Source organism: Nothoprocta perdicaria, unplaced genomic scaffold (assembly GCF_003342845.1).
Source record: "Nothoprocta perdicaria isolate Ctin4 unplaced genomic scaffold, notPer1 scaffold_78, whole genome shotgun sequence".
Classification (NCBI taxonomy): domain Eukaryota; kingdom Metazoa; phylum Chordata; class Aves; order Tinamiformes; family Tinamidae; genus Nothoprocta; species Nothoprocta perdicaria.
Window position 1 is genome coordinate 2716200 of NW_020456065.1, and position 144179 is coordinate 2860378.

A 144179-nucleotide genomic window follows, 5' to 3' on the forward strand; every position below is an offset into this window, starting at 1 on the left:
AAAGGTGCCTACTTTCCAAACCTTATTTGACATGTTTTCCCCTGAGATCCAGACAAACCATTTATCTTATGCTCTCCAYCTATATAGGCAAGATAATAATGGTCACTTTTACATTTTATTGTTATCATCCTATCATTCTTATGTTAGTTTGATATTAAATCCATATTTGTATGTCCAGCAATATCAATGTCATAATTACCATAAAGACTGATTGAACTTGCTGAGGAAGCCATACATGCATGTTATCTATTACTAAGTTTCTCCTGCTTGCATCTCCATCTCCAATAAAAGCTGAACATGCTCTCCACTCTCAGGAGGTGAGTCCGTGAAAACAGATGAGGCTGAATTGCTCTGAGGGAAGGCAAATGTCCATCAGTTGCAGTGAGSGACAGCAAATGTCCATCAGCAGCAGTGAGGCTGTTGCCACTCTGAATAGCTTGTATGGGCCCACCAAGGCTGAAATCTAAGGAAAAGCAGAATTTAATTGCATCCACAGTCACAGTTGAGCACAAGGACAATGGAGTTTGTGAAAGTCTGATGGAGTCAGGCACTCCCAGAGCCCAAGAATGTGTCTAATTGCTTTCCCAAATCCACGCCTAAGGACTGACTCTGATACCACTTACTTTCTCACAAGAGCAGTTCTGCAGTACAAACAAACATACACATCTACACTTTCCATGCATACCCACACACACAGGCTGATTTTGTATACTGGGTATCTGTGCAGTTACAGGAGAGGCTGGTAGCAACTCCTATTGCTAAAACATCCCAGAACTTCTCACAGATACTCTGTTATTGATTGCCTATAACTTCACTAAGCCTCTGTTTAGCTCCAGCTGAAATACTCTATGCCAACTTTACACCACACATTGAATGCTTTTTGGAAAACTTCTGCTAAAACAGTTTAGACAGTTCAGTGATTTGAATCAAGGAAAATGTGCTGTTATGTCTATGCTTACAAAAGAAAATCTGAGTAATCACTAGCTGAGATGATCTAATAACCTCATATGTTGCAGTAGGAACTTAAGTTTGACTGGAGGCCATAGGCCTCTATTTCAAGAGTGATTTTTGCCATCCCCGTGAAAAATTGCTCACTTTGGCCTAGCAACCAGTTTTTAAAGAATGCTATTTTGCAGTGAAAAATCAGGAAAATCTGGAAAGCTAAAGCCTGCTAAAAGGAGTAAGGACAATCCTGTCCCTGCCTCACAACCTTCAGATTGGGCAGTGCTATGGGTGGGACCCATATTGGACCTACCAAAAAACRTGAAGACGCGGCACTTAGGGACATGGTTTAGCACACATGGTAGTGATGGGTTTACGGTTGGACCTGATGGTCTTGAAGKTCTTTTCCAACCATAATGATTCTGTGATCTTACGATTAAGCATGAAATTTTACCAAAACTTTTGTGTTCCATCTTCAGGCAGGGGCACTATAGAAGCACTCACTCTGGTCTACAAGCAGAGGTGAAGGGGGCCAACTTTCATCCTTATACTCCTCCTGAGTAGAAAACGATTTGCTCTCTTTATAGGCAAGGATTGGGCTGGGCTCACAGGCCCCACTGTCCTGTCACAGCTTCCAAGGATAGAGGGGACACTAGGAGGAATATCTGTTGCTTCCACCCAGAGCATCAGTAGCTCATCCACCTCTTGGCCAAGGTTCAGCCAGCACCACAGGATCAGAGGAGGCAGAGTGAGGGAGGGGGGCCCAAAGAAGCCAGAAGGCATTGACTACTGCCACCTCGCTCTGTTCAGACTTGGGTTGTTTGGACCACCTGAGGTAATATGGAAATGTTTGCAAACATTTGAAAATTGCAGGCCATACATTAAAAAAGAAAGTTTTAAAAATGTACATTTTATTAATTTTATTTGTATCAACTTGAGTGTTCTTCCTCCCACTGTATATTTTGATTAATTGCAATGTCTCCTCAATAATTTAATTTTTCCTGCATATAAACAGAAGTCTAAGTGTTTTCCTGAGTCATGGCTTCACAAAGACAAGGAAACACTCCTTTTATGTTAAATACAGGCAAACTGAATTCAGCTATAGCCTAAACAGGAGGGCTACAGAGACAGCTCTGTAGCAGCAAAGTAGCTGAGGGCTTTTGACCGCTGGGTTTATGTGGTCATTCAGGAGATTTTGCCTCCATATCTCCCAGTGTGGGTCCCCATGAAAACTATTAAGGGCACATGTGAYGTCCCCAGTTGGCAGTATAGAAAGATTAATATCAAACAGCTATTTATTACTCTATTTGGACATTGGCCATGTCAATACAACTTCCTTTGGAAGCAGGGCTCTTTCCTCACCATATGCTTGTAGTGATAGCTGAAAAGCCCACGCCATACTGCTCCTGCTCCCTGTTTAAACAACACCAAGGACACCTACAGGATTTAAGTTCGGGGCTCGAGTGCACTTTTGAAGTGAATCTCTTCCTCCTYTACCGCTTCTTGCACTCTGGTTCATGCTATAGGGCAGTCTCACAGCACACAAACCAAAATCCTTTGGGGAAAACTCGACCAGAGCATGAATCCAAGAAATATTTGTGATGCTTCATGGAATCAGACTGGAGMTAGCATGAAATAAATCCCCAAGTGCACACAGTATAAAGGTCTGGTTTTCAACAACTGTTTCATTCTGCAGATCTACTTCCATTGCATCACACTATCTGGTGAGGTAGCCAAAATTTTTAATCAACAGAAAAACAGACATTAATAGGAGTAAGCCAAGGTTAATCTGGCAGGACTTTCCATGCAAATGTACATTTCGCCAAAATTTTTAAGACTTCTATTTTTCACTGTTCTTTTCATCAGGGCATACAAGAAGATCCCCTAAATAACTATCTGATTTGTGTATTTGTTTTAAGAGGAATTTTTTTTCCGGTCAACTGAAATTGGCTTTTATCAACAGGTTTTAAAAAATCATTCAAATTCAAAACTTTCAAGATGTACGCATCCATCCTTACYGAAACATCTAGCCAGTCCAAAATACTTCCTGCTAATCTCCTATAATCCTAGTACAGCAATTTCATGCTCTAACACATCTGCTTCCAAAACACATTTTGCAGTTTTTCTCATTGTGTTTCTACACCTGAACAAAACTGAAATGTACGTTAGATTTCACATTGTTGGGTTCTTATCGGGAAAGACAAATGATTGCAATGATTGGGAACACGGTGATACCCTAAAAGCATCTAGAGAACCAAAAGACATTAGCTCATCTCTTCTTTTGRTAAAAAAACAGAGAGGATGTCACTTGCTGAGATTTTGCCCAGCAGCTTACAGYTATCTGTTACAGGCAATATTTTCATTCAATTTATTTTGTATCGCTTTTTAGCTAAGTTCTTTTAGAACTATGAAGACGTGACTACATGAACCCAGCATAATTTTATTTAACATCTTAATTATACTGATGCTATGAGGTTTAAACGAAGTTTTTCCTGCTTTCAGGTGTTCCCTGGCCTAGGTCATAGTAAATAGTATCCCTGGTAAACAACTGGCCACAGATAATCTTTGTCTTGCTGAAACAAAAAATGAAGATTCTTATTTTTACTTCTGTTTATGCTATAGTTCTGGGAAAGTATGACTTATGTGCTCAGACACAAAATTCATAATGTTACTTGTTTGATTATTTCCTAGTCAATAAATCCTTAATCTCCTGGACAGCTGAGTATCACTGTGCTTAAAACTCAAGGAAGTAAAACCAGTGAAGCTGTTAAATAAAGTGATAAAACACCTCCACTCTATAAAGAAAATTTTGCTCAGAGGCAACACTAAAATCCTGGTGTATGTCCTAAAGGCAAAACCCAACCTAGACTGAATTACAAGCCCAGCTGCGGTGCCTGCCTGATTCCTGGCTTGCTTTCTCTTGTGCTTGCCGACTGCGCTTGCAAAGTTCCCGGTCAACAGTTGTGTGTCACGTTTTTCGCATCCCAGCATTTTCCCTCGTGAGTTCCAGCCGCTGCGCAACCAGGCAGAGGCCGTGCAGGAGGCGGGATAATTCTGGCCTGACGCTGATATTTTGTGTGTGCACAGGCTGCAGGAAGTTAATAAGCGAGTTTACCATGCATACTGCTTGCCCGCTAACTCCTTTCCTCCTGAGGTGAAAAGTTCAAAGTTGAGTCAAAGTCTGCAGTGCCTCCGCTCTTCCCTTTTAATTATCCGAGGTCAGGAAGTTAATAATACCAGAAATCCCCACTGGAGACCTCTTGCTCAGTGTATGAACTTTAAACTTGCTCCGTTTTTTTGCAAAGGGTAAAAAGTTCAGCGAAAACACGGCGGATTTTCCCTCTGGTCTCCACCAATTCAACCGCAAGGGTTAAAAGTTTAACTGTAAAAGAGAAACCTTTGTTCCCCGAGCTGCACTTCCAGAGTTCACTTATTAAAAGGTAAAGCTTTCAAACTGCAGCCAAAGTCCAAAGTGAGTCTTTCCCATAATGATGAAAATATCGCCACAAAAGAAAGTCCTTTGATCTGTTATCAGTTTCCTCAGTAGTGACTGTCAAAACTTATTTTTCTCCTTATTTTGAACTTTGGACGAGTAATGGGCCACATGGGTCCCTAAGGCCACGTATATCTGTTAAACAGCAACATACGGCATTTGTGAATTTGTCCTATATTTTTCAGCCAGGCATTATCTTTTCCCTACTGAAACATTTATGGCAGATGTTTCTCCACCAGGACTTTTTGCACAGTTTTTTAACACACGCTCAAGTTCAGCAGTTCTGTCAGTGGTGAAAGTGTCAAGGATAGGTGTTTTCATTATCTTCCTTCTCTAACAAATGAAATTCCTCTGATGACCTTTTCACAACTCTTTTGCTGGAAGATATGCAAAATAGTGTCAATCTAAAATATATCAGGTTTTATATAATGTAGTTTAGATCAGTGCCACATTCCCTGAGGGATATTCAATAGGKGTTGAGACTGACATTAATTGGGGTGGGTCAAAAAATTTCTGAAAAGAGGAAAAGCCAGTGGAAATATTACTTTTTCTCTTTAATTTTGCTTTTAGTGTTTGTCCTGTGTTTAATGGCTGGGTCAGGCATTTACAAAATTGAAAGAGGAAATGACCCTGGATTGAAATGTAAATGATTGCTGTGAATGAATTTGGGAAAATTGATTTTTGGAAAACAATAAATTTTACCACGGTTTACTATTTGGAAATTTCTTGTAACATGACTTTTGCATTGTCATGGAATGTGTGGTCTTTTAAGTAAATATCAGCTTACTAAAAGATCAAAGGCTCTCACAGCATTTTAGCCCTATTTTATTTACAGCAAAGATGAGGCTCAGCATTTCAGTCTTCTTGTATCCAGAAGCAAAAACCTACCTCACACAACATTCCTGAAAGCATTGCTCTGACAGGTGATTTGGACTCTGTCCTTTAATACGAACCCCAACAAAATCAGCGTGAGGTTCTCCCCTCACTTCAGTGTGCTTTGGATCTGGCTGTTTGGATCTGGCTGTAAGGAGCGTATCCTAAGCTATCCTTTTGCTTTGCTTTCCTTCTCCTGCTGTTTCATTTAAGCTATTATTCATCAGGCATTTATATAAGCATGTGCCTTCATGATCCTGTTCATTTTTTACACACCCAAATGAAGACTAGTGCAAACATATTTTAAATATTTTGAGAAACATTTTTTTTCTCCATGGTCAGCAAATGACTACCACACACGGGCCTTCCTAACTTAAGTAGGACTGGGTTACTCTTTCACAAATTCACAAACTTCAGAGGTCCTGAGCTTCAGTAAGTTCCTGGTTAGTCCAGCTCAGCACTATTTACATGAGTCTCTCTGAAGGGGGTGCCAGGCATTAAGAACAGGCATATACGTGGAAGCCATTTTGCAAAAAAATACCATGCAGCTAGCCATACGTGACCTTCTCAGCAAGCTCCGTTCAAACCCCAAAATTACAAATTAACAACAGGTTCTGAGGGCTACAGACCATCCAGATAGAGCAACGATGACCAAATCAGATGATGAAACCATTTAAGAACCTTGCAATTGGTAGCATAGCGTCATTTTTTCTTGGAAGAGGTCCCTTTTGGACATAATTGTCGTTTTATGCAACTAATTATAATTATGCTTAATACTGAAAGAAAGGCAGACTGTTCAATACAGCTGACACTGACAATATTTGTGCAAAGCATAACCGCTTCACAAATATAACCTTAGTTCAAGTGATTCCAGAACCCAATTGAATATCTGGCAATCAGACCTCCATAAATTATCATTTTAAAAGAAGCATTTTTTTTTCAGCTTCAGTGCGACAAGAGGCATTCTAGTTCATTTTTGCTTCTTTATCAATCTCCACATATGCCCTTTTGCCTTCAACTGTGACTGGTCCACGTCTCAGCTCTGTCACTCTACAAATTCAAACAGGCTTTTGCTGTGTCTTAACTTTTAGGCTAGAAAAATAAGTTTTCTTTTTTCTTTTTTTTCCTAGCAAAATGAACTTCATAGACTAGATAGCTAACAGATACTGTACTCTTTTTATTGTTTTACTTTTTTTTTTTTTTTTTTTGGTAGTGCAACTGTAGCCACAAATTTCAAACCTAGTACTTTAGATAGTTTGTTTACTTATCTCTGCTATTATCTCCAGTACCATCTCATCCCCTTCACGTACACATATCCCCTAAAAAACAAAACAAAGAAAAACTCAAAAAGCACTTCTGAGTGCAAAATTCAGCCTCTGACCTACAAAATAAAAGAAGTGCTTTTGAGAATGAGAGCTCTGACTCCCAGCCACCAACAGGTGCTGGCAAGACAGTGCAGTGTTTCTACTACCCCATTGTCTCAATTTACAGTTCTGTGTATTAACATATTACAAAGCAGTTTCTATTAAAACAAGCAGTCGTGAGCTGTGGTAGGTTGCATGCGATCACACATTCAGATGTGCTGCCTCTACAGCAGGCATGATGACCTCCCACTGAGGGACTGGGAACTGTGGTAACCCTTGAAACTTCACCAAAATGAGTCACCAGCATTTGTAAGAAGAGTTCTGAAAGACACCAAACCTGGAGGGTATTTTTGGATGTTTTCATCATCCTTATGTTTTGTCAAGACTCCATAGTTKGTTTCATCCTCAAGTGATCCTATTAATTTTCTGCTAAATCATTATGCACCACTTGTGCCCTTTTATTGTAAACGTAACTGACAAAGCTCCATCCCTTGCCCTGCAGGAACATACTGCCATCCTAGATACTAGGATAATTTGAATGTCCTTCCTACATAGAAAGCTGCTGTGGAGGAGCCACTCCTCGTGACATATTCTGTATGAGAGAGAAAGAGAAGGAAAGAACATGGATTCAAATACCATATGCTCTGAAAAGCCACCCACRGACAGCACATAATCTGATTCTATAGCCCCTAAGTTTAGACCTAATGAGTGGTTTTGAAAAAATATCTTTCCTGCTAATGTTGTCCCGGCTAATCTAACATGGAAATGACCACAAAAACTAGCTGGGCCCCTGTTTCCCACAGTATATTTCAAACAAAACTTGTAAAATTTCAGTCACAATCCAGAGAACAGCACATTGCTATCTACAGACAGCTCTAACATGCTCTTTAGGTCCTTATTAGTCTTTTATTTTGCACTTTCATGGCTATTATTTTATTAGATTGGACACACTTAACAAAGGATAATGTACTTTGTAAATGGATGATCAGATGATCAGATTATCCATATGACAGCTGCAGATAAAGGTAATGTGAAAAGGGAATGAACCTCCTGATTATTTCTGCAGGTGATTCAGCTGCAGTCTCTGTGACTCCAAATAACAGGTGTTATGGAATGAGTGGGATGAAGATAATTTAGTTTTCACTAATTTAATATATAGAGAGAGAATCTCTTCTTCTCTTGTGAGTCCAAACTCTCTTCTGGGCTCAGAATCTGACATGTTGACTCCACTAGGTCCATGGTTAAAACTTTCCCCAAATGTCCTATGCAACTAAGTGAAATGAAGGGTCATAAAAGTGAAGTTTTCAAATAAACTCTTAAGACCAAGATCCTTGAAGTCCTGAGCCCTTTGTATTTGCAAGAAGGAAAACAAAGGGAAATCCTGCAGGGAGTGAAAAAAGTCTGCAGCAAGCTTTGCGAACAAAAGCACATGGCGTGTCCCTTTCCCCCCATGCAAGGGAACACACACATAGAGGACAACTTGGTCCAGTTTGGCAAATATTGGCCGTAAAAGCGGTTTCCTCTAAAGACATAACAGACTTGAAAGAATAGACTTCAATTAAAAATGAAGAACAATACTGAAATGGCTACATTCTCTCTCTTCTGTTCCAGCTGTGAAATGAGTGGTCCTAAAACAATGGAGGTCTTTCAAAAAACATAAATTGACTTAAACACACAGCTTTTGCAACCAACTTGTGTGAGCCCACTTATTTCTTTTACAAAGAACATTCAAGGTCATTACAGCAAAGAACTGAAGGCAAATTTCTCAAAGAAGTTTATAATTGCTCATGAAGACAATTCACTTCCATAAATTTTTGGGTCATAGTGTGAACTAACTCAATAACTAGTGCAAACATTGAATAGATTTGGGCRGCACCCAGTAGGGAAAAAATGCTTTGAACTCTCAAAAATAAGAGCAAACCATGTAGAAATAATTAATCATATACAAGCCATTACAATTAAAAGTGTATTCTTAAATAGCTTCTTGATTGAGAACAAATGCCTCATTAATCTGGAACATGCCAATTTAGGAACACAAGAAATGTCAAGTAGAGAATGATGACTGACATGACATGGGACTCCACATGCTCCATGTGTTCRATCTCAAAGGCTTCCAGAGAACTGTCACTGCAAAGGTCAGTAGACTTGGTGAGCTGGAAAAAATCCGCTGCCACTTGATGTTTTATAGTCAAATTATTTCACTGTAGATTCTTAAACATAACAGGAGTTCTAGAATTGTCATATTATCAGAATTATCATGCCATTTGCTATTGGTTTCAGATGTGCCTTCTTCCCTAAGACTTCTCTGGGAAGGTTTCTATSCTATTGTGCTTTTACAAAAAGCTGTTGTTGCAGTTTTTTTTCACTCCATGAAATGCTTTCCAGGCAAACATGATCTTGCTCTACCCATGATACAAGTGAATTAAAGGAGTGTGGTCACACTAGAGCAACACCTAACCTGATGCAATATATCTCACCTCTCAGCAGAGTTTACAATCCTGGGCTTGGTATGGCTTTCTTCAAGGACAAGTAGGTTCTTCAACATGAATCAAGCTCACCAGCTCTTGGAAAACTTCCTACCATGTAGGCTGAAGCATATGCTTTAAAGTGCACTTAAATAAATAGAATCACTTGCCATAAGGTATGAATTGCCATAGTCTAACATAATAATCTTTCACTGACAGAAATTTGTACTTTAGAGAGAGATTTTTTTTCAACAACATTATTGCACTGGAATGTTTGCTACATTTGAAATTTTTAAGATGCATGAAAGTGTTTCTGAAAAAGATATTTTGTTGGTAGATTTCATTCAGGGACTCAGAATTAGCTAAGATGTCAAAACTAGTCTTTTCAGGTATAAACTAAACTCGCTCCAGCAGGGAACAAAACTGTATCAGCCTCTTTCAGTGTCAATGAATTAGGTCTTACACAATTTGACTGTTTGCTTTTGCACTGCAGTTTGAAACAATGTGTTTAAAAGGAGGTTTCCCAGCTTTGAAAGATCAGATGAGAGAGTTTTTTTTTTTTTAATCACAACTTTGTTTTCCTGTCTTGTATACTAAGTTTTAAGTCTCTAGTTGTAGCCTGCCTACTCATTGCATATACACTGCTATTTTCCTTCTTTGAGAAGACCTCGCTTTTGATAGCAGTGCATRTTCACATGGTTCCAGTTTTCCATAAAAGACCTTGTAACAGTCATCATCAGATGAACCATTTCCAAACTACTCAATAGCTTCCCAAGTCAAAGGAATTTTTGTGCAAAAACAAACACAAAAACAAACATCCACAAAGGTATATATGGAAATTTTTCATTTTGCAAAGTTATTTCCTGTTTCAGAAATACTACACTGCATCAAGTTTCTCCCTCTCATGGAATCACAGCAAGAGACTATGGGAGTTATCCGGAGAGGTGTTCAAAGGAGGTAATGATGATGTGTCTCATATTTTTATTCTTCTCTGTCTCCCAGATGTTATTTCCTGTCATACGTGGTGAAGCTCAGGAGATTTGTTGGACTGGGGCTAAACTTGTCAATGTCTTTTTATTAATTTCTTCCAATCCAATTTGTGTGTAGACTGTACAGTTACTTATAGAATCAGGTTTTAATTGCTTGAAGAGGAGAAAAGCATTTTCTAGAAAATACTTTTTTTTAAATCCAACTGTTCAATCAGAGTAAGGCAATACAGTGAAATTTACCTTTTATACATAATGAATGTGAATTCAAAAGCAAACGCTAAAATCAAACACTTGCAAGACCTTGATTTAAATGAAAAATACTGAAGTAATACTTTGTCAAATAATTCTGAGAAGCAAATGCATTAAGGGAGATTGCAGCCTTCACAGAGCTATTGCATGCACAGAGAACAGCTACATTCATCAAATAAAGTACTAATTACATATAAATCATTCTAACCTCTTTGTATATTGGAGCAGAAAGATTTGTTTTTATTACACTTTCATTTTCAATAGCATAGTTACAAATAAAAATGTTTAAAAACATATTCTGAAAATAATAATAAAATTGAATTATGTTGTTTATTTTTCTGTAACTTGGCTAACTGTCCTTTATACTTTTCCAGTCTGGCAGCTGCCTTTGGGATGAGGTTCAAATCCCAGCACACACCATCACAGTTATTGCAGTGTTGAGACTGGTGGCGAGGGAAATGGGGGAAACAATGTCAAGCATCCTGTATTCCGAGAATGCCCAATGCCTTTGCAGAAGATATATACTTTGAGATCGAGTTCAAGTTTTCAGACACAGGGCAGGAGAAGTGAGTAAAATTCTGTGACCTTTTCCATATATTTTAATCTCTAACAATTTCCTCAGTCTAACAGTCCAACCTCTCACCTCTTCATGCTTTCTTTCTTTCCATACAGCCTCCAAACACTATCTTTCCTTTTGTAGCACCATAAAATACTCAGGGAATGTGTCTGTCTCACMTTCACTACCAATAACTGATCAAATCACCAAATTCTAGTGGAGTTTTTAAGTAATTTAAATATCAGAAATATAGTTGAGGGTGAAGGCATTTTAAAAATTTAGTTTATTTTCATGCATACTAACTTTGCCCAGGTTATGGCATTTAATAAAAGATTTCAGATAATCTAGCATCTCAAATAAATTTAATTTTCAAATAAACAGTAGAAAATCAGAGACAAATCTGAGAAGGCTTCTGAGGTAGAGTGAACAGTTTATAGGTAGATCAGATGCAAAGAAAGTAGTGGAAAAAACTTTATCCTGAGCTCTCCATGCATCCATAATCTGCACTGTTGTTCAATGAGCTTTTTTTTTTTTCTTCCTATTATTTAAGTTTTAAGGAAATCATATTTGGCAGACTTTACTGAAGAATATTTTCTTCTGTATTTATAATGGTGCTCCAAGTGTTCTGTGGTTGGATACAAATTTGGTCATACTAAATATAGTTTGTAGCATATACATCTGTCAGAGTCCCTAGAGGAATACGAATATATATGGCTGYCTCACCAAAAAGGATCAGATTGTGGTGCTGTTAAGAGAATTCTTTTTTTTTTTTTTTCCCTGAGTTTCAGACAGATCCTTATCATTTTGCTAACATGAACTTAAGGGTGACATAGATTTTCTTCACATTTTACATATTTTTTGTGCTGAACCATCTTCTTTTGGTTGGCACTGCCTAGTAATTGTTCTAATCTTTATTAATACCTTTGGTGTTCATCGTGGTAACATTAATCATGAGGGCCTCATTTGGTATTAATCTAGATGTCATATATACTTTCACAGGAATTCCACTGTAATCCAGCATTAATTAGTTTACTGTTCTTGCCAATGCTGAATGAAAATCTAGGCATTACAGTGCAAAAAAGAAAATCATTTTGAGAATTGTTAAAAGTCTTTTGTACACTCTACATACTTGGTAAGAAGTTTAATGAATATTGTTATTGCTTTCTTTAAATTATTGGCCTGAAATATAKTATATCTCAGCTGCCTCATAAATCAACATTAAAATCTTTACTGCCACTTGCTTCAAGGTAACATTCGTACAGTAGTTGTCAATTATYTAATGTTAAACACCTCTGAACAGCAGTTCAAACTAATCCAGGCAACTTCATACTAAAGCAACGTTTTGGGAATAGATTGTACTTCTGCCTCTCTGTTTCAGCTTAGAGGAATATATGCAGCCTCTTTCTGTAGTGATTGTAGTGGTCTCAGTCTCTTAAATACTCAATTTAATTTTAAAACTGAAACTTTGGGCAGCATTCCAGACATCTTTCAGCAAGACTTTAAGTACTGAATGGCTGAAAATGGTATTTGTTATTTCTTACCTTTTCTTCAGTTCATAGTTTGCCCATGCAATTTTTAAACCTGACTCCCAATTAAAACAAGAGATCTGTGCATTTCTCTGACCTAWTTCTTGCTGTCGGTTTCTCACTCCTTGCATCAGGCAGCTGTTCATTTGATGTTCCAAATCTACTAATAGCCCTTCTCAGCAAACACAGGGAAAATAATGCATTTTTAAAAACTTAAGGTATGAGGGCTATGGTATCCCTCACTACTTTTCACATATTTTTCTATGAGGAGTCAGGGAAAAGAGATTCTCTATTTCAGGCTTCTTTTCTATTAAGGAATTCAACTGCAAAGCCCTTTCCTGTGTCTCAGATTTTGCCATGTAAAATGAAGAAGAAATTATGTTAAACTCAAGAAGTCTCCATACATCTGTCAGAGCGTATGATCAAGATTCGGCTTCTAAGAGAGCCCATGAAATTCAAATGCAAGTTCATGTGGCACCTTGTGAGAAGAGTRTCCCACTTATTACCAATATTTCTACGAGGATGATCAGGGGCCTGGAACATCTGCCCTATGAGCAAAGCTGAGAGAGCTGGGCCTGTTCAGCCTGGAGAAGAGAAGGCTGAGGGGGAACCTGATCAGCGTGTATAAATACCTCAAGGGAGGCAGTGAGGAGGAGGGGGCCGGCCTCTTTTCAGTGGTGGGCAGCGACAGGACTAGAGGAAACGGCCACAAGCTGAGGCACCATAAGTTCCACAGGAACTTAAGGAAACATTTCTTSACAGTGAGGGTGACAGAGACCTGGAACAGGCTGCCCAGGGTGGCTGTGGAGTCTSCTTCTTTGGAGATCTTTAAAACCCGCTTGGACGCAGCCTTGTGCCCCGTGCTCTAGGTGACCCTGCTGGAGCAGAGGGTTCGACTAGATGATCTCTGGAGGCCCCTTTCAACCTTAAGCATTCTATGATTCTATGATTCTAAGAAGTCACCCTAGCTTAAATAAGCCATAGTGTTTCACATATACTCCCACTCAAGAAAATAAAATTCAGCACTGCATGAAGACCACAGTCCAGCTTCCACCTTCTAACCTACACTTCTAACTGGTGTCCTGTCTTGTGCTATGTTCAAGTATAGAGACACCAGCAAATAGAACAGACCACTCTTACTGACCTTCTGCTGTTGGATGCCTTCACATATTACCAGAACCAGCCTACCCCACTGTACTGACTCAAACATCACAGATGAACTTGGGAAAAAACTTTACACCTCAGAAAACACATCCAACTCAACCTCTGCCTAGCAATCTCTCCTGCTCTGTGAATAAATGCCACTGAATTTTCAGTTATTTATAGTTATGTAACAGAGCAGGAATAATAGTCTCTCGGTTAGACAGTTTCTTGGTAGCAACAAACTGAAATCATATGAGGAAAGAATTCTACACTCTTGACCTCCCCTGCATTACCACTTAAAATAAATTATTTCTACTACATCCAAATTCACTTCATGCATTTTTTAAATAGAGAAACTGGTAAACCTCGATTAAAAAAATACAACCCTGCAACAGAAAAATACATTCATACTCCTCAGACCTAAAAATATGCATTATATTGGATCAATAAAAGTGTTTCTACACCACACTCAAAAAGAATAACCAGACTATGAGGCAGACTGATAGCTAGCTTAGGTATGCACTAGGAATTATTATCAACACAATTAGCCTAGACTAGAGACCAAATTTTAGATGGCAAAACATAAAGGAAATTAATTCCACCCTAAACCTACTCCACATAATTCCAGATTGTATCGACTTCATGTGTCTGCCAAGAAAAAAGAGCACTGCAAGAAAAAGCTGTTCTCTCTGTACCAGCTCAGCCTCGGTTGAAGGTCCCTCCACCCAGGCAGACAGTTATATCAGAAAAATCATGCTGCCTTGTAAGGGAGGAAAAAAAAAAAAAGAAAAATCATAGTTTTATGAGGAAAAGGCTAATGAATACTACAATGGCACAGCAATAAGATTCTTTGAAAGTACTGCATGAAATCATACATTAAAAAGAACAGCATTATCATAGTAATAATGTATAATTATCTCTTCACACTTATCTCGCCTCAAAATGGTTTACTGAGGAAGGTAAGAACTAATATCCTCATTTTACAGACGGAGTACCGCAGAGCAAAATACCACTCTCAATCTCAAAGTCATGTGGTAGAGCATATAACGAATGCAGGCAGCCTGTGCACCATTTGCTCCACTGCATCACTCTGTTCCAGTAAGAAAGGAAACACCAGAGATGCTGGGCAGAAAACAAATGGTGTTTTATAGACCTCCAACTGCATGCTGCACAGAGGAGCCTTACTGCAGGACTCTGGAAAAKAAAAATTTAGAGGGTGAGGAACAATTTTATGCAAACTCTAAGATGGCTGCAATACTAAAAACTGCTAAAACAAAACTTACATCTCTAACTTATGTACACTGCTACTTAGATTATGTCACAGGGCTCCGCAAGGGTTCTTCTTCTTCGTGTATCTCATTAGATCAAGTCACGTCAGCTTGCTGTTTTATTTCCCAAAATGTCATCTTTACTTTTACATTTGCCATGTTTTAATGAACAGACACATACATACAGAGATGCCTACAGCTCTACAGAGGTAGATTAGGCTAAGAATGAGCTACATCCAAAGGGTGTAGGGCTGCAAAACTCAACATGTTTTGCAGAGGACTTCTTTGCAATTCTGGGGGACTAAACACTGTGCAAAGGCACGGGGTTATTGTTGTGACATCTCAGCAGAGGGACACGGCAAAGTACCATCCCTGGGAGATAAAGGCAAATCAGATGATGTGTGTCTCACCAGCAACCTGAAGGCTCCTTAGAAGGCAAACTGTGGAGTTAAGTCACTGCAGATAACTGTTAACAAGGTTACAGGCCCAGGAAGGGATTTGGGCAACATCACAACCAGTAAGGAAATGTAGGAAAGGCTTGAATGATTTACAACCAGCAGGAAAACTCTAAGACTGAAATACATTTTAAGCATGTAATCTCCCATCATGTGGCATTATGCAGGAAGCTGCTTGAGCTTGGAGGTGACAGGGCTTATTCTCTTAGTCAGAGCTGGTGCGTTAGCAGGAGATTATTGCTGTGCATGTAACAGAAAAGGAACAGGATTGTGGCACATGTGACGTAGGAGAGAAAGAAGGTTACGCAGCATGAACCAGAGAAGGGAAAAGATCTACATGCACACAATGAAAGAAGCTCRTGATGATCCCCGTGACTACTAACGAAGGGGCTGGCAGTATCTGTGACACTAAAGATCACAGCAACCAACTCTCAGAGAAAATAATCACTGAACATTTACTGTAAGGGGGGAAAAATGCATAATTTGTAGAATATACTTTAGATTAGTACTTTGAAGGGAGATAATAAACTAGGCATTGCTGTAATACAGTAATGATTCCTTCAGATATGCAAAAATTCCTATGTTCAGATGATATATGGCTCAAGTCCTCAAAAGCAAGCTGCCTCCATTGCTTCATTAGAGCTGAATGTGTGCCATCATTTTGCAGAATCAATACCCTGCAAAGTTCCCAGGCCATCAAAATAAAACTTTGGCACTGTTACAAAAGAGAAAGTGCTCTCTTTATAGCTGCATGTTTGCTGTGCTTTTGGTAGATTTAAGCTTCTCACCCTTCACCCATTTCCCAGCACCAAGACAGGACCATACTACCTATCATACACTTAAGGCAACTAATGGGAAGAGGGAAGGTCTTGAGTAAGGTTTGCTGCAGTAACACCATCCAATTTATACTTTTCCAAATGAGCTAAAAGGCAGTAATGCGGCAGATCCCTCTCATTGAGACTATCACATCACTGTATGCATGGTATGCATACCACAGTGAGCAGATAGGTAATTTATATCACTAATTTACATTTACCAGACATATGAAAGGCTAAATAATTTTTCTACAAAATCAATAGACAAATTAGTAAGTGTTTTGGGCATGTAGCCTCTTGTCATAGTTATTCCAGGTGCCCTTTTATCATGTTGTCGGGATGGGAGAGAATCAACTAAAAATGGTTATTTCTCTTCTTCATTGGAAAGGGCAGCAACAGCAGCGACATGCCTGTTGCTTTTCTGGGATTTTCCCACATATTTTCTCTCTTTTATTTTCATTGTTTGGCTTCTGCACAAATTTTTCCTGGTGATTTTGCTGCACTCTTTCCTTTATTTTCTTCTGGACTCAGTAAGTATTAGGATTCCCGGTTCACGTTTTGTAAGGATGAGTAGTGGTTTTAATATAATAGGTGGCTTCCAAAACATGATTATCACTTCTTGCCTGCACTATACTTAACAATCAAGACCATAAGTCATGTATAAATCTGTTACAAAAACTATTTGACCTTTTGCCCCATATAGTTGCATGCTCTGCTACTTCAGGGCTGCAGAGGAGAACTGCAGAGATACAGCACGCATTGACCCCCCTTTGCTCTTAAGACTRCTCTTAGTAGCTTTGCCTTCTCCTTTTTTCTRTTGTTGTTGTTGTTATTGTTGTTCTAGAGTTAAAATGCTACTCTAATAATTGTTAGGGTGCTGACCAGTTGGTTTTCTTGAATRACATCTAACCAKCCAAATTTGATGTTGTTTTGGAAGTTTGGAAGAAAAGRGCAGGTGATAGGTTAGCAGGGCATATATATAGTTAAATAGGAGAAAATATGGGAAAGATAGAGAGAGAAAAAAAAAAGAGAACTTCAGCTTGTGTAATTATCAGACCCCCAGTTTAACTAGGCCACACAGATCCTTTGCAAGACAAGCTGCTTCTTATCTATAAAAGATGAAGCTGATGAAGCTGAGAGGGCTTCAGTTCCGTGGCCCAGTTCCTTGCTAAGCCCATCTCCAGAGAGGCAGCATTCCTGGTGACTGGAACAGCATTGTTCCATCAGGGTTTCTTTAAACATGGATATTTCATTTCATATTACCTCCATTATCAAGTTGCTTTGTTCAGCAGCTTTGGAATATTATATAACTCTCTTGTTCTCTTTGAATACAAAATATTCCTATTAATCCTATTGCAACTGTGAATCTAGGTTATATCACTTCTTCAATAGCCTTTTTATAAAGATGATAGAAAATGCAGCAAAGGTCTTTTCTTAATTTAAATTTTAGAACTTGTTCCGAATATATAACTACTCCGTTGGCCTTTAGGCAGTATATCAACTCAGACATATTTGAGCAAAATGTTGGATGCACTGTAACTGATAAGATGCTGATACAGTCTTCTGTGCATTTCCAAAAGTATAAGCTGAAATCATTACAGAATTTAGCCATGCCYCCAAAATAAAAAGTTGAACATCTTTGTGATGAGAGGCTTGAGGTGCTTATGTTGCTGTGTTTTACAGGTTCTAACTTCCTATAGTTTGCTCTAAAGTTAATTGAGTAGGAAAAATATACATTCAGCTTAATTATCTCTAAGATATGAAACACATTCTATCTAAATTTTTGTGAAATATTGTGAAAATATTTGTAACTACCTTTGTTACATTGACATCAAAAAGTATTGTAATCCAACCAATTTAAATCACTGATGATATAATAAATTCTGTTCTTATTAAGGCTGTGCATAAAAAAAAGTCTTTTGTGGTTTAACAATACAAGGGCTGTAAACATGAAGTGGTTTTGGTTTTGTTTCTGTAGCAGAGTTTAACCAATGTGTTTATTGTTTGTCCAACACAATGGACAATGACTGTTAATGAGCTGTAGCTATATTTACTTTCACCATCTGCACAATGTATGCAAATTGTATGCAAAACATGCCACCCTGGGATTAACAGGTATGGTTACAGGCTKCATATGCAAATTTTAGGTGACCAGAGCACTATAATGATTTCTCTTTGTTTATCCTTTCCTCTCTTCTGGCTAACTACTTGGTTGGGTGCTTCATCTCTGAAGCTGAGTTTCCACTTGAAAGATTTGACACATCCTTTAATCCAAAACCTTTTCCTTATACTCAGTGCCACTAACCTTACCAATTTCACTGAAGATTTTCAGGGTGCCCTTAAAAGATTCAAGTGTTATCTTCAAGGTGTTGCTTTGGATATTGGCAAGCTGCTGAAAGGATGAGTTTGTGGGTCCTGCTGGCCAAGAAGAGATATYGTCATGGCAGTTTTGATATATGAAAAGTTGCTGTAAATATACATAATATAGCAACTCTATGTTTATTACAGAGTTATGCTAATGGATATCCAGAATTTGATATTAACAGTTGTTGTCTGAACACTGGATGTATTTACTGTACACCATCCCAGACCAGCATCTATGGAAGAGTACAGAAAGTAAGCTTCGGCCTTGGCAGATCATTGAATACTCTATTCCAAATATGATTTTGCTGACAATCAAAACAAACTTGAATGCGAAGAGGTGTTTTATCCTCATTTCCTGCTGACTTGAACAGAGAGCTACTAAAGCAAACATGTCAATCATTTGGAACATTGCTTCTTCCATCGTGGCTGAAAAAGTTTGAATGCCTGCTTTGGATCAACTGGTACAATGAATCCCATCTGCTGTATCCTAATATGTGGACTTGGACTTTGGATGACTGCAAGGCAACTGAAGATAGCCTGGGGTTGTTCAGCAAACAGGCAAGCAGTCCTGCAATCACTAGTGAACAGAGGCTCCTGGATGATGCCTCCAGTGACCTTGGCTCTTGGTCTGCTGAGATTAAGCAGGTGACTTCAATTCTCTCGCAAATGTGCTTTGTCATGATCTGAGAATATTACCAAGGATAGAAAAATAAATAGGCTAAATGTGAGTACAGAACATTGCTTGACTATGCTGGTAGCAAGAAACTTCCCTAAAACTGACAACTATGGGTGACAATTGACAATAACTGACAATTATTATCATCATGGAAGGAGCAGATGAGGCTAGAGAATCCATCAAAACAGCCTGGCTGGCTGAGGACTTCCAGATTGCTGAGTACTTAAACATGAAAATTAAATAGTTTAGACTAATTGACAACACTGTTTTAATTTTGATCCCAAGAACTACTATGATACTGATTGCTGAAAACTGAGAGGGCATATTGAGGGAAGTATGGCTGTAAGCTTTTCTCTCTTGTATTCATCCTTAAACATCTGCTGATAGCCACTCCAAACTGTAGCATTAAGATGAACATTAAGCACTAAGATGATCCTTTTTTCTTATCTAGTACAGAATTCTTCCTAATGTCAATCCTTTTCCTAGGTTTGTCTGTCTGTGAATAATCATCTCAATGGTACCACAGACAGTGTAGAAACTGTCTGGTTATGAGGCACTGCTATCATCAGGATGAGCTCTTGTCAAGAACAACCTGAACTAATAATTTCCCAAGTGTAAACTCGAGAAAGATGCAAGATAGCTCACACATAATGAACAGGGAATTTTCCCTCTTCTGTAGCTATGCTATTAAAGCATCCTTGAAGCTTTCTGCAGCTTTTCCTTTTCCATATATCTGGGTGAACAGTGCGGACAGGGCTATAGCCCTCAGACCGTAGCCTTCCACTCCCACACTTAAGTATGCTATCAACTATCCAACCATCTTCGAGTGCCTATCTTCTTGGAGATAAAATTTCTACTTGATCACACTGATCACTACCTCATGGAGGGGAGAGGTGGCTGACTGAAGGGAAAAGACCTTATTCAACTGCTAAGRTCAACTTCTCTTCCAAATGAAAAATGCTACCCAAGATCTGTCGCAGGAACTAGTAATGCTAGGATGGCATACATAGAGTCTTGAAGGATCACTGTGGAGTTTAATGTGTTGTGCTAGAAGGAGAATCTCTATGACCTCTTCATAATTTGAATCACTCTGTCTTGATATCTGCTTTTAATATAGTCAGTTGCTGTTTTGGATAAAGCAAACAAGATGTCTTTAAGACGAACTGGCTGCTTTTCTACACTACTGGCTTTGTAACAGTGCCACCTGAGATTGATCTGTGTTTGGTGTCAGGAAGTGCCAAGAGCACAGCTTTCCCAAGGGGGATTAGTGCCATGCCCTCATCCTCCAGCTCCTGAAAGCAGTGGGCAGACAAGGGCTGGGAATAGGGGCAATCATCAGACTTGGAGATGAAGACATGAATTAAGGCTGGGTTCCAGCCAAGGGCTCCTTCCAGGAGTGTCAGAAGATAGGGTTTGGGCTAGAGATAAGGCACAGGTGACCAGTCCTGAGGTGAAACAGGGGACCTGGGCCCATGAGGAAAGAGTGTAGGTCCCAAGGGAAAATGCTCAGGGTAATTAATGCCAATGGGTATGATCCATGACTGGGAAGTCAGCATCAGTGCTATCACTCTTTGAGTTGCTATTACCTTGCTCCTGATAGTATCTTTCAAATGGTGGCAAGCCCTTTTTATTTGTTTGTTTGTTCATTTATTTATTTATTCTCTAAAGATTTTTTTTTAATTTCACCCATAATGATATTGCTGGGAGCAAATGGCAGGCAGCTAGAAGAAGAAAAAACGTCAACACTTGTGGAGATATAGAAAAAGTGCACCTGTGATTAAAGTATGAAGCAGGACTTGCTATACCAGCAATGTGAGACTGGAAGAATCTAGGCTAACGCAGACATTCCTCTCCCGAGAATTCAGTGTGAAACATATGGAAAATAATATTTCAGGATGCATTTTGAAACACCTTTACTGAAGACATCTACAGAATAATAGGAACAAACAACCAGTTGTTGTTTAATTTATATCATGCAGTGGATAAGCAACATCCCCTGGCTGCAACGGGAAATACACATTAATAACACCAGCAAAATGTTACAAGAAGGAAACTTTCATACACTCCTCTACCAAAGCAGACCTCAGTTATTCCAGTCCTTCTGCTTAACTGGAGATTTACTGGTTACAGGAAAGCATACAGATTTTCATCAGTTCTAGAGATCAAAGTCTAACAAAATGAACTGAAATAAAACATAACTTGCCCACCACTATGACTTTCAAAAGACTATCTGAATACATACAATTTACTTAGTAACTAACACAATTACATAAATACTAACGCTTTTGTGAGAGAGATGTGAGCATATGCTAGAATTCTTCAATAGTAACGAAATCAGTGGTTTACAATTTAAAGATTGGATTCTGGAAAATAGGTACAAAACATAGTTACTTAAGTCCAAAATGACCTATTCCCATTCTGTTGATCCCGTCAAAGGGCTCTTGAAGAAAATGAATGGTCTTCCTTTTCTGTTTAGCTATAATTTAAATGAGAAATAGATTTTCAGTGGCACCTCTCCTCCTTATACTTTCATTATATTCAAGCCGCCACTGTTGTACATTGAAAACACATGCAGTTCAGTGACATTTTGAGAAGCTGTGACATCCTTTCAACACAAAACTTTCCTTCTATTAAAGATTTCAATAAAGCTTAATATGATTATTTCTTAGTGCTGGATACTCGGTTGTCATTACAAAGCAGAGTTTTCAGTTTCATTTTATAAACTGTGCTTATCCAAATTCAGGATCTGTTATTTTCAAGTGATTATGAAACTTAAAACAAGAAGAGCACGACTAATTTTTTACAGACCTTTACAAAACTTCACATAATAGAAATCTGTTCTTCTCTACTACCAAGAAACCTAAATTATCAACAGCAGAGTAAGTCCATGGAAAAGATTTGATAATGTCCATTTGGATCCCTAGTGACTGACCATCTTAACAAAGATTGTGGTATTACACTTACAGTCATTTCATAGCCTGAACTAAAGCAGACCAGCATTAGATGGCATACGACCAGTGAATTCAGATGACACATGCCATGATGCTCTCTATACACCCTGAACTGATATGCTCTGAGGATACAATTACTTTACAATCCCAAAATATATAACCTTGGAGAGAGTTCCTATGAAGGAAAGACAGAAAAATGAGTAATCAACAATTCTACTGGGACAATTTTCTCACTCTTGTTTGCAGCCCCCACCAAGTATTGCTACATTTAGCTTTAATATGCTCTGGACATTCATTTACAACTCTAAAAAAAATACTCTTTTTCTATATATGAACTAAGTTTATCTTACCAGTTCGTGACTATGATGCTTTGCAAAAGCAGAATGTATTTATAAATTTGCAAAGCACAAATCCCCTATTTTGGTCACAGAGTTCTCTTTCAATTTTTAAAAATTGATTGTATTCAGCCTTATAGAATTAGAGAAATCTTTTTTCTCTTTCTCTGTGGTGTTAAAAGGCATATTTTGAGACAGCCACAGGAAAAAGGAACATGTTAGTATTAAAAGAGGTGATATTAGGCTTGATTTTTTTTTTCTGGAAGCAGAATAGCAGAGGAGATGGCACTGTTGCAATCCATTTGGATGCATCCAGATAAGCAATTACTTAAAAGAGTAAAGGCAATAAATCTCATCCTCTGTGGAAACCCCATATATGTGGGTTTTTTGATCCAGACAATTGTCAGATAATTGTGATATAAACAAGAGTTAATGAGAGATACTGTTAAAACCCATTTTATCTTGCAGTGTGTTTCATAGTTTGGAAAGCTTCCATCTCAAATTTCAAGCAAATTTCTCTCTTACATTTTCACTATGGTATTTTTTTTCTAACAGTCTCTCTTTTTTTGTTGTTTATTCACTATTAAGAAGTATATTTAAGTTACTTAAACTAGTTTTGATCCTCGTCRAATTTAATCTTAATTTCTCACAGGTGACAAATTGAAAACACTATTTTTTTCCTCATAGTACAGCCAAGTAAGTTGCTCCTTTAGTGTGGTTCTTCAGACCCGAAGTGTTTTTTCTAAAAACTATGAGGCAGCCTTTAGCAGGATTAAAAAGCTATAATAGGATAACTCCTCAGAAATCAATAAACAAACATCTAATAATGTAATGCACACCACTCAACTTTTCTATAGCAGGTGAAACATTTCTCAGTAATTGAATTTACCTCAGATCCTTCAGGAATGTTGATGATCCACGCAGCTGCCTGGAGTTAAAAATTGGAATATGATTCTAAGTAATTTAATACACAATAGAAATTTATCATTGAAAGACTTGTGTCAAGGGTTCTTTAGCATCTTATCTAAAAGGATTGTAATGAATTTTCACTTGATTCAGCAGTTGTCTCTGCTTTTATTACTAAAGCCTCCCAAATACCTGGTGAAAGCATCAGTGACATGATGAAGTATCCCGCAGTGGAAGTGGTGCTGCATACTAAAGAAAACCAGGACCGGGATATGTCCCCAGTGGAAAAATCTCAGGCCAATTCTCTTGTCACGTAACATGGCTTTCACTGTATTGTAACAGGGGATTGAAAAGGAAGACTCTAGCTCCTTAATTTCTGTCCTTGCAGTTGGACTGGAAGTGAAAGAAAGTATTGTATTTTGTACTGAAGTATTTCAAGGGATGGTAATTTTTTTTTTTCCTAAAGAGTAACTACTTGGAGAACCTAGTAGCAGCTATACAATTAAGAGCTGTCCCTTGAAAAAATCTATGCCTCTGTTCTATAGAAAATGCAATTTTATGAAGACTCGCTTTTCGCACAGTGTCAGTTTTTGGATGGCTGCTGTATACAATATATTTTCAGAAAACTCTGTTCTAGCAGAAAGATGTATTATTGCAATTACCCTGCTAACTGAAAAGAGAGGCACCAGAGGCATCAATCAGCTGATGTAAATCAGCATATCTGCACCAAAGGAGGGAGTCACACCAGTCTATCAGCTAGGACTTTTATCCCAGTAAGTATGTTTTCTGACTACATATAACTTTGGCATATATCCATTTAAGAGAGCTGTTCTGTGAAATTTGAAATGATTTTTGCYGGAGGCAGGGGGGATAACAAACAACCAGCCTTTCAGCAGGCACAAAATGAAGCAGTGGACACTGCACGGACGATCTGCAAACCCGTGCACTTGCTTTCTCCTGAAGATACTCCCTGCTGCTCCAGGGAGATGTATGTGACCACCATATTTTAACATGAGCGTTGAACAGAACTAACAAGGAACAAAAACGAGTCTGATGTTTTTAGAAATGAAGTCATGGCCTACTTTTACTTCCTGACCTCAGGCAAATGATTGACATTGGAGCAGACTGTGACCTGTTTAGACTGGTTTAGTGTGTCAACTGCCACCTGGTTTTATGTCATTGAACATGTAAAACGAGGCTCACTAAATAAGGCAGAGCTAACCTAGAAAATTGCATCAGGCCTCACTTATATTTTTAGGTTGATTTCTTTTCAAATAAATTTAAATACCAACCTGAGTCATTCACTGTGAAAGTCTGTACAAGCTTTCATGTGCTATCAAGCGTCGAGCGAGAATAAAGACTCAAGCCAGCTGCATGGTGTCACTTTATCCTGTCTCTGTCTCTTACTTTTCTAACATAGTCTCTTGTTTGGGGCTGAAAACCTGTAGAGAAACTGCATACTAAAACTTGAAGTTTCTGCCTTTTAAGGAATAGGAAAAAAAAAAAAGTATTCTAACTTTTCTGAAAATCGAAAAGTCAACAGTGCCACCATCTAATTGGTCAGCACTGCTGCTCCTYCCCAATAATAAGTTATCATTAACTCTATTTTTATTAATTAGCCTTGGGCCAATATGAGGAAACGGCAATCCTGCTACATACTTTTTTAGTGGTTAGCAGCAGGGTTGTACCTGCACTGCGCCGGCCTGACACATCCCTTGTGCCCTACAAGGATGCTGTGGGCAGTGCCTACATGGTGCTACCTGCATCCCCCAGGGATGCCAAGTGCTTGCTGCCTTTTCTTCTCCGAAGCCTGTCACTGAGCAAACCGACCTTGCTGCATGCGGAAAGTCTGTAACAGCCTTTTGACAGCCACGGCTGCACGCTCTGCCTTTGCACCGAGCAGCTGGTGGTGGGCAGGAGTGGGCCGGCAGGAAGCACTATAGCACTACCCAAAAGCACAGAACATGGAGCGTAACAGTATGACTCAACAGCCAAGACCATGCTCCATGCTTGCCTTGCTCTCACAGAGACATAATCCTACCACTATTCCTGGTGAGCTCATGTTAGAAGTAGGAAGCGTGTCAGCTGAAGCTTAGTTCTTTAAAAGATTTTTCCTGGGTTCTTTAGAAAGAATGATGATTTAGTCTCATTTTTCTGTGTTACTGTAGTTCATTTTTTTGTGTTAGTGCAGCATCAGAAAGTCTTGGACCAGATGTATGGATGTTTGCTTGATTTCCAGCTCTGCTGCAAAGCTATAGCTTTAGGCAGTGGCAATGTTTTGAAAATTTGCAGATAGTTTCTATGAGTTACTCAAACAGCAGTGCTGGGTCTGAACTCAGTGACCTACTTTAACTTATCTTTGAGTTTCTAGGTTTCAATCTTCATTTTGTCTGAGTGTTAAATATATTGCTTGTTTTTCAGTAGAATCATGAGTGTCTCCCTCTGTAGTCAATCTCTTCTCTAGGTAGGCCGTTTCCTGTCTTCAGTTTCCAGGACTAATTGTAGTTGTTCCTAATGCACATGAAAACCACTGTCTCAATTTACTGTATCACCAATGCACGCTCTCATCCTCAAGAGGCCTTCAGACATCTGGGGCATTGTGCAGTTAAGTACTTCCGCATTTGAACATACRAAAACAAGCATCCACGAAAAGGAATAACTGCAAAGAGTGTTTGTTCCCTTAAAACCCCAACAGTTGACAAGCCATCGGAGCACAGAGTCAATTTGTAGCAATGGAAACAGAGGGGAGTGGGGAAAGATTAGTYACCAGGAGTATTACACGTGATTGGACCGTCGTATTGCAGGGGAGAGACAGGAATCTTTGAACAGTCTACATTCAAAGGCAGCTGCCCAAACTCTGTCAATGCATTTCAGCTGTTGGAAAATGTGGCCCCAGCACTTCACTCCTAGTGGGCAGATGTTAATATCCTTGTTCAGTGGTCCCATTCACTCCCTGAGAGCAGTCTGTCAGCATCTCTGGTCTGCAAAGCATGCCAACTGTTATCACAAGTTTATCTTGCAAGGCATTTTCATGCTTCTTTGCAGACATACTTGTGCAGGCTTGAGATTCACCAATGTTAAAAAAGAAAAGTAGTTTCAGACACAAACACAYGCTCTTCATAGAGTATATGTCAGTCCCCATCAGTCACTCGGATTGTGAAGTTGCTGAGATTCTTCTCTAACTGGCAACATTAATATAATAATAATAACATCATGGCATTAATAGTTGGCAGTATCTTCATTTCTCTATGAAGAAGGCACACTGTGAGACCTGTGCTCAGGAAGTGCTTGTGCACTCTCATTTTTTCCTACTGTCTTACTGCAAAGGTCTATACGGCACCTCTAGCAGTTGTCACATTTATTGGATTACCTTGACTCTGCTAAGTAGCTTATAGATTTGGGCATGACAAGGATGCCATATCAGTTGTGTTATTTGATTTTTGCCCAGTAATACCTAAGAGATGTATTGACAATGCTCATTCAGCTATGAAATTTTGCTGCTTCATTTGGGCAGAACTCTTCTGAAGCCTGGCCCTCACCTTTCTGAGAGACCCCTAAGGGCAGCTGCGAGCAGCCCCCTMCTGATGAGAGGTATGGGCTGTGGGTGGTGGTGGTGGGTGGTGCCACGCTGGGAGGAGTTGTGATAAAACTCCAATCGCAACATCGTCAGTGCAYGATGCCTGGTTTTACCACAGCACCACAAGCAACCAAGTCTGAGCAGCACCATGACCCCACTGAAGCAGGACATAAACACGTTGGGTGCCAGGATAGGAGGGTGGAATTGTTTTTGACAGGTTCTGGACAAGTCTAGAATGGTCTTGTCTCGGCACGCTCTTGGCACTGTTGGCCATATTTGTAATCATGAGACTAGGGCCAGGTGAGGAACAGGTTGCCCAGAGAGGCTGTGGAGCCTCCTGCTCTGGAGATACTCAGAACTATCCTGGACACAATCCTATGTGATGTGCTCCAGGCGACCTTCTTTGTGCAAGGGGATCTGTAGACTAGGTGATCTCCAGAGCTGCTTTCACACCTCAGCCCCTTCATGGTTCTGTGAGGAAGGTCACAAAGCACAGTACATCTGCTACATTAAAAATAATAAGAGTAACAACAGAAAAGTTTAAAAAGTTCCTCTTCCTCATCTTTTACTTTCTCCTCCCCCATAAAATTTCACAGAGATTTTTCAGTGGATCACGCATGTCTCCCAGGCGCGTGCCATGTATCTGCTGGGATTTTTGGGAACCACCACCAAGGGCCCTGTCTGTGCCTGGGGCCAGGCCTGCCCTCATGCCCCAGATGGCCCAACAGCTTCATGGGGGCCCCAGCCAGTGCTGGGCTCTGCGGGCAGCCGTGTCCATCCCTCGGAGAGCGGGGCGCTGTCCTAGATCCAGCTGGACTGGTTGGCTGTGAGGCCCCCGGTGCAACCTGACGAGTGGCTGAAGTCTAGGCCTCTTTGGTGTTATTCACGTATTTATCAAACCCGTTAATGCAGTGTCTCTGCCAGACCAATCCAAAATGCTTTGTCTGTGGTCTCAGCTTAATGTTCATGACTGACTAAATTAGAGAGTTTGGTTTGGTGCTTTTTTTTTTTTTTTTTTTTTTTTTTCTGGGGTTTTCCCCTCAGCCGGCCAAAACAAGATTACGTGTATTTTTTTAATTAAAAAAAAAACCCATAAAATACAGGAAACTTAGTGTCAGCCATGGCCCAGCCATGCATGAAACTCAGTGGTTGGGAGAGCCCCACGTAGCAGCAGCATTGCCCTGGTGTTTCAGTCCACTTACGTGTGCTCAGGGCGGCCGGAGTTAATAAGTTATCGCTCTCCGAAATTCCCCTCCTGGTAAAAGCTCCGTGAGCTCAGCAGCGCGTCGGCCACCACGAGCGCTTCGCAGTGTCGCTGCCGCCAAACGCCAGATGCAAATGCTCCATTTTTTAAAAATAGCACAAAGACTTCCACAAGATTAAAGGAAAAAAAAAAATCATACATTACAAATGTTTATCTACTGATTTTTCTGAAAAGAGTCATGTTGGGGAAGGAGACTGACAGCTGTGAGCAAGGGGGTAGCTTCGTACCTCTCCAGTCCTTCCTGGGAACGGAGGCACCATGGCAAATTCACATGCTGCTCCATAAGCAGAATGGCTATAAAATAGATGGGAGCCTGATTAAAGCAGAGAGGTTGCCAAGTTTGGATGAGGGACTGGTGTATTTTCTGTATGTGAGACTGAGTACCTTTAGGTGAGTACTTTGGGAGAGTTTCTCACGCTCACCAGGAAAGTCCAGAGGACAGCAAAGACCACTTGTGCTAAAGCTAACGTGCACCACTGCATGAAAAATTCCTGTTTTAAAACCTGTGGTAGCATCTCTAAATCACTGCGATGAGTGATGCACAAACATAAAAGAAATAAACCCCCCGTCTCTAAGAGCTTACATGCTTTCTGCATTTCACAATACCCAAGCTCTAAAAATCGCTTTATAATAATCTTCTCTGGAATGGTATATGATGTAGAAACATTGGCAATGTGCAGACTTTAGATATGCAAATATAGAAGCCTACATTTTTTTTTTTTAAATATATGGGAGACATTCGCATCTCCCTGCAGTGGCAGTGACCCCAGCAGGGGCTCCCGTGTGGGCTGGGGTACCTGCCCCTGCAGCGCTACACACAGGGTCTAGAAGCTGCTCACAAGCAGCTACGGAGATCTACGGTTTGTAGACTTTATTTTGGCAGCCTGGTCCTATGCCTGACTTACCTTCTTTTAAGTCAATAACAATCAGTCACAAGAGAGTTTATAAAATCGTTTCTTATTTGCAGAGGCATATTTTACTTAAATATAAAAATATAGGACCTAAAAGTTTTTGCAAACTTAATGCTAAGCATACTTTTCTTTAAGTTGAGGCAGCAGCACAACTGCCTGGAAAAAAATATCTGTAAAAGCAATTTATAGCGATACTGTAAGATAAAATAAAATAAAATAAAATAAAATAAAATAAAATAAAATAAAATAAAATAAAATAAAATAAAATAAAATAAAATAAAATAGAATACTCCTAAGGAGTTATAAAAGGTAGAGCTGGCACTGAAGTTGAGATTGAAATTCACAGGCAGGGCTGATTTTGGAGTTGTCATGGCACCAGTATTGCTATGTGTGAATCACAGCACCATCAGATCACACTCTGAAAAGCAGCAGGTTTGCTTGCATATGAGCGAGCAAAACCTTGGAACACACTGTTCTGTACCTTCAAAGAACTCACTATTCAATCTGATCTAGCAGTCTGGATACAAAGTTKAAAAAGCGGTGATATTTGGGATAAATTGCTAATTTTCTGGAGGCTAGGCTTGACTCCACACTGCTGCAGTGCAGAGCGGCATCTCTGCACCCTGGAGTGTAAGAAAATCCAGAAAAAAAATCCTGTTCTTCTCACAGCATTGAACGATGCTAAAAAAAAAAAAAAARAAAAAAAAAARAAARAAAAAAAGTCTTTTTATTGGGCAAACATACCTTGCCCCCAGCAATAATAAAAGTCAACAGAATACCTATCTGTAATCAATGCTTTCATTACTGTTAGATTTGAGTAGCAAGAGCTGCACCTCTGCGCTCTATGCAGAACCATGCACATGGCTGTTTGTGCAGCACGGACAATCCATCACTGTCTTGTTAAACTTATTTTGCAAAATTTTACTTGAATATGTAGGCTAAGGTTTGCTCCCTTTATTGCTATGCACCTAATAATACTGCACAGTCAAGTGTAAAAGATCTTCTGTCTTCTCAATTAACAGACTATTAAGCTTTCCCCTAAGAGTAATAAACTCCTGTAATCTGGCAGGGCAGCAGTCCTCAGATGCATCTTTTTTTCCAAAGTGCAGGTTTGTGTTTCCAGACCTGTGCAGGTTGTTCTAAACAAGTTTTGYTGAGGACACACACAGAACATGCATTTACCTCAAGTAACATGTTATTTCCCACTGGACAGGTGGAAATTCATCTGGCATACAACTAAATCTGAATTGCTTTGATGTGTTTCCTTACGTTTCATCAGCTATTCCTGCATCCTTTATTCAAGCTACACAAATAATCTTCAGAGACTGTCTCTTTACAGAAGACATTTCCTATTAGTGCCATAAAGACTCTGAATATTGGAAAATGTCTTAGAAGCYGATGAAAGGCAGCTGCAAAAGGTAAATTTTTTGTTAGGATGTTTAAATTCACTGACCTAGTGTTGTCTGCACTTTCCTGAATTTAAAAAAAAAAAAAAATGTTGCAGTCGATAAATTCCGAAGCCCCTCCTCCAGWCAAGAAGTTGAAGAATATGTGGAATACAGGGATGGAAGATACCGGCAAATCCCCCAAAATGCATAGTCAGACCTCTGGGGAACAACATGCAATTTACTTAAACTTTTATCTAAATGCACTGCTGTTTAGTTTGACTCTGAATTTTCTCCATGAAAAGGAAAGCAAGGTCAGCCGGCAGAGGTGAGGTGTTACCAACACTCATTAAGTTGTATCAAAGGAGAAAACAAATCATATCCAAAAGAACAAACCTACTTTCACAATGAAAAACCAAGGTGCTAGGAAACACAGCTTAACAGCCCTAAGGCCAGAAAGGGCTCTTAAGTCACTTAGGATCAGGGCAATCAGGACAAAGAATTCCTTCCAGAAATTCATAGTCTGAAGACTTGATTTAAAGAACGATCATGTGTCCCTTGTCCATAGCTTGTTGTACTGAATAGCCAGTTGCATCTGCTAATTATAGCTGCCTGGCTCACACTGCATGTGAGCACCCCAAAAAGCACATAACAATATTATGGAATAAGAAAATATATATCCTAGTTGTTCTACAGTTTATGCAGTAGGTATTGTCATCAATTCCATATAAATCCATGGTGAGTTTAAAATCCTCCCAATAAATCTATCCACAATAATTTGTCATTTTCATGTCCCTTGCAACCAAAAATGCTTCACTGGAAAGTCCCATTCCCTTTCTTTTTCCAACACACAGTGATAAGATGGTATTGTCAGCACTAACCTTTAACAAAGCCAAGTCTAGACTTGGTCTGCAGTGCGGAGACCACCCACACAGTTGGCTGCCCTCGTATTAGTTGAAAGTACCTAAGTATTAACAAATGGAGCACCAGAGCCTTTGAGGCAGCTCTCTCCACAAAAGCAGGCTCATTTTTATCTTACCACTGCTCATTTTTCAGATCCAGATGACATTTCACCTTCTTTGCTGGTCCCATGCAAAGCCCAGCACCGCTCTGCCTTCGCAGCTGTGTGAACATACCCGCACTAGCTGCAGACAGGTCGATACGGATGCCAGATGCATTTCCAAGAACACCAGAGCTTTTAACTAAAGATTCACAAGTATCTCAGTGCATATTTTAGATCTCTTAATGTATTAAACTTGAAGGGGTTTTGCACTTCTTTTTTTTTTCCTTGGCAACTTAATTAAATATCTTTCCTCTCCACCTTTTTATCTCATTTTTTTTTCCCGCATTCTCATTGCTGATTTGCAATATTTTTAGGGGATCAATGAGGGAACCTACAGGGAGAAACTCCTTTTCTGATTACCTCCTTGCTAAACACCATAAATAATCACTCCTTTTTCAAGCTAAAAAAATAACCGCACACCTAGACTCCTAAATAGAGAATACCATAGCCTGGTTATTTTATCATTTAAAGAGATCTTTGTCTCTCATTATATACCTTTTTCTAGTTTTCAATGGCATTTTGTAAAATTTGGAGGATATTGAACATCCTGTTGGACTCAGCTCCTGAAAATCAGATCAGCACCATCCTTTCAACTGTTGACTAACCTAAAACAAACTCAAAATCAAAAGTTGTAATTTTATAGTTCCATGTATTCACCTTTTCTTCTTTCCCTTTCTCTTGCTCTCATCTTACTATGATAGCCTTCTAATCCTACCATTAACCCTTTGTCACCATTTCAGTCTATGATTTTACTTCCCTTTTTGCTCCTCTCCATGACAGCCTCTTCCACTGGGAAGTCATCTTTCCCCAGCATCAAGGATAAAATCTACCCCACGSAGAGGAATCAGTGCCAGGACCACTTAAATCTTCCAAAGAATTTCACCTCGGTTGACTTCCCGCTCCTCCTCCAGACCTGCTCCTTTCACAACACTCAACAATGACCTCAGCCAGATTCCTTCACTACTGCTAAATTGTACCAGCACTTAATGTACTTTATGTGCCTGCAATGTTTTTTTCTGAGTTTGTAATAGGCTGCAAATTCCTTGAAGCATGTCTCATTATATTTTTGTATAGCTCCAACCGCTCTGTCTGTGCTTAATAAATAATGGCTACTCTACAGGAATGCTCACTGTATACCCTTACTTTTCTAACTATCAGCCTTTGCCTTGTCAGCTTTCTTAGTTTTCCTTTTGTCCGCGTGAGTCATTGTACCCAYCTTCTGCATATGTTGGTGTACACGTGCCCATTCACGTTTCTCACCACAGTGAGGAATACTGTAGCAATAATGTAGAGCAAAATCCTTATTTTGCACATTTTGTACTTTATTAGCTGGGGACATAGTCTTTAAGGATWTTCCACTTTTTTTATTCTTCCTAGAAAAGTTCACTGTCCCTCCCCAAATATACAAAGTATCACAGAGTATAAAAGTACTGTTTGTGTTCAACAAAAGTTATTTTAGGCATGAGGCCCCGTGTTTAACTTGCCCTGCTGTAGATATAAGAAATATATGGCAGATGATAAACTAGCAACATGCTAAAAATACGCTGAAATCTTGAACACTGGAACTAAGCCTAAGCGAAAGAGCTTTAAGCTGAGGGAAACATACTGAGGGGTAGCCCAGCTGAGAAAAAAAACACTGTCATCAGGCTCCCACAAGCACAGCAGCAATAAGGCACTTTCACTGCTGCAAGGTCTTATTTACTTGTCCAAGCTTATTAGGGGTTAGACCTGCTGCACAATTACAAGCCTGGGGTCGGTTTTCACAGGTCCCAGGTGAAAAACATAGCCAGGGCATTGCTTCTGTTTTAGTTAGCCTTTCTTTATTTTCATTTTCTTTCTTTTTTTTTTTTTTTTTTTAATTCTCATTTAAACTAGCTCATCTAGTGCACAGTAACTGAGTTATGTTTTCAAAATATTTATCTTGCTGGTACGTTTTAACCTAGTTTTACTGAAAGGTCCCAGGTGACGTGGCCAAGCAGGGGCAGCATTACAGAGTGCAAYTTAACTAACAGATGCAGAGGAAGAAAATGAAAGAGACCAAAGTTCTGGAGTTTACCTCCTATTTAGTGATCCTTCACCTGCAAAAGATGTTTGTGGCAGACAACACCAGAACATAGCGGTACCATTGGACTTTGCCAGGGATTTTCCCAGCCCTTGGGAACATTTGCAATTCTAAACAGTAAGGGCAAATCATAAGCTAATTTTTAAGATAGCAAAAAATAAGATCAATACTTGCTTATCTTAAGTACATGTGTCAAAGTCTCCTTAAAGCACAGAGGAGCCCTATTTGGTCCATCATACCTTTCCTAAAGGGTAATGAAAAGCCACAACCGACCACCATACAAAACTGGGTTTCCCAAGTCATAACCTGGTGACAATCCCTTGTTTCCTGGTTAGATCGGCAGCACCAGTAAGCATGACACAAGCAGGTCCAATATCAGCCCTTTAGTAATGTAAATCCTAGCTGTGCTCTGGGTTTTGAAGTACAGCAAGAGCAGCAAGAGCAACCCATGCTTATGGCAGGAAGACTGCAGCGATAGCTGCTGTACTTGAATAAAGACTGATATAGCTGCTGTAATTGCTGCTCTATATAAATAAAAAGCCTAGAAGTCAATAGGGATTTCCAGTTTTTTTCAGGAGCCTGAGCAGAGCCTTTCTGCTCAGTAACCATATCCTACCTGTGCAGGGCCTACAGCAAGGCATCCTGGTGCCATGCCGCTCTTCTCAAGGTCTCACCTCACTTGTCCCTCTTCTCCAGGACTCTTACAGCAAGCTCTACCCATCCTCATTCCCACCAGGCTCCKAACGCTGCTGTTTACCCAGCTGAGCACTGGGAATGCTCTCAGCATGCAGCAGTAGCAACTGTGGCCAGCAGGGCTTAGTTATGTGTTCTTCTCTCTTTGGTATCTCCTTGCCCAGGAAAATGCATGTCATCAAGTGGAGGAGGAGACTTATCCTAGATCCTAAATCTCATGCTAAATACTTTGCTGCAAAGCACAGGGCCCCACATCACAGGCTGCCACATCAAAACCTTTGTCCCGGGACAGCTACACGTTGGCTCTGGTGTGGCCGTGTTTGCTCTGGGCCAACTGGGAAGGTGCTCACAGGGTGACACTGCACAGGATACAGTAGATCAACCAGCTACTTCTGTGGCCCATGTTGTATGAACTGCAGCAGATTTCAGTAGCCCCTTGATGCAAATTGGGAGATTTAGAACCTGAACTAGGGCAGATGCTTATGCAACGATCACGATCCCACGTCACTGCCATTAATACTTACCACTCCAAGCATCTTGGGTACGGAGGAGCAAAGCTCAGCCTTTCTCAGAGCAGGCTTCTGTTCCAAGCAGGAGGTTCCTGGTACTGTCTGGAGACATCTTGTGCATGGTGCAACTGTAGTGCATTAAAGGCATATTTTGAAATCAAACAGCAAGCCATACTCCTCTAGTGTAAGCTCAGGAATACGTTTGTGGAAAAAGAAAGAGACATAGATGATAAGAAAACTGAAATAGCACCTTTCTTACAAAGGTGAACCAAGTTTTCAAGTGCAAAGCAGGCATGGGAGGATAATAATGAAAAAAAAAATCTGTTGAAATCAGTCTTTTTTATGTAACTAGCTTTATCCTTAGACCTCTGCAAGCTTCAAAGAGTGGGATGTATTCAATACAATAGCTGCTGCCTGCTTCTGGACAGTAACTCCTTCCGCTTCTAAATTAATAACTGCAAATCTCTGCAACACAGAAACAGAACAACTCTTGGGGCTGTTAACGTTAGCAGTAGGGGATACTCGGCGCTCCCTCTGCTTCCATCAGCAGCTGCCACTGTTTTGTTACCAGCGAGAGAAGCAGCCTCCAGTTCCCAGCCACGTCTGTGTCCGATTTCGTGCAGACGGCAGCGCTTGGCTCCCGGCTGCCTGCGCTGCCGTCCTGTGTTCCCAATGGGAAACAGGTGGCGGGCCGGAATGGGAGCAGGCCACAGGCTGCCAGCTGCACCATGCTGCACACACTTTGAAGGAAGCTACTTCCTTTCTTTCCTTTTTTTTTTTTTTTTTTTAATAGCCAGTTTCATACGTTGTCCTTAGACTTGGGCTTTATGTTTTGTGTCCTTTTCCAAAACTCTTAAATAGCAGATTTGAGGCTAAAAATGGCTCTGTAATATACACTTGGTTTCTTTCTGTCACAGTAAGCAGTATTCCAAAATGAAGGAAAAACACACTGGGGTGGAAGGAGGTCACAGCCCCTGTTCCTAGCACACAGGCATTATGTGATGTCTTGGGTGGCTACTTACAGTAGGAGAAGGCAAGACACAACATTCAATAGCCAATAAGTGCTATTTGCTTAGGCAAATGCTTACTTCAAAGCTTCAAGTCCAAAAATATTACATTTTGTTTCCTTCCTCTCTCTTTTACAGGTGATGATCTGTTTTCCACATAATTAAAAAATAAGACAAAAGGACTCAAAGGARGAGGAGGAGGAAAGAGAGCTACAGTGACTAGCATGAGAGAGAGGCACATTGCTACCCGACGGATTAAACTTCCAACTTCTATTGGCCTTCTTGCCCTCAGCAAGGGTGTCCACCCCAGGCAGCCTCAGAGGTTCACAAATTCAAATTTCAAGGTTTTTCCATCTATCTGCATTATTTACCACTACTATGCTACTGACTTCAAAGCTGCTTCTTCCTACTCSCAGTGCAAAGAACTCAGGGTTTCTCCCAGGCGGTAGCTATGATGTTTTGGTTAGACATATCAAAAACCTATGCCTATCTCAAAAGTGGCTGCTTTTGACAAGGAGCTTCATCTCAAAGGTAAATGTTTGGGTCTCTGCTGAAGCCCTGCAAAGAGGCATTAGAGTGACTTCCTGTTCCACCTTTCGCACAACTCTATAAAAGTTTTTCCAGGTCAGAAAGTATTAGATACACGGCTTGTATTGAGTTAGTTGTAGGGCAACCAACTCAAAACATGTTGAAAGCTTCTAGTTTCTCTCTTTTAAAGTACCAATGGTGAGATTTGGATGTGGGATCTGGTCAGGCAGAACTCAGAAAACAAAGACATTGTGCTGCAGTTCCAAAGGTGCAGACAGGCAAAGAAGGCACAGCGACAGACTGGACAGCTCTCAGTCCCAGAGATACCCATGGCTTACTTGCAGAAGTCRCCTGTGAGGTCTACACTCACATTTTCAAAAGAGAGACTCCTAAGCACACAAGGGTACAGCTTCAAAGCCAACATTGGCTTCAGTAAAGGCTGGGGCCAGAGGGCTCCTGCTGGCTTGGAGAATAGCCTGGTCTGCCTCAAGTACCTCACCTCGCTGAACTAGCCCGGGCAGAGAGATGCAAGAATCGTCTGACTCTGTGAAGAGGGCCAGGAAGTCATTTCTGCACCTCTCCTCAGTGCACTGCTACGCACCGAAAGCACACGGTGACTTCAATCGTGGAAGCAGGATTCAAGCTTATCTAACCGGCACAGTCACCAGTCAATAATGATCACTTTGCATTCGGTTAAATTCTAAGCRGTTTAATCAGAAAAGTAATCTGGAAATAGCGACAAATCTCTTCACTCATTAAGAGCAAGCAGTCCTTAAACAGCCAAATGGAAGTGGGCTGCTGTGAGCTCACGTCAGCATATGCGCTTTCATTGGTGGCACTCAAATGCACCGACAGCAAAGATTTTGACGTGCCGCGTTTGTCCTGCTCCCTCTGAGTCACTCTGACAATCAAAAGGAAATAGCAGKATTACCATTAGCTATTACCTGCATGTCTCAGCCACTGCCCAAAGGCCGTATCAGGTCCCTACACACATTCCCATGGTCTCTAATGTGCTGGGCAGGTGTAAAGGAAAAGTTGGTTTACATTTCAGCTGCAAAATTAGTACTTTTTTTTTTTTTTTTTCCTAGAAGATGTATAAAGCTCAAAAAAATAAATAATCTTTTTCTTTGAATTATCTTAATATGTTGAGATCCATTTTTTGAATTATATCAAGCAGTGATTTTTATTACTACTGCAACAAATTTGATAAAGGTTTTTTTCCCAATACACAGACCCGCACACCTTTGATGCTCATAATGTTAGTTTCACTGAAGATCATAAGATGAAGCTGCCAAGTCTCATGAATGCAATTGAGAGTTATATAGCTCTATTATACATATAGATGTCTCTAATACACACATGCACACACACACACATATATATATGTATTACATATATACTCTTTACTGTGCTTTAAAATCTTTGAAGCAAAACCTTTTCTTTATCCAGTGGCTGTTTTGGTTTGGCATGTATCATCATCAGATATATCTCTTGTTTTGTAAGGAAATAACCAGAGATCGAGCCAATTCGGCATCACCACAGGTCTGCCTGTAGAGTTCACTGCCAGTTTGAGGCACTTTTGAACAAGTTTAGCTCGAATCACTAGGCAAAGTTGTTAACATTCACTTGGAGTGAATGTTTCTTGGAATATTAACACCCTTTCAACATTCTCGTCACTCCAAAGACTGCTCGCATACCATACGCTCCCTCCAGAGGCCTATATGTTTCTGGTAGACACAAAGTAAGTTTTCCTTGGTGTTACMATACATCCCTGAATTCTTGCTGAGTAATAAACCAAAAAACTGGATGATACTCAGATGGCTTCAATAAACTGCCCTTGACATCATCACCTGATAAATAAATGTACTGTTGCTTTTGCTTAGTTGGTAGAAGCAAAATTAAAGGAGCCATGTCAGTGGGGAAGCATGGATTTCTGAAGTGATTTTCAAGCTGCATCATTAGAAAACCAGACTGCCTCTGCAGGCACGCAGCATTTTTATAGGGCTGTATTTTGCCTTCGCCAGTCACCCCTGAAACCAGGGGCAGGTCTCCTTAAAGAGAAAAGAGGCTGAGCATAAGGAGGACGCAAGAGCTTTTCCCTCCAAAGTGGGGCGGAGCATCAGTGGTAGCATTATATTTTAAGGCACACACTTTAAGACAAGACATCCGAAGTGATCCTATGGACAGCTGGTCTCTCAATCACATGCCGGATACTTGCCAACTCAATTCAGCATACCAGCTACAGAAACAGTCAAAATGCTTGGTTACATGCAGTCTGACGATCTATCTGAAATCTACAGAGCTGGAGTTATTGCTTTCCAATTAACGTTACAAATTCCAATTGGTATTTTACAGAAGCTTCGCAAGAACCTCACAAACGCATATTTATTGTTGTCTGAAGCGATCAGAGAGAAAACATGGGATAATTCATGAAAATAGCTGCAGTATTACCCARGAATGACATCTTCATGTGATTTGCTTGCAGCTGTACAGCTCCAGACACACTTTGCCTATGCATCTGTCAAACACAAATTCTCTGGTAAAACACAAATTGCACTAATGTTGTAATCCAATTTAAGAGCACCAAAATATAAACCAAGCACACTGTTCAATCTTTGTCTAGTCTTCATGGAGAAACTGAGTTCATTTTTCAACATGTTTTGCTTAAGAACACAACGGAACACAACTGAAAAGTCCTCCCTGTGACATGGGCCAACTCCTGTTTTAATGGGAAAACATGCCCTTTTTGTTGAAAAATAATACTGCACAGAGATTCTGAAATCACTTCAACATTTGTTCCAAACAAGTCTTGTGGGAATATTCTTATCTAAAAACTTCCAGTTTATGACTAATGATGTCAAGTAAATAAAGTGAATGCTATCTTATACATAATAAAGTGTCTTGTAAAATAAAAGTGCTAATCTGATTTAACTTGTTTCATATCCAGCTCTATGACTCTCATTTTTCATTTTCATTCTTGTTGAAATATATATAGTGCCCGCAAATCCCTTATTTTTGTCATAAATTTGTATTAATAGCGCTCAGAGCCCAATAACACTCCAATAATAAAAAGTACACATGAAATAAAGCAGATTTAAAAACCATCAAGACAATGCATTTTTCTCATTTATTCAAATCTTCTGCAGGAAGTAAACACTGAAAGATTTAAAAAAACTTCACACTGCAGTATGTACAGTTTTGTGACATCACATGAGGAAATTAATTTCTAATTAAAAAAAAAAAAAAAAGAGAGAGACCAGTTAGATTAATTGCTGAAAACACATCACAACGAATTTGGTTGTTGTAAATCCCCAAATTCTTATGTATGGCAATGAAAATCAATATTCCTTTGTTTTACAATGACGGAATAGTCCTGATACAATATTTCAATTATGCAAAGTGGAATCCTGAACTTCTTTGACTGATTATAGTTGTATGGATTCTCCATGTTTTAAAAGTAGTTTTGAGTTTTTTTTCCCAGACCCTTTTGATTTGAAGCACATTCTTTCACAAAGCTAAAATACCACAGCAGAAGTCATGTCCAGAAGTGGAATACTGTTGTGTTTTGAACTGACCTGACTTGTTAAGACATTTTTGCCAACGCACAGATGCACAGGGTCCCCCATGCACTTTTCATGCAGCAGGTAATCACAACTTTAAATAAAAGTATTTTTCTATACATTCTTCCAGACTTGCAACTGTATACATACATGCAAAAGTTTTTAAACCTATGTGATCATATTTACACTTATACATGGAATATACATAACAAAAAAAGATTAAAAGGTTTTTTTCCTTTGCATTAGAACAATACAAAATATGTATTTTTCATTAAGGAAACCACTATTTACATCACCTTTTAAAAACCAGTTTCAACATATTATAGGTGTAACAAGTCAATAATATTTACATTATATATAAATATATATAATATATACTTACCAGCTTACTCCTCTGTAAGATGTAGCAGAGAACAAACTGGTAATATCATGTCACTGACGTCAATGAGAGCTGYAATACTTTCACCAACATTTAACAGGGAAAATTTAAACCATTCATTTCTTTCTTTTAAAAACGTTTGTAAATTAAGAATTTAAAAACATTACTAAGAAGAAATGGCTAAAAAAAGCAAAAGCTATGGCTGAATTCCCTTTTCAACTGTAACGCTTATCGACGTCTCAACTGCACTGATGGGTTGGACAGTATCAGTAGAAAAGATTCTGGCAAAACAGCTTTGATTCTGTGGTCATATATTACTTCCCTCTTATTTTCTCARTTTGGGCAGGACAGATACTAGAAATTGCCCTGTCTACCTCAGCTCCGTATACTCTGGGGCAAATAAAAAATACACCTGTGTGACAATTACAAGTGAACCCTCAAACCTGTTTCCCTTGGGCGCTACACCAAGAGGTGGCAGAGGCAGCCTGAACATCCGCCTGGCTATGACCTGGAAGGAGGCACAGGGCGCCTCACGACATGGCTGCCGCTGCTGCTGCTGCTGCTCTGCTAGGGAGGTTAAGGCCGGCTCGGCCAAAAGGCCCAAGGGGCGGCAATGGCATCTTCAGCGATGGTGTAGGCACCTCCTCAAGGCAGTTTTCCACTGCTCCCTGGGCAGGAGGGAGGTCTCCTCCTCTCCCTCATCTCCTCCTCTCCCTSTGCGGTGACTGTGATGTTGCACAAGAGCCCCAGGGCGCCCCACGCCTCCCGCCCACAGGGCCCTACTTGGCAAGTCACACAGCGCACGGTTTCTGCTCAAGCCTGCAGTCAAAGGGCCAGACTGAAACCTCAGCCTCCCATTGGAGGCTGCCTTATCTCTGCCTTCTCTCTCGCACCCCCGAGGAGGCATCCTGGGGACAGCTGCAATGCGTTAGCTCCTGGGAGTAAATGTCTATGGAATCAAGGAGAGGGCAGCGCCCTGCCCTGATGACCTGGGTTTGTCACTAGCCCTACWGGGGCAGTGGGAGTGGAGGATCTCTGGGTTCCTCGGGTCAGTGTGGCGGTCCTTCTGCTGGTGCAGCACATCCAGCTGCTCCTACGCTTCCCTTTTCCCACGGGACAACTGAGAAGGACAACTTCCCAAGGAAAATGAAGGTGACCTCCTCCTGCTTACCTGGGCTACAAAATAACAGTAATAAAAAATAATAAAGATGAAACCCCTCAGGTTTAAAACTGTGGATAGGGCTGACTTAGAGAGCACTCTCTTTCTTAGGGAGGAGTATCTTGAGTGATACTGGAGCATTTGGCACAGAGGAGAGTTGTCACCCTCAGCGTCCGACTGAAGGGCATCAGATCGGCAAGTCTGCCTCTCAAGGGCCTCACTCTGTCATGTTACACACTGCTTGAGACTGCCAGGTCTTCAACAGGAATCGAGCTTCTTCTGTGAACAGCATGTCGAGGGATTAAATTTCTGTATATATTTTTGTTAACACTTTACTGACGTCCGTGAGAATGGCAATACCCTTTTTTTTTTTTTTTTAATTAACATCACCTATGAGGAAAGCTAAACCGTTAACCAATAAAACTGTTTGGCAATTAACATTTTAACTTAAATGGTTTATAAAGCTTTAAAAACTAAATGTTCAAAAGTATATATTATAACAATAGACTACCACAGAATAAATACATAGGTAAGCACACTCCTGGGACTCCGGCAGTACTTTCTGTTAGGTTAGTTAGACAACATTTCCTGCTTTTCAATTGAATTTTCTTTTGCTGAAAAGTTTTCCAAACGCCTTATCTCACACCATTTCATGCTGCTTTTTCTGTGGAGACCTTCAAGTAAATGTATATCCATGTATTTAGTCTGGGGACCATCTATTATTCTATATTGCATATATTTCCTAACTATATACATGTTGTTTCAAGAAAAATAATCAATTAAGACTTTTAAGAGACATTTAATGGATGGAACAAATACCATCTTTTTAATATTTATGTTGGTTTGACTCATATAAAAAGAATTCATTTCCACTGTCAATCTAAAATATACTTTATCTCGTTCATGATTATTCTATGACACATTTGAATTGTCATTGGGCCACTTATAAATGCAAATATTAAAGACAAACAAAATTTTATTTTTATATTATACTTCCGACAATGACATTTAAAATGACATTAAATTTGTGTGAAGGTTTTAAAATAGAAATCTTCTTTGTACAGCCCATCAATATATTACGCTTCACCCAAATAACATAAAAATATATCTTTAAATTGCTGTTACTTCTCATATAAACCTAGGGGAATGTTTTATATTAGATACTGCCAAATGTTTGTGTTCCCTAAAAGAAGGTATCCCCCCGCGGGGAGAAAGCAGAATAGTGGTACATTTGCCAGCTGGCACCCGGGATAAGGCCCTTTTGGAGGGACAGCACTAGAAAGGCCGCAAACTGATTCCGGACTGGGAGCAGGGGACGAGAAGGGAGGAAAAATCCTGCTGTGTGTAGTTGAGACAGCAGCTTGGGAAAAGTTCTGGCGCACCATCAGTACTCAGCAGTGAAAATAATCAAAATTAAAACAAAAAAAAAAAAAAAGAGAGAGAGAGATGCATTTGCACGGGCCAAATGCTGAACTGCTTTCTGGTAACAGTGGCAATTATTGGTTCAGTCTGACACGGCACAGAACCTCTGTGTCGTGGGTAAATCAAAATGCAGCAAAACTTACAGTTACTAATAACGCATATAATTTAGAGGAGCTTGATTCTGTTTTCTGCCTGCCCCGGGAGAACTGCGGGCTGCCTCCGTGTGGAGCTAACCCAGGCTCCGGGGAAAGCGGAGCTCCGAGGCTCTCCCCACTCAGCAGTTCTTTCACGGTGCCTCAGCTTTCATTGGAATATTCAGTTACTTCCAACTCGGCTGATACTGCCAGATGTTACAAATCACAGCGCAGGTGGGGATCAAGGAAAAGGGCACAGGGGCATTTCTGAGACATATCCCACTACCCATTACAGAACATGAAAAAACTACAATTTTATCCTCAAAGAAAAATTATTCTAAAAGCAGTTTTTTTCTGCTACTAGAGGATAGTGCATTAAAGTAATAAATATTGGCAGAAAATGGATTCTTTCCCCTTGTTGTAGAGAGAAGCCAACTCGTTTTTCAGTGAAACCCAAGTCTGTAGTCAAGTGGAAGTCAGATGTGGCGCTTCAGTGCAGCTGATGCTCTTTGGTAAAGGAAGCAAGGTGGTCCTAAGCAAACAACTCGCGTTATCCCATTCACAACTGTCCACTGTTTTCCTCACTAAATCAATGACAGGCTTTTTCAGTGCTCCAAGAGATATTCTGACGTTCCCCTTGTAAGCTGGGAAAGGACAGGAATGCGCCAACAGAAGACTCATGCAGTACTTGCAGAGTACATGAAAATCTACTGTTAATAGAAAAATCTAGGAAAAATTTTACTCATAACTAAGAACTTATAACTCCAGCTAAGGATCGTGAGGAGGGCATTTCTCAAAGGGAGGAGGAAGAAAAAAAGTAGATGTTACACCACTATTCTGGAAGGACCACAAACAGGATTTAAAAATAACAATAAAAATTTGGAAGCACTAAAAATTACATTTCAGTGCACTTCAGTTATTAACACTGACACAGGTTTGCTAATATGATGAGCTAATACCTTGGACGGACTGCTCCATTTCTTAAAAGTTATTCTTAAAATTTCACAAAACATATTAAATATTCAAAAAAAGTACACTGTCTCTATGCTTAGGCTTCCCAAAAAAAAAAAAAAAAAAGGATTATTTTACAGAGGAGGGAGGAAACGCAGCATTACCACCACCTAGGCTGTACACTGATACTTTATGTTATGCCAAGGACTTGCAGATCCAAGTAAGACTCTGATCCAAGAGTGCTCATAACTTAATCAGATGCATACAGAAATGTTTCGTACAAATTACAACCTTTCTAGTTTCCTTGTGACAATCTATTATAAAGCAATTTTTATCTACATGTGTTTTAAATAACATCACCAGAAAAATAAGAAGTTTATCAAATGAAAACGTTTCAATTAGACCATGCTCTTCTCAAATCATGCTCAATTTATACAGTATTCAAGTTCATACTCATTTTTTTTCTTTTTCTTTCTTTCTTTTTTTTTTTTAAAACAAAGATTCAAAACCACTGATTGTAAACTCATTGGGAGGTTGTATTTTATTCTGGCTCTTTTTTGATTGTTAGCACTTTTTCCAAAAGTCCATGCACTTCTCCATTCACACCATGCTGATGAGAGGCCTTATGCCCCATATGGCTGTTGTAAGGGCTTCGCAAGCTGTTGAAAGGGCTTTTTAGCTCCGCATCAGAYGTTAGCTCCTCTTTGATTGTAACGCGGGCTGTGCTATCAGTAAACGAAGGCTCATTCCAAATGTCCTTGTCATGTGCTTCTTGGCTACTGACAGAGTTGCCACCTTTCTGTAACATGTAATACAATATTGGGTTGGTTTTGGTCAGTCTCGGAGATTCTTTCTCGTAATCGTTCTTGTCCACGCCTGTGATGACCCATCTGATGGGTCCTTTTTCACTGGGCACGGGACACAAACCGAACTGCTCAGATTCAGGTCTAGACACGGTACTCCCCAAATGCTCAGGGAAGGGGGAACTGGCAGGACTTTTTACTGCTACCGGATACTGAAATGTTCTGTGATCTACACAATTGCTCTGCTGCACAGGACTTCCCATCAGCGAGTTCACGGCAGAAATGCTGAACTCAGGTTTATTAACCGTTGCATTGCTTTTGCTGCCTTTTTTCTTGCCCTCAGTCAGTATGTTATTCCTATGTTGTGACACATCTCTCTCACAGTTTTCTGACAGAAGCAGCTGTTTCAACACATTAAAGCCTTTACTATCTCTAGACCAGCTCCTATTTTCACTTTCGCTACTTGAACCGTGACCTACAGCATACTTAAATTCAGTATCACTTCTGTTGAATTTCAGCTCTTGCTGGTTAAGCAAAGGCCCATAGAGCGCTTCTGCAGCAGAAACGTGGTTGCCAGCAGCATCAGACACATTACTTTTCATCTTTTTTAATGGACTTTCCGAAGGCTCCGCATGAAGCTTCCTCTTCTTCGGTACGGTGCAAAGACTCTTTGATTCGAGATGCGTCAGCTCGCTGTTTCGGTGACTTCTGTCCAGCTCCTCCGCGGGGTAACTATCCTGGTTCTGTCTCAGCAATCTACTTAGCAGGCCGTTTTTGGAAAAAGAGAAATCTTGAGGTGAAAGAGGCTCAGATTTCAAGTCTGGAGATGCTGGAGAGGCAGCCGTGCTTCTCTGCAGCGAATGAACAAATCCTTGAAATTTGTTACCTTTGCACTCTTGTATTTGCTGTGCATTCGAGTTGTAAGGAACATTTGATTCTTCAGGAGGTTCACTTTTTATTTTCACTGTCAATATTTGTTCACTCAGAGCCTTATCCACCGGTTCTTGAGAACTTCCGTCTTTTAAAAGCATCTTCTCTTTCTTTTCGCTCTTTCCTTTATTCGGAGTGCCCAGAAGCAGCTGAAGGACAGTGCGCCTTTCAAGGAGATTTTCTATTTCTGAACCGGGGAGCCCTTGTTCAGGGGGTGCAGGCTGACAGCCGAATATTTTGCTGTTTTCTTCCTGCGTGCTCAATTTATTGGGAAGCAGCGGGCTGTTCAGYCTGTCAATGAGGCCCACGGGTTTCTCCGTGCTCCCAGCGAGCAGCTGCTTGCTGCTTCTTTGCTCCTCGCTGGCCATGGCCGTCTGCATGCCGCACTGCGCAAGGTTCTGCAGCAGCTTGCTGGCGCTGAAAGCCGAGGCGTTCTGGGGGCTCTCGTTTCTGCTCAGCTTAGCCCCCTGAATTTCTTTGCTTTTGGAGAGGTCTATCAAATGCTTAGAGGCGGGATTCGCCAGCCTCTCTGGCGGGAGGCTGCAGGCGTAGGGTGGCGAGCTGCGCTTCATGGCTAGAAACGACTGATGCGAGAGATTGATGGGAGAGTCTGCTTTTGTGGAAGCCAGCAGAGGTGGAGTGCTTAATGGAGTCACGCGGTTCGCACTGGGACTGTCAGTAACAGGAGTCCTTTTACCAGTCTGTACAGTGAATTTTGCCACATCAGCTGCACTGTGTGGTCCCTGAGGGTCATTACATTTGTCCACCTTTTCCTCGCTCTTATGTCCAAGTAACAACTGAAGCAGGGTTACTTTCTGATGGGGATTCAACTTAGAAGCCTTCGGAGTGTCTTTGTCTTCCTTGTTCTCTGGACAAGGAATTTTTGGATCCCAGTTATGAAGCAAGGATTGAGTCAGGTTATCCAGAGATGCAGATGGACCCGCATCCGGTTTGTCTGTCCTCTGCTTAAAGGATAAGTCTATAGGAAGACAGTTAGAATGGGAGCTTTCATCGTCACTGCTGTCATCTTCTGTRAAACTAGGATTGTTGTCTGAATACTCATCAACAGTTGTTGGCGTGCTGCTGTCCTCAAAAATGCTGGCTCTCTCAGTGGGTTCGTGCCCTCTGGCTTGTTTGGTGGTGTTCTGGCTTTTCAGGAGATGCAAGAGCAAGCTGTTGCTGGGAGAGGTTTTCAAGTTACTTCTTTCCAAAGTACTTTTGTATCCCACCGCTTTGGGAGGCGAGGGCATGATTCCTGCTGAGCTCTGAAATGGTGGCATATTGCTTTTGCTAGACACCGTTTTGGTTGATGATCTTGTTTGACCATTGAGATGGCTTGTCACTCCTTTCGATACACCAAACTGGCCAACGTCTTTCTTGGCACTTTCTTGTAACCTGGCCATAGCTGCGAGTCTCTCACTTGCTATTTGATTTGCGTTTTGTGCTTTTAAAGCATGTTCCCTGGAGTACTGCTGCAAATGAGCTTCACTGGAGAGCAGCAAAGCTAGCTGGCTGCACGCCACGCTGGGCTTGGGTGAAGCTGCAGGACTGGATCGTTTCTCCACCATGCTTGCAACAGCTTGTAATCTTGCAGCACACGACAGTGGCTCACTGACCACTTTAGGGCTGCTCTGCACTGCATGGGGAGATTCTATAAACCTCTCTTTGGGCAGGTTCTTGGTTATATCGGGTAGGCTGCTGTCCAGCTTCTGGTCTTTCGCTTTGCTCTTCTTCAGTAGAGTCTTCAGGTGACTGGATGCAACTCCATAGCACCTTAGGTCCTTCTCCACTTGTAACGAATCATGGCTAAGGGAATACCCTTGCTCCTTAAGACTCTGCCTAATCTGTTGTGACAGAGCAACGCTCTGCAGCCTAGAGCTGAATGATTGAAGCAAAGAGGCAAGTAATGTGCTATCCTGTTTGCCTTTAGGCACATTTTCAACCATGCCAGCTAATAAAGCTTCCTTCTTCCCATTTAAATCCACAATGGAATCAGACAACCGCCTTCTCTTCGCTGCGTTCCAGTCTTCAGAAGACTGCAACAGTCTGGCTTTTTTGAGATGCAGCATGCCAGATCCCTGATATGTATTTGTGTTAAGAACTTGACCATTACTTTGACAGCTGGGAAATATATTTCCAGAGAGCTTAAAGTTTGGATCCTCTCCACTATGCCCAGTGGACTTTTTGTCGACGGCAGTACCTGAGCCTCCTGCTGCTTGATGCATTAGTAATCCCTCTAGGTAAGTTAGAACAACAGAATCCTGGTGCATCTCAGAGCCAAGCTCTTCTCCATGAGTCATGTTCAATAAGAGTATCCAAGAGGGCTCTGTTTCTATTCACTTCAAAGACTAGATTGCTTTAGCTCAACTGAGATGCAGAATTAATAAATACCATGTAGAAGTCTATAGCTTTTTTTTTCACAAACTGAAAATTTCAAAGCAGGTTTCTTCCAGCAAATATTGTTTGATGAAAAAAATTTCAATCATATCGCTCTGTTGATATAAAGAACATTTATGAAAGACGTCTAGGAGGAGCACTCAGAACATGGTTCCAAGGTAATAAAGTTCCAATAAAAAATTGTCTTCTTCACCTTTCTCCAGGAAATCAGCCTTTCTTTCATCTTTTTCCATCTCCATCAGCACATAAATTCCTATGTAAAAAACAGAAAAAAAAGTGGTCATGAAAGAAGATTTAGGGTAAGATCTACGGAAATTGCGTAAGGTATTTTGAACATATTTTCTTAGACAAGAAGTTTTCTGATTCTCTTCAGATTCGGGACATAAAAGCAAAAATATCACAGAATCATAGAATGGTTAAGGTTGTAAGGAACCTCTAGAGATCATCTAGTCCAATCCTCCTGCTCCAGCAGGGACAAATAATCCCAAAATTATCCCAGAAGAAATTAAAAATAGCTTGTTCAAAACAATTTGAAGAATTTGATTAAAATGAGAGACAGAAAATTTTATAAAAACACTTAACCCAAAGTAAACTATCATCAGGATAGGTCCCATAAGGGTTTATTGCCTCTCTCTACCCTACAGCGCAAAATGAGGAACAGAGACCATGAATGGAAAACTCAAAGCCCTTTTAAAACTGCTCAAACTCCTCCCTGCTTTCCACCCCCACGCCTCCCCGAAATGCAGTTAGATTGGATTTTACTTGACAGTTGCATCAACCTTTCTACTTATTGCATAAATACATACAGCATGAAAACTGCCACTCTAAAAGAGAATTAATAAAGATAGGCATAGTGTTGGTGTATAGCTTTATATTGAATCTGTTTTGCAAGGATCAGCAGATAGAGCCTTGTTGTTGTTTGATAGGTAGATGATATGCCTAAAAGTAGAAACAAATATATCCTACTGCCCAACAGTAACCAAGATTAATGCAAAATCTAGTCCACTGGCACTACAGGAAGAAAATGTGTTACCCTTACAACTCCCAAAGATCCCAAGCCACTAGAAAGGATGCGTAACAGAAATGGAGYAAAGGCTGCTTATGAGGGCATTCCTGGTAGATCTTTATGTGAGGACTTTGACTTCTGCATTTTTCTATGTATGATGTGTATAACAGTGCAACAAAAACCATTCACAGTTATTTCCAAAGTGGCTCTCTTGTAGAACATCTCTATTCAATACTTCCTTGGATGAGGCTGTAGGCTATAAAAAACTTCATTTTTGAAAAGGACAACAATGGCACTTTTACCAGAGACATGCAAGATGCATCTCTCAGTTGTATTACACTTGTCAATGACAGCATGAACACAGTGCAGACAGTCAACACAGTTCAATATTGAGATCATTATATCACACATGCCTAGTCCCCCTCTCATTCAGTCCTAAACTAGCATAAATATTCAATAGGAACAAAGTAATCTTTCACCATCTATAGCTCTGCAATTCTCTTTCAGAGACTATAAGAACACTGAAAACCTAGACATTTTAAATGATGCAGGTGGAATCATTGTCTCCTTAAAGTAAATTAATATTTATGGATTTCTCTGAGGCCAATTTTTAATTCAAAAACTGCAAGCACCAAAAAGTCAAAAAAAAATCAGTTCCAAAAAGTCAATCAGAACAACTTAAAAAACCATAATGTTACAGACCATATATATGGCCTGCACAAATATTCCTTTACTATGATATTTGTCATATACAGAAATTTTAAACACTCAAATTTTAAAAATTTGAGTTATTTCAAAGCAGAATTGAAACACTAGCAATGCATTGTAGCACAAAGTGTATATGCCCATATATCTAAGTATCAAATGAAAAGATCGACGCTAGTAACTAGAATCTCAGTCCTCCTCTTCTCTTGCAGAAGTTGCAGTGTTTATACAAAGGTACGATTACAAATTAAACTTGGATTCATCCAAATTGAACATATCTACCATATTACTGCCGCTTCAAAGTCCCACGTACCTCTTACTGGACTTTTGTAAAGTTTCAGCCCTAAATGACTGAAGTCAGAAATAACGAATCCKTGGGAAAAAAAATACGGAATGAATCATGGAAGGGTTGAGGTTGGACAGGAGCTGTGGTCATCATCTTGTCTAACTATCCTAGAGCATGTTGCACAGGACTGTGTGCAGGTGGGTTTTCAATATCTCCAGAGAAGGAGACTCCACAATCTCTGCAGACAACATATTCTAGGGCTTTGTCACCCTCACGCTTAAAATCTTCCTCAAATTCAGGTGGARCTTCCTGTGCTTCAGTTTGTGGCTGTTCCCTCTTGTCCTGTTGCTGGCCAGCACTGTTGCTRGCCCCAACTTCTTGACATCCTCCTTTAAGATATTTGTACACATTGAKAAGATCCCCTCTCAGCACTCCACGGGGGGCCTCACCGGGACTGAGCAGACGGGCTCCCTTGACCCATAGCAGACGCTCTTCTTGATGCGCCCCAGGACACCACTGGCGTTCTTGGCCACACAGGCACATCGTTGGCTCCTAATCAACTTGTCCACCAAATCTGCCAGCATCTTCCCTGCAGAGCTGTTTCCCAGCAGGTCAAGCCCAAGTCTGATCTGGTTCATGGAGTCATTTCCTCCTAGGTGCAAGACTCAGCACTTGCCTTTGTTGAACTTCTGGAGATTTCCCTCTGCCCATCTCTTCTGCCTGTCCAGGTCCCTCTGGATGGCAGCGCAGCCCTCTGGAGCATCAGCCACCCCTCCTAGTTTTGTATCATCAGCATGCTTGCTAAGGGTGCACTCTCTCTTCATCCAGGTCACTGATGATGAAGTTGAGCAGTATTGAAGAAAATTGCTAGCTACAGACCTCTAATTAGACTCAACATCACCGATCACAACTCTTTGAGCTGCCATTCCACCTGTTCTCAATCCATGTCACTGTCCTCTCATCCAACCCACACTTCCTGAGCTTGACTATGATGATGTTATGGGAGACAATGTCAAAAATCCTGCTGAAGTCAAGGTAGTCAACATTCACCGCTCTCCCCTCATCTACTTAGACGATCTTTCCACCAGAGAAGGCTATCAGATTGGTTAAGCRTGATTTCCCCATGGTGAATCTATGCTGACTACTCTTATCATCATCCTGTCCTCCACATGCTTAGAGATGACATCTAGGGTAAGTTGTTACATCTCTTTTCCAGGATGGAGGTGGTGCTGGCTTGTTTAGTGGGTCCTCCTTCTTGCCCTCTTCTGAAGACTGGAGTGACARTGGCTTTCTTCCAGTCCTCAGACACCTCTCCTGCTCTCTATGATCTTTAAAAGATGATGGTGAGTGGCTTAGTAATAGCCACTAAATAATGAGTGCTCCCACTGCACTCATGGATACATCCCATTAGGGATGTGAATCCATGGGTGTCAAGTCTGCCTAAATGATCTCTAACCCAATCCTCCTTGATTCCTCCTTTCCCTCCTTTCTCTAGACTTCCCCTCTTGTCTTCAGGGTTTGGGATTGCTGCGGGCTGGCTCTAGCAGCAAAGAAGGCATTCAGCAACTCTGCCTTCTCTGGACCCTTCATCACCAGGGAACCCATCCTACTCAGCAGCAGACCCACATTTTCCCTAGCCTTCCTTTTGCTACTGATGTATTTGAAGAAGCCCTTCTTCTCCTTGACAGCTGCTCCCATATTTAATTCCAAACGGGCTTTAGCCTTCCTTCTGCATCGCCGCACACTCTTTCAGCATTCCTACATTCCCCCCAGACAGTCCATTTTCCACATTCTACACGTATGTGGGGAAGGTTCTGAAGAATACATCAGGCATCCCAAGTATCCAACAAATGCAGCATTAACACAGCTACGCTTACTGCTTTGAACAGTTGGGAATGAACTTTATATTGGAAAAATATATTTAGCTAGTCACATTTTTCATATTTCAAAGGGGAACGAAGCTCGCAGCACACCCTTCCTAAAAAAAAAAAAGATAGATAAATAAAGAAAGAAAAATTGGCACTTAATACCTTGTGTTTTAAGAGAAAAAAAATGGTAGATACTTTAAGGTGTATTTATTAGCTGGGAAAGAAAGCCTTGTAGGTCACCTTTAAGTTAAATCCCTGAGCAAATGCCCTGTGAGTTAAGCCAATATTTACTAAGATTTTTTTTTTTTTGGCTCTAGGTAATTAAAAAAAGACAATGCATTTATGCAAATCCCTCAGGTACTAAGCAAGTCTGCCTCAAGAGATGACACTTGGAGACAGGTTAGTTTACACTCAGGACCTATTCTAAGAAGTGTTTTACCTTTTTTTTTTTTTGGGGAATTACTTGGTGCTTGGAAAATTGAAATTAGTGATTTTGCAGAATTGATTCAAGGGAACCTTTATTAAAGAGAATTACATTTAAAAAGCACATAATGTATATGGAATAAGAAATATTCTTTTAATCCATTTAAAAAGGCTGCCATGATCCAGTGCTGCATCAGTTATTACTGTGTTATGAAACCTTGCATGACCTAACGTACAATATAAAAATGCAATGAAGTCATCTGTCAAGAACTGAAATTATGTCTCAAAAACCCCTAAAAATCCACACCTTTCTTGTGACAGGAAGCCAGGTATCAAATATCAAAGTGTGCTTTTCCAGTGAGTTTTGAACCCAGTACACTCTCTATATCAGCCTTAGCTGATCTAAGACATGCTCATATGGAAACATCAACAGCTCTGGAAATTAAGTGTGCAGCTGGTAATAGTCATTTAACAACTTTTTTTTTCTATAGCACATAGATGTTACCAGAGAACATCCCAGGAGCCATGAAAGTGTTCTTAACTATTTTTGCTATTACATAAGATTCCAGAAATTACCAGAACTGAGTAACCGAGCAAAGAAAAAAAGAAAGTAAAAAACCAAGGTAGAGATGAACAGAGAAGCCCTTCAGCAATTCAGCTCCTACAGCACAGAAAAAAAACCTGATACAATCTTGGTGCAATGAAACTCTATTTGTCATCCTCTAGTATCTGTGAATGCCTAGACCTAAAAAGCATATTTAACTACTATAATAAAAGAAATTGATAAATTAGATTGCTGAGAAAGCATATCAGATTTAACTACTGCATACATACTATCGGTTGTTGCCTCATCTCTAGAGAGTTTTGTATCCTAACAATTAAATAAATGCTCCTTTCCCAGCAGCTCTTCTCCATACCTGCATGAACACACACAGATTATAGCTAATAGAGTCAAGTTTACTTAGCCAAAAGCAACACAAGCAGACTGGGGAGATGTTCCCACAGCAGAGTGTACAGTGGGAATGAGACCTCCTCTTTTTCAAAAGGGCTTGGGAAGAAACAGTGATCACAGGGAAGAGAGTATTAGCAAGTACCCTGAACAAAAAAAAAAAAAAAAAAGTTTATGTCCAAAATATTAATACTGTTTTTCCAACTTAGTGTTAAGAGTTGGCATGTTTGCAAAGTACAGATATCCTTGGCAATCACAAGCATTTTATTAGAATGGCCGTAATAAACTTAAAAGATGCTCTAGTTACCAAAAAGTATTAATGTTGCAATGCACATATGTAAGAAGAGGTTCTATGTCTTCCATAGGTTTTATTCAAGATTATACAGAAGCTCTTGTGTAAACAATTCAGGCATTCATTCTAGACATCAGCAATGGCTGGAAGATCCCACACATGAGCACCTACTGAAACAGATGGTATCCAAATTAGATACTGTTAGAATGAGTTATCTAGTTAGATGCACACACACATATATATACATGGAGCATCYTTCTTAATTGCATTCCAGAGTTCTTTTCTGACACAATTAAACTCTTTTATTTCTTTATGATTTATTTTTAAAATGGAGATGAATCAAAATATGAATTCGTAGTGCTAGAAATAAAACCAGTGCATGAAATTAAGTTTTAAGTATTTTTAATAAACAGTTTCCAAATAATTAAAATCTACTGTAAGACTTCACAAAGGTCTCTCACTGGCTCACCACCTTCCCACTCTTTTATTCCCAATTGTAGYGGCTAGATCCYACCACATCAACCAGTAGTTTAGTCRGTCATTTTAATTATTATAGATTTGAGAAATACTGTGCAGTGATTATAGCACCAGTATGGGATCCAGGAGGCCAATTACCCGCTGTGCTGCAGACAGGCTGACTTCTGTTTTTACTTTTCTGTATATGCCACATTCCCAAGTGGAGCAATAATAGCTGCAAACTTCTGAGAGATAATTGTGGATAAATATATTAAAGACTCCAAGTTGCCCAACTGCTTCAGTAACAGCACTGAGGTAGAACCTAAAACAGATTTTTCAATGATTCCCTGTCCTTATAGCTGTCTACAGTGAAAGACTGCAGAGCACAATGAAATTAAGCTCTACAAAAGAATTCCTAGATGCCCTGGAAATGGCTGCACAATCTTTCAGCAAACTAAACGTGAGTACAGAAAATGAGAGTAGCTGTCCCAGAATGATTTATTTTGCTATTAAACTCAATTTGTGCTTCTTTGATTCTGGCAGGCAGGCAGGACGCATTCAGAACAGAGGGGTAAGTGTGTTAGTCAACTCTTTTTACTCAGGTTCTTAAAACAGGCCTGATTCAACAGCCCGCTGAAGCACAGCCAGGGAGCTGCAGAAACGTGCAGGTACTTGAGCAGCACTTAAGCACATGCTTTAGGAGAATCAAGCATTTAAGTGCTTTGCTAAATCCATGCTCTGTGTCGGAAATCTATTGAGATGAATTGAGCAGCTGAGACCTCTTCACAGTTTTGCTTCAGGCTGTCAAGACATTTTGAAGGTTCCCTTCACAAATGAAATCCGAAAACAAAGRAAAGTGACCAGACTGTGGAGCAATACTTAGCAATAAGTGAACTCTCCTACAGTTACACGTCTAAAGAACTTGGGACTCAAGAGGTCTTCTTTAAAATAAGTTAATAAATATAAAATTCATTCCTTCCTACAGTCATAAGATGTTGCTTGGAGAAGGCAAAGCTAAGCTTCTTCCTAGGAGAGTGACATCTAATTCTCTCATTCATCAGGCTCAGTGTCTGACTCCAGAGGACATTTCAAACAGGGCAAGGAGAGCCTGTTACTTTTAGAAGGGCCTCCCACAGGGAATCACATTGCAGCAAAGGGGAGCCCCTGCTGCTGCTGCTGCTACCMCTATCAGGATTCCCAAGGGGCTCCCATGGCCTCCACCCTGTGAGGGATCAGGAACCCCCATGCCGGGCATGGGGGCGATTCCTCCCTGCTGATGCCATCCTGCTGCCGGACACCCAATCCTCATCCACTCTAAATATCCCCTCTGGGTAAGGCCAGGGTAGCAAGGGCAGCAGTTCAATGGCTCTGGTAAATGAAGAGGAAAGGTCTTTTCCCTAAGGCCAGGACAGGTTTTCTCACCTGGTGTTTGGGGGCAAAAGGTAGAAGAGACCAAAACCAACTCAAACCTTCTGATGGTTTTAGCTGTATAGACAGCAGAGTCTTGAAAAATACTGCAGAAAAAAAATCCATTAATGGTTGACACCAGCTCAAGAAGAGAGGCCAAATCAACCGTTTGGATCAAATCCAGGTTAGAGAACGCTCCTGGCTACATAAAAGTGAGATGGACACAGAACCAACAGCACAGCAGACAGAAGATTTTTTTTTCTGCTAAGATATGGCAGACTATAGGACTGTACAACCAAGCAAAAAAAAAAAAAAAAGGCCATTTAGATTTATGTGGGCCTTTGTTTTAAGGACTGTTGCATTAAATGTAAATGCAGGAGACTGTCCATGTAATGCAGGAGACTGTCCATGCATGCTCCCTGTCTGGCCTGCAAAGGGGGAGCCAGACATCTAATCTTGGTGCTCTCCGTCCCCTGCCTTCACAAGGGATTCTCCCGGCACTGGAATCCGTGACTCACCCAGGCCAGGCCGTACCAGCTTTGGGACGATGTGTAATTTATCACGGGGGAATATAATACTCCCTGCTGTCTGTTCCAATGAGGTGAGGAAATGTCAGAAAGATTTCTGTGTTTAAGCAGATGCCCTTTCAGGGAGGTGACCAAGCAGAGGGGGTGCTGTGGGTGCATGAGGAGAGYGCTGAGGGCCCAACTCCTCACACTGGGAGGCCCTTTGGAGGCCTCACATGAAAGACCTAATGTCTGAACAGCACCGGCTACATGACAGGCTTTAACCAAAGGCCAGGGCAGAGCTTTATGAGAAGGAGCGTGTTTAACCCTGGTCCAGGTCTCTGCCAGGACAGCGAGCAAGGGCAGCCCGCGAACGGTGCTCCTTGGCTGGTGCCTGCCGCGGCCTGCGGCACAGGCCAGAGCCAAGGCAGCCGGGGCACCGCCGCAGGCCCGGCCTGGCCGCGCAGCCGGGAAGCCCCCGAGGCGGCCTGTGGAAATCCCACCCAGGGCAGGTTACGATGCAGCTCTGCAGACAAGCGGTTCACACAAACTGCCGTCAGTTCCTCTGCGCAGACCCACCCACAGGTGGTGTTTGTTCCCAAATACCCCTGGAGGACGGCTCTGTTCAGTGCTGCAACCGTACTGCAAGGATCAGCTTTAAGTGTGCTCATCCAGCAGGTTCTGCTAGGGAGAGTTCAACCAWCTTAGAAACAGGTGGACCTTCTCTGCCAACTCTGCCAGTTCTAGCACAAAAGGAAACAAATTTTCAAGCCACAAATTCCACCTGTGAAGGAAATTAGTATTTGACACCTAAAATCTCCCCTACAAGTGACGACTCACTGATCTGCTGTAGCAACAGAATGGGTGAAGGAGGGAGAGGGCAAGACAGAGCAGTGACCCCTGCCCCAACCCCCCTCAGAAAGAGCAGGATCTTTGGTAGCGTGGTGGTCAAAGACCAGAAATACAAGGAGCATGAGGACCTTCCTTAATCGAGCCTTCTTATTCAAGGAGCCAAGGGCAAATAAGCTCAAAAATACATGCCAAGATCTTTTTTCTTCCCCCCCCCCACCCCATTTGGGTGGTGGAAAACAAGCAAATTCTAATAACATAATAGACTGGTAGGTACAAAGAAGTGAAGAGTGGATGCATCTTTCCAACATTTGCAAACCACTTACATTAAAATAGTCAAAGCAAAAAGTGTACAAACAGATTTCCATTCCCTCCAAAACCCGGAGGAAAATAAATAAAGAAAGAAAATCACTGACTAAGCATTTAACTGTATGTCAGCTCCTCAGGAATGGAACCTGATTAAAATACAGTGAAGAAATCAATGTTCTCCTCACAACAGTCATTTTTCTGAGTTATGATCAATACATGCAGATAATGCATTTCCACACAACTCTGACCTTCTACTTGTTGGACAGATCTAAAGATATGGCCAAATCTCCACAGCACTTCAATAAAACTGTGTATTTCTCAGTAGTACCGCGGGTGTTGCTGGATTTTAACTTTATAGGTTCAGTGACCTGTCATATGGGAAATAATTTCATGTTATTTTAACCAGGATTTGGTTGCACAAAGGCAAAGCTACAGCACAGCACTAACTAAGATAAACAACTTCTATTGACCAGTTGTGCTCTACTACCTACTGTCTCATGATTAGTTTTGAATTTGAGTCACTTACTTTCAACAGAACAAGTTTCAACTAACAGAAGGCAAAAGCAGATTAATTCCATAGCCCCGTAAAGTGTAGAATGACGCAGTCCTATAAAATACACAGTGATATGTGGGGGAGGGAGAGGAAACTGTTTTAATGATCCAGACAATTGATTGGGTTTTAGCTAGAGGGAGGACAATATAAGTCTCCATTTCRGGGGACATAAGCCTATTTCAGATCAGGTTTCAAAAGCCTAAGGACATAAAAAGACTCTCATAATTTCACTTAAGTAGGAAAGGAAAAATCCACATTAGCAAGAAGACTCTACTAGTTGATTAACAATGACAAACTGTGKTTTTTTTTGTTTTGTTTTGTTTCCAAAACAGCAATTAAATTAGTAGCAAGTAAAATTAAAAATGTGCCATTAGCAAAGCATGGGAGAAAAAACTAACAACACTCAGTAAAGTTCAACAACTTACCATTGTACTACAATTAATCTAAAAGCATTCACAACATAAGTGCCCAAGAAAAAAATTAAAAGTCTTCTAAAGTTATACAGGTATATACAACCAAGAAGGAATTAGTTGGTTAATAATAGTCTCAAACACTAGGAATCGGGCTGCAGCTCAACTTGAGCCATAAGTCAAATGGGAATGACTAAAATACTGACTTAATGGAAAAAAATAAAGACAAGACTTATTCTATATTCACTGCCACAAAGTCATGATGGTAGGAACAGTGGATGGCTGGGAGAAAGAAGTATTTAACTACCCTAAACGCTCAAGACAAGGACACACACTTTGAAGTAATTTCTCAAATTTTATGTTGATAAAGATGACAAGCATTTTAAGCAGAAAGATGATATGCTGTCACAAAGTTGTGGAAAACAGCTCTTACTAATATGTTTTATATCTGTCTTTCATGAATGCTGCACGAACAAAATAATTGCAAAATAGCAAGAAAAAGCTATTTATCATTATTGCTTGTTCCATTAGTGTCAAGTAAGTTGAAACAGGTACTCATAGCCATTTAGAAACTATATAAAACAAAACATCACAGATGTGCTATTGATCTCTGAAGAAAGTATGCAATTTTCTACACAGAAGAACGCTGCCCCAAATTGAAGGACCTATTAAAAATAAGTCGCATTCCATATTGCCGCCACAAAAGCATTAACTAATTTAGGGTCATCTTCCATATTGTCCACCCAACTAAGAATTTCACCAAGTCTTTACAAGTGTAAGTTATACAAAACACACTTAAAGTATGTGTCCGTGCTACCGTATGTCCAAAATTAAGCTCATAYCCAAGATCTCTGGTAAGCAGAAGCGTTACCAGTGGAACAGCCTAAAGGGCTTAAGGCCCATGGAGTCCCACCCCTATCTGGAAACAGTATCGGCTGATGATGAGGTCTCTATTAATAAACAAAACAATAAACTAGCTCAGAAGCCACACGTTTAAGCACATTTAAGAACGTGGTTCCACAGGAATTTTCATCTCATTTATGAGTAAAGATGCTGCCAAAAAGTGCAGCCTTGACTTCCTCTGCCATTCTTTGGCTGCTTGCTCTGGCCACCCTCCTTGTATCAACACTATTACTTGCACAGAAAGGACCTAAGCAGCAAGTAGGACTGAGGACCTGATCACAGCAAAAATAAAAATAAAGATGTTGACAGGCTGTTTTCATCTAGATCGGAAAGCAGAGCWGTCCTCCATGTGGAAAGGCATGCCTGGAGTGATTGTGGTGGTGAAGGATAGAGCAGGGCCTATTCCTTGCACTGCCAAACTGCACTTGCCAAATTGTCAGATTAAAGAAGCAGGAGCATCGCTACCTGTGAGGTTCTCTCACTAAGAGGAGACTCCACCGCTAGGCAAAATGTCTATACGGAATTTAAGAGTTCATCATAAAAGGTCCCCCTCTAGAAAAGGCATCTTTAAATACAACTAACAAAAAAAAAAAAAAAAAAATCTGCCACTGTGTACAAGCCCTCTGCAATCTCAGAAAAAGATATTCATAAACAGAATGATTATTCAAATTTTAACTTTTATACTAGACCGAGGCATCCAATGAAGCTGTAGTATAAATCCTATTAAACTGAACTTGGTTTGTGCATCCCTAAAATAGAATTGACATACAAACACAAGGTCAAAGTCACAGATCAGCAAGAAAGATTACGAAGAGGACTGATGTAAGTACTGGCATTTGATCAGAGCTCCTGTTTTTTTAGTACACTTACCAGAAAATCTCAGAAAATGTATTTTCTTCAAACTGGTATGCTACACTTTTTAGTATTCCCCACCTGTAAAACTGGCTGGTCTGTGCTTATTTAACAGAGATACTAGGCAATCTATCAAGTCAACTAAACAACTGTCATGGTAAAAAGAGAAAAAATAGGGGAGAGTGGGGGAGAAAACACTTTTTCTGATCATTTTCATTCTACTCCACTGTCTGTCGATATATATTAAATCACAAATCCAAAAGGAGAACCCACTGACAAGTATAGGACATGACACAGCAAGACCACTGCTGCAGAATCAGGACCTCTGTTTGTAACTTCATCGACTCCAAGTTATTTACCTTAATATAGCAATTGTATATTTGGAAGTGCATATCCAAACACAACACACACTCATCTATCCTAATTACCTGTATGCATAGCATATATTTCTCAATTAAAAAGGAACTCTTAATACAAGGTCTGTGCAGAACACAATCAAACTAACCTCTTCTGTAATCATGACAACATTAACGTCCTAGAAAGCTTCTTTAATGCTGAACACTGAGTTAAGCGAGCAGATTAAAACACAGCAGCAACAGTTGAAAGACTCATTAAAACTCAACTGCTGAAAATAGTTAGCAATGAAAGTCATTTACTGATCTATGCATCCATCCACCCACTGATACATTCTCAGAGCTTTAAACACATGCTGAAGAATATTTAGCTTTAGGTCACATCCACCAGACATACTTCTGACACTTAAAAAGGACAAAGAAAAGATGTCTTGAGCAGCACAGCATCCTGTGACATTCATACACATAACCCCTTCACAAAGTTTGGATGCTGAGTAAAATATCTAGTCACTTGAAGATCAGTATAGCTTATACTCTGAACCCCCACTTCGAACATGAGCACAGCTCTGATGTTGGTCTAGACATGACTGGGGGCTTTATATTTAGATAAAGAGCTGCCTCTATAAATAGGTGCGTTCAAGTGGGTATAAAGCTTTTACTGCAACTCATTTGGGGTGACCTGCATAATTCACTTGTACGTGGGCATCTCATACATTGCCAAAAAAATCTTTATGTTATCACACACCCGTCTGTGGCTTCTTTTGTCTGCATTTCAGCATTTGCTCAGATTTATTTCCTTTTAATTTTTGTATAGGTATTAGGCTTGTGACACAAGAGCTGTTGGACTGCGTTGCCTCAGTTACTTATGAAGAGGCTTTAAAGAAAAATCACAGAATCACAAAAAAAGGACAAAAAAAATTTTTTTTTTTTTTTTTTTTAAAAAAAGCTCCTCCTTGAAAACATCCTTCAAATGAATTAAGCTGTAACCCTCTTAAGCTATAGCATCACCTGAGTTACTGAAGCCTGATACAAATCACTCCCGAAGCCTGTGATGAGAACTTCTCAGTGTAACCGTATAGGTGTTGCTGGCTGTGATACTGATTCATGGTGTCTTAAAGCAGTCACTGGTTTAAGATCAAATTGAGTAAGGTTTAGATCTCAGGGCAATATAATTGTGTACTTCTTTRGTTCCTGCTTTTCTGGAAGAAAAAGCAGAGATATTTGTGGTGGGATTTCTCTCTTGCCTACTCTGTAAAAGGCTGAAAAAGTTTCTCACTTGAAAAGTTAGAAATAAATAAATATGGTAATGATTATGATTTAAGATACAAAAACATCAGAGATTCATTCAAYGGCTGCTAACAAATCTGCAGCTTACTGAGATGCTGGAATTAAACATCCACACTAGTATTTCACAGCTAAGCATGTTCAAAGAAGTGTCTTAGCTTATAAGCACTACAGTTACCCAGCCCTTCAAACTCAAACAATCTTGAGTTCAATAACTGGACTAAATGTTCTTTTTTTTTCTTTTTTTAAATGAGCTATATTGCAGTGAAAAATTGTTATTCCAGTATCACATTAGGACTTCTCTCATGCTTATACAATAACATTTTTTTCTTTAATAACCACAACCAACCAACCTTTAGTAAAACAGATTATCAGTAGTTGGTGTGTTTTATTTTGTTAAATTCAGAGATTTACACTATTCATACCTCTACAAGAACAAAGAGGTCGTACTAGTTCTGAATTCTGGATCAAATCCATGCTCTTCAAGTCACAGGGACATCCCAAGCTGCTATTAAAAGGTCGTGAAGGTTTGAATCTCCTTCTGACCGTGACACCTTAAGCAATATCTAAAACACAATTCTAATTTAGTTTTCTGTAGAAAATATGTACAAATTGGTGCACAAGGGAAACATGAAACTTCATGCAACATGTATTAGCAGGGCAGAATCAGGTACATGKTAAATGAACATCTCTTGAAAAGGAGTAATAGAACACTAGCCAAAGAGTCTTGACGGGTCACGTTGGAGCTCTAAAGATTAATGCAGACTTGTGAACTTCCAAMATTTGAACACTCCTCCTGTGGAATCCGGCAGTGCAGGATTTCTTTTTTCAAGTAATGCCGAAAGACTCATTATCCTATCTTGCCTGTGCCTCAAGTTGTGCAATGCACACCAACCATGGCAGGTGATGTAGCTTTACACAAAYTGGAAATTCTGATAATGACTCACCATCTAAGAAAATCAGATAGCAGTTAAAACAAAAGAATCAGGGCTAGGTGAACYCCCTTTTATAAATGCTATGAAAGCGTTTTTGGAAAAAACAAACRCGTATTTCAAGACTGTAACTATTGTTATGGCCTGTTTGTTTAATATCTACTGATAGAATACAGAAAGAAAGTTGCCGTAAGATAGAAGAGTTCTTATCTCAAGAATCCTGTAGAGAAATGAAGACAACTATACCCAGTCASCCTAAACTATAAAGTCATCATCTAATAGCTATTAGAGCATAACCACAACTCTGCCAAATTATCTCATCAGACTAGACGTTACTTGCAGTTTCACCGGTCATTGCAGAGATCTGAGCATGGCTGAGAAGTCACAATCCACGTCTCCAGTGTTACATAAAGACCCCTTCCCATGGTGTATCCAAAAGAGGCTTTTCCCAGCTTAATAAACCACTGATAAGCAGCTCCAGTGTCCTCTGAATAGGTGTATGATCAGTGTRTATCAGGCAATGTCAATGATCTGAGCATAAGGTTTATAGGCTGCATGGTTTCTTGCTAGACTGTTATTTTCTTGTTTCTTCACTTCTTAGGTTCTTTATGAGAATTCAGTCTTGAAGCTAAAGGAGGTACCTGTCCAACCTCTGTTGCTAAATTCAGTCACTGAACGATGTCAGAGAACTCCACTGAAGATGGCATAGAAACCTACAGAAACCGATACAAYTGTCAGAAGGGAAGCACAATGGATGGCAAACATACAAGCCAAACATGGCAAGAAAAGATGATTGGGGAAAAAAATAAATAAAAGGAGAAAACGTCRGTCTTCTCAGAAAACCCTTTCCTGAAATAATTAAGCATACATTTGCCAAGCAGAGACCAGAGGTTCTGGAGGGCAGGTGATGGTATCTCTAGCTGACGAGGCTACTTTTAGCAGATTGCTAACTTGGTTCCCCAGCTAGCTGTGTCAGGAGAAAGGAATCAAAGACTACATGGGCACGAGTTAAACCATCATCTGACTCAGAATTTTTATAAAGGATAAGGACCAAAGCTGGTGTGAATTAGATTCAGTTACCACTCAACTCCTGTGGTAAAAAAAGGACACGGTGACAAATTTCCTCCCAAGTTCAAGGGCAGAAGCTCCTACCTTGAAAGCGTCAATGCTGGAACTTTGCGAATCCGCTTTTCACTCCACTCTGCCAAAAATAAACACATTTTAATGAGCATGTTGAAATCGATGATGGAAAACAATTTTATTTCCACTGCAACAGGAAAGACATTCTCTTAATTCCGTATTAGCTCATGAAAGGAAACCAGTCTCATTTCTTTAGAAGGTGTCAACAGAGTGGACCAAAATAGACTTTTTCCTCCACAGATATACCTGCGGTCAGGTTGTGACAATATCAGAGCAGTACTACTCTGCATCAGCGCTGAGGAAGCTGATAATGTCTCAGGAAGAAGGGGATTGGTCCCTTTGGCTTGTTCACACTATCAAGGTTGTCACAAAAACTTGTCATCTGGAGATTATTTTCATGCTGACACTCCTGCCATCTACCTACCCACCACGACTTAAAGACTCAACGTGACATTGCTTGCTGCTTTTCGGAAATCTGATTTTTCTTCTCCCGGTGTTGTACTGAGTAGTTACTCTCACTTAGGCTTCTGTCAGCTCCCTACTTCCGCAGTAAACGCTTCTCTATCATCATCAATATCCAATGACCTTCCGGAGCTGCACCAAACACAGCTGTCCCTGTAATCCTCCTCTCTCACAAGAAATTCCGTTGTGCTTCTGCAGTGCTCYCCACACCAAGACCGCGACACTCCTGGTGCTATTTCGTGCTCTCCTCGAACCGTAAATCATCACATCAAAAACTAATCCGAGAGCACCAAAATACCAGCACCACAAACCRTGGAGTGAAATACAACCTATAGACATTGCCTGCTTTTCCTCACAGATTCCCACCCTACTATTATCCCCTTCCCTCATCATACTCCATAAATAAAGCTCGGAATAAATACATCCGTACCTGTGAGATGATGACCATATATGTAAAATGAACTGGGCTGGACAACGGTTACATGAAGCCCTAGAGCAACACTGGCCTGCACAATGAGTATGTTTTAACTCTTCTTAAAAATAAAAATTAAACAATAACGTAGCAGTAGAGTTACACATGCTTGTGATTTATACYACGGCTTTCATGTGGTACTTTTATTACACAGGATTGGTGGAGCAGGGGAGTGCAATGGAGTAATACACAGTAAAAAAGAATCAACATAACACACAGATCAATGTTATGGAAAAAAATGGTTAAAAAGGGTTAAAAATACAGTATAAAAGGCTGCTACTTTTCTGGATCTGTGGCAATTAGAAGTTTCATGAATCCTTTCCTTTCCCTACCTGGTACAGTGAAGATATCCCTACCATATCACAGTCTATTTTCAGTTGGGAGCGCAGATGGAGGTCAGACCAGGAGGGGAAAGGAAATACGTTCCCTACGAAAACTTAYTTGCTGAGTGACTTTTTCAGAGTATGTCTAGCATGACATGAAGATCTCCAACTCTACAGATCTYCCAAACCYGCCTGGATGCCGCCCTGTGCCCCGTGCTCTGGGTGTCCCTGTTGGAGCAGGGGGATTGGGCTAGATGATCCCTAGAGGTCCCTTCCAGCCTCAACCATCCTGTGATTCTGGGATGGCGACAAATGGTGCTAAGCACCATGAACAAGGGCATTTCTGAGGAGGAACTTGAAGGTGGAAAAGGTAGAAGTCTCATTCTAGGGAGCTGGAATCATCAAGCCAGACCTTGTTCAGAGAAACAAAGGAAACTTTCTACGACATAGTCTTATTGAATTAACTTTTGGTGCTAAGAACAGAAGACAATTTTGCAAGAACTCCACTTTTCTGAACACACTTTCTAGTCCTAATCATCAAACTAAGAGAGTTTGACACACTGAATTCAACTCTAATTTCAATTTTCTTGCAAAGTTGAACCTGAGTTTCTCTCAAAGTCACTTAGGTATCTCTCACCTACATCACATGATGCACAGCTTCAACCATGGCTCTTCTGAAGGTGAACCGTTTACTTATCAATAACCTACTGGGAGGTGTATTCCACTYGCCTTCTTTATCTTCTGCCAGGTTTATGCGAACAAGTCTATCCGGCCTTAACATTTGCTGGGAAATACTGCATGGAATAATTATTATTGTAAGACACCTTACATTCCCATGAATTCAGAGTTCAACTCCAAAATGCCTACAAACTAAGAGAAGATACAGGGAAAACTAGCCAGAAAAAGTGATTTGTAGGGAAAAGGCAGGTTTAATATAAAAAAGTTRCAATAGCAGGAGAAGGCAGAAAGACTAATCAGTCTACATAGGAAACTGTGTCAAGTCCTAAACAATAAGAACACAAACACAATTATGTAGAATGCTACACTCTAAAAAAAACGAAACACCTCAATTCATTAAAACAAAGCCATTGGCAAAATGAACCATAGTTCCGTAAAAAAGTTGGATACATTACTTGACCATGGCAAAAGGTATTTGCACTGAACTGCAATAAACACCATGTTACTATGCACTGGGTGGGCAAGCACAATCTTCAAGTTTGCCTTAGTTATACTTTGATCTTGGTCAAGAGAACAAGGACTGGAGGAGCTAGAACATCTTTAACTCTACAGTTCACCGTTCAGAAAAGAGGAGGAATAAAACCCAAGAACAATAACAAAATCACTAAGTCATTCTGCACTCTTGAGATCAAAAARCTCCAAATGCATTTTCTCAAAAAGGTTCCAAAACAAGTATTGAAAATTTCAGGAGACAAAACAGTTCTTGCAAATTCACTTCTACAGAAGACTTGAGCACAAATTAAGAGCAGCCTCATGTTTGCTAATACATCTGAGTGTAACGTGTTACTGAAAATGCATCTCATCAATTTTTATTCACCTTCAAAGACCTTATATTAGCAGCAAAAGGATACTTTCCAAGAGCAAGCACAATCCATGTTCCTCATAAGCTATTAATCAAGAGAAATGTAGTAGTATTTATGACTACTCTCCTAACGCTCATCCAAAACACTGGACCGACCACTAAAAATTCTCTTTTAAAATATTTTTTTCCCTGCTTGACTAGCAGATTAGATCACTAGTTTAATTTTTGAATAGTAAAGTTGATCCATCCACTCTAAAATTCAAACTGGACTGCGCTCCTCATGACTAGCTGAAGGCTACAGAAGTCTCTTGACAGAGTAACCTCAAGAACCTTGGAGACCAGAAGAAACACTCTTGGAAGCACAGAGCTGTTGATAGGAAGAATGTTTCTCCTCCCTTGACCATTCAGTGAAATGTAATCATTGCAAGAATCCACATCTGACGATATACTGAGCGGCATCGATATATCTGAACTCCCCTTCCACAAAGTTATTTTGCTTTTCAAAAAAAATCAAAAAAGTCCTGAGTTAAAAAACAACGCAGAACCTCTGAAGTTGACTGAATATCCTGAGCRTTCGTCAATGCAACACACAGCCACAAACACCTCCCCTCCTCATAAAGCTTGATGCCCTCYCGCACCAAACTGCGGATATGAAGAAATATTTTTGACTGAAAATGGGATTTTCATAGACTAGTTCACTGTATGAATCTGTRAAAGAAAAAGAAAATCCCAAGCTGTTTTAGTCTCCAGAATTCAGTTATTTACTTTGTTACTTATACATAAAGCCAGATCTGCTATAGAAAAAAAAAAAATCACTAACGACAAGAGTCACTTCTGTTACCCAAGATCTCTTTGGATTTAACAACTAACTATCTGATGTTAGGCAGCTGCTGTGCATTGCTCACTAACCACAGCAATTTCCYTCCGAACCTGTTCACCAGAACCTCTCATGGTACCTGTTGCACGGGTCTAAGCCACACTGGAGGCTGCTGGGCACTACTGGAACAGCAGGAAGAAGGTTGCTCTGCCACTGAACAAAACACCAGCAAATTAACATCAGGAAAGTCGTCCTTCCAGGAGCCCTGCGACTTACCCCCCTTTACAGGCGAGTAACTGAGAGCACGGAGTAGGAGTGAGTGACTTGCTCACAGTCACACAAACTCCATACGCCTGGTAGAAATGGAATGAGCATTTTGAGAGGCTCAGTTTGGCATTTCAGTGAACCGATATTCTGCCTCTCCAATGGGAGAAGAAACAAAACAACAGTTGATTACAATAACCCAAAAACACARACACCAAAAGAATCACTAAAAGAAACTTAACAAACATGTTTACTGTGGTGTGCATCTTCCAAAATAACAAAACTAACTAATGCTGCAATTGCTGCATGARGACACCTGTATCAAGAATATACTGGCTGCAATGATACTCTCTAGGAAAACAACCACATCAGTACTGGACTTGAAAGATGAACGATGGCTCTAGGGCCAAAGGTGTCATTCCACCAAGCTCTGCTATTTCTCAGAGATGCTCCATGCTGAAACCATTTGGCCAATGAGGTGGCCAAAGCCCAYGTAATTTATGGGAGCTGGGAGGAGGCGGCACAGCAGCGGCAGAATTTTGGAGCCAAGCATTGGAGCAGTCCTCATGCACTGATCCCCATCCACTGCCCATGTTCCATCTCACTCCTGGCCAAGCGTAGCAAGGCTCTTTTTGTTCAAAAGCAAGGGTGTTTCATGCTAAAGTGTGAACGAATGTAAGTGCTTCTGGATCCCTCCTGGTCATCCTCAGGAAAATGACAAGCACCCTCYAATGCATTCGGCAACAACTTAGACTGCTCGGATGGTCTAGAAACAGGTTGGGCCTCCATTCATTTGTATCCAAGCATATAAGGAAGACTCCAGCGGTCCGGGGTWGAAGATGAACGGCCAGGGAATGGGGACTGAACCTTAAGTGCCAAGTAAATGCCAAGAGATGACTCTTCTACAAGGGTGCCAAACTGTGCAGCTTTTCTTACCCATGTCCTGCTTCTGGAACACCCCGAGTTGAACCAAGCTTGACCAAAGATCCTGTGGAAATCGCACCAGTAAAAAGAACAGGCCTTTCAAATACAAGATTGCTTTCAAGCAAAACAAAACCAAAAGCATAGGGAAACTACTTATTCCTTCCTAATCAGCATTAACTTTTTTTTTCCTGATGAAGCATTGCAAGCTTCAATTCCAGCTCCAGAGCTGGCAGGACTGGCTTCAAAAGACACATGTCTTCTCAACTGATCTTCAGAGCCATGTTTGTATTTGAAGTCTCCAAATGGCTCAATTTCACTGAAAATGTTAGTTGCAAAACTCATTCCATAGCAGAACATGCTTGTTTTGCTAACGTGAGAGAAAATACACCACGGCGCTGTCATTAGCTTTGCAAAACATGAAATTTTGGGGAAAAAGATATATATCCCAAGCCTTTCAATTGTTAATAATCAGTGCCACCTATGGTTGATGCTGTAGGAGGTAAAACAAAAGAAAAAACATGTTTGGAACATTTAACAGGTCCCAAGGTTTTCAGATAGCATCAAGAAAATACTTTAAACAAAGAAAAAAAAATACCGTATTGCCTCCTCTAGATTATTTCCCAACAGCAGCAGGACACCCGTGCTAGTACCACAAACAGACCTCTATTCTTTCCACCTTTATACAGTAAGAATACCTTAAAAACACACATAAAAAAATACCAGTGCAGCTTGCCACTTTCTTATCTTACCACACTTGTCCCCTCAAGTTGGATTGTGATCAACTCTTATTAACATCTCAATCACTCGATGCACTTCTGACAGCCCCAGATGCTTTGTCCAGCGTTCAATAAAGGAAACAAGAGCTTCGTTTTAGCAGCCCCTGCAAAAACCCACCCCGCTACCCTGGCGGCGCGGGAGCAACCGGCAAGGTCCAGGGAAAGGTACGGCCAACACAAGGACGAGGCAGAGCAGCGTTTCCTCGAGGGGTTTAACAGCTCGCTCCGCTCAGGACGCAGGGCGCTTCCTTACGCAAATGCCRTCGGCATTAACAGAAATGTGGGAGCTCGAGGCAGCACCGTGCGCTCTTCCCTGGCCTCCCACAAAAACCGCTTTGGAAAAGCTCCCAACAGCCTTTCCTCGCTCGGGGGAGGTGGGTACCTGAAGGAAAGGGGTAGGGATGGAGAAGGGCCATGCACAATCTCTGCCACCCTGGAGAAAGGGAGAGCTTCTAACGTGCTTGGTGATAAGCTCCAGGTGCCAACTCGCACTTCAAATGTGATTAGGTGCATCCAAAGCAAAGGCTGGGTTGCACGCTGGCTACCAAAGGAGGCCTAAAATAGAGAGTAAGAAAGAATGCTTGGAAAAAGATGGTTTGCTGTGATTTTTGAAAGAAAAGTAAAATACTTGTTTGAGCAAGAGTCCAAAATCTCSAAATTGTCATTTTTCTACACCCCCTAAAAAGACAGAAAAATCGCTTGGTCCCCCAGCCGATACACGTCATAGCACTAGAAGGATAGGAAGAGCTACTGAGAGCAGACAATTATCAGTTTTTCTCTTATGACTTGATTTAGTTCCAGGAGTTGTATTATTTTTCTTTCTGTCAATCATTGGTGTAACAACAGAGGATGGGGTAGATTCCTAAGATCAAACCTGGTGTAAGAGGGAGCCCCAGAGCAGTYAGAGCAATCTTCACTGGTAACATGTTTTCAAGGACTTGGATTTAATCACATATCATTTTCTTTTCCTCTAATCATTCAAAGTCATGGGTTGAATTATTTATGAATAGGAGTTAATTGCATTGAAATGCAGTGTTACCTTGTATTTATCTAACACATTCACAACTTAACAACCGTCCAGTAACTGGTTAAAATCTACCAAGTGTCCATAACGGATTTAAGATAAGAATTAACCATTTCTGCAGTATCACTGCAATTGACTTCCAATACCTTGGTAAATATGGTCAGCTTCCCTTTTTATCTTGTAACCTGTGGAAAGAATCTGTGGAACATGTTTTTACTGCCTTTTGCGATCACTAGCACGTGCTAACAGTTTTTCCAAAAAAAAAAAAAAAAAAAAAAGGGGAAGAGTAGCTCACAAGATATTTGCCGAGTAGCTCACAAGATATTTGCCTTGAATAAATGATTTTGACTAATTAGTTAATTAAACCAGTCATTATTTGAGCACAAACAACCACATCGCGGAGTCCCAGGTTCTGGGCTTCTTAAAAATGTTCTCAGCTGTCAAAGGATCTGCACGATAAACAACCCGCCCGCATCAGGCTGCATTCGCACTCTTTGCAAGGTGCAAAACGCAGGCTCAAGGGTACCCTCATATAAATATACTGCACATCTATAAAGTGTTAATCTGAAGTCTGCAAGGCCACAYGACGGAAGTAGCTATCACAGAGCAGGGCTGCTCTTCGGCAAACTGCACTTCCTAAGTGCCCAGTTGGCTTAAAGCAACTCGTGGATTTGTCCCCTGCCAGGACAAGGAGTAGGAAGAGGGTTTTGCAAGTGTCCCCCTAGCAATAACATCCCAGGAAAGAGATATTTTCCTTTTCTCCTCGGGTTTGCATGCAGACTTCTACGTCCAGGACAAGTCTGCCACCTGTCCCCAACTTAATTAGCTGGGAATGTCTGCATGACCAGCGCAGATACTTCAGATGGTTTGGAGGGGCCCCGAGCAAACATGCAAATAATCACAAACACAGCCTCAGGGACGCCAGGAATGGAGCYGGGCTCTGTGAAGCACCCTGCACCGCACGAGCGGGGCGCTTGCGCTTGCCACAGCGCCGACGTGGGCCGCGCGTCTAGCAAAGCAGMGACGAGGAGAAAACTCAGCCCAAGTCTCCAACCGACTTAAAGAAAATGAGAACAGCGGCTTCCTCACTGTAACACGGATGCATGCTTATGTGCGACGGGAAGAAAGAAAGAAAGCAGAAAGGCTCAAACACTGTAAGAGTTTTCCCCAGCTTTGCTCTTGTGTTTATTACAGCAGCACAACATTCAGGATTTTCACATTGTTACAGCTTCCCGGTGATGTAGGAACCGAGCAGCAGATTCTCAGTGAGGAAAAGCACGTTCTCATTTAAAGACACAAGCACATGACTGTTCCAGCACATTTTCCCATTTCAGAGCTCAACCAAATAAAGCCACGAACTGTTACCCACAATTTTCTCTGTACAGTTACGCAGCAAGCGCCGCCAGAGACGTGAGGCGCCGAGCACCACGGAGCGAATTCTGTTACCAATCTGCTTACGTTGCCATTGGCATATACAGCAAATTGGTCTCGTTAGCAGGGGCTACTTAGTTCACCGTAGTAAACAACACGGCAGACACGGCAGCCTCGCATACTTCCCATCCATTCACATATTTCTCGCCGCTCAGCCTTCCAGCGTGTGCCCCAGAAGAGCCGAACGTTAAACATTCCTCGAGTGTCACAATATGTAATACAATAAAACAGATTACAACCATACCTTTCTCTCACAGCGGTGGTGCCAAGCACAGGTACGCTGTAGCAATCAATTTGCTCTGCAGACAGTAAGGCTTTCAGAGAATACTAATGCAAAAAGCTCTTTTCTTTCTCCTTCGACTTGACTCCCCAATGCCCGGGCACGACCAATACAAGGAGGAGGGCGGAATGTCTTCTGCTGAGATAACCACAACTACTAATCAAGTATACGTGTACAAGGGCACGGGATTAAGCCTCCGCCGAGCCCGACTCGGGCACCGAGAGCAGCTCAGCACGCGCACAGCAAGGTCAGAATTAAACGCACGCGCGCGCACGCATCTACTTGAGCCAACTAATTTATCACACTTTGCCACTGACGGCTTTTTACCTCAGGGGAGTAAAATTACATCCCGGTGAGCGGCGCGATTTAGACACAACAGCATCCGACAACAAGTCGGACGTGGCAGGGCTGGGAGCTCCTCCGCCCGCTCCGCGGGCTGCTCCGGGAACCGGGCGCTCCCGTGCCCACCTTTGCACATACTCCAGCCCAAAGGGACCGGGAGCCTGCAGGGGCTGCAGAGGGAAGGGCAGGGCGAGGTCCAACTCGCTTCAGGAGAGCCGGCTTTTTAGCTGCGTTTATCTTCGCGTTCCAGCATAATCAATCACGTCTAATTGCTCCAGAAGAAAGCATTTTACTATTGTCTAACATTGTAAATGTCAAACATGCTGTTCATTTACCTCTGAGTTTATTAGCAAAGAAATGCAACGTGAAGATGCTCCCAAAATCCTGTCGCTTGTATTCAAGCATATTTTCCCAAATCCACTTAACAGGTTCTTTTTGGCTGGCATAGTTGGGTGCTATATCGGTTCTTAAAATAGCCAAGGCATTATCTTAACTTTACCACTCTTGGGCTGATACAAGAGTTTTTCCTTAAACATTTTATTTATTCCTAACTATTCCCTTTGGCTNTGGGTGCTATATCGGTTCTTAAAATAGCCAAGGCATTATCTTAACTTTACCACTCTTGGGCCGATACAAGAGTTTTTCCTTAAACGTTTTATTTATTCCTAACTATTCCCTTTGGCTCTCTCTCTCTCTCTCTTTTTTTTTTTTTTTTTTTGTTTTAAAGTACTTTTCCCACCTCCTGGTCCTACATACGTATGTAAGAGCATGAGTTTCCATGCAGGTTCACACCTCTGCCGTTTAAGTCAGAGTGAAAAGTTGAAATAGTGAAACTGGAAAGCAGGAGTGGTTTCTTCCTCCTTTGGTTTTGCCCTCTTTTCCTTCCTTCCTGGTATTCTGCCTAGAGTACCATACAAGCATACGTCTTACCAAATACATCAAGACAACTCCTGTAAATTCTTATTGACAGGGTTTTAATAACGCTGCTTTGGCGTGTGATCTGTATTGAGCAGACAACCCTGCGCAAAACACCCCTTAATAATAAATAACATTTGGTACTTCATCTCGAGTAAATCAGCAAAAACATTTGCGAGGTATCAGTGGCTTCACCGAGATGCCACAAAAAGGAAAAAAGGAAAAGGGCAGCACAACCACAGCGGCCGAGCTTGCCCTTGACACGGCGACCGTGTCACGGGGCTACCGCCGTGTGATATCATGTCCCTTCCCCACCTGGCTCGTGACCTTGTCCTCTAAACGACCYGGCGCTTCCCTGGAGTGGCAGGAGGCGCCTCCCCGCTGCCTCAGCAAGGTCGATCGGGTCAGCGTGTCCTCATCCATAATCCACCACATTTGTCAGCGGGGAGGCTGGAGGAGGCAGCCTCGCTACAAGGGGAGAATGCCCAATTAGGCAGCTGTCACACAAAGCAGAGGCTGCAAAATTATCCCCTGTCAAAAGAAAGAGCAGCTGCGGGTGCCAATTACAGCAACCTTTCAACCCTTTAGGTACTGGAAACTACACAGAAGTAAATGAAGTACAATTAGTGATAACAAATCGATGAATTAGGACAGTAAATTAGAAATTACTAGCAGGTGAGCCTAGGTCTCCCTGCATACTAAGGGCACAGCACACCCCAGGCAAGGGCACGAACACGCAGACTTCACRTAGGCTGCCGGTTTTCTCCAAGATACTTTCCTTGCACAGAGCCTGTTTTCCTCTACTGCTTCCTTCTCCCAAGCCTTGTGCTGGCAGCCAGCACTGGGGAAGSGAGAAAAGCAGCCCAAGGGAGGAATAAGCTGCTCGGCCTGCGCTCCCTCTTGTGCCGGCCCCGCAGGTTCCTCCTCTGGCACGGGGAGGGCCGGGCGGGCGGCGCAATCACCTGGACGGGGCCGCCTCGCTCTGACCTCTGGCATGCTCTGCCCGCAGTCTCCCCCAGGACAGTTTGCCCGGGAAAACCGAACGCAAACCCAAGGAGCAGCTCGGACACCTGGGGCRCAGTACACAGAGCCCTGGCGCGATGCTCCAGCTTCCCTCGGCATTCCCTGCAGGAACGTGCCCCGAGTGCGCGTGTGTTCCCCATGCGCTGGCGAGTGGCCCATCTCACATCCTCCTCATCTACTTTGGGCAGTCGTCTCCAAATCATCTTTCCCCTCTGCCTTTCTTGTTATTAGGAAAAAAAAAAAAAAAAGTAAACAATCCTCTCCCAGCCCCCCGCCTCCGCAGGCTCGAAAGGTTCCGGTGCGGCCACGAGACGCCCCAGCAGCGCGGGGCTCTGCAGAACGCAGCCGCTTCAGCCTCGCCCGGCCCAGGCTGCCAGCGGGACGGGTGCTGGGGGAGCACAAGGGTGGCCGGCGCGTTGGCCACAAGGAACTGCCAAGATCCAACTAAGGAAAAAGAGGGGCGTAAGATGTAAAGGGGGCATCAGTAAGAGGCTCGGTTTGAGGGGCTGTGTGGGAGAGCTGAGCCACTGCTTCTGTATCGCTTGCTTTCAGTTAGAGACCTCTCTCCGGACACGATTCAAATTCCAGGCTGCTTTAGCTTTTCCAGGCAGCTCGCAATAATTTAAAACTAACTGAAGCTGCCATTTATATTGTCATTTCTCTCCTCCCTTCAGTCTCCATTCCTTTCTCTCAAATCCTCCTCCTTTATATACATGCTGCTCGCAACTGTTTCGGAGTAGTGAGGATGTCACTGAAAATGGGCCTCTCGTGCCAAGGATACTGCCCCAAATCCCTTCTCCCAGCAGCTCTGAACGCAGTATCGGTGTGCAGCACCACACATCAACTCACACATGAGCGTATTTATCATCACACATTCGCCAAAATACAAAATCCTGTAGGAATTAATTCCCTGAGCTCTGGGAAGCAATCTCCTATGGTTATCTCTTGTTCTCAAGCCAAGCTGGAATATTTCATGGTAAAAGCAAATAAAGTTCTGGCTTTCTTACCTCAGGTAAGTTAGGGCATGATAAAGTCTTAACTATAAATAGATGCAAAAATATTCATTTAGCAGCAGTTGTAATACTGCTAACAAGGTTGGGCATTTCCTTTTGAGTAGCAAATGGAAACTCTAGAGCACCGAAAGAGTTAAAGTGTTTAGAATTCAGTTTCCATCATACTTGGGTGACTATCTCTTTAAATAATTTAAATCCTCTCCATCAACTACAAAGCTGTTTTGAAGCCATTTAGCTTTGTTCTTTACATGTGTTCTAATTAAGAAATGACCTTGTCATCACACACACCAGAAATCCTGGATTATTTCCTGCAGCAAAAATCCACGAAGCCAAAAAGAAAGGGGGAAAAAGAAAAAAAAAAGAAAAAGAAAAACCCAACGCACTTCTTCCTTTAGTGAGGAACTAAGGAAGTTGTTGGTTGGCTGAAGGCTGAAGCAGTTTCACCGCATAATTTTTTTGTGCTGTTGAATGTCACAGGGCGGGTTAGTGTGACCTTGAGCTGCATCAGCAGCACAGCAAGGGTCGAGATGCCTGCAGGCGCCCTTGTACTGGATTTGCAAGACAAAAACCTTCAAACTGGCTGAAGGACATCTTAAATCTCTTCAAAGGTTTTCCGAACTAATCTGGGCTGCTCTTAGCCGGATCTGTGCCAGTGTGAGAGGCAAAATTAAAAACAAGGTCTTTGACAGGATGTTGTCTCCTCTTAACCCTTCTGGCGCGGAAGGCAGCCCACGGCAGCCCCTCCGAAGGGACGCTTTAATGAGCCAAAGGCCTCCACGCAGCTCCACCAGCAGCCTTCTTTCATAACACAATTATGTAAGCAGCCGTTTACTAAGAATGGTGCCGTTATTAATACTGAGCACTTATTTAGCAGCCTCTCTAYGTAGCCGTCTCCAGCCCTCTCCTCCCCCCCGGCCTCAGCTGCCGGTTCCCAACGGGCTGCACGTTTGGCCAGAGGGCACCGCAGCAACACAGGGGCTCCGCAGGCTCCCACCCTTGGATTGGGATGGTGGGGAGGGAGGGCCCTGCACCTCGGTGCCAACCCTCATCCCATACACTAAGTGGAGCCTCGTGGCGAGAGCGGCAGCACGTGCCGGAGCGCGCTGTGTGCCGGGACGCGGCCGGACGGCGCAGCCACGGCCACGGGGATCGCTCCGCCAAGCACCAGCCCTGCGCTTGAGGAGGGGATAAGAAATGAAGCRGCATCCGCTCCTCATGTTAACCTGCTTAGTTCCTTCGCAGTCACCCTGAGCTGTGAGGGAAGCAGGGGAGATGGTAATTACATGTGATGGGCCTATCAAGAGCCCGAGAGCACAAGTGCAGGGGCTGGCAAGGCAAACAAGCAAGCAGCCTGTCCACGGTGGGCAAGTGACATGGTGGCTTTCTGAGCACTTGAGCAAATGCACACAGATAACCACTGGGAAAAGCCCTGGGAAGACACGGTCACTCCGTGAAACCACAAGTTTGCCCATGGATTGGGCAGTGCCATTTGAAAGCAGCAGACAAGACACTTGGAAAGGGCCACGGTTCCTTCAGAAGGGCACTTGCATGCAGGACCTTCAGAAGGCACTTGCATGCAGGACCTCCACTTGGCTGCTGCATCTCAGCAAAAACTTCCCATTCAGGAGCAGCTTTCTCCCGCTTCTTAGGTAGGAAATAACAAGGATTTCCATATCTGCTGAAGGAAAAAACACCTCACTGCCTTATTCCCCCCTTTTTCTGCTGCCTTTTTAACCAAGTAGATTAAACTACCAAACTTCTGCARAAAAACAGAAACTAAAAACACACACATAAAAAATGGGTTAATAAAGCCTGAGCTTAATTAAGAGCAAACCATCTTTCACTTTTTTTAAGGCTAGACACCAGCCTAGTCCTGAAGGAGGAAGAGGAGCCACTCAGACCAGCAGAGGGTGCTCGAGCCCCTCTCTCGTTAGGCACGGGGGTATCATTTAGTCTGGTTGCATACAGAGATTTTTAAGTGCTAGATTCTATTAAGCAAGAACAAAACACAGTCAAGTTTGGTGAGGAGAGGCGCAGCTTTGGCAGCTACATCACAGCCACTGGAGCCCTGTCCTCCCTCCACCACTAGGATGGATTCACTTTGTCACCCCCGAGTACTGCAGCTCTTCCCACCAAGCCTGCTGCTGCCCAACTACTCGGAGAGTTCTCAACATTAGTTTCCAGGCAGYGTTCGTGCCGGGGCCTTTCTATCAGAAGAGAAGGGCCTTGCACAACGGAGAGGCTCCTCCGCAGACCTGCCAAGGTCCCTCCGTGCTCGGATGGGGGTCAGCGCGTTCCGGCGGCCGCGCTGGGGTGTCAGGGTAACCCAGGCGAGCGCTCGGAGCGCGTCAAGGCCYGCGYGGCGCTGGGGCTGCACCCGCTCGGCGCGCACGCGACGGGGAGCGCGAGGGCTGCCGTGGCTCGAGGGGCCACCGGAGACAGCTCAGAGCTGTGTAYCCCCTTCATCTTCCTATAAAGGGGCTACCTCTTGGAGCCTCTAGGCACCATAGGGCAGCTGGCTTTGCCCTGGGAATCCTTCTAGGCCAGTCCAGAGTCATCAGAAAGAGGGACAAGGCGAGACCAGGTTAAGTAGCCAGCGTGTTACACTTCACCAGAATATACTAAGCAGCATCTTCTGGGTACATACAGCTGAAAAGCATTGAGGTCTAGGTGTTGGAACAGGAAGGTTGGACTAGATGATCTCTAGAAGGCCCTTCCAACCTTAACCATTCTGTGAGGTCAGTAGTTTCCYAAGTTCTCCCAACACATAACAGAAGAGGAAAATACACCACGGGGGGCTCCAAACAGAAGTGTTGCAAAAGTCCCCCAAGCAAAGCACTCACGTTGCAATATTCCAGCTAAACAGGGTGATTTAAAGACGCACTGAAAGCTTTCAAGCTAGGCCGTAGCTGCTGCCAAGTATGGGACGGCTTGCGGGGCCTTGCCAAGAGCAGAAGCCAAARCCCAAAAATACAAGTTTGCAGCCTTATTCCAGGGATGCCACYAGTGAAACCCTCGTGCCTCGGGCAGCTCGCGCAGGAGGCAGCGCGCACGGGGCCACGCGCAGGGCACCCCGCAGCAGTGCCCAGCCGTGGGGGCGGCTGCCCGGTCACTGCTGACCCTGTGGCAGAAAGGCAACCTCAATTCTGCCCTTTCTCACCGCTGATTCTCAMCGTACAGCCCGCACATTTTGTAGGCACAAAGCACCTGGTTTGTACACAGTGTACCTCCACGCAGCAGCAAAAGGTGGACATGGGCGAGCAAATTACAGCGTGCTCTCTTCCCAGCTGGAACCCATTTTTAAGAAAAGCAGTGCCTGCTAAAGCAGAGATACTACTGATCAACACATTCCCTTGGGAGCAAGCGCAGCTACTCTCCTTTGGTGTCAGTATTCACGACCAACAGCTGAAAWATTGCCCTGTGACCATGTCACCGCGTGGCTGGCCTGTATTCCCAGCAGCAGCAGAAGCGCCTCGTGGCCCAGCGCTGCGCAGYTGATTCCCCACAGAGGCAGCGGTTGTAAATTATGACTTGCGTTATTACCCGAGTTACACTGCCTAAGAGCTTGCTGTAGCCTAAAACAACCTGGCAAATTGTTTTAAAGGTGAAATGGGTAAGAAGGGGCTACCTACTTTAGGTGAGAAAAGTTAGAAACCAGCCTTTGCAGTACTAGTACTATAAGGTAGTACTGATACGGCACTGAGAGGTGTGCTGTCAGGAAAATGGAAATATCAGCAAATATGTGGTATTGGAAAAAAAACAGATAAAATATTTTCATAACTTAATCTTAGAAGTGGAAACACACAAAGAAGMAAAGATGGATGAGGCTTACAATTAGTGTGGATATAAGTTTTAAGTATACTTCATATAGCTAGAATTCTTATACTAAGTATAACTCGTGCATTAATAATATAAACGTTATTTGTAACTTACACAAATTTGAGAAATACTGAACAACGTAGCCCAAGTGAATCAAAGACAATGATCCTTTCAAGTTCCAGGGAAATAAAATTGTAACAGCTTCTCAGCGCTTATAAAGGAGGAAACAACTTTACTCTGCAAAGATCTTGGTTCCTACTCAGACAACCTTGCTTCAAAGTCATTTTCCACAACTTCCCACTTTCTCCTGCTTCTAGCCAGGAAAGCAAGAGATTTAATTTGGGTCTCCCAACAACTCTCCGGCGCTCACGGCCCCACATTTCCTGCGGGTGCCTTGCCGAGGCAGCACCGTGTGGAGCCGGGCCCAGTCTCCCAAACGCTTTCAGACCAGGGCATCTCGTRTGGGTCCAGGTGACTGCTCGACGTGGGGCAGCTGCTCAGCCGGGGGCTTCTGCCGTCTGCTCGAGGCATCTGAAACACCCACCCAGGAGCATCATCGTCACTCCACATTGCATACGTTGATGAACGTGCTCAATATTACTACTTAACCCCTGTGCTGATCAGTAAGTACATCAGCATTTGAAGAAGAGCAAAAGATGCATCCCTGTCCAAAAGTGTCCTTTGCTACATCAGGGCCCTGAACCCTAATGCAGGGTTTTCCACACTGCTGTGCCACTTCATTTTATTCAGTACAAAACCACCAACCACCTTTGAGTTCTGCTGCTCAAGGTCATTTTTAGCATTCACAAGCAGAGGTTTTTGGCTGTCTGCAGAGGAGACATCTTTTTCTTTTTTTTTTTTTTTTTTTTTTAAGTGCATTTAAGAGCAAAGTGATGGCTCGAAACATCTTTAAAAGGTGAAAAACATCTTTTAAAATAGCCTTAATCAGTTGCCTGCTAATAATTCTACCCGACTACCTTCCCTAGCTGCAGGATCTAATTCAGCGCTCAGACTCCGCAGCCGCCCCTGTGCAGAAGGTACAAACCCGATGCAAAATCCGTTTCGGCTCCCGCAATCTCACAAATCTGGGTGGCACCTCCCACCCTGGGCCTTTGAAGGCATCCAGCATAGAACCAGGTCCTCGAGTTCCTCCCCGCTCTGCCAAAAACAACAACTTCTAAATCTGACGTTAGAAGTGGGGCGTGGGATAGCCGCTGCCTCCACCCAACAATAATTTGCAATGAAAATAAACGTTTCTCTGTATTATGATTTTAGAAATTTAAAGGAAGATACAGGAGCGCCCCCCTGATCCTTTTCCTTCACCACTTCAACTCATCTCTCTGTAGGCATCTCTCTCACTTCTACTACTATTCCCTCCTTATAGTTAGGGATGCTGAGTATAGGTAGGGCAAATAAGCAAAAAAAGCAACACATTGATTTAAAAACTTGATTGGAACACATGAACATTTTTAATAATTGGCCAAAACCTGCTGCTGAATATATATCAAATGCCTAAGGGGTTTTGTTCTGTTTTTTAAACAGCATTCAGAACAACTGTATTTTAGAAGCACAGTCTCTGTAGTCACAGAAACCCTGGTGAAAATCCACTTCCAAATACGCTTTTTCAAAGACTTACCTGTTGCCTTTGGAAGTGTCAGGTATCTTKCAAAACAAGACACAGCACAGTGATTTCAGAAAAAAAGAAACCAAACACAGGGGTGCAGAGCTGAACACCCCGGCACTCGCGGCAGTGCCCCACGCGTTGGGCCCTGCAGCTGCCGCCACACGCACGTGCCCCCGGGACAGGCACCTTCACACGGGCACAGGAAAAGAAGGGAGCAAACCCGCCCGGACGCCACCCTGGCCACACGCCCCAGGTGTCCCTCTGTGTGCAGGGCAGTTGGACTAGGTCATCTCCAGAGGTCCCTTCCAACCGGAAGGATTCCATGGTTCTATGGAGAAGCCGGTGCCCAGAGAGGCCCTAGCAGGGCCAGCAGCTTCTCGCAGGGCTGCGGCAACAGACACGGTGGTGCTGCAGCCGAAGCCGGCGTTAGCCAGCGGGGACTTCTGGCTATTCGGCTCTCCGGGCTTGCCCGTTCCTTTTCCGAAATGTGCTCCAATTTCTCTTCAGCGACGCCATTCCTAGGTCAGGCAGCGATTCAAGCCTCCTCTCCAGCGAGCAGGAGGCCACAAATCCAAGCTCGTGTGTTTACAAATCATCCTGGGCAGCTACAGACCTCAACTCCCTTCTCCCCCATGTAGCTTGGCCTGTGGCACTGGCTCTCATACCCGCGCTAAGGAAGCTTTAGGAGGAGCAGGTGAGTTGTAGCCTGTCTCTAATCAAAGCCAGGACAGCAAGCTCAGGTATGGACCAACTCATCAGGAATAATATTGTCTTTAAATAAAAATATAATTCAAAAGGAGAAGGAGAAAAAAAATGAAAAATACATGTTCACAAGCAATTATTGGAGCTGTTCTCTCTTCTCTTCCTGAGAAACCCTAGGTAGGCCTTCTCAGTTGGTCTATTATAAATAACATCCCAAGGAATTAATATGCAGTCTCAACAAAATCGTCTTTAGCGATTTCTAACCTATTGCAGATTTTGACAGAATACTGGCTTAGGAAAAGAGAGCATTCAAGAACTGTTCTTTTTTAGAAGACACACAAAGCAGTTACACACTCTAAAACAAACCTCCAGTTTCTCAAAGCATAAAATTGTTCAAGTTTTGTTGGTCCTTAATATTTTGACAATAGAGACATCTTYATGGCTGATGCATTTAAAGAATCAGAAACACGAAGCTTTCACAGGTTTTTGTTGTTGTTGCTTTTTAACGTACATGAAGATCTCAAAATATTTACCAGAGCTTTGTCACTTTCCAATTACTTTCATTTATGGATGACTAACAACATTCAGTGCCAAACACAGACATAAAATGCATTCTTCAAGAGGCACGAGGGTACATAAAAAAACAGATTTGCTACAGGAAAACACCGTGAGAACAATTATTTTCTCAAACACAACCAAAAGGAAGCAACGAGAGATTTTTTTTTTTTCTGCTTTCTAATTTTGCTTTAACAATACAAAAASGGTTAGAGGTATGAATGTATACATTGCCAAATCCATAAAAACTGAAAAATCTCCCACATCATTTCATCTTCCCCACTGTGCTACTGTATTATTGAGAAATCATGGATAGGCAGCAGTTAAAGTAGTGGAAAAAAGCAAACTGAGTACTAACAACGATACAAGAGGTAAAATACAACAGTTACTGCCTGAAATGCAACTTATCCTTTAAAATAATCGCACATATGAGTATCAAATATCATCCTACAGATTTCAAGAGTTAACGGATTGTCACTATTATGGGAGAAAAACAAGCAAACAAACAATAATAATAATAAACAACACTGAGTGCTCCCTGCAACAGGGTATTAACCCAAAAAAACAAACGAAGAAACAGAAAATGAAAAGTCCAACTCATTTGCTCACAAGAGCAAAGGCTGCAGCCGTGTCTAAAAGTGTGTTTTGCTACCCCAGCGCCCCACACCTTAATGCAGGTTTTTCCCCCTCTGCTTTGCCACGTTATTTAACTCAGTACAAAACGAGGACCCACCTTGGAGTTGTAGGCAGTGCCCACAGGGGCCCGTGAAACAGCCTCATCTCCTCACGCTCACTCGCAGAGTGGGAAGAAGGGGCAAGAAACGGCTGCGCAAAGAACCTCACAGGAAACTCCCTTGCCTTAATCCTCCCGCTGTGAGACTTTCCACAGCAGGAGCCATTTGGCTCTCGAATATTCATGCTCGCTGCCACCTGACATCAAGGTTCATTTATCCGTGAAAGAGTCTCCAAAGGATAATAAAGTGAAAGCCCGGAGACAGAGCATTTCAAAGTTAGACAAGAGAGAAGGAAAAAAAAAAAAAAAAAACAGGGAAGCAAAGCAGAAAAAGCAGGCAGGATTGCTCCTGCACTAACCAGAAGCAATAAAGAATCAGGGAAAAACTACTCGCATTTTCCAAAAAAACATTTCTCACACAAAACCAGGAAAAGAACCTGGTCTCTAAACATGCTGAACTTCAGCATCCAATTTTCAGGGAAGCTAGGCCAAAAATCCCCATAAAACCTCCTGTTATATTTTGCAATTCCAACCAGCATGCCCAAGGTCCATCCCAGTGCAGCAACCCCTGCCTGCAGTCCGCTCCCCCCCRCCCTCTTCCCCCAACAGCGGGATCGACAGGGAAGGGCCGCAGCAATTAGCCCCACATCTTACTTTCCACTGTTGTCTTCCACGAGGGCTCTAGAGTTTCCTCTCTCTCTGCTGAAAAGAAATGGGCAGGAGTGTCCAGCAGGAGTGTCCTGTAGGAGTAGGCAGAGGGGGTCTCAGTGCTGCTGSATGAGGGGAGGCTCACGCTCCCTGGTGACTAGATTGCTCTTGCAGACAATTTTGCCACAACAGACACAGGCTCCATCCTTATGCAGCTGCCCACATGGTTACAGATGTCGTGCCTTGTGGCCCAGACACTCCACAGGAGACTGTGCTCCCTAGACAGGTTGGGCACTGCCCCTCCAAAGCAACAAGCTGCATCTCAATCCAGGCAACGAAGGCCTTAAATTCCAGTACGTTTCCCCGTTCCTTTCCAGAGAGGGGCAGCTTGCTGGGGGAGCAGCGCTGAGCTCTGATGGGCACACGGGGCACGCRCACCCACACGCTCCGGCGGCTCCACCTTATCCACATACGTCCTGCCATAGCTCATCGCCTTTATGGGCAAGAAACTCATCTGTGAGCCTTTCAAAATGAGGGGGGGGAAAAAAAATTGTGCTGTAGAATTGGATTTAGCAGTGCTCACGTTATTTACACTGGGGCACTGCAGGCTCATTTACCAGGCTTTTCTCTCTGTCATCCAGCACGAGTTACAGTAGTGAATTATTTTCCCTCCTTAGCAAACTCTTCTGAAACATAAGCGCTAGAGTTGCTAAGTAATCACAGTCTTTCAGTTTTTTTTTTGTTTGTTTGTTTTTATAGTCAGGAGGTTCCTATATTAAAAAAAAAAAAAAAAAAAAAAAAAAAGGGTAGGAAAAAATTCTGCCTAAGGAACTGCCTTCTTTATTTTACTAAACCTTACTATAAATACATTGAGAACCTGAGCACAAGATATTCCGGTAAATAAACCCAGTGATTTCAACAGAGAATAAAAACATGCAGAATTTATCACATAAATCAAAAGGAAATTAGGTAGAATTTTATAAGAAAAAATACACAACACTAGCCCCAAGAAATAGGGAGATCTTCTCACTCTTTAGGCAAATCAACGACTACAAATAAGAAAAAAAAAGAGCATTATTTCAAGGACAATGAAGGCTCTTTGATAGGTACTTCTGTAATGAAGCTACTAGATTGCATTAGGTGATGAAAAAATATATGCATGTATATAGATACACACACATACACATGACGTTGGCCCCAAATGTTTCTTTGAGGATGACCTACTAGACATCCTACAAGAACACAACTCTAAAAATTGGAATATCACAATGAACTACAACCCAACCCAATAACTTGTCAACCTACATGCTAACTAGATTTACTGGTCTTTCATAATAGTGTGGAGAACACAGAAAATCCTTTAATCCATCCATCAAAAAAGTATCTCTTTTGTTGTTGGCTTTATTAGGTTTATTTCATTTGAAATGTAAGTGACTCAAAGTCCTGCTTTGTTACAACCACTTGCAGGTATCACTCACCAACACAAGAGCACTTACTACGTGTTACAAGGATGAGAGAGGTGCCGTCCCACCTACTGCCATATGAAAAATTGCAGGAAAGGGCCAGAACTTCTTGATTGGTGCCCTTCTGCCCTAATAGAGGTGAAGTGCATCGCAGAAGTTCAAACTGCAGCTTTAAATAGATCTGTTTGCTTGGGTTTGTTAAAAGCACAGGACAGTCTTCAACACCTTTCTGGGTCTACCCAGAAATCTCATCTCCCTTTGGGTCTACCATGAAGTTGGTTTCTGGGTCTACCACTATGTGGCTGTTGGATGCATTATATAAATGTGTATGTGTACACATGTACATAATATATAAAAACTCAAACAAAAATACACTCTGTGCATTCTATAGATGTTACCAATATTTCCTCATTTTATACCTAGCCTGAAGATCCACTTATAATAAAGCATAATGAGGCTACTCTGGAAGGTAACCAACTATATTCCCCCTAGGATTTGGGACTGGAAGCGCTGTTCCTCTCCCACGTCACCACACAGCAACCTGGGGTCTGCACAACCCACATGCTACCTTGTTCTACCCACAGAAGGGGGGAGCTGTATCAGTCACGTGGAGCTTTTATACTCCGCTATAAATACATATAAGTTTAATCAAGTCARGCTTGCAACATGCTGAATTTGATAGTGTCCCTTTAAATGATTTTCCTCCCTTAAATCAGATGTTAAGCACCCTAATTCTGGCCTACCTGCGTCACCGTAGCAGATTATCCACCTTATAAAGAGGGAAACAAACTCCTCTCGCTTCCCTCCAGCGAATCTAAACAAAGTTGCTCTGTACATCATGCAGTTACGCCTAAATAACTGAAGCGAATACTGTTCAACACTGTGGCAGATACACAAAGGAAATATTTCCCTTTATGTGGGCCTATGTGACTCATTTAGGGGAAGGAAAAAAAAAAAAGAAAGAAAAATAGAAAACAAATCAATACAGAAGAAATGCAGAAAGAACGTTACCTATTTCTAACAGGGATGCTGCATGGCCAGAGTGTCTTTAGTCTTGTGMGTGATGCCTGACTGGCTCAGAGAGTGTAACAACCTGCACAAAAATTCAGACTTCTCCAACCTAACTTGCTTTTCCGTCACCCCACTACAGTATTTCTTTTGTTTCTGGAAAAGCTTACAATGGGAAAGAGAGAGCATGTTCTAACTAATCCCTACTGTAGTTTTTAAAAAACAGCCAAAGAACAATAGAGCTGTAGAAGGGTAAAAGTCAAAGGAAAAATTACTGCCAAGTTTCAAGATAGTTGCTGGTTCTTGATTTGGAGCATGAAGAAGGATATAAACATCAAGAGAACACAGAAGAGCAGCTGATATCTCAGATAATCCTTTTCATCGTGAGTATCTTTTCTTTTTTTCTTACCATGAAAAAAGGCATATTCTGAGACAATTTATTACATGTTTTCAAAGTTACAGAAAGCCACTGATCAAAAATACAAGTAAATAAATAACTTTATTCCATTGCCCCTGGCTTAAAAAAAAAAAAAAAAAAAAAAAAAAACACCTACAGAAGCTGAGTCAAGCAGAGAGATTAAATAAGTTCTAGATTCTAGAAACCCCCATATTAGTTCAAGCTAGCAATGCACCAGGAGCTTCACCATTTTTTTTTCCTTATATAACCTTTAATATTCAAAAAAACCCACACCTTCTTAAGGTGCACACCTTCTTAAGTGCATCTTTAAGTCATCATTGTATTACGCAGCATTTTTGTCTTTACTTAAAAAGTATGCCGTACATATGTTTTACTGAAACACTATAAAAAGACTGATCTCAGAAACATAAAAAAAACGGACACTAGAAGAAAACCACACAAACTGAATACACATTGGTTCTCATGAGTGGACCAGACTCAAGGTCCCTRCCTCCCCAAACTGATACGCGAACAGAGGCCACCCAGTGATCCAGGTCCCTCCAGTCCTGCCTCCTGCCACCTACAGCTGGGATCACTGGAGCACTCCAGCCTGTGAGGCTAGTTTGGCTTTAAGCCCTGCCCATGAAGAGACATGAATACAGCTCCCAAGAGCTACGCTGAGCTTACGCAGTCTCACAATTTCTCTTTATCTTAAAAGATTTGGTGCTGCTCAATTTCATGACTGAACTCAATGGAAGACCTCAGCCATATGCCTTGAAAGAGATGCAGCAAAACCAGAGGGAAGTGAGCAGTGCTCCGCAACAGTGCTCGGCAGCGAGAACGCAGAAGGCAAAGATTCTGAAAAGAAGACAAAAAGGACAAACCACAATGAATGAACATTGTCTACTAAATAGGAAAGAGGAGTAACTGAGCGATGAACGCAGAAGATACYGAGACACAGCAGAGCAAGTGAATACGTTGTTTTCTCAGTGAGCCACACTGTAACGTAACCGTTGTGTCACTTCCCACACCTCAGCCCACACACACGCAGGGCTTGTAATCCCACCAGTTTGCTCCTTCCTGCCACTCAGGCTGAGGTGCCACCCCCGGGCCCCGGCACGAGGGGACACCCGGGCTCTGCACCCTCCCGGCTTCCCGCAGCGACGCAGCTGCCCTCTCCGCCAGCAGCAAAAGTGCTCCCCAACACAGGCACCACCTAGGAACTGAGAACCACCTATTTACCTATTTAAAAAAAAGAAAAAAAAAACACTAAATCACTTTTTTTTTAAAAAAAAAAAAGCTAATTTCGGTCTTTAAGAATATACTAATGGAAGAATCAGCTTTACCAGTTCATTAGCCTGTGCCACATGCTCTAGGTGTGCCTGCTTGAGCGGGAAGGTTGGACTAGATGATCTCTAGAGGTCCCTTCCAACCTTGAATATTCTGTGATTCTGTGATTAGTTARTGTTCCTGGCTGTTTGTATCACTAGACCATACCTGCCCCACCACAGGTTTCTGTAGGAATTTAGATATCTCCATGACCAGGCGAGCACACACAAAATGAGCCTGTACAGTGAGGATGAACATTTTGTCAGGATACAATAATAACTAGGTAATTACTACCAGACTTATTTTTTCAATAAAAATTGCAGCGATTCCCTGCTGCAAGGCCAAAAAGCAAAGAATTTATGCACAGAAATTCATCCAAAAAAAATCCATAAAAGCATGAAAGAAAAAATGAGACCTGAAAATGTTTGATTGCTTCAGTGCCTGGGATTCTAACAGAATTTGCATGAAAACATTACTTTRAGTTTTCCCCTATTAAAACTTCCCTCAGAAATTTAACTTGAACTCATTCAACAAGACCACAACTCTAAGAGACGTTCTCAATCAACTCCAGAGACACCCATTACCCTGCATATGCAGGGCACACTGCGCCAACCACACAATGTGCTTGTCTTCCCACTAAAGCGCTGGGAAATTTTTGAGGGAAAAAAAACATTGTTTTTGCAAGTGAAAGAGAGGCACATATTCATGAAGGAACTCGCCAGCAAAACAAATTAACAAAACCTCTAAGTTCTGAAGTCACCGAAGTACACTGGTATGTATATAATATTAGCTGAGTATTTTCAYGTTACCTCCATGCAGTCATTCCTCAGAGCTAGAAGGAGATGTAAACTACAGATTTTCTTCTTGCCCCTCTTTCTATGGCACGCAGCGCCACTTCTCTCCTTATCGATGCCCTGGGGTGCTCCTGCTTCGCCCAGGAAGCAGCTCACAGGACCCTGTGCCGTGGCGGATGGCTGGCAGGTAGATCCCGGGCCCGTATCCAACGTGGGTGCTGGCTCCGCGGCGGAGCTCCCGGCCTGCTCCACGCGAGGCTGGTGCTCCCGGCTCTCGGGAGGCTGCCGCTGCTCGCAGCGCAGAGCCCCTCATGCGGGTGCTGCCTGCCCGGGGCATCCAGCCTCGGAGCTCCAGCCCCTGCTGTCCCCAGAGGCACCTCAACCAAGGGGTTTCTGTGGTCCAGCCCCTTTCCTGGGGCGGGGGATGATGTCCTGAATTTCCAGCCCTACCTGGGCACATCTCCCGAGACCTTGGATGCCAGCTTCCAGTTCAGAAAGGGTGTTGGGTCTTTACTCAGCAGGGACCGTGGGCATTTGAGAGTTAACCACAAGCTCTAATAACACAGCACCCCTGCATTCCCGTTCTTAGATGTGGCTGCCAAGCCAGAACTTACCAGACCAAATAAAGATGTTTACCAGCGCAGGTGTCTGTATCTGAGCAGGTCACAGTAGTCTCCTTTTACAGGCAGTGGAGAAAACCAGCCTCTTCTATGGGTGCAAMTGATCTCATCCTATAGTAGGTGTCTAAAGGAGGCCAAATGAATCACACCCCAGAAATCCCTACTTGTCTCCACTGCCTGTTAAGAGCTGCACCAGGTGCCTTTTTCACTGTGTCTAAATAGGGCTCCCCCATACCCCAAATCAGAGGTAGACTCTTAAAACATAGGTAAGAAAATAATCCCAGTCTCTATGTCTTAACTTGAGCACAACCTTCTGCTCATTTTGGCATTCACTCTATGCAACAAACGCCTGCCAGCACACAATCCCAGGATGGCTAAGGTTGGAAGGGACCTCTAGAGACCATCTAGTCCAACCCCCCTGCTCCAGCAGGGACACCCAGGGCACAGGGAAGATCTCCAGAGAAGGAGACTCCACAACCTCCCTGGGCAGCCTGTTCCATGGCTCTGTTACCCTCACAGAAAAGAAGTTCATGAAACACTAGTCCTTTTATCGAAACCCACTGAGTCATGCCAGGTAAATAAAAGCATTTATTTCAGCATGCTTAGCAACTTGCATTTATTCCTTCAGCTTTTTTCTTCACAAGTCAAAAAAAAAAAAATGTTGCTGGACAGCAACTCTTTGCATTAGCATCTAAAATTTCTCTCTTCATACTACTTAAAAATAAATAGATCTTTCCCTTTAGGTATGACCTATATTTCTTCTCGTCTATTTCCTCTTAGATTTCCATTTCTTACGCCTTTTTCCCTTTTATCCTGCTTTTTTTTAGTAGAATCCAAAATCTCCTGACACCTCATAGTCGATATATACATTAYCTCATATTTCTCCCTCAGAACACTCCTGTTATTTCGATAAAATCAAAAAGAAAAAAAAWTTAATATTTTCAAATTCTCTAATTTCACTTCTGTATTTCCATATGTATTCCAACAAGAAGTAATTTCTCCATTTTTTTCCTTCCTTCCCTTTCCTTCTTCGAAACACTTTCTCCAGAAACACTCCAGAAATGAAGCTGAAAGAAAAGGGATCCAAAGGCTTTTGACAAGGAAGGTGGTTAGGACTCTTCTCCCTCTGCTGCCCCAAGCAGCCACACATCTCCCAAAAAATGATAGGGAAATGTGCACAAACGTAGCTGTGCTATTACAAACTGGTCCTAATTCCCTGTTCAGGAAGGCTCAGGGCTTTAGATCAAATTATCCCCTGCATTGGCTCTCTCTTTGCTGCCATTTCCATTGTCATTTYGGGCAGCTATTGGGCATTTGCCAGGAAGCGCTCAGATGTCTCAGTAGTTGCAGGAGAAGATAGTTTTTCCAGGTCAGAGTTATCAATGTGTTTATATTCCAACAGTTCACTCCRATCTTAGCATTGCAGTTGTTGCACAGCACGGGAAATAGCAGCTGTCCCTCTCAAAATTGCTTTTGCTCCTGAGCATTTTTCTTTACTAAATTGACCAACAGTATCAGAAGTGGCATGGCTAGGAAAGACCATCAAACATCATCTTGTAGGGCGAAGTGGGCTCTATTACATTATTTTCAGCAATGCGCCTCAGGAGGACAGAAAAAAAGAAACTTGGGTTATGGTTTTAATGGCTTGACAAACCTCCTCTCCCAGCAGGAAGGAGGTTTTCCGTGACTGGCAGCGAGCTGTAATGTCTTCCACAAAGCTGAAAGAAAACATCGCGTGCCTAAATTTAACTTACTATACTTTTAAACTGGTCTCTGGCAGGAAACATTCACACACAACGTTCAACAAAGTTCAGAGAACAGCCCTTTAATGTACATACACACGTACGCTATTTTTCTTTACAGCGTTTCTCACGTGTCTTCCCTCACGGCTCAAGCATCGGTTCCGAATGCAACCATTTTAAGCCCGCATTAATCTTCCTTTCTTTGGAGGCGAACGAGAAGGGGAGAAGCACCGAACAATCCCTCGTCTCCATAGGCAAAGAAATCAGATAGGCCTGGCACAGCGCCCTCGCAGCAAGCCGACGCCAGCGGAGCAGGTCAGGCCGTGCATTCCCCAGGCAAAAGTCCTTCTCAAAGGACTTCCTGCCAATGGCTACTTGACATTAAAAGCCAGGATGATCTAGGTCAAGCATTCCAGTTGACACAAACTGCTGTGCTGGATCAAAAAAGGCAGACGGTCTCTCCCCGGCCAGGGCTCCTGGCTTGCAAGGCCGCCCAGCCCAGGCCTCCAAGCACCCATGGGAGCGGGAGGGAAGCCGGCGCGGCCACCGCAGCAGGGCCCGGGCGCCCTCTCGCCACCCGCCGCCTCCGGCCTCGCTGCCGCCATCTCGCTCAGCCTCGGGGGCGGCCGCGGACGGGCCTCACACACAAGTCCGRGCACGAAACTGCCGCAGGGAAACCCAAGCGCCACCGGCCCCCTTGGCCCAGCACGGAGGAGGGCCCGCTGGCTCTCAAAGCGGAGGAGAGGCAGCAGGTGACAGCGTCTCATAGGGAAGGGTGGATGAAACACCACCTGCAGAGACTAATACCCTTCCCCAAGCCTACAGTCAGGGCTTTRCCTTGGTTTCCTGCTGCTTTCATCTCCATTTTATCTACATATCGCAAGGGCAAAGCCCATGCAGTACTTTGATGGAAAGAAAACAAGATCTGGAAATGCAAATCACCTTTATACTGACAAACTGACTCTCAATCATCCCTAGGAGGAAACAAGTGCTTCATTACACTAYGCTCAGATTCCCTGGAAACAGAAAAGTCATTCCTAAAAACATATATATTTATTTTTTTTAAATGATATTTCTGYCTAGGATGTCTTCAACAGTTTTTTCATTTGTTTGTTTTTAAAGTAAAAACAGTCCTATCCATCTATCACACAAAATAAATATGACTGCAAGTCAACTTTTTCAAGGAAAAATAGATAACGGTTCTGCATAAGCACATAATAGTAAGATCAGTCCTGAAGGAAGAAAAATAATAATTAGAAAGGTACTTAATTAACACTGTTACTGCTGAGAGGTAAAGACCAGAATAAAGTACATTAAAAACATTTTTTGTAATAAAAGAACTTCTCTCAGTTATGACTTCCTAAAGTAAACACAAGACAACAGAACTCTGCCCACATTTCTGCTCCAAGAGCTTTGCTAATGCCTGTGCCGATGCCTGTGGTGGGAGGAGATTGTGGAAACACTCGCTGAGGAGGACACCTACCTCTCTGCACAGCTTTCCAAACGTTTTCAAGACACTAGCTACAGAACAAGACGAAAGCTTCAAGCTATGCAGCCAATTTATACAGAGAGACAGAACTCCAGAAGCCCCTGACATCAATATATTCCCCAAAGCTCCTACTTGAGCAGAAAGCAGCAAGAGTCTCCCCTTGACCCTCGAGCTTGTGTAACGCAGCCTTTTAAACCACTGAGGTAAAARGAATGGATGAATTTTTAAAGAGCAAAAGATGAAAATTTATAGCAGTGCTCCACAACTAACAGCAGGTTTCCAAATGCTAATCAATATTTTCCTTTGCATTTAAGTATTGCTGAATCTTGAAGCTTTTACATGTCCAAGTGCTAGAAAAAAAAGGGACTTCAGTATGCTAGATAACTATGTTAGAGTGTACCTATATTAGAGTGTAACTGTACTTTTTGAAGCTCCTTGCAAACCCAGCACAGCTTAACTATCCATTYGTACTGTTACAAACCACTTCTTAGTACTGTAATACTTAGTGCTGTAATGTCTGAGCAAAGACTCATACTGGTATTTATCATACAGCCTGACAGCCACACACGTCTGCAAACAGCAGGCTGATTTGGACATAACATAGACCCAAATACACTTGGCGGGGTGGGAGGGGGAGTCTAACAAAAACAAGTCTAACAAWATTTGTACTATATAACTCAAAAGATTTTAAGAACACAGGTAATTTTTAAAACAGAAAAAGTATCTGAAAGTAGCAATTTAATCAGTTAAAACAACTATTTGGTTTACATGCAGTCTCGGAGACCATTTGGGTAGTTCAGCTTTTCCAAAGGCAAGCAAAGACTTTTTCCTCAGGAGTTACTTACCCAGAACAGACAGTTAACACATTATATAAATATTCAAATCCAGAAGCATTTACAATCCCAAATTTAGCCCCGATCTGTGTCAAGTGGAGCTTTCCAAAATCCTAGCCAGACACATACAAGATCTCCCATCATTATGCTTAATATAACAAATATAACTTTATGTTTTGTGGTTTGGGGGGAAGGGAGGAAGGTGGGAGGGGTTGCTGTTTCGTAATGTACATAGTGTTCCACATAAAGCAAAAAGTAGTCAAATATGGCAACAGGTCATCAAAAGCAGCTCCAGAAGTACTTGTAAAAGATTTAATGATTCCCCTAGGTTTACATAGAGAAGTGAGTGAGCATATTATAGGAGCAGAAGCCAGCCCAATCTCCCCAAAGGTTGCATTTTACAAACTACAGCCATCTCATAYATGCTATTTACAGTCAGTATAAAATGCTAGTAATATATTAATACCCTAAGAGGGTCTATCCCCCCCCTTCTCTGAATTTGGAAGCATCCCCGAGTTTTGAATGCAAGAAGTCATTCCATTCTGTTCATTCATACACTGCTAAACATACGACGGGCTGCTGCAGCCTTCAGAGCTGGGCTCAGGAACATCCCACATCGCACATCACATGTGCAAATTCCTAGCGCAAGAGGCTCGAGACAGCTGCATAAATTCAGGATTGGTAACATGAACGAAGGATTGCTGCAGCACCAAGAGGCATCATGTGCCAAGAAGGCTGGCACCTGCGTCACCAAGGGCAAAAGGCCTCCAGATCTRCAGCTCTGGGTGCCCTTTGCCTAGCCCTGCTGTGTGGCAGACAGCAAAACCGCAGCCACGACGGKGAGACAGGCCGAGGTTTCATTCTGCCTTTGCCCGGCCCATAGGGGACTGGCCTCCCAGCCACGAGAACCCAAGCACCAGCGCGAGCCTGGGCCTCTCATCACAATGCCTAGAAAAGAAGTCGTCAGAAATGGCTTCCTGAATTCAGTGCTGACACTGCACACGAGGTGYGCAGCTCCACTTCTCCCTCTGGCTTAGACAGCTTGGGAACTGCCCATTCTGGCACGCAGGTTCCTTAATTTTGCACTGTCTAATCCCGCAGCCTCTCTCTCTCCCTCAGTTCTCTTCCCAGCTTTCACCAATGTTCCCATACCACGGGAGAGTATTTTGTCTTCTTGCTTGGCTGTTATCTACGGGAAGTTTTCAAGTTCCCTGGTCAGAAAGCAGTTTAATGAAGTCTGGAAGTTGTGAAACTTGATCTGCTTCTCCTGATTTACGCCTTCTTATCCAGAATACACTAATATTTTCACATTGATCTAGCAATTCTGCCTACAGAGTTATTTTTGATGGTGGGAGAGCCTGCTCATTGGAGCAGCAATTTTGTAACCTTGACTACAGACAAAAAAATAAAACAAACTGCAATGAACTCAAACAGTTTAAAACCTGTCCTCTTCAACTATTATTAAAAATTAAAAAAAAAAAGCCACTTATACGAAAGGAGTGGTCTTCATTCTCTTCTGTCTAAATTAGCTTAGCTAATTGACTATTTGGAAGTTAAGAATTTACTGTAACTGCACGTCTTCACAGAAAATTGGGCTGGGACCATCACTTGTTAACAACTTGCAAGTACTTGTTAAGTACTTCCATTCTACACAGAAATAGTGCAAAAGCAGGAGTTGGTCACTACCAACCACATTAAGCTATTTTGCCATACAAAGAGCATCAGAAAAGAAAATTGTTATTCCAATTGTCTCTTGATTTAGGTCGATTTTCTTTGGCAAATACGGGCTAGAACAGAGTATCCCATCAGCCTGACTTCCAACCATTCTCTGCGTAAGCACCCGATTATACCTCTTTCCTTTGTAGAGGAAAAAAAGGAAGAGCAGAATAAAATTAGAAAAAAAAAAAGCTTACATCATTGACAGAGTCTCTTGGAATGAGGCAACTTTCTGCTCAGAGAATCACCTAACATTTATAGGTCTTGTGGACTTTTTTTCTGTCTATCTCTTGCTCCTGTTCTCAGTCATCTGACCCAGAGCTGGGGTCACGACGAGCACGGGAGAAGCAAACGCAGCTGCAGCCCTCAGCAACTGTCCTCACTCACCTGTGYGCCCTTACACGGGCCTTTGCCCAGACATCATTAGCTGGAGCAGTGAACTTGTGCCWGCAGCTCTTTGGGGGACACCCTCGTTGGGACAACAGGCGGCTCGGTGAGGAGCATGAGGGACTGGTACTTCCCAGCTGCAATCTGAGACAACAGCACACATCCAAATACAGCCCAGGCTGCTGCTGAGTGCCACTCCTAACCCCACACAACTGCAGCCTGACAGCAAAATGGGAAAGTGTTTCTCACCCCTCTGGTCAGTGAAACAGAGCGTCTGCCTGTGCTGTCAGTCTTTATAGAGGAGGATTTGCTCTTCTTTCTCTGTTGTATTTCCATACAAAATAAAGTGAACATGTCCAAGACTTCCTCTGCATATGTAACACCAGYCCTTCCATGTAAGCAGGTTCGCACTGTTTGTTAACACTGGATTAAAGTGCAGATTGACTAGTAGAGGTTAAACAACCTCTACTGATAKGAGAGAGAAAATGAACAGGATATTGCTCCCAAATGGAGGCACATTCCACTTGATTTTGAGGTTCCCATGCTCACTGTTGAAGCAAAGACAGCCAATTGAGACAGGTTTCCTTCATGAAAGGAATGAAGGCCCTGCATCTTTCAAGTGTCAAGCATGTCCATTTTTGCACAATGGAAAAAACACATGCAGCTATCCCTTTCAAAATGTTCTTTTAGGACTCTTTTTTCAGGTAGACACTTATACACAACTTAAACTTTGAGGTTGCCTCTCCTAGATTAAAGCAACTTCTGAGAACTCCTTTGCCTCCTTTCATAGAGCCTCTTTCTGCTCAGATAACCTCGTTGTGCCTGTCTGCTCCGCCACAGAGAGCGGCAGCAAGCACATGGAAACGGGGGTGGGGAAGTCTGCATGCCATCCTTCCATGACGAAGGTGAGGAGAAAGAAAAACAAAAAACAACATACACACACGGAGCCCACCTTTGCAACAGAATAAACTCATCACCAACTTCATGGTATAAATACATACGTAAACTTCTGGAAGTGATGTTCTAGTGATGACAGTACRGGCTTTCCAAGGAAGAAGAGAGGTGCTTTGGACTAAGCCAGCTCTTCCCATTTCCCTGGCAGGGGGAAGAGGGGYGTTACTTTATCTGAACCCAAGCAACAAGCTACCTGTGCAGACCAGAAGCGAAGCAGCTGCCAATTCAAGTGGGAGCCTCTCCCCAGAGCTGGATAGCACAACAGGGAATCTTCGTTTCCTTGGCTGTCCTGGGATTGCATTCCTGTAATGCCCCCTCATGCTTTGCTGTTTGTTCCCCTGACAGAGAACATGCCCCTATTGATACTGCTCAGAGCCTGGTAGCCATCATTGCATATTTTATTAAAAAAAAAAAATGAAAAAGAAGAAAACACAAACAAAAAAACAGAGGCAAATTCTTGCTAAAGTACCAATAAATAATGCAGCAGAAAAAAGACTCTGCACCTTCTGCGTGATAAACAGCAGATAAACTAGAACGGCAAATTCTTAGCCTGTTTTACAGACAAAGTCAGACAACTTTCTCCRCTGCTTTGCCACAGATGCACAAACTATTGGTGCCAATTTTGTCCCAAGACCACTGGCAGTCTCTACTCCCGTGGATSACAGCAGATCATGCATTCGGAAGGGCCTTCAACAAAGCTCCTATCAAGCTCCTTTAAGGCTTGGTCCATGCACGGCTTTGCTCCTAGTCCCTTAGCTTCGCTAGTAGACCTGCACATTAGGCTTAAACTGAAGTTCTTCAGTAACTCCAAGGAAGCTGTCTAGATTACTTCAGTCTTATACACATACCACCAAAGAGTGGCAAACGGCTCTCATGCAGCCTGGGCGGAAACGCTAGAGGCCACACACAGAACCGAAACGTCCAGCGCGGGTCGTACCCAGCGGCAAGGGCCCTGCTTGCTCCACGCGCGCCGAGCGATCGCACGCAAAGCGCTCACGCTTGGGCTTCTACAGGAGACAGACGTTTTGGGCACACACTGTACACAAGCAAGCTACAAAGCCCGAACGGCGCACATGCGCCAGCCAGAAAGAGCTAATAAAAGCAAGCAAAAGCAGCTGCATTTTTTTTTCTTTTCCTCTGTAATCTTTAGTTATCAACAGCTATTTCTACTYATCTTAAAGAGGTAATTTATAAATAAGAAAGACAAGAATACAGAGCTAGAGCACAACATTAGTCCATCAGTCATGGGCGGGGGGGTCAGAATTCAGAAGGGTTAGTTTATGAGTTATGTTTATAAATACACATTTATATACATAGTCTAGTGCATGAATAAGTGTGATAAAATCTACTCCTACTTTAATTAGTAAGGGTATCAGTGAAGACCGAAAGTGAAGGCTGAAAGGCAAACATGTACTTTGCTCCCCAAGCTCACTTTTGTTCAATATTCCTGAAAAGCACTGCATTATTGGAGGCACCTCATGATTTGAGAATTAAACTTTATTTTTGCAGAAATGGTTTTAGAAATGACAACCATTCCACTCTCTTTCCATTCAGAGAAAGCCCCACTTTACCTGGGGTGGGGTGGGAAAGGCGGCAGAACAAGCAACACACACACACACACACACAAAATAATCATGGCTTATACTGCAGGACTTCTGTCATTTCACTTCTAACATTTCCACAAGTGAGCTTTGCCATCACTGTAACTTCAACTATGTCACGAGGTGGCTGCCTGCCCTAATTCTTCCTAATGAGAATACATGAGGTCATTTGATAAAGGTTTTAAATACAGAATCTAAATTAGGATTTAAAAAAAAAAAAAAAAAAAAAAACTCACTTCATCCCCACGATAGTGTGACAGCCGTTCAGGAATGAAAAATGAACCCCATCCAGTACTTCCCTCCCAGTCTTAAGCGTACTTGAAGTTCTCAGTCTTCCCCAGTTCAGATATATATATATATGTGTGTGTCAGCATGTTTTTATATATATATATATTTATTATATATACATATGCCGCCACACATCCTACCAATAGGCTTTCTCCTACTTGTCACCTTGATCCTGAAGCACAAGATGTGAAATATTGTTTAATGCTGTAGCAGTTTTGCCCTTTTCTGAAGCATATGAACAGACACTACTCTTTCCACCAGTCTAGACATGTTTATTAAGAGTTCTCTAAATCCCAGAGATSCTCTCAGAATGACAAAGGTGAGTTTAAGAAAAAGCTGTCCACAGAAATTAGCTGTATGCACYACACTGCACATCTCAGTTTAAAGTGACTGCAAAGCTCGTAGTGAAGGTGGGCACAAGTGAGGCGACAACGTCACCAGTTCTGCCATCTCGCTTCCAAGGTGGGACCCTGTGGTGAGGAAGGGGACAGCTAAGGTAGCAGATCATTCTGACCAAGTCCATCTGCYGGAGCAGCCAGCGATAAACTAACAAGAATTAGATCCAACAGCAGATCTACAAGTGTTTATAGACCATGACTCAGTCTTCTCTCCTCTACAATGACCTTTAAGGTGGACAGGAAAAGGAGGAGGAAAAGGACCAGCATGCTTGTATGTTAAATTCACACAGTGCCTTACCAAAGAGTAAGCAGTATCTGAGGCTTTAAATCCACTAAATAGTATAAGGGGCTATGAGGTCCCCAGAAAGCTTCAAGAGAGGAAATCTGATCATTTCCAAGTTCCTCCTTCCTTGTGCAGCACGCGGTTTTCCCTCAAAAAAACTACTAACAAATGTAAAGTTAAAAGGTAACAGCCACAAATAGCTTGAGCATCAGCAAGGGGACATTTGGAAAACTGATTTAATGCTCAAGTTCAGTTTTGCAGATACCATACAGCAGCTATTTGCATAGGCAAAGCTTTCTAAACCAGAAAATCCCAAAATTGGAGTTGCAAAGGCCATGTCCAAATACTGCTCATCCCCACCTTTGCCCATTATACTAGTTTGGAAACAGAGCCAGAGCAAGGTGTAAATCAAATTGCTCACTCTTGAAATCCTAAAGGGCACACCACATGGACTCTTTCAGAATTAAGAGAATTCCCAGTAGATAATAAGTAATGGTAAGTCTCAGGCCCAGGAGATGAAATGTGGGAAAATGTTCATTTAAATATATATTTGATTTGAAATATATATTTTTTTATATATATATATATATATAAATATATATATATTCATGGCAATGAACTATGGATCCTGATGTAGCCTKGGACATAAGAGAAACTCTAGCTATCATTCCCTAGAATCACAACTGCCTTCTGAAGAAGGGATTTAGGAGCTTCAATAAAATGTTTCCAACAAACACACAAGCCAATAGAAAAATCCTTGCTACACATCCAGTGTGCACAAAATGAGGCTCGGAAGGGTATTTCAGTAGGCTGCAGAAGGCCCAGGAGCGGAAGAGGCCAGTGAGGTCAGGCTGAGCAGAAGCTTGAACTCAGACCATCAGCCTATTTAACACATGCACCAAACGGTCTAAATTCACTTCCCAACTGTGCAATCTCTAGACTAAGAAGTCCACAGTAGTCCCAGTAYCACTCAAAGACTCACACAAACCTGAAAATCACGAAGTAGGGCACTTGTCAAATGATTACTTTTCGACCCACGCGAGAGGATGCAACAGAGATGCAAAACCAGAGCCTCGGCAGCAGGGGCTACTTGGAGGAGTCAGACACAGGAACCTAAGTGTGGTGGGTGCGCGAGGAGGGGACACAAACTCACCTCCCTTCTCGTGGCACTAACCATGCCAACCAGCAGACACAAGGAAACACAACTAGGGCTTTCTGCAGCAAGTGCAACATCCTGTAAAATCATTTCACAGAAGGTTTGTGAGCAACAACTTGAGGCAGCTCTGTTCAAGAGCTCTACCTCAAAGACGCCGTCACACTTTCACACTTGATAGCGCAATCCAAAGACAAACCAGAGCTCAGTAATTTTGCGCAGCCTCGTTATCTTTTCATCTCTACAGTTAAACCTACGTGGGGGAGTGCAGAGAGGTTACAGAAGACCTCCAGCATAGTTCATTATGCTGCTTTAGCATTGACTTTGTACTAGAATATAACCTAAGAGAGCAGAGAATTAAATTCCGATGAGCAGAGAGGAATTTACAACTACTGATTCTAGAGAACCCACTTTATTCTCCAGTAGTAAGGAGGGATTCTCCTCCTAGAAGTGTTGCACTCCTACATGACCACTTGTGAAGAGTTCAGAGCACACTTGCTTTCAGAAACGTTAGCTAAGCCAAAGGAACGGTAAAGGTGTAAGGACGCTTGCCCTGTTCCCCGTAAATACGGCCTGAAGTAACAGAGACAGAACACGCATTTTTCCTGCCAGTTGCTTTCCTCCTCATAAGCATACATACTCTCTACACATCACAGAGTAAGGCCAGGGACTAACACCCCATCCTGGAATGAAGGTGAAACCTTGGCCTCACTGAAAGCAACAGTGCAGCTCTCCTCACTTTAACAAGGCAGCTCTTGCAGACCACTTGGATGTAGCTCCAGAACCTAGGAGCAGCCAGACCAGAGTGCTCATTGCGTCCATCAGCCTTAACAAGCAGAAGACAGCTACCTCTCGAGCAAGAAGCCTAGGCAATACCCGGCTGCATGAAAAAGTAGCRATGCAAGAACTCTCCAGAATAAGGCCAATCTAACCAGTACTGCGAGCGAGCTGCTCTGAAAAGGTGTTTCCAAGTTTCACGTAGCGTGAACGAAGCTCCTTGCAGAGCTCAGCTCAGCACAGCCACACGCTTGGATGCTGTCACCCACCTGGAGCCTCTCGGAGCATCACCTGGCAAGTGCGTCTCTAGAAAAAGAGCTGCAAGCCGAAAAACAACGTTGTATTGGAAAAGGTTTGAGGGAGGAAAAGAAAGAAAGAAAGAAAAAAGAGTTCTTTGCAATAATATTTGTCACACAAGACATCAATAGCTGCAAAAAAACTTTTGAAATGACTGGGAAAAAAAAAAAAAACCACCTTCAAGTACAAAACCTTTTCTATGAGCAATATCCAGCACAGTTATATTCAAATGAAGTTGAACAAAAAGAAGAGTCTTCGGCCCTGTTCTTTCTGCTGCCTGAGAAATGGAAGGTAGATGCAAGGAAAAAACCAATAACCATTTCTGGCATTTTCTGCTTCTTTTGACCTTATTTTGGCAGCAGTAAGAATAAAGGCAAAAGAGGTTACTGAAGAACAAAGCACGAAGAACAAAACACTCCCTATGCTTACAGAAGAAAGGGGAAAGGCAAAGAAAAGACACACAAGGAAGTGGATGGACTATTTATACCAATTACTGTCAAATATTTGTGCAGTTCCTTCATTAACATGTCCTATGCAGAGCCTACAGTAAAGTCTTATAGAGGGTCGCCTTGTAGAACACATAGAAGGGAGGTCTGCAATAATAGTGTGCAATGAAGATAAGTTTTCCCAATAATGCAAGCTACAGCAAATATACAGAGGTCAAACAAAACTATTATTCGCCTTTTCAAAACACTGCTTTCTTCAGCTGCTAAATAAAAACATTATGAAGCCATTTTACACTGTAAAATTTAACCTTATATTAACCTTCCATATTAAGTAAACAAACCTTTCTAGCCAATAAGCATCTCGGTGAACTCTCCAAGATGATAAGCAATACCTTAATTACATTCATTTACATGACTTTGAAATTGTTCCAGACCAAAGTCAATGGCTGCAAGGTCAAAGAGTACAGAGAGCTAAAATCAGGAGAAATCCACAGGAAGGCAAGTCCCACAAGCAGGGTGCCCCATCCCCTCTAACCAGGCTGCAAAGGCCAGGGAGACCAACCAAGCACCTACCCTTTCATCAGTTACATTAGAGCAGCAAGTCCTTCAAAACACAAAAGAGTGCAAGAGGATCTTTCCTTCTTTTTTGAATACGATTCAAGTTGGAAGCAATGGACAACTGAGAACTGCTTTTAATACTAATGACCAATCAAACGGTATGAATATTTTATGCTAATATTTCATAATATTCTAATTGAAAGACACAATACAAAGCAAAAGAAGGGATGTTCAAAAAATCCACAGCAGATTATAGAATATTACCTAATTAGTAGTGACAGTGTCCTATTATATCCAGTAGTGCAGAACTGAGTGGTTTTGCACAGGCTTCTCTAAGGACGAAAAGGGAATTGTGGTGGAAAAGCCAACACACTCATTTCACTACTTTATGAACCATGGATCCTCAGAGAGCAGCCCTGACCCAGCAAAACCACTGTCAAAACTTCTGCTGCCATCCATAGACCTAGGACTTCATCCTTAGGATAGGAAAGAAGAAAAAAATCCTCAGGATACAGGGCGGGGAAAATCACCATCAAAAACATACTGTGTTACCATCACAAATACAGTCCTTACCATCATGTTACCTACAAACCTTTTTTATTGAATCTGTGCTATACTTAGAGCAGAAAGCTAGTTTTTAGCATTGGATGTTTTACCAGTGCAAGAATTAAGTAGCTTCCAGCCTGGAACCACAGAAAAGCAGGCACATCATCCATCCCTTCCCCAAGACACTGCACAGTGGCTCGGCTCTGATCAACAGCAATTACATTAGCTCAAGTGCAACACACACAACATATAATCCTGGAACTCTCCATCAGTGCAGTGTGCATGTATTATAAACACAAAAATATTACAGTATGAACGCACAGCAACTAAGCACTGCCTTTGGATTTGGGCAATCACATATCAATGCACCGCAGCTGACAGCATTTTCTTCGTATTAGATTAGATAAATCTCTCTACACTCTCACTTTACCAGCCAAGCACTTTTTCCACAACTCTCAAGCCAACAACATTCTGCAATTTAAGTATGATTTAGTGCAAGAGAAGCAATGAGTGTTATAGAATTTATGCTTGTTCACCTTCTCTCCCCACAGAGAAGGGCAAGATGTTTTTTCATGTAAATATGTATTAGATCCAAATCATTTAAATAGATATTATTCCACAGAGAACACGAGGCTGCATATGCCTCTTTCAGCTCCGTGTTACTAAATAAACTGCAAGATAATGATGTTGCCTTCCTCCTCCAAAAGGAAGAGGAAAATATTACCAGGCTTTTCAAACATCAAACGTAAGTGACAAACTTCCACATTACCAAAAAAAAAAAAAAAAAAAAAAAAGAATTAAAGAGGTTCTTACAGAGCTAGGCAAGGAGAAGACAACGTTTCTATAAATCACACATTAACACATTAATTCAGAAAGCAACCACAGCTGCTATAGCAAAAGTACAGATCAGGTGTGTGGAGCAGCAAATGACTATCAAGTCATTACCATCTTTAATTTATTTACTTTTAAAGTGAGAAAGGGTAAGATAAGAAAATCATGTTTGCAAGAGGATAAAAAAGAACTTTTAGACAAGTGACTAACTTAAGTTAAAGTAGGACAGTCAAATGCAAGATGCCAAATGCTATTCCATACTGTCTTACTTCTSAGCTCTACTTAGCCACAAGTGTCACTGCTTAAATGGGGGGCAGAGAAAGAACAGGCAAACCAAACTGCCTTTTAAAAATAAAACTTTGAAGTTGCTGTTTTTAAGTGAGCACACGAATATCACTAGTTTTGGTTTTATTTTGTGGAAAGCAATCAGCATCTTACCACAAAATACACCTCTAGTTAACACTTTGAATAAAATGTATGATTTGATTTAAAATAACAAAAATTGACATTGGTTGTGAAGCTACTGCACATTATTTGGGCCAAAGTCGGTATCTTACAACACAGTCTGACCTCTGCTTGATTTTAAAATAGGATTATCACCTTCAACTATGTATGAACCTTGAACATTATCAAAAACAGTTTTATTGCATCAACGATTTATTAATAGTCTTATATTAATAGTAATGTTACTTTGACTTTACAAAGTCATAAAGATGGCAAGAAGGGCCGTCAAGACTTATTGTGCTACCTATTTTATTTTAGGGTTGCAAGGCAACCTCATGATTCTCTAAGAAAAAGCATCCAGAGGATATTAGCTATGATGAAAAAGACATCAACAAAAATAAGCATATATGGGTCCTAGTTAAATAATAGAGTATGAAGAAAACAGAGAAGGTAACCAAGCCAAGTATAAATACTGAATCACTTTACGTAATGAGATTCTCTTCTAGAGAACTATGTTAGAACTCAAATCTGTTAGTACTGAGACAGGTAGCTACTAAAATATATTTTATAAAAAGATGCTTATAAAGACAAGCTGTGAACTCCATGCAGAAACACACCACAATAGCTCTATGACAAAAGGTATTTCTCTTGCAAGTAAAGCATCACAAAAATGGCCCAAACTTACAGGCCCAAATCCAAAACAAGTCTGAGGAGGGAACATCCTACTTGCACTTTTCCAGTCCAGAACACTTGCTTTAGAGTCCCTGCCACAATTTTCTTACTGTAGGGTCAATTTTACAGCAGYTATACCCATTACAAAATAGTTGACAGTTTAAACAAAGAACCACCAAGAAAGTACAATATTCTGTAACCGGCATTCACAGCACTGGCCTTGGACTTCTAATCTTTACCAGAGGGGCACACAAATCAATCTATCAGCTCATAAAGGTGTGCTTTTTTAACCTCTAAAACAGATGGGATTGGCCAGAAATGTCTGGCATGTCAAACTGCTAATCACCATTGCCCTTTGCACAAAATAACCCACTTAAGTTGAGGCATGGTTGCACTGTAACAGACATTAGTCTGTGGGAAACCCATTTAACTGTCACATACTCCTGCCACTCCTGCTCTCCCTTAATTAAGCCTAATGCCTTATGCTTTGACCTTTTGTTCTAGCATATTAACCCTATCTAGTACAAGTTCAAATATGTTAAACTAAAAAGTTTGCGGTAAAATATTAAATGCCAAGCTGCAGAAATATCGTGGGCTGTTTTTCTTACCCCACGAGTTAACMATCCCTTTACCTCTAATTTACTAGGCCAGCAAAATGGAAGCACTGCCTGTTTTAATTCCTAGAAGGCAAACATCACCATGCTCTGACACGTTCCAGAGAAACAGTTTCTTTCACCTCCACGGCATCCCTTCTCTTTAAAAMAAGGAAGGAGGAGAGGAAAAAAGGTAATTTTTCATTTGCAGCTTCATATTCTGAGGCTTCTTTTTTCCTCCCCCTCCTTGAACAAGGAAGGCACATACTACCAGTTAAGATCATATTACACCCATTTGTTGCTCTCTGCAACCTGTCACTAGAAGTAAAACATAATAGGTTCTACAATTCCTTAACTGGAAGCTCCCTCTGCCAGTCTTGCTTGCACCAAGTTGTCCCTTTGCTCTTTCAAATGGCTCCACTGGCATCAGCAGGACTATCTGCAGAACAGAACTCAAATTTACTCTTCTACCTCCTTTCCATTTTCCCTGGAGCTTTAAAGAGCTTTCAAGTAGGAACTAGGATCTTTTTCCAGTTATACTTCCTATTTCCAACTGCAAGCACATGAACTTCACTTCGTGCCATGTATTCTCATACTTTGGGCAGTGACCTGCAGTCTGAAAACTACAGTTTTAAGGAGGAACTTTGGAACAGGCTTACAAGGCGGAAACTCCTCCCATACCCTATACGCGACATTTTTATATGAGTTCACAATATTTCATTACTAATTTTCATAGGAAAATGCTATATGTATATATGGCTGAAGCTTCTGTGTACAAGAAACATATATACCATTGCTATAGTTCTCACCTGTGCCTTGTCATGAGTTGCATCTTTGGGAGTTTCATGTAAAAACATCAGACCTAAACTTAAAACTCAATGAGACAATGTATAACTTTTACCTTAACATTAYAGGCTTCTCACAGACAAGGCTCAGCTTTAAACAACTTGACTAACTTTCAGTCTTCTAACTCTTACCCTTCAAATCCTAAGGTCACATAGCATCTCTCCCTTGCAAATTATAAATAAATAACACAGCACAACTGTTTCATTTTGCTCTTTAGAAGTGCAAAAAAAGGAATTTAAACTGCTATAACTTGTAGCCACATATATACTGATCCTCACATTCTCCAAACYTTAGGTTAATCACCTGACAAGATGACATCCTTGATGCAAAACACTTAACTTATAGATGATACTTTTGGGRCCCTGGCTGCATAAAATACCTTTTAAATGAAGGTGAGAGAATACTGAAACAAAGCTTTCAATCCCTTATAGCTGCTTTTGAAGACAGGAGATCTCAAAAAGCTTATTTCCACAAAAGCCACTGGCTATTACATTCTATTATGGCAGTGTAAGTGACCATCTGCTGCTGACCACAACTGCAAAGTTTGAAATGCCTAATTAATTGTGTATCTTGCTGATTCCAAGATCAGTAAGTAGTCATAAAATTAACTTTCCAGTAAATACAATTGCCCAGGTTACTAAGAAACACTGCAGCAAGTCTGGATTTGCTATCGTGTAGGAGATGCCCAAGCTTCTTACTATATGAGAATGAAGTCAAGCACCACATATATATATTTTTTTAAAGTAAATACCCCTTTAATCTACACAGACTGCAGAAAAATGGATCTCTACCGGGAGTCTTTCAGGCTGCAATCTCAGAGGACTGCAGCGTTCCCTACTAGTTCCCTACTAGTGCTCACAAAACTTGCCACTGGAGGCAATGCAAGTGGGTCCTAGGGGAGACCAGAGGCAAAAGAACAACTATTCAGGTGAAGAGCAAAACTCACAAAGCAGGTGAGTGCCCGCAGACAATCACAGGACACACTGGGAGAGTTATTCCTGAGAACCAAAGGAAAATAGGATTTGGGAAATGGAAACCAAGGGAGCACATCCAAACAAACTGACAGCGATRCTAAATGGCTCCAAGCTATTGCAGTGTAATATTTAATAATGACTTCACTGAGACAGTCCCTTGCCACAGGAGCTCAATTTGGACTATTTGAAACAAATAAATATAAATGTGTAACCAGGTAAACTTTATTTGACCTCCTTTTTCACCCTGGAATTATATGTAAAACAGGTACTTCTCTGTTTACTAACTATCCCCCAGAGCAGACCAGATCTCCAGAACTTACCAGCCAAATCCATACCAAGCAAACAAACAGAATAAAGACTAACACACTAAAAAAACCCTTGTTTCTGTTTAATCAGCACATAAAAATAAAATAACAYCTCTATGGCAGAAGATCACATTAAGGATTCAGTAAAAGGAAGACTCCAAGCCAGAAAACAAGGGAAATAACACAAATATGTCATTTACCTTGAAAGTGGTCCCATCAGGAAGGCTCTTCCTTCAGGAGTCCAAGGACGCATTAATTTTCTTCCTGAACAGATCCATGCTTGATCTGTAAGGAACAGCAAAAAACGACCCCATAAACATCTGTATGCCAATTTCTCCCATTCTGATTAATACGATTGTATATACACCCACGGTGACCTACCTGCTTGTTGTTGGTCTAACATGAACTGATGCTTCATTTTGTATATTAAGAGCTACAAATACAATATGTCTACTGCAGGAGAAAAATACAGCTCTAAATTGCAGAAAGCCMAGTCTTACTAACAGAACCATCGGCAAAGCAAGTACCAGTAATTTGAACTTTCTAGCTGGCTGGACAATAACTAAGAACAAAATTCTTGACCAGCTTTGATTCAAAGACAGAGTCTTCTTTGCTTTGTTTTCATCAAAAAGAGTCCTGTGAACCTCAAGTATTAAAGAGTACTCACTACAGAGAAGGAAGTGCTTTTGCATCTGTGAATAGCTAAGTCATATTTTTGAAGAGTCCTCATTACTTTTAGTATACTGCCAAGGAAAACATAAGGCCACAGCAGAAGTGGTGAATGCAATACTAGATAGCCTCAAAATTAATTAGTAAAAACCTTAAACCGACAGSAATGTGGAAAAAAAATAGGGAAATGGAAGAATAAGGTAGTTTTGGAAACTACTCTCAGCTCTTGTTTGTTATTCCTACATAAACTTGTGCTAGAAGATGCAAACTTATAGGTAGCCCAGACTCCTTTTGTAATTTACACAATTTGAGCGCTGTTTTTGGTGACAAGCCTCATTAAATAATCTGATGGTAAATCCGCAGTCAACAGTTATCACCCTATGCAATATTAAAGCAGCAAGTTTGGATGCTTAAAATAGTTAAATTAACTACAATAAAAATAAGAGTCAGACAAAAATAGACTTCCTCCCCCCCTCCCCTTGCTTGGCTGAACTCTGCCCTTCTCCTGCTTGGCATATGGAGAGTGGCCCTCTTCTTTTCAGTCACCTTTAACTCCTACCCCCCTGGAACTATCATAGTGAAGCTTTTCAAAGGGAAACTCTCTCCTGCATGGACAAGAARGTTCCCTCACTCTCAGGGTAGGCGGGGAAACAGAAAGGGAGGGGAAAGGAGTGACAAGAGGTGGAGAACACAGACACTGCAGGCAGCTCAGAGCCCTGCCCGCTGCTGCACACCCGCTCGGGCTAATGCCAGCTGAGRGAAAACAGCAGCTCTGGCCAGGGTAACGCACCACCTAGGAGAAAGGTACARGTGTTGATACGAAGGTCAGCAGCCAAAGGAGACCTATTCAAAGCCTGCAGGGCAGTTAGAGATAACAGAAGCAGCTGAACTGCTGCCAGCATCAGGATCCAGCAGCATAGCCAGTAAGCTGGAAAACCCTCTGGAAAACCAGGGGAAAATTTACCCTGGAAAAAGGTAAACACCATTAAAAGCTGCATCCCAGGACTGTTTCAGAACTTTCTCTTGTATTCTTGATAAAATAAAATGCCAATTTGCACCACAGAACAGTAGCAAGCCTTAACATATGGATTCAATTAGGAGGGAAAAAAAAATAAAAGATTAAGTTAAATAAACCAAGAAATGGCAGGACAGTCAGGAGTGACAATAAGTAGTAATAAACACACCTCAAAGGCCTTCCCAATTTTGTTTTAAAGAGCAAAAGTGGACAGAATCTTCTGTGACCAAAAGAAAGGAGGGGAGATCCCTTACAGCAGAAGGAAGAAGCACTTGTTAAAAGTATACTCATTTGTTCATATCATCTTAAACTGGGGGAAAGAAAGTGTTCTCTAGACTATTTCTATTCACTGCTATTGATATAGACTATTTTATCCCTCACCACTGAGGAGTATTTTATTTATATGCTACCATTTCCAAGAGAAGGCAGCTTTCTATCCGTCTGGAAAGAAAACACCCTGCGTCTCCATCAAGGTTCAAAACATACACAGGGTTCCCATTATGTCAGCATCAAACAACTGCTTTACATTGTTCCRAACAGCTACATACAGTTTATAAGAGTTCAGGAAAAGAAATTTCTTTGTTATTTCTGTGGAAAGTTAATTATAACTCCTACTGCTATAATAAAAAATGAAAATACAAAAAAAAMCTGCTGTTAATATTAGGTTCTCCTGAACTTTGCTAGTGTACTAAGTACAAGTTACAGGGTGTTTGGGGGGGCTTTTTTTGTTGGTTTGTTTGAGCATCTATCTGTTTGCTATTACAAGTTGCTATAGAACATGCATGTTTAAGCACGTCATATGGAACCATTAAAAACAGAAATAAACCCCAGGAGATTTTTATTTCATATATACATATATATTTATTTCTATATAAAATATTTATCTACCTTACAGAAAACAGAGCTCACTTCAATACCAAAAGTCTTTCTCTTTTTTCCTCTCCTCGTTTTCATAATACAGGGGGGCAGCAGCAGCAAATCCTCAAGCTCACCATAAAACAGCAGCAACAATATCAGCCTAATGTCACGTACAACAGGACAACCGTAGCGAGATAGACTTTTTAGACACTACTCAACACAAATTCACTGAGGCCAATTAAATATTCCCATAGTTGCCTTTAAATAATARTAACAAAATACATAAGTAACAGTTACAGTCAAGGCTCATAAGCTCTTTATRTATCTGCCAAGTGATCTCTTCTGACTGCCCTTCCCGTTTTCTTTCTCGCAATGAAAYGGAACAGGGTGCAATTCTTTGTCCTACAGATTAGAAGTTTCTCTACAGAGAACTCAGCCTCTTAGAAACTAGTGACTAAAGCACAATTTCTGCTCTTCCTCTGATTTGGTCTACAGCTGCAGCTCTGTCCTCTCCTTTAAGGCACCACAATATTTAGAAACAAAAGGTAGAGCCCAGCCAAAAGGGTGTCTGTCTCGAGGCATGGCAACTGAACAGGAGAAGTGACTTGCAGCAACAGTGTAAGCCAGGAAGGTGCTGCCAGGAGAGCAAGGTGGCCAACAAGTGCGTCTGCCCCTTTCTGCACTGGGAATATTTACACAGGACTCAGTTCCTGTGCTCCTTCCTTAACCATCAAGTTAAGCAACTTGCAACAGACACTGCCGAACAAGCAACCAAATTGGTCTGTTGGCATTTCAGAGTGAATTYCAAATAAATAACCCAGAAACATTAAAGTGTATACATTCACCTTTACCAGGAGACCTCCACCCATTTTTCTGCAGGAATATCTTCCATCTAAGAACTCAAGGCAGTTTTTTATGTGATCACAAATTTCCCTCAAAATACTGCTCACTAACCTTAATACATTATTTTCAAGTGCAAGTATCAAAGCCCTAATTTCATCATATCCTCCCCAAAAGTAGAGTCCTATACCATCTGAAGCTTCCCCCTGATTTTGTATAGGCAAAGCAATACTTTTCAGCTAGCGTTAACATTTTTGCCTAGTAGCAGGAAGAGGAAAGCAAACCACAAATGTTGTTACCATAAAACTTTGTGTTCACTTCAAGTCTATTTAGGCTGCCTGTTCCTATTTGAATYTCTTTTTGCACAATTGTGCAAATCCCTTTGCACATTTTCCTTCTGTTTGGGTTCATTCTCTGCCTATATCTGTCTTTCCACTTGCCTGACACTGTACCTCTGCTGAGCAACAATTTATATTTCAAAATTTGCACTTATTACCCCAARAGGATATTATTCCATTTCTCCACCGGATATTTTTCTGCTATTTATGGCACCTCCTGGTGTGGGTCAGCAGGGGCGAGGAAGCCGGCCCCTTCCCAGCTATGGTGCCCTGCAGCAGCACACCTACGAGGTGGCCCTGCCAAAACCCTCCCGACAGGAGCTTCGCCCCACGCCAGCGCTCAGCTGCAAACCCCGCGCTCTCCTCCTGCCCCAGACGCTCSCCCAGCCCAGGCACCTTCGCACTGGGAGAGAACACAAGCCACTTTATTGAGGCCAGTTCTTGTAAGAGCTCATCCAAGAGGCAGGGAGGACAGGAGCCTCTGGGGCTCTCCTCGGACAGCCCTGCGAGGGGCTGTCGGTGGGAAAGGCAGCTCCCGGGCTCGGCCTCCCCGGGGCAGCCGCCCGGGCGCCGCGCACAACACGGAGCACGCTCGGGTTCCTAATGCAGCCGAAGGCAGCAGTGCTCCCAGCCCTCACTGCTAACAGCAACACAGCTGCTAGCACAGAAACCTCACACCTACCTTAAAAAACAGGGGGGAAAGTTGCCTCAGAAGCGACAGCAAAATAAGCTTTTAAACAGGCCACCCCATGTCTGTTCTTTTAAGCCAGTCCCATGTTAAGCAGAACCTACAGGCAAACGCGATCACCACTAAGCTAATTCCTATTTGAGTCCTAGTGTGTCTGCTTAACCGCTGCTCTGTTTTGTTTCATTGTCATCCTTCGCAGAATAATAGGTTAAACCTAACTGAGCTGACTACAAAACACTTCAGGTGACAGCGACAGCATTTGAAACAGCCTTTCAGGTTTATGACATAAAATATTAGCTCACTTATCTAGTTTTCATTACTGTAAGTTTTGCTTTTTTTCCTTCAGTTTTGATTAGTGCACTTGTTGAAAAACAAACAAATCTAGGGAGCAGAAGGGAACCAGCATATTTCCATCTGATTTTTTTTTCCTAATAGTCTTAAGGTTAAAAAGTAAAAAAAAGCAGGCCAGCCTGGTTGTGCTGAGCACTTGACAGCATCTTGTTTTACGGGCACTTAAGCTCCACAGAAATCTTCAACGGGAAAAAAAAAGCAAAACAAACTAAAAAATCCCTGGGTCTCTCTCTTCCATAAGTAACTCAGCGCTGCAGAGCAGCCCAGCGGGAGGTCAGTTTTCAGGTCTACCTAAACCGCCCCCAATCGCTGCTGTTTACCTCTCGGGTCGGCCAAACACCCGTGCAGGCGTACGTGGGCTCTGGGGAACGCGCTGTCTCGCCCAAGGGTCAACACCGAGCCTCCACGCGAGGCCCTCCGGGGGRAGGCTGCTAGGTTCAGAGAGCCCTTCTCAAGGACAAGCTGGGGAGCACAACAGCTCCGGACAGCAAGGAGCCCCCAACCTGCCCGCGCGCCGCGAGGCACTTTCGCTCTCCGAGACGTCCGCTCTTGTTGTCGTTACAGCAAGCAGTACTCAGATGCTGTTAAATCAAATTTGGATGACAAAAACTTTCTCATCTCAGGAGAAAAAAAAAAAATTTAAAAATGAAGGAAAAGGAAAGGGAGGACTTTTCCCTGCCGGGTGGCTTCTCAGTGGGAGCGCAGCCCGCGCAGAGCTCTCCCCAGGGCCGCGGGGAAGCGGGCGGCGAGCCCGGCGCTTCCCGCACCTGGGCGCTCCGTGCCATGACTCAGTCAAATCGCTGCCGGCCTGCGAGCCGCCCAGCTTCTCGGGAAGCGCTCCCGGGATTGCCGCGGCCGCCGGAACACGGAACACCGCGGCTCACTTGTGCCAGGGAGGAAGGCGGCGGGGGCCAACTTCCACTCAGCTGCCCTCACATCCGCACGCTCCCCGTGCCAGAAATCCCACCTTGAAAACACGGATCAAAAAAGCAGACCCTCCACGCACACCCACCATTTCCAGCCCCATTCCCGGGGCCAGGACCCTCACGAGGCACAGCACAGACCCGAAGCGGCGGCACAGCGCTCCGGGGGCCACGCCACGGAGCTGTACCTCCCGTTTCCCCTGCGCCCCGCCACCCCCTTTGCCTGGCCTTCACTTTGCTCCAACTTAATTACTGACACTTGCAAAACCATCACAGGCGTAAGGTGAAGGGCGGGCTGCGCAGGGGCCACATCACCTTTAGAGGGCTTCAGGGACACCGAGCAGCTCCGCATCGGCCACCTCGGCCCCGCAGGGAAGCGCGGCCTGTCCCGGGGCCCGGGGACAACGGGAGGCGCCGCCGGGCGAGCGCGGCGCCCGGGACGGAGGCCGGGGGCGGCAGGGCCGCGGCTCCCCCCTGCACAATCCATAGGCACAAGCGGCGAGCGGGAGGAGCAGGAGGGCAGCGCCTCCGCGGAGCGGCACGGCGGGCTGCAGCCGCCGCTCGGGCGGGCGGCGGGAGCTCCCAACTTTTCCGCCCCCAGAGCCGCCGCGGGCGGCCCAACTTCGGGCCGGGGGGCGCCCCGGCCCCCGCTCCGCTCCGCTCGCCGCCCCGGGCCTCGGCTGCGCGGCCCCGCATTGTTCGCCGCCCGCTGCAGCGCGGCCCGGCCTCGCGCCCGCCGCCCCGCTCGGCCATTTCGCTGCGCCCGCCGCGGCCCGCTGCTCGCCGCCCGCCCGCCCTCCTCTCCCCGCGGCACCCGCGCTCCGCCGGGCGGCCGAGGCCAGAGCGGCCCCCGCAGCGGAGCCGGCTCCGCGGGCAGCGGCTCCCGGGGCCGGAGCGAGCGGCGCCGCCGCCGCCACCCTCCCTTTTCCCTTTCCCCTTCCCTTCCCTCCCGCCGCGGTGCCCGCACACGTACGCGGCGAGGCGAGGCGGGCTCGGCGGCGCGGCGCTCCGCGGCGCTGCGTGCGGGGCTCACTTTGAGAGCCGCAGCCGCGACGCTGCCCGCCTTCCCCCCGCGCGGCGCGGCGCGGCGGGCGCGGAGCCCCTCCCCGCGCCGCGCCATTCATCCCACAGCCACGGGCCTTAACCCTTTGCTGCCCCTTCCCTTCCCCTCCGCCTCGCTGCCGGCGGCGGCCGCAGCAGCCAGGAGGAGGCAGAGGCGACGCGCCCCGCCCGCCGCCGCCCGTGGCCGTTAAACGGCCGCCCGGGCCGCAGCCCCCGGCGCGGGGGGCGACCGCGGCTTGGCGGTACAGCGCCCTGCCCGCCCCGGCGTCTGCCCGAGCTCCTGGGGAATAACGGCGACGGGGTGCCCGGCGCTTCCAGGCCTTGCCATATTACAGCCTCAAAGGCTTCTGTTTTCTTTTCTCCTTTTTCTCTCAAAAACATGAAACTAGAAGTAGAAACTTTTTTGATCCATTTTTTCCTTTTCCATTTTTTTCCTTTTTTTTAATTGTTTTTGAACAAAATCCCAAGTACCCGATGCCAGCTGTTGGCAGCTGTGCCTCAGGGAGTCCTGCACTACCTGCCGCTAGAGCCCATGATGGGGAGGAGGAGGAGAGGGCCCTTCCTTCCTCCCTTCCCTCCACCAGCCCTGCTGTCTTGGGAGCTCAAAGTCCCCTCCTTGGCGCTCGCTCTCCCTCCGCCTTCCCCTGCCCAGGTCACGGTGGCAGCGACACCCAGTGTGGCCCAGGTGCAGGGGAGGCCTCTGCGAGGGCCGGTGTGGTGGCACCCGTGAAGGCCCTTGTGACGCCAAGGGCCGTTGCAGAGCAGTAAAGGGCTGCCCGCGYGGCCGCGTTTCGGGAAGCGGCGCCAAAAACCTCCTCAGAGCTGCGGTGTTTGCCCACGTGCCCACGCACGCCAACCACCTGGGGAAGCCCGGCCTCACACCAGCCACCTGGGGAAGTTCGGCCTCGCACAGAGGCGCCGAGGAGCATCAGTGCTCCCTGGGGTGGCTGGCATCCTCACCCGACCACAGACAACCTCCCTTCTGGAAAAACACGTTTTAGGTCTAGTCTTCATGCGTCATCCCCATTAAMGAAGTGAGCACAAGAGTCTGGATAGGCACTGAATTTCTCTCGATATGCCAGTCTACTGAGGTGTGTGTCGCATTTTATGCACRCATCTCTAGTGTCCATGTTTAAAAATATCCTGCACTTTGCAAATTGCAAACACTTAATGATACTTTTATTTCTTTTTTTCTTTTTTTTTAAACATTGACAAGGGAGAAACAAAATCTTTTGTAAACGGCTTATAATCCGTGCCATAATATCTGCATTAACATGTGCTAGTATCTCAGTTCTAAAACCCAAGATAATTATGCACGGTATATTTAAACATCTTTTCAGTAAAGCATAATTAAAGAGCATGTGAATTTTGGCTTTAAAGAAAACAAAGGGAAGCCCCGCTTGTGGAAAGCTAGGATTTTAACCYACGGACATCATGAATGAAAGCAGAGCTAGGACTGCTCAGCGAAATCTCTTGTACTTTGGAATGTACGGATTGTGTACAGGCTTAGAGCAGAGCTAGCGATATATTACTTGACCTATTTCTGTAAGCCAATGAAAGATTTAGGTTAACTTCATCATCGTGTGTTTTTAACCACATTTTTCCAGAAAAGCAGCAGCATTTTCTAAAGCAACGGCACATCAGAGTATCTATAGAATACAGTCTCTCTCTATTTAGGTGCCTAAGTCTCATTTTATGGTCTGATCTTGCCTCCATTAATACAACAGGAGTTATGCTCTTTGTTTCCATAGAAGCCTCCTTAGCAAATTCTGATTCTAAAGAAACGATCTTTAATTTTTTTAGTTCTTTAAAAATCTTTATCTCAAAAAATGTTTCAGTGCTAAGCAGTTGAATTATCCAGGGGAAAGGAAATTTTCTCATTACTGCAGCAATTTAGCCGCTATTTCAATCAAGTGTGTCTGTAGTAGAGACCTCTTTCATTCTTAACCTTAGGGAACATATTGCATAGACAAGAGACCTACAAAACGAGAACTCTTGAAAAAGTGAGAGAAATGTGAAATACTTGTTAAAAGGACTTTGGAAAAATACAGATATACTTGACTGAGGAAGCAAGWTTCGATATGATCATATAAGTTTATATTAAAATTATGGACTTGACAGCCAATAGTCATATAATGAGTGGTGTTGCTTGTGCATATTACTTAAAGTATAAAACTAGAATTCAAAGTATTTAAAAAATAAATAGAAAAGAAAAAAAAAACAGTACACAGTGAAATCAGTCTCTCAAGTAGCATTAAAACACTGACGTGTATTTATTGTTCTTCCCATGCCTACAGTCTTCAATCAAAACTATACATTGATCCTCCAAACATAAAAACTGTGCATCAACACATCTATCTATACTACCACCCATAGGTCATGTARAAAGTTCCATTATTGACAATACACAAAGATATTTTTTCTTTTTCTCTTTAAGGAGATTTCTTCACTACAACATAACTTGTAACACTAACTATGATGACAAAAAGTAGCTCATTTTTGGATTTATATTGGAAGAAATACACATTTATTTTAGAATTGATTACTAGAGCTGGAAATACAACCTGAACAGTTTGGAGTACTCTATGCAGCATAAACTCCCATTTGCTAGTATCAGTGAACCATTTCTTTGTATGTATACCTCAAAAACATAATAATGCACACATATATAACACACACACCTTATGCTTTCTAACCCAGAACCTCAAGATAGAAAGGCCTGTGTTKGCTTTACAAGGAATTCTATCAAAATCAAAATGTTCTTGTGTTCTTGAGTCTACTTCACCATTTCAAAAATGGTCGAATTTTTGGTTCATCCACACATCCACAGCTTTTTTTTTTTTTTTTTAAATCATTTGTGAGATTAAATTAATGCATTAAAAAACAAAGGGGGGGGGGGAAGGAAGGAAGCTTAAGGTCCAAAAACAAATCTTGCTAAAATAAAACCATAGTATGTAGTAGCAAGAACTATATTATTTATTAAAAAGAAAACAAACACATTATTACATGACTCCCAAACACACCTAATGCTAACTTAAATCATGCTAAGTGCTCTTTGAAGAGTTTGAATGAACTACAATCACTGCTATTTTGATTTTTTTTTTTGACTATTTAAACCTCTCAAAAAAATAACAGCTCTCAAACTACCTTTTTCAATCAGAATAATTAGGCCTTACCTTACGGCATCCAATCATGATATGACAGGCTTGAGACATAGCTGGGAAGCTAGCTAGCTTTAGAGAAATACATTTATACACTAAATCTTATTCAAAAATAGTTTGTCAGCCTTAYAGAGACAAATAATGAAATTCATCCTTGACTCAGCCTAGTTCAATTCATGTAATATGTCACATTACCCACTGTTTGGAAGGTCCCTTCACAGAGGATTAAATCACCCAATATTGCAGACCTTATATAGGCATAGAAAATAATAATAAAAAAAACCTCCTCTTATTCCAATTTATTAATAGTTGACCTTAAATGAGGTTTGCCTAAATAAATAGCATTACCACTTTGCTCTACTTTAATAGTGTTCATCCATAAAACTGCCTTAGGTGAGTCTAGAAAAGTCTACCTTTTTTTTAGCGGTGATGTCAGGATTAACAGAAATCAATAGGAACTATACTAGCGTTATCAGAGGCAATACTGGCACGGAGTGATAATTTCTGTAGGACATACCATAGTCCATATCCTGTTTTGTTCATGATAGCAGCAAGATGGCAATTACTGGAGGAGGATTTTAAATAGATAAATATATAGTAAGATTATAAAAGAGAAAGTAATATAATCTTCATATGAATTAAAAATATCAAAGCTACATACCCCTTGTATCAAAAAGTTTATTTATCTACCTATATTTAAAGTGATAAAGCTGCCTGTATCTTTCCATAACTCATATCATTCTCTACTGCATTTTTAAATTTTTTTATTTATACAGTTTACTTTGATTTTTACAAATATTCTGAAGCAGAATATTTGAAAAAAAAAATACTTTCCATACCTCATGTTCTGTTTGTTTCCTGTGTTATTAAAAAAGCAGACATCAGATCATGACTATTTGATCTAAGAGTAATAAGCCAAGGACCAGATGCAAGAGCCCTTTCAATTACAAAAACATTTAAAGACAGCTGTACCATATAAGCTCTCACGGATGAATCATTTGCTTGCAGCATCTGGTTAGTTTTGGCCAAGCCTCTAGCATACTGTATCTGTTCTGAGGCAGGAACTAAGTTTAAGTTTATTTTCCCATATACACGTGTGCATTTCTTGATAATAAACAGGAACTAACACTTTGGGTCTTGTATTTTGTGGCAGGAAATAAAGAATACTTAGAGCCTCTGTAGCACCTGTAGAATCAAAGTGAKGGTTATATGGCTAGGTTAAACTAACTATTACTATTTTACCAAAATAAAATACTTCTGTCTTTAGCCAGAAAAAAAAAATCCTGTACTTGTTAATGTTCAGTAATTTCATCCCACTCATACCAAAAAAGAAAAAAAGAAAGAAAAGAAAGAAAAAAAGAATACTTCCAAGAATGTTACTCTGATGAGTCATATTACTGATAATCTGAAGGCATGTCCAGAAAATAAATAGCCTGCTGACACCAGGACACTGTAGAGCAGGTGAAGCAGGCAGTGTGAGAATACTGTTACTTCTTGTGGGTCAATGATACTGCAAAGATAAAATTTGAGAAAGATATATGCGTGTAACTGAAATATTTCTAAATATGCATGCTCTTTGAGACTTTGCATTTTTCTGCTTCTTTTTTTCTCCTCTTTTGTTAGGTAAAGATGTTCTTCATGGCAGGAAGAACAAACTSACTAAGGATTGAAGTATCGAGCCTTCTCCTAGGCTCAGCATTTAGAAGTTGCTCTCAAGACAATATGGTTTCACAGCATCACTTTTCTGGCTGGCTGTCATAAGATCTGAGCAACCCTTTGCAGTTGTTTTCATGATGACACAAGCCATGTTGTTGAAACAGTATGTTCTAAAATAAAATGAACAGTATGTACAAATTATACATACAGAGAACTGGCAGCCAGTACTAAACCCTAAGTGAATAAAGTTCTAAAACCGACCACTAGGAAGCAACTAAAAAAAAAGAGAAGCATTCTGTGTTCTCCCTTAAAAGTCATGCAGGTACTAGACAAATATTTCACAACATGTGCACACTTAAATTACTTAGTAGAATAACACATTTTAGTATCACCTATCTTAACTATCTCCTTTTACAAGAAAAAAAAAAACATTAAATATCAGTTTATTTGTGTTTATCAATAAATTAAATGAAAAGAAGCAAGTTTACTTATATGAGCTTGGTTACATGAGCAGAAAAGTGACAAGATTTTTGAGGGAGATAGTGACTGCTTTCACTTTGACTCTGGAGACGGGAGAAGGAGTGATGGGTGGGATACGGTTGTCTAAGTTGGGGCAACCACTGCCGTTCTACACAGCCCCAGCTGCCTCCCCAGCAGTGCAGGTCTCCAAGCTGCCAGTCCTGGATACTACGAAACAGCTAAAATGGGATGTGGTGTCTTGCTTCAACCAGCTCAGTGCCACCCCTCGCGCGTCAGGAGATTGGGCCTCGTACTGATGAAATAACACAGCGCTCATATGTTAGAACAAAGTCTTATGTCGTTAAGAATACTCGAAGTAATGCCAAAGTAGCATCTTATGTTTTTCTTGTCTGTTTTTGTGGGTGTTGAAGGGAGAAGTGCAGAAAGAAGAAAGAGGCTGGCCTCAAATTACTTCAGTACAGTCTGAAGATTTTTGTATTTTACACAGTCTGAAGATTTTATGTATTTTTTTGCACTGAAGATTTTTGTATTTTTCTTGTTTTTATAGTGAATAAGGAAAAGGAAAAAAAAACATCTACAATTTACAGCTTTCAGAAATACTGAGAAACAAAATGGAAGATGAATGACTATTTAGCATTTGCTAATGTCACTCACGGATACCTTCAGAAAAGTATTAAGTAATACATTATGAAAAAAATCTAGTTTCCAAATTTAGGTACCCAAAAGCCAGCTGTTTTGAAAACATGATCTCCTTTYGAATGGTTAACTATTCTCAAAAAGGTTGGTGCTCACCTACCTAATATCACAGCTCCACAAGTAATTACTAGTTTTGGTTATCTTCATACGCTTAACAGAGAAGATGTGTTTAAATATGTGTCCAAAAGCTTGAAGATCCCTCTGCACCCATATCAGCATGTAAATATATGTTTTTCTAGACTGTATTTTCTACTATTTGTTTATCAGAATCGAATTCACTATGCTTTTAATACCGATCCAACTATATATGTCTGTGTAGTTTTATTCGCATACAAATGTCTAAGCTTTATTAAGAGAACATTGGCTTCACTGAATGTTATATATGTAACAAATCCAGCTTTGATGCTGTTAATCATCAGACTAATATTTTGTATGTGACACAAAGCTGGCAAAGCCAGTGGAGTGATTAGACTCACCCTAAACCAGACATTTGCAATAGTTATGTTCACATAAGTTACATCCCTCTCCTACACACGGGGTGATTTCTCTGGCTACTTCCTGTATTGTATAAGTTTCAAAGAAATGCCTTTTTGACAGTACTTCAACAAACAAAATAAGAACATGGGATAAACTCATACATGAACAGCAGCTGTTATAGCCTGCTTCTATGTTTCTAAACACAGATTTGCATCTTTTCTTCCCCCTCCTTCTCCTAAGTACTAAAACAAAGCAGTCATGAAAATGTTCTCAGTAGAGAAGAAAATTCATTCTGAGTTTTGATTTCTTAGGGCAGAGGTTCCTCGAGGTTACATTCTTCAATTGAATGGCAACCATTTTGTTGCATTGCACCAGCAGGAACATTTTTTTCAGTGTAAAAACTGGAGTGGAGAAACATAATTACATTTTCCAAATCTTTTTGAAAGTTTTATTTCATGTTTATTTGGTCTGCGAAGCAATATTTTAAATCCTCCAGTATATGGCATTATTATCTACGATACAATTCTGCTGGGAACCCAGGATTTACGTAGTTGTCCTGATAAATAGCTCCAAAGCCTGAACCTGAAAGCCCATATTACAAAGGAGCAAGGAGTCTGTACTCCTAGGAATTCCAGCTCCTCACTTCCTGCACAATCTGCCAGATGCATCCCTGAGGAATCAGATGGCCAAGCAACAGGAAAAAGAATTACTTCAAATGTTTGCAAGCCAAATTTCAGCTAACCTAACGAATGGCTTTCATTTACCCCATTAGCAACGTCTAGCTGTAAAAATATGCAAAGAGGTTTACTTGAAAAATAAACTTGCAAAAATATTGTGTGTGTCGGTTAGCTAGAGCAAGTTGAAGTTCTTGAAAAATTTAATCACTATTCACAATTATTTAGCAAAAGATTAATAAGCAGTTAAATTTGCCAGGTTGATACATGGCTAAATTAATTAAATCCATAAACATTTCCTGCCCTCCAAAGTCACTTTAAGTATTAGTTATTTGTAATTTTATACTCATGCTGATTGATCATCTGTTATAGGTTATTACTACTTTTTCCAAATTAAATAAAAAGCAAATTTGCAAATAAGTTTCATGACAGCTGCGTCAGCTAGATATATTTATTGCATGTGTGTATATATATTACATACATATTTAGAAATTTCTCCGTTGCTCATATAAATGCTTGAAGAAAGCTAGTAAATGAACCAACATTTTAGATGAATTCTTGTTCATTATGAAAGTTTTATGTGTTTTACAGAGTTATTCCTCCAGTTGTAAATAGATTTCACATATTTCTTGTAAGAGAAAGAAACATTATTATATGACTCTCACCCTCACTGTACTGAAATTTTCTTTCCCTGTATCAGAGACTCTCTTGTGATTTCAGTAATAGACTGTTCTTGGATTTATGAATAAAACACAGTGTAAATCATGGTGTGAAGACATGTAATTCTATTTTCAATGATTCTTCAGCTTTTTCCCCATTCCCACTTTTGATCCCCCCCCCCCGACTTTTTTTTTTTAATTGGGGGTCAGATTTTGCCTAATCCATACTATACAAAAAAAAAGGAGAATATCCTACTTTTGCTTCTTCTGTCCAGCTATTCTCTTACGGTTAAGTCTCCCTCCTTTCCCCCAATCTCCTCACTGCAAGTTGAAATGTCAATGAACATTTTAAACTTTTTCTGCTAGAATCACTTCAGGTGGGAAAAAACAAACCTGTAAGCCAGAAGATAAAAAGTACCTATTGAAACTTTCCTCGAAGTTTTAATAACTGAGGAAAACCCAAGTTGCAGAACTTGTCACCTAATTATAATGAATAATTGTGTTTTTACTGTCTCATTGGGGCTAAATGAAAAACACTAACTCTAAGCATTATGTATTTGTTGGATTAAAAAAAATAGAATAAAAAGTAGGAGATGCAACATCATGCACAAATTCCTTTAGTTACATGAGAAAAAGATCTATAAAGGTAACACAAGGCTTAAAATCCCTCAGTGAATAATATCTTGTTTTCCATCACCGTAATTCTGCAATACTAAAATAATTCATTGGTTTCAGCGAGTACAGAATAAAATTCTATGTTTTAGGTGTTCTTTTTTCCTGTTTAAAATTTTCAGCAACACAGCAATGAGATGTAACCTTCTTTTAAAGACAGGTTCTCATTCCCCAGCTATTCTCATTTTGCTAGATCTCAATGTTCTTCTTTAATGCCTGAGGGACTTTATCTTCCTGTTTGGCACAGTTCTAAATTGGCTTAAATCATATTTATCCAACAGTTACCTGCATTATGTTTTCAAGGGTAATTTGTGTCCTTCTCCTCGTGCATTTATTTCTTGTGCTCTGCAGGGTTCCATTTTGGCCCTGCTCTTATTCAGCATTCCAAAGCCGCCTCTACACAGGATTATTCATTGGCCTGATACTAGTTTTCATTTCTATGCCGACAAGACACAGACCTATTTGTCAACCAAACCAGCAATTTCCAACTCTCCTATTACCATATTGACAAGCTGGTGACTATAAAAGCTGCTACGAGCATCAATTTTATTCAGTTAAACAAACCAGAGCTGTTCATTGCTGGCTCTYGCTTCAACTCAAACTCACTTGAATTTCTAGTCTATCTTTAAAATGCAGCCCAGGTTCATTGGTTGAAAACTGTGTGTGGAGCTTTAACTGTAAGCTCCCCTTTTAGTATTGCAAAAGATGAACGTTTCCCATTATTAGCTGAAATACACATGCTTATTGCTTATTCATTACCTCTATATTCCTTAGACTGGATTTTTTTAATGCCTAGCTTGTTGATCGGCCGATGAGACTAATTATCAATAATTTCATTTTATAGTAAGCTCTGCTTCCAAGACAGCACATTGTGCAGAGTAATGCATGCTTCATACCTGGTATACTCTCATTCTGGCTACTGATACACTACAAAATCTATTTGAGCTATTATTGCTGTTGACCTACCAAGTTTTTCTGTAACTTTGACTTTTATTAAGATATATTCACAGCAGGGAGCTGATCCCACCGAGCTAAGTTAATGGGAGCTTTATCACTGCCCGCTGTAAACTCATGTTCTTAAAGCTGTGATATGAATAGTGGGTGATAGCTTTTCACTTATATCCTCTTATATTAGAGTAAAATAAGCTACATATATATATTTATGTATTTATGTATTTATGTATTTATATATTTATATATATATCTTTTTTCCCTTCCTCCCTGAATTGCCATGTCTCTACTTACTGTATGTTTCTGAGAAAGAGCAGGGGTAACTAAACTGGCAGATTCAGAAGTGATTTTTAGTTCCTGAATCTGGGTATTTGTGCACTCTGGCTGTGTGCTGCATATTGAAATAAAACCTAGGTATAAATACCATGTCTTTGCAAACCGTGATTTTCAGTGGAAGGAAACTCTCCTGTGTGTCCTGACAGGGCCTCATGTCAGGGTGATCAGAGGACCAGGACTGACAGATGCAGTGTCTGATGATGGTCTGAATATACCACAAGCTGCATCTGATTTACACTGTTATCTGACAAGTTCTGGCTTGTGAAGGTGTTTAGTCTAGTCAGCTGCCAAGGATTAAGCTGTTAAATTTGACTTTGGTTCTTGTAGTCCCTTGTAGGAATGTGAACTGAGCACTCTTTATTATCAACCAATAAAACAGCAAGGAAAAAAAATCAAACCCCACCTCAGCAAACAAACAAACAGCAGTGCTAGCAGCCCATTTTTTCAGGCTTATTCTCACAAATATCCTACTTTTTGGGTACCCTACTTCTAGGATGGTATGACTGAACTCAGTGAAAATTCTCCCCACCACCATCAACAAACAGTATCATAATCAAATTCTATCCTAACSGAAGAAAAGGTCTTGCATGGCAGACTTGCTACCTGCCTTAATTGGCCTTGTCATGACATGCATTTCTTCCAAAGAGGCAACTGCTGGATTTTTGATGTCATTTAGGTTTGCACACACAGATACAGTCGCATCGATCTGAGGAGGGGTCTAGCTTTAACACCAGTTTTTTTCCCCATTATTTAGTTTTACCTCCAACACTTTCTTGGAATAAATTAACTGATAAAAAAATAACTGATTTTTTTTTCCRGTGATCAGAAAATTAAACTTACAGAATAATGTTATGAGAATATAGTTCCCAAGAATACAGGAGGAATGAGATGAGTAACAGAAACAGAGGATTTATAACTGTCTAAACTGCTGATAATCAACATGATCTCCTATATTTCATTCAGAATAAACTGCAAAACTTACTTGTTTGTAAAAAGTCCTTGGCTGGGGAACATTTGCTGTACAAATGAGTGGCTGTTCTTAAAAGACAAAGACCAACTGTAGAACCCGTAAAGTTGCAGCTAAGAATATGGTCCTACAGGGATTATGCTGAAGATTAAAATACTTTGGCTCTAGTGACTGCTGTAATGAGAGTACATATAGAGATAAACTGACAGAACTGAAAAGTATTTAATTTAGATGGCAGACTACAAAAATTAATGTGAAAATGAGAATTGCTTAGGGGTAATAGACTGAGGGTACAAGATTTTTTTTTTTTTTAAGTGTTAACCTCTTATATTGCAGTGTGATACTGTAATTAAAATGGCAACATCCTTTGTTTGGGGAATATATTTTAAATTCCTAATTGCTTGTTAGTTCCTGGGTTAGAAAGATCTGTAAAACCAATTCTGAATGACAGAATTAAAGGATTTTTAGCAGCAATACATAGGAATGAGTGAGCTTCATTGTACCAAGCAAAAGATGAAGCAGTAACTTGTTTTAATTGTTCTGATTACATTGAAATATTTTTGATTATTAGATCTGTTATGGTCTATGTTGAAAATTAACACAGAAATGTAATAAATTTCTTTTTAGTAACCCAATCCTTAAAAATTTGCCCCAAACTTTGAGCATCTTTGATGTTCAAAGACTTTGGCTGATATTAGAGACAAGGAAAAGATGAGGACCCATTCACAGTATTTTTACCTTTGAAGTCTCAGGTTAAAAGTACAATTACTGTTTGCTTAGCAGTTGAAAGGATGAAGGATAAGATCATAAAACATAACAACAGACACATGACAAATGTTTTGCATGAAATACATTTTTCCTGCCAGGAGAGAGAATGCTTCTCTAGAGCATTTCCAGATAGGTTGGCAATTTGTAGAGAGTCAATTTTAGGGAAAAAATAAATGTATATTTTGTTTGTAGCCATTTAAGTGGGAAGGAATAAAGATTTCATTTGTAATTTCCCCCTTTGTTCTCTCTGTTTCATGCCAGTGGTGGCAAACACAGACATTATCCAACTGTCAACATATCCCCTAGACTCAAGCCCAGCACAGGACATCCGACATCTCTCCCATGCAAGTCTTTCATAAGAGCTTCTCTGTCATTCAAGATCATACTATTCCCTCCWCTATTTATTTCTAAGTGTCACTCAGCTCCATTCCTCCAGCTTGGAAAAACGTCAAGAACTTTTATCTTCAGAGTCAGTTGCCAGTTCTGTTTAGTGAACAAGCCAGCAGGRACCTCTGGTGCCATCAATGCAGTTCAGTCAGCACCCCTCTCTTCAGGGATGGAATATATCATTATCCCGATGGCTGGACAGAAAAAAAAAAGATGCATTTTTAGAACAGTTCTGAGGGAGCGGTTACTGGAAATCTCCTCCCTCGAGACAGTCTAYTGGCAACAAGTTTTGCTGCTATGACATGAGGTATTGCATCGAGGYCCAATCCTGTCACTAATAAAGTTAGTGGGAAAAATGCCATTCTTTTCAAGTGAAGTCGACAGGATTATTATGGCAAATAAGAGCAAAGGAATATACCTTGTATCTACAAATGCAAATGTAAAGTCCTGTCACAAGTGGGAATGCCACTTCATTTCTGTTCTCAAAATTTGGCTTTGTTTTAAATCTTTAAAGAAGAAAACCCTTTAACAGATTTAAAATTCACACTGAAGAATAAGGAAGTTTGAATCATTTCAACTGCTATTTTCATAACACAACATTTCCATTACTGGGTTTGATGGTATTTATTTAGATTTGCTTCTTTAAAAAAAATGCCCAGAATGGGCTGTTTTATTGCTGACAATTTTTTCTTTCTCTAAAACAAAACACAATTTTCAGTTTCCTCTGAAACAAAACACAGGCATTCTAGAGATCCTCACTTTTGACAAAACTATTTTTTGGTGGAGAGCAATTTTCTGGAAGCTTTTCCTTAACCAGCTCTATTAGCCCTTGTAATTGCCAATAGAAATGTTACACAGCTGTGATAGAAAATATTATCTAGCCTGCTCTGCTTGGATGGAGAATTTCTGTTTGCTTCACATGCCAGACCCACAGGTCCTTGAACACAGTAGCACATAAGAGCCAGTCCCACTACTGGCAAGTGAAACTTTCCTATACAGAAATAACACTGTGCTGGGATTTTTTTTTTTTTTAATGGTTCATTTTTTTCTAGGATATTATCATACTTGGCAATACTGGGTTTAATTCCACTTAAAATGACAGAACTGAATTGTCATCATTTTTAATGAGTTGAATCTATGCAGTTCATCAGAGGTGCTGTTAAATCTAATCAGAAATTAGACTGTAAAATTAATAGGCCTATATTCCACACGGTGTTATTTTATAAATTTGGAACTGCAGCAGGTCTTGAGTATCACATACAGTGCAATTAAGTGATGTTGTAGTCTTCAGTTTAAACAAATAACCAGTAATAATACCTGGTATACTGTGCTAGAACATTCAGTGGCCATATTTTATTTTAAATTGAGGGTGAGGAAGAGGTATGGTACCAAATCTATTAATTTCATCCCTGTGTTTTAAATTTAGGGTAAATGCAGTGGGATAACTTAGCCTGGTTTATTTTTATATACCAAACATCCTTTTGGTTTCAAGCATCTCTGCACCCACTYGTTGTAGTGGTCATCGCTTTTCTACGTGCGTGTAGAAAACATAAAATGTTAGAAGGCTGAGAGGGGATCTTATTAACATGTATAAATACATGAAGGGAGATTGTAGGGAGGAGGGGGCCAAGCTTTTCTCAGTGACAGGACAAGGGGCAATGGGTACAAGCTGAAACCCAGGCAGTTCCATCTCCATGTGAGGAGGAACTTCTTCACTGTGAGGGTGCCAGAGCCCTGGCACAGGCTGCCCAGGGAGGCTGTGGAGTCTCCTTCTCTGGAGATCTTCCAAACCCGCCTGGATGCCGCCCTGTGCCCCGTGCTCTGGGTGTCCCTGCTGGAGCAGGGGGCTGGACTAGATGATCTCTAGGGGTCCCTTCCAACGTTCAAGATTCTGTGATTCTGTGATTCTGTGATGGACCCAGGGAGCTTGGGACCTATATATCAAGTGAAAGCTTCCCACTCCCAGAGAGCAATATAAGGAAATCCCATGTGGGGGCTCTTGAGGATTTTCCTCCCACTTACAACATGAGCGGGCGCTCTGCTCGCTGTCCCCCCAGCCGAGGCAGGCAATCTGGCTCAACATATGTAACATTATGTAACGCTGCAAAGGCTGCTGCTGTTGACTGTGAACAACGAACGGGCCGTAATAAGCAGAGAGAGAGCTAACCTGACTTCCTTGCACTGCAGTGATTCATTTCTAATGGTAATTTGCTCCGTTTTAACTCCGAGTACCTCCCACGTAATCATTACACCGTGCTACTATAAAACCTCAGGGTTCATCTGCAGAAACATTTCTTATGCTGAAGTTCTCTGCGGAGACATACTTAAAAAAATTTGTAGGAGAGGCAGATTAAATAGATAAGAGCATAAAAGCAGATTATAGAATAAATGCAGTTTTGTAGTTTAGCCCTTCAACTGGGAGGAAGGAGCTTAAATTCCTGATTCTCCTACTGACTTCTCTAATACTGGACATGTTGTTCAGTCTCTTGCATCTCAGTCGCCCAGATTTGAAATTTGGGTAACCTTTCTTTTCAATCCATTCTGTATTTTATACAGACACACTGTAATACAACAAGAATATCCTCACTAGAAACACTGGCATTGTGTCTCGCAACTGGATCTCAACAAAAATCTCTAACAATAAATTAACAACATAYGCATGTTTCCTCATGGCTCCGATTTGTATATTATTTTCTTATAAATCCTGCTAATTGTTCCATATCTCCACCCCAAGACAAAAGAACAGTGCTTGCCAAAAGCAAAAGAGCAAAATCAGTAGGGAAGTATTCCACTTCCCTCCACCCTCCCTTTATTTTAAATAGTTTTATAGAGTATACAAAACAGTGAAAAAGAGAATTTATAAAAGTGATTAAAAAAATCTACTTAGTGGTATCACTTTGCATTAATAAAGCCATTCACTGAAGCAATCTCACTTTATACCATTAGTGCATGGCAATGCAAAACAAGGTGAAAACCTTTGAAAAAGTACTTAAAGGAATAAATCTGCACAAGGAATATGCTTTCTCTCTATCATAATTGCACATTTAAAAGGCCTCTGCTTTACTGGCGGCAGTTCAGAGTGACAGTGCTTAGATTAATGCTGTCATCTTGTAGCTACTATTTTAGAAATCATAGTTGTACAAATTTCAAAGCGAGCAATTTTGTAAAGTTAATTATATAATATTGTTTATAAATTTAAACCACACAATTAATGTATTATTCASACATGCATAATGGAATCTGTGTGTTGAACAATGCTTTAAGAAAAAAATCTGATTGTGAAGCCGAAATGATTGATTTATGAGGTAAAATTAAAAGTGCTAAATCTGTATTACTTGGCTCCTCACCAGCTAAGTGGATGGGGGTGGTATTAGAAATGTCTATATATAACCAACTGCAGTGTGTGAATATAAAAGATTCAGAGAGATTATTTAAAGAGAAGCAAGGGATTAACCTAGAAGTAAATGRCAAAGATTTAAGAAAGGCAACTGGCTATCAAGGGAAACTAGACAAGAATTAGATCTTCCTGCCTATAAAGCATCTTCTCTGACACAAACTCATGGAAGTTTGGCTTTCTGGAAATTTAAACTGGTTTCACAGAACACTATTGAATTCAAAGTTAGCAAATCCAATAACTTTGCTCTTAATATCTTACTATCTAAGTGGGTAGTGGGACTTTAAACTGTACTCAAATGAAAAAGAGCAATCACCTGCTTTTAATGAAGAAAGGACTTCTGCAGCAGCAAACCATCTGTCTACTTTTTACATACACTTTCTATTTTTGATTCATTGGAAAAAAAAATGACGGCATTACATGTCATGAAAATCACACCGACTCATARGCAGTTCCATTAAAGAGAAAAACTTTACACCAAGTAAAAATCCATCCTTAACTTAAAAAAAAGCTAGACCCTAGTGTTCTGATCTAGCTGTGATACTAACAAATTTTAACTGAGCAGCAATCAAGGTTGCTTATTTTATCTCACTGAATCTCTTAACTAATAAGTTTAAGAAACTTGTATGAAATTACATTTACGTATGTAGCGGGTTTTGAAGAAACATATCAAAAAATACAGTGAGCTTTCTTTTTCAAGCATCCTTTTCACAATTATATTAAACAAAAGAGAGTTTTACTGAGTCACTGTCAGCTGACTCCCACAAACATGCAAGTAACTGTTGCCCAAGCTAGCCTTCTTAAGGAGAAACCAAAACAAAAAATGAGTGTGTTCATGAAAATTACTTCAATGAGGGCTAGTTCCTGTTCTCAAAGAACAGAAGGAGATGTGCTTAGGAAGAATGTTTGTGTAATTTAATAAAACGCTAGATCTAAAAGCCTGTGTAGTCTTGAATTAAGCCCTAATAATATTAAGGAAGTAACACATTTCTATAAAGCAGCTATGAGGAGTGAACCGTAATTTACTTTTAGTCTATAAGGAACAAACAAACTAACAAGTATTTTCATAAATTGACTACTGATACATATTGTGAAATRGAAATAGGACAGAGTGGATCGTCAGATATCTGGCTTTCAGTTAGATACCTATTTCTATCAAAAAAGTAACAAAGAAAAACCATTGCATTAGCACTTTTTCATCTTGAATTGATTAACAAAATTAAATAAAATTCACACAGATSTTGTAATATTTTGTTAACCATATGCATATAAATATCTATATTACATGCTTTTCATGCCTTAGTGCCTATACCATCTTGTAGCTGATTAAGTAGTAACTGTAAGTTCATTTTAGGACTGAGCTTTGCATTTGTGATCCATTAATTTTCTTGTCAAAGCAGCTTGGCCCTCTACCCACTTAAACATTGACATACAGTGTGTAGACGTCATTCCTTCCTCTTTCTTCTTGAAATTTGCCTTCATACTTTGATTGTCAACTTTATATCTCATTTTTATTCACYGAGTTTAAACCATAAAACTATAACCAACATTACTTCCTGCATTTGAGTGTATGTGTATGCTCTTATGTCATGTGTGATGAAGTGACATTATGAACTTCCAGAAGTACCTAAATAATGTTTATAGCATCTCAGATACAAACTGAACTGGAAGTTCATAACAATCTGACAATATCATCTTTACTTGCACACATTATCGAACATGTAGTCAGCAATATGAAATTTGTATACATGCTCACAGTTCTGTTCACGTGCTCCACTAGCGGAAATATGACTACGTTTTCCCAAAAGACAGACAGGCCATTAGGCACAACCTGGTAACCAACAGAAAGGAAAAGGCGCAGATAGCAATCTAGCAAAATGCTTATAGAAATCCAGGATACAAACAGGACAGCTGACAGTTTTCATAAAAAATACTGGCCTAAAATAACATATCTGCTGTTTTAGACTTCATTTGTTATCTAACAAATTAGACTACAGTCTATTACAGATGACCTGGTGGCCTTCTAGGATTACAGACTAGAGCACAGGCTATTCAGCCCAAAGGTTAGGGCCAGTGTCCAGAACTGGGAAAACAGCCAAATGCTCATGGCTAAAAATCAAGAACCAGAAAGTCAAACCAAGGGTCAGCAGCCAGAGATGGGTGTACACATCTACCCAGGAATCACAAGCTGAAATCAGAAACCTTCAAGAGAAATCACAATCGCAGGGTGCAATGCAGACATGGTTCTGAAAATTTTCAGTACCACGTGTGAAAGGATGTCCTCAGACTTTGAGAGCTGCTTATGAGTTATTGGCTCACGTGCTCTAGTTAAACCCTTAAAAACGTGTCCAAACTGCAGAGAACATGATTTACTACTACAGAAGAAGGTCTTATCCCAAATTAGCAATGGAGAGGATGCTGTGAAAATCAGGCTCTCAGTATAGCTGTGTGCATGGCCTAAGCAGTATATTTTTGCCTCAGTCATGCTGTAGACAGGCCAGACATCTACCAGCTCACTCTGGTAARTGCATAGTTTGTTAACTAACAGACATAGCTAACGGAGATAGTTCCCCCCTACATTCTCCAAATACAACTCCAACCTTCTCCCTACTACAGCACAGGCAGCTGTAGTAGACATATTCTCAGAGTCTTTAGGTAAAGAAGATGAGTTCCACCTAAAAATCTCTTCTAAGCCTTATTTCTGCATCACAGTTGTGACTTATCTTACAAGAGGTCATGGGTTAAATGACATTTTTTTTGACTTTTGTGACATTGAGAGGAGTTATTTAGGATCTGAGAGCAAGAGAGAAAAGATTTAAAGACTCCTGTAATAAGAAAGATTAATATTCAAATATCTTATACATACCCACAAGAATATTCAAATGGACAGYAAAGCCAGTGATAGAAGACATTACACTGTCACATCAAAATACATGCAGCCAGAAAAGAAAAAATCCAGGAAGAATATAGAAAATGAACTGTCTTTCCATCCTTCCAAAGCAACTGGGGTTTGAGAGTTGGAAACTTTTTTCTCCGTAGTATAACTATTACACAGATTAATAGAAGGTACTATTCTACTACAGCTGATAGAACTACTGCAGAAGTATCACATCCTCATACCACTTCTAAGTTTGTTACTAACATGCACCTTCAGAATCTGTAAAAAGCAAGAGTGAATTAAAGCAAAGAGGTCAATGTTGCACAAGTATGAAAAGTTTAGACTTTTGATAAGCCTTTGACCTTCCTGTGTCTTTTTCATCGTATCATTTGAGAGAATGGTGCCAAAATGTCAGCCTGGACTTCCACCTTTAAATCTGTATGCACAAAGCAGCAGTGCATGAATGTGTAATACAGCAGGACATAGCATGAAAATTACAGATGAAAGAAAAAGGATTTCCCTTGGATTTCTCCACTGCAAAGTTTGCTTTACCTTGAACATGTCTTCATCATCCTAAGCCTTTATTCTGCTGGACTACTAGCACACAAGAAAGAGCAGCTCTCCATCGTTGTAGGGTTTGTACAAAGAGCAGGAGAAACCAAGGTCCTGCATGCTCAGAGACACAGTAGTGTGCAAGAGTTAACATGTGCAGTACAATAGCATGAGTGTGTGCAAGTGAAATACAGACATGGAGGTTGGTACTTGGGCAAAGGAACAAAAAGAGACAGAYACTGCCTATAGTACCTGGACTTGAAGTTCTTGTTGAAAGTCGGTGGAATAACACATACAAGCTCCTCCCTACCCACATGCACAACCTGGTATATGCTAATGCTCACGCAAATTTTGGAGCCACTGCTTCAGAAGAGCTGCAAATCCCTCAGCTAGAGTGTTTTTCAGTACAGTAGTGCAGCTCCTTACCAGAACAGTGCTCATTAGGCTATTCTCTGTGGTTAAATATAGTTTAGGTACCAATGCATCTTAAGTACATTGGAAATTAAATATGCATATTTTGCTCAGTTGGTCAGAACACCAACATTTTTCTTAGCAAAAATCTTGTTGAAGAGTCTTTGTGACCTCACCCTATTTTTATTTCTACGTGAAAGCAAAATATTTTCTGCATTCCTCTTTCCTTCATAGCATATCCTGCCTCATATTGACAAATCACTTATGACACTAATTTATTAGCATAAAAATATTACTACACTCAAGACAGTCTTCTTTGATTTACTGCACCAAGGTTTTTCATTTGCCAAGGTCCTATCATCTCTGCTGATCATTAAAAGTCTCATGGCTTTTTATTCTACCCTTACTCCAAGGAAGGAGTTCTGCCGTGTTACCTTGACTAAAATCCTAAATTTCAGAAATTACTTTGCAGACTGAGAGAAGATTCACTGAACTGATGGTTAAGAAAAACACAGGATGGGATTTTCAAACCACCTTGTTTACATTACTCATGCTCCTAAAACCAATGGCAAAGCAGGTAGGAAAGGAAGCATATAAACATAGCAAAGTCAAATGCAAGGAAAAATAGAGAAAAGAACCCCAGACGACTCTTTTATACTTTTTATGTGAAATTTACCTTCATTATGTGGCAAAAAGTGAAATGAAATACATATATCCTTTTCATATGCACGTACTACTTCAAGGGTTGATTTAGTTTTGTGAAAATGTTAATATCCATTTTAAATAAAAGGGATCTACTCAGTGCACCTGCTAAACCTCATTGCAGACAGAGACATGGTGAAATGTGGGAACACAAGTATTTTTTTGGCAGCAGCATTTTATTAAAAGGGCCATGTAGTTTGGCAAGTTACTGTTTCAGTATTTCCCTCCACAGCTCGCTCGCTCTCTGCCTTGCTGCATCCGTGACTATCGGCTGATACTAGTCAAAGTAAGCAAGCCCRGCATTATTGTAATAACCCAGATAACACGAATCCATTCACACATATTAATGTGACACATATATATTAAATATAGAATTGAGGCCAAAATTCCAAAACTATRCTATATGTATATATATTCTTCAGATAATTGATAGGATATTTTGAAAAAGAAACCAAAGTTTATTGACCTACAGGTTGTGGCTCAGACAAAATCCATGAAAAATCAATTGGTTTCTATTTAATTTGAAGTTTCTTTTTTTTTCTGGCAAATGGAAAAAAAGAAGTCTTAACATACAACTTAGGATAACAAGTTGTAGCATCATGTCTCCATTTTCTCAGCCGATAATAACTGAAACAAAGCAAACCAAAGCAATTTTGCTATTATTTAAAAGTTATATGCTGTCTAAATGGGATATGAATAAAACAAATCTACGAATATTTTTAAATCTTTCATGCAGAGATTTTTATATACGTGTTTTCCACAAATGGCTGAAATGGCTGTTAGCCACAGTAATAAATTTAAATGCCCACTATTTCTGCTACTTATATCTACTAGTCCCTCAGTCACATCAAATCATGCTATGATTTATTTCCAAAGAACTCTTTTTATTTTGACTGGAAAGTAAGCRATTTTTCTGCTTACAGGGAAAGAAGCTTGGTTTTGAACACAAGGAAAACAAGGTGAAGGTATACATTCAGCATAAAAAAAATAGGTTGATGGCAATAAATATTGTATCAAATACAATTAGATATAAGTTCAATTCATGTAAACAAGCAAAAGATATTTTGCTAGTGGTATTTGAAGTCCTRTTAAGCAACATGCTGTACAGAAGTTGCTCATTCTTTTTCTTCACGCTGCCAAATGAAATGGTCAGTAAGATCCTGAAATGCCCAAATGTTTCCCTTTCCACCTCCAAGGGATCTTAAAGCACRGTATATACCCAGCTGCATCAAACCTCTCATTCTGAAACAAAAGCTTTAATAGGAACTTTGTACATGTATATAACAAAAAGTCAGTACATCTCATTGTCACATAGTCCATGCATTAGGGAGCTTATTCTGTCCTAGGACTGCTGAAATATTTGGCAAGACAGACAGACAGTCTCTCTGTCTCCGTGATGGCGTCTGCACTGCTGCAGATTTGTCATGTAATTCATTGGGCTGAACTTAGCACATAAATTTTCAGTTATGACTAAAAAGTTAGAAAATCCTCCACAGACAAAAACTACATAGCCATACTGATCCTTGAGCAAGAAGCTCTTTGGGGAACAAGAACAGGAACAAAGGATCAATCCCAGAGTGCAAAAACGACGTAGAGAAGGGAAGAATAAGCTAAAAGTAGCTCAAAAGACATTCTGTTTTAACTCTAAAAGATCCATYTATTTCAGCTCACTTGCCATTAACATTATCACTTAGTATTTTAAATTACTGCCAGGTTATATGTCATTTTATTGAGTTTTAAGGGATTTTTTTGAAATTTTTAAGCTCCAGTAAACTGAAAACTTCCACCGAAAACTGAGTTCTGAAATGAAACCAAACATCTCCACAACAAACTATTTAGGCTCTATCTTTCAATATATTACATCAGTAATTATGGCAAACCAGAACCCAGATTCTGACAACAAGCAAGTTTATATAGAAAAGTCCCTTTAATATAAAAATGATACAAAGATGTTTTGCATGAATTTTAATGTAATTCAGAGACACCCAAAGGAACAAGTTCTTTTCATAATGAAGATATATGTTATAGGCAAATGTGACTRTTTTATGTAGATTAAAAAGGAAAAAAGACATTTCAATCATTATTTCACATAGAGTAGGCTATCGTAGAGAGTTCAAGTAGAAAAGATTGAGGTTGTTGTTGGTGGAGTATTTAACTAGTGAAAAACATTGCTACTGTTGGAATAGCTCTTCTGAAGATGTTTGGCAAAGTTCTTAGGAAGCAAACATATGTATATCTATAAAAATAATTTCACTTGCATTAGGAAAGGGCAAGAGGTAGTGGAGAATTTGCCTTGATAAACACCCCAGCAGAATAAAGCAGTAAAGCTTTAGCTTGCAAACAAGCCCTCTTGCTCTAGCACTGCAGCGTGGGGTGGACAAGACTGAATGCAGAAGATTCTGAAAATAAGGTTTATAAGGTGGAGAGAAAACAAAAAACAAAACAAAACAAGGCAACAAACATCAACAAAAAAACCTCCACCACAAAAGCAGCTGTGCCAATCCTGTTTTGTGCTAATCTTGTTTGTTTGCTTTCAGTATTGCTGCCAAAGGAAATTTCTTCGTAATTTCTCTAAGACATCTGAATTTAAATGAAGAAGGAAGCTAACTTGATGTAGAGCTTTTCTGATGGCCTTTTCCCTTGAAAGGGTGAGAAAGCAGAAACAGGGAAATGTGTAAGCTGCAAAGGCAATTCAGAGGCACAGATTCTCAGGGGAAAGATACTAATTTCAAGATAAAACTTTGCAAGCCGTATCTGCATGTACATACCCTCTACTGAGATTTTTCTTCAAAGAAATGCAGCTGGCAATACTACTCTCAAGTCCCTTGGATAGTATCTCCTTCTTACCTGTTAGGTCTCTCTTCCCACTAGGACTCCAGTAGAGCTGCAGCCAACAAGCACCAGTTCAGTCCTGCTCCGAGGTCTGGTTCTTGCTTCAGGCAGAGAATAGGTGGGTTGGTTCTTGAACTGTCTGCTGACAAAATAAACAGTAATTTTAAAAGAAAACACATTAGACAGAGACAAAAAGATAAAACTTGTTAAAATAGGCTTTTACTGCAAATGATTATGCTGGTTTGTTATTATTTTTCAACTCAAGTCTTTCCTACAGGTGAGCACAGAACGGCTTTGTGAAAATTGAGCAGGGGTAGAAGGGAGGAAACAAACATTCTCCCACCTACTCCAGCAAAGCYGACAACCAGAATAGTTGTTGGCTTCTAAACCTGCTTTGCCTGATTTGGACTGCATACCAGAACGGCCGCTCGCCACCCTATCCCACACAGCCTAAGGAACCACAGGGCTTCGCATGCTCCTTTCCCTCCCATTATCTCATCCCCTACAAATATATTGTGCAAAGAATATGGCAAACTCCAAGGGAAAAGAATGAGAGAAATCAACGTCAGGGTAGTCTAACAAGGACATGTTTTTTTGATGAAGCAAGGCAAGGTTTAAATCTACAGTTATCATCTAGCAGAGTTACATAATCATACTTCCAATAGTGCAGTAAGCAATGTAAATATGTTTGGTTCCTGTTTATTYTGTTGCCTTCTCCTCACCTTTTATGTATTTGCAGTAGCCTATATTGCTGTATATTAGTGACCCTCTTCAGTTTCTTAAGAAGTGAGGATTTCAAGGGCAGGTATAATCAGTCTAGCAGAGAAATGCCTAAGACATGACAAACAGACTAGGGTGAAACTTGGGCAGTAGGAGCAACAGAAGTTATTACTCACAAATGTTGCTATGCCAGGGATTTGCATCAGTGCAGACCAAATTAACTTATTGTGGGTATGTCCTGCCATTTTAGATAGATAGCAGGATTTTTTTTTTCCTGCACATGAAGCTTAGCTTATTTCCATCCATCTATATCATCTCTTCTTTGCTTATGTTCTGGCTACTAGTTTCACTCTAACACAAATGCAGTGAAAGAGTAGCCATACCGAGAGATGAACAGGTAAAGAGGTAGGCATGTATAACTACTTACTATTAGTCTCAGTGTCTCAAATCTGTTCACTACAGTGGCTGCATGGAGGGAGCAAAGAGTACTAGAAAGAAAACTGAATACTGTTCAGYTTCCAGGAGTGGAAAGGGATAGTCGAGGTCTGGTTTCTTCCACATGTCCTCCCAGGATGGGGCTCAGCTATTATATTAACTTTGCACYTCCACTTCTTTTTTTAAAGGAAAAATGCAGTCACATTTTCAGTAGAATCAAAAGCTGAAGAAATGTTTAGGARAGGAGCTAATCTTTCAGCACTGCCAAGTGGTCCAAGTTCCGCATTGTCCTCTGAAATCCTATTTTACCAGGTCTGGGGTATGAGCTCCATGGGCTCCAATTTGGTCTCTGGTTAGCTTGTTGAGTAGCTCGGAAGTGGAAGTTTGGGCATGATGTCCTTTGGTGTTTGCTGGACTTCTGAATAGTTGCAGGAATGGGAAAAATCATCACATTTAAACATACTCATCTTTTGGTGCAGGACAACCAGTATTTTGGGGTACACTTGGCTTGTGTTCAGCTTTGAATCAAGACTTCTGGTGACTGATTTTTTTTAAAATATGACATGAACAGAGCAAACTTTGGCTGTTTGAGAAAGTTTCCTGAACATCCATGTGTTTTTCAGTGAAGTGAGTTAACAGCAGTCTGTGCTCAGGCCTGCTGCACGTCATGGACATTGAGACTCATGACACAGTATATACTATCCGTGATTTACCTTCCCTTTCTCGAGGAGAGATGTGGCAACAAATAGGACACTTTCCTGCATCTGCAATCCAGCTACAGCGTTACCCAAAATACATATTCCTCCAAGGTTATTTGTACCAGTCTTTATGCATAGCCAAGACCTGTACAGTCATCAGTGCTAAGGTTTCCATTCTCACTCCAAATCTGTACTAAAATTGGGAGAAAAAGCCTTTGATGTGACCACACCTAATCAAGAAAGCTGCACGGGTGGGTTTTGCAGGGAGGCATATCCAGACCTTCTGCATAAGAAAGTTGGGGTTAGCTTCATAAAAAGCTTTTGAAGAAGGAGGAAAAAGAAATAAAAAAGATCTGAAAGCAGGATATTCYGATGCATTGGGAAGTGCTCTTCAGTCCCACAGTGTGGAACACAGTTATCACGATAAAAAGAAAAAACACAATTTAGCTTTTTCCCTTTTAAAGTGTTCAGCTTTGCCCATTTGTATATGGACAATTACTTCTTTTACTTCTCTTTACTCATTTAAATACATGTCAGAGGGAAGGAACATGAAGACAGGCTTTATTTTCCGTATGCATCATTTTATGTGTGTGCTCCTCCAGTGCGCTGTTTAGGTCAGTCTATTACCCAGCACACAGAGCTTCAACGATTCAGCAACTCCATCTAAAATGCTCCTCCTTTAATGAAATCTGACACACAAAGAGAACAGAATAGGAGGGTTTCCTTGTTTGTACTTATAATCTCAAAAGAACCAGGGCTTATGCAAAGCGTGTCAGATACCGCAGCAGACGGAGCGAGCCAGCCTTCAGACGCTGCACTTTGAACTTCGGCTAGACCTTGCCCTGGTCAGCTGGGTTACAGGAAAGCCGGCAGACTCTGAACTCGGGTTGCGAGGTTGCTCTAGGGTTATGAGCAGGGGAACAGCTGCACTTTGCAACGCGAACTTTGTACTTGGACACAAGCACATTTAATCTCTATAACAGGGCCTTTGTTTCATTACTTATTAACATCTCCTCCTTGAGTAAAGTTCTTTGTTAATGAAGCTTTAAAGCGTCGTGTAGGTCCCCCTGCACCGAAACCCAGCTCGATAGGATTATATTAACTATTAAAAAGTATAAACCAAAAATGTTAGCAGCTTATGCCCTTTCTAAACACTATGGATATTTGTAGTAGTAGAAGGACTTGGTGGTAATAACCTGAGCTAATTATGGAAATGAGGCAATATTCTAGGGCCTGTCCTTACACAGATGACTTCTTGAGATGATACTCACAGTAATTCAGCCTGCAGCAACATGCAATGTTATTTGGCAAAAGTTAGATTTAAAAAAAAAATCAAGTAATTGTAGGAGAGCGTGAGCCCACAAACTGTCTATTCCTCTCATCAGGATATCACACTTAATACCTACACTTTAAGAAGAGTGTTGTAGTATCTCAAAGRCCTACTAATGTACAGCATTTTTGCTATTACTTCAACTTTGAAACAGTTCTTTGGCTTGGCTTCTGTGAGTTTAATAATAATGTAGTCTAACATGATTAGCAAAGCAAATTTACAGTTGCGCTCTTCCAAATTTTCCATCATCACCTATTTTCCATCTTTCCATCATAACTTCTCCCCTTACTACAATGCTACAGTGGTACAAATATATAGGCCAGATTTCTCTTTCCTTCCCTCCATGAGGCAGGAGAAAGAGTCCCCCTGTCCTCCCTACATGGCTTTCCTTCCCTTTCCTTTTGATGATGGATTAAAAAAAAAAAAAAAAAATTAACTGCTTTTAAAATGCAAGAGGGAAAAGAATAAATAAGTGAAGAGATTTCATATTGTTCCTTAGCATGAAGCTGGTCTGCCAGGGTTCTCAAGAGCAAACAGTTGAGATTGGACAGTTCCTTAACTTCTCTGTAAAAAGCCCATGAATTTTTTTATTTAAGTCTGTTTGTTTAATCACTAGACTCAGTTCATTGCTTTGCCAAAATATCATCACTTGTCTAATGCTAGAGTTTGATTTATGTTCTTTGTGAAGAGCAGACTCACAGAATTACTTATTCCTGTTAATGGTACTGCTAGCTCTTCAATGGTTGCAAAGGAGCTGGCCTAGCTACAAGAACGTTACACATTATTATTTTCCTTTTCCATACCAGAATACCATGACTTTTCTTCATAGCAGCCCCCATTCACATTATCCATGCTTTTATCACCTCCCCCTGGAACACTGACCTGCCATCACATGGGTCTACCATGATGATCATAGGATTTAGCTGCGACTAAGAATAGATAAGACCATTTGGAATAGATCCYACTTTATTTCTGGGTGCAGTTTCTGAATGGTGTTAAACACCAAAGCGTTTAGGTTGGATTCTGGATAACGCAGGCRTGCTGTTTTCTTCGAGCTCAGTGAGGGAGGCAGACTGCTCTGTGTGATGGCAGGCACGGAGACGGTACCAATTGTGTAGCAAGGGACAGCCAGAGACATGAATCTGAAGCCAAGCACACCATTATCTCTTCAAAGAGAACAAGGCAGGGCTCTGGGAAACTGCAATACCTTTAATTAAAATGAATAAATAAATAAATAAAAAACAAAAATAACTTGGAAAGAGTGCAGAGAAGAGCTACAGGAATTATTTAAGGTTTGGAAAAAGAGACTCTTTCTGATGAGACACTGAAGTGCATTTTGCTGCTTCAAAGAGAAGATTATAATCTTTAAGGGACTAGACAAGAAGAAGATATTTCAGAAGACTCTAAATTAGTGGACAGACAAAGAACAGTATCCAGTATTTGCAAGTTCAATCTGGAGATAAAAAGCATGTTTTAAGTATAATTAGCTGCTGAGATGAAATATCAAAAAATGCAGCAAATTCTCCATCACTGAGAAGCTCTTAATTATTGTTTGCTTAGTTTACACTAGAGCCCCAAAGTCGCAATAAACACAGGCCAAATAATCTTTAAGTTTATCTAGCTTCTAGCATGAACAACCCCTCTCTCTTTGAAAATTGTTGCTGTTGCTAATTCAAACATAGATGGCTTTTCCTTAGCAATCTAAGGTGGGAGAAACATGACAAGTAGCTAATTACTACACACAAGGTCATATAGGCATTCTTTATATAATACTAGAAATCCTTAGTCCAGTGCTGAAAAAAAAAAATCCTGATATCTAATCCAGTGTAAACAAACAAAAATATTTCAGATATAAATTMAATATATAGATATATAATAAATTTAAATAATACAGTCAATGCTGTGCATAGTATTGTAATATGTTTTCCACTCTCCACTACATAACAGGAAGGTGTTCCAACTAGCATCGGTGGAAGGTGTTCCATCCCAGCACTCTTCCAAATTGCACTCTGAACACTTGGAATCCTGTTTTACACCCCGATATAAAAATGTAACTTAAATACCATCAGATTTTTTTTCTCCTCCTGGTCCTCTAGGAGTTCACATGGATAGCTCCTATTAGTACTAATGAGAGTTAAGGGCAGAAATCCCCTGTAGACAGCCATGTTGTCTAGGGATATGTCCATAATTAATATGTTCTAAGATTCTAATTTTGAAACAAAGCAATCTGGCTTAAGGTGAGTTATATTAAGAACAATAAACCTCTGACTGCATATTTGCCTACACATATACTGTATCCAATGTCAGACCAATGTATAGGTTACAGGATAACTTCAGATAAGATATACCTTAGCTCTATTTGGAAGCATGAAATGTGAATACACAAGCAGGAAAAGACACAAGGGAGGGGTTCGTTTATGACTCCTCTTTGTAACATGCTGTTGTTATAAATGTTAATGTTAAGCATTGTTCTTCTTCACATCAGCCCATGCCCAGCAAAGCTAACATAATCTTGATACTTCTGATGCTACAAAACTAGAATTACCATGCAGCACCAGGGGAATATTTGTAATATGAAAGATGTGGAGCGGGGACTTTGTGACAAGTACATGAAGGAGAAAAGAGGCAGCTAGATGGCTTGAACATGAATGGTTTTGCAAGTAAAAGACATTGTAATGGGACAAGGAATACAAACTAAAATGCTGCCAACAGAATTTGGTTTCAATATTATTTAAGATTTCTGTCWCTGAAAGAGACATTTTCAAGTCTGTGGCTGCAAAAACCTCGGCACAATTGATGCCCAAGTCATACATAATGTATTACACAACACACTATATTAAGTCAGCTCCAGAGTGTTAATATGTCATGAAACTTAATTCAGATATCACACATTATGCAAAAGAGATAGAGATGTGGAAACATGCTCTTGTTTCTCAAAGGTGTCCCAGTCTTTTCTTTGTGACCCAGCCTGGGAGGACACAGCAGCAGCAGCTCTCTCTAAACCCTTCCACAAGGGGAGAGAGCTGGGCAGCTCTTTTCCCAGTACTTGAGGCAATGAGCTCCCTTGCTACTGAGGCCAAAAGGGTATCTTGCAAAAAGAGTAGAAACCTTCCAATAAAGGCAAACAACCGAGGGTTTGCAACGCCACAGCTGCAAATATAATTTATATCACAAGTGTATATATTTTCTGTGTAGTATGAACTCAGAAGGATTTGTAATTTTCTTTCCCTACAAAAAAACACCAAAATCCTAGTTTCAGGGCTATGTGGCTAAAGAATGTTTAGCCACTCTCTGAATGCTCTTGAATAGAAGGCAATGTTGGAGAGGAATTATTTACCCAATTGGCAGCTAGGAATAAAGAAAGTGGTCCACTAACCTGGTCCACTAACTAAACCTGGCAACAAAGTTCAGCACCCAATTCTGTCACACCATTCTTATATGACCTTAGACCCAGAGGTTTTCTTGATTCAATGTGAAGAAATGTCTAAATCTCTCTGTATCTCGCTCCTTTGCCCTTAGAAAGAGGATACTAGAGAATGACTGTCTACTTGTAGAGGTTCTAATATCAAGCACAAAATATTAAGATATTGTAGAATTGAAAACAATATAAACTATTTAATACAGGTAGAAGGCCCACTAGTATCCATTTGCTGCTTTTGTTTAAACTTCAGAGGAAATAATCATGGCTTTAAAAGTACAGAATTAGAAAAAGTTGCTGGATTTTATTTGTGTAAAATACTTAATAATTTTCTTTGGAAACTGTATAGTGTYCCTGTGGTTTGAAGCAAGAATACAAAATATAAAATCAGGATGGCTAGAGATGTGCTTTCTTTGGGGAGAAAAACATTTTTAATTAAAAAAAAMTCATAAATAARTAATAATTTTAAAAAGCAGAAAGACATCCTTGATTTTTGAAATCTTGTGATTTTAGTAATCTACTTTCAGCTAATGAACTGCGTGGGCTGGAACACAAGTATCAAAATTAAGTTGATAAACAAAAGAGATGCTTTAATTATTCGGATTTGGTAAGCATGCTTTCAAGAAAAGCTTTAATTTAGACTGGGGCAATTCAGTGGATRTAGAGACAAAGAAAAAATAAATGGGGAAGACTGAGGAAGACTGTGATCCCCTGAAAGGAAGACTGGCTAAGAGGACTGATTAGGAGCCTTGTACGTAACTGAGGCAGGACATGTCTCTCAGTGGCCACTGTGTGACCAAGAAATGAAAGAGGGAAAAAGAGGTGGGCTGCAGAGGGAGTCTTCTGCAGGAGAGAGATCCAACATGTAGTGGGGAAGTCTTACTGTTATTTAAGGGTATTCAGAAATAACAATTTTGCATCCTTTCATAATCCCATGTCCTATAAACTGGAATACTGGATTCAAGTTTTTATTTACTATAACTGGGCTAAAGGTTTTAGAAACTGGGTATTTTAATTATTGGGACCCCTTGTTTCTCAAGACCCAAGTCTGCTAGAGCCTCACTTCCCTCATGCAAGAAATTCTATGCAAAAGTACACTCAAACAGAGGAGAAATAAGGAGTCCTGAAGTCAGTGAGTAAGGTAATTCATAGAGCCTGCAGAT

At 41.3% G+C, this 144179-nt stretch overlaps 1 protein-coding gene across 2 annotated transcripts; it reads right to left on the reverse strand.

Moving 5' to 3' along the window:
- Nucleotides 1-42892: 42892 nt before the first annotated feature.
- On the reverse strand, nt 42893-113690 carry NRIP1 (nuclear receptor interacting protein 1). Of its 2 annotated transcripts, none has more exons than XM_026051639.1 (4): nt 113674-113690; nt 107219-107303; nt 63600-63648; nt 42893-48357 (listed from the first exon to the last, which is right to left on the reverse strand). In XM_026051639.1, the coding sequence occupies exon 4, from the start codon at nt 48005-48007 to the stop codon at nt 44516-44518; it is 3492 nt and encodes a 1163-aa protein (XP_025907424.1). In that variant the 5' UTR covers nt 48008-48357; nt 63600-63648; nt 107219-107303; nt 113674-113690; the 3' UTR covers nt 42893-44515. The 2 variants fall into 2 exon arrangements, with proteins under 2 accessions (XP_025907424.1, XP_025907423.1); XM_026051638.1 differs by lacking the exon at nt 113674-113690 and adding an exon at nt 107400-107736.
- Between the last annotated feature and the right edge of the window lie 30489 nt (nt 113691-144179).